At 46.5% G+C, this 144,179-nt stretch overlaps 1 protein-coding gene across 1 annotated transcript; it reads left to right on the plus strand.

The window, feature by feature from the left end:
- The first annotated feature begins 7,677 nt into the window (after nt 1–7,677).
- Nucleotides 7,678–80,307, plus strand: SSPN (sarcospan). The gene is made up of 3 exons (XM_068277591.1): nt 7,678–8,383; nt 72,200–72,286; nt 79,309–80,307. Exons 1-3 carry the CDS (start codon nt 8,096–8,098, stop codon nt 79,672–79,674), a joined length of 741 nt encoding a protein of 246 aa, XP_068133692.1. The 5' UTR covers nt 7,678–8,095; the 3' UTR covers nt 79,675–80,307.
- The last annotated feature ends 63,872 nt before the right edge of the window (nt 80,308–144,179 follow it).

Consider the following 144,179-nt stretch of genomic DNA (forward strand, 5'->3'; position numbering starts at 1 on the left):
AAACCTCTTGGAGACTGCAAAATTCTTGAGACTGGGGCGTAGGTTCACCTTCCAGCAGGACAATGACCCTAAACATAAAGCCAGGGCAACAATGGAATGGTTTACAACAAAACATATCTATGTGTTAGAATGGCCCAGTCAAAGTCCAGATCTAAATCCAATCGAGAATCTGTGGCAAGATCTGAAAACTGCGCTGTCCATCTAATCTGACTGAGCTGGAGCTGTTTTGCAAAGAAGAATGGGCAAGGATTTCAGTCTCTAGATGTGCAAAGCTGGTAGAGACATACCCTAAAAGACTGGCAGCTGTAATTGCAGCAAAAGGTGGTTCTACAAAGTATTGACTCAGGGGGCTGAATAATTACGCACACTCCATTTTGCAGTTATTGATTTGTAAAAAATGTTTGGAATCATGTATGATTTTCGATCCACTTCTCGCATGTACACCACTTTGTATTGGTCTTTCACGTGGAATTCCAATAAAATTGATGCATGTTTGTGGCAGTAATGTGCAGGGATGCTCAAATTCGGATTCGGAAGATACCCGGATAGTTGCAATCCGGATATCTCCCAGTAATGCTGTGCGGGCTGGGCGGGGGGGGGGGGGGGGGGTCAAGCCTACCTCTCTGACGTCTTCTTCGCTCGTCCCTCGGCGCCTCCCATGATGCGGTCCACGCGGCGGTCACGTGACTACAAACACTTCCTCCTTCCGGGTTGAAGGAGGAAGCGTTTGTAGTCACGTGATGCGCGTGGACCGCATCGTGGGAGGCGCTGAGGGACAAGCGAAGAAGACGTCAGAGAGGTAAGCTTGACCCCCCCCGCCCAGCCCGCACAGCATTACTGGGAGATATCCGGATTGCAACTATCCGGGTATCTTCCGAATCCGAATTTGAGCATCCCTAGTAATGTGACAAAATGTGGAAAACTTCAAGGGGGCCGAATACTTGTGCTGTATGAAGGACGACCATGGCCGCCATCAGAAATTTTGGGGCCCCTCACACAACATCAAGCCTGGGCCCCCCGACAGACTGCTGTGCACGCCCTCTAACCACCCCAGTATAGCCAGTACAGTGCCCCAGTATAGCTAGTATAGTGCCCCAGTATAGCTAGTATAGTGCCCCAGTATAGCTAGTATAGTGCCCCAGTACAGTGCCCCAGTATAGTGCCCCAGTATAGCTAGTATAGTGCCCAGTATAGCTAGTATAGTGCCCCAGTACAGTGCCCCAGTATAGCGCGCCAGTATAGTGCCCCAGTATAGCTAGTATAGTGCCCCAGTATAGCCAGTATAGTGCCCCAGTATAGCCAGTATAGTGCCCCAGTATAGCCAGTACAGTGCCCCAGTATAGCCAGTACAGTGCCCCAGTATAGCTAGTATAGTGCCCCAGTATGGGTAGATGGTGCCCCCCGCTCGTCCCCGCCGCTGTTGTTACCTTCACAGCGGCCGCTTTCCCCTCTCCGGCGTGTGTTGTACATATTCTAGCAGCACCTCCGGGCTGCTGTATGTGATGCGGCAGGAAGCAGGGCAGCGGCTTCCTGTAGCGGCGACGTGTATCGCCGTTACTATGGGAACCGAGCCCTGCAGCCTGCCGCATCACATACAGCAGCCGGGAGCTGCTGCTGGAATAAGTACAACACACGCCGGAGAGGGGAGAGCGGCCGCTGCTAAGGTATTAACAGCGGCGGCCGCTGGGGGAGGGGCGGTGGGAAAATGACAGTCAGGAGGTTAATGCCTGGGGGGGCCCAAGGCTGCGGGCCCTGGGCCCGCCCCGGGCCCGTGACGGAAGTCACAGCTGTACCCCCCTGATGGCGGGCCTGAGGACGACAGCTGACATTCTGAAGTTTGATGATGACCATGAAAAGTTTTGATTGTTGTGGTGACCAGACAAACGCTTAGACCTTATAACCTGGGTCTTTTTGGAAACTGGTAAGCCTGCACTTTGAAGTGTGTTGGTGATGGAGTGATTTTTGGAGTACCGTGCAGCGGTGAAGTTGATCTGGCTAATTTTGAGTGATTTATCTTACTAAATTATTAAATGCCTCATCCAGATGCCCTTCCAATGGTATTGTCTGTAGGCAACTGCCTATTGTGCCTCTCAGCAAATCCATCCTTGCCTTAGATCATTAAAACATCCAGATTTCATCACACATTACATCTGATTACACAGTTTGTACTCATGCTTGGATTACCCAGCTGTGTAGTTACAACTTAAAATTGATATTTAGACAATAACACTGGTGGAGGCACCCAGTATGTAGGTTTATGATGAACAACTGTGTGTATGAGAGGCAGTATAAATCTTACTTCACTTGAATGATGAACCAATATTACTGAAAAATGTATTTATTTGTTTAAAGCAAACCTGAAGTGAAAATAAACTTATGAGATAATGAATTGTATGTGTAGTACAGCTAAAAATGCATTAGTAGTAAGGAAAAGGGTCTCATATTGTTTTCAGCACAGGAAGTGTTAAAAAAAGTCAAATATTATCTATGCAAAAGAGCTTCTCTGAGCTATTCGACCCACTACTGTCCTGTTTTCTGAAGCACTTAAAGAGACTCTGAAGCCATTTTAAAAACTTGTTTTTACCTGTTATTTAGCTTAAAGGGATACTGTAGGGGGGTCGGGGGAAAATGAGTTGAAGTTACCCGGGGCTTCTAATGGTCCCCCACAGACATCCTGTGCCCGCGCAGCCACTTCCCCAATGCTTAAGCCCCTCCTCTGGTTCACTTCTGAAATTTCTGACTTTAAAGTCTGAAAACCACTGCATCTGCGTTGCCGTGTCCTCGCTCCCACTGAAGTCACCAGGAGCATACTGCGCAGTCCCAGTATGGTCTGTGCCTGCGCCGTGCATTCCTTGTGACATCAGGAGAAGCGAGGACTCGGCAACACAGGTGCAGTGGTTTTCAGACTTTAAAGTCTGAAATTCCAGAAGTGAACCGGAGGCGGGGCCGGAGCATCGGTGAGTGGCTGCACGGGCACAGGATGTCTGTGGGGGACCATTAGAAGCCCCGGGTAACTTCAACTCATTTTCCCCCGACCCCCCTACACTATCCCTTTAAGGAATATGGCCAGTTCTTAATGCCACATTCCTGCGGCAGAACATGGGTTTTATAACCCCCAAATCCTGGGGCAAAAATGCACGACTTTCAAAGTCGTGGATTTTGCTGCCCGGGGAGGCAGAGCTTAGCGCTGTAGCTCTGCCTCCATTAGCAACTATCCTCCACTGATCGCCGCCTCTTCGACCCCCCCCCCCCCCCCCCCGTCAGTGGAGGAAGACTGAGACGGGCGGGGAGAGGCGGTGATCAGCGGGGATTGACGCGAGTAGAGGCAGAGCTACAGGAGAAAGCTCTTCCTCTACTAGGAAGCTCTCCCCGGTTTTTGCCCCGGGGATTCGGGGGTTATAAAACCTTCATTCTGCCGTGGGAATGCAGCGTTTTAGCACTGGCCATATTAGATAAAAACAAGTTTTTAAAATGGCTTTAGACTCTTTAAAGAGACACTGAAGCGAAAAAAAATATATGATATAATGAATTGGTTGTGTACTATGAATAATTACTAGAAGATTAGCAGCAAAGAAAATATTCTCATATTTTTATTTTCAGGTATATAGTGTTTTTCTAACATTGCATCATTCTCTAATATGTGCAGATTGCACAACACTCAGCATTCAAAATGATTCTTTCAGAGCAGTCTGTGAACTAATGACCTCTCCTCTGGCAGAGGAAAAGTAAAAAATTAACTAACTCTTGAGATAATAAAAGTCAGATAACAGCCCTCTCCACGACTTTGAAAGTCGTACAGCTTAGTGGCTTTTTTGTATAGAGATAACAACTGGAGTTTCTTAAATCTTCCTGTACTGGAAACAATTAGACTGATGTATCTGATCTTAATGTTTTATTTCTTAGCTGTACTACACATACAAATCATAATATCATAATTTTTTTTTCGCTTCAGTGTCTCTTTAAAGCAGAACTGAAGATCTTCCTAAAACAAAGTGTTTCACTTACCTGGGGCATCTGCCAGCCCCATGCTTCTGCCAGCCTCCGTTCTCCTGCCACCAGCTACTTTCGTTACCATCAACTTGCAAGTCGACGGCAACTGCGCCTGTGCGCCCGAGCCATACGTATCTTTTTCCACGTGTCATTAACGCCCTACACTATTAGCCAGGTAATTTTTTAGGCTTCAGAATCTCTTTAAGCACTAAAAGGGACAACGCATTTCACAGGTGCTAGCCCGCTTCTTCAAGTCAATACAGTGTCTGTATTGACCTGTGTTGATACAGTGCCTATATTAGGAGCTATGTCAGCACCTCTCACTTTAAGATAGCTTCTAATCAGGCCCGTTTCCAGGGCCGTGCGGATAGTGCGAACGCACTGAGCACTGGACGGATCGGCAGGTGGAAGGGCGCAGAGGCGGGCATCAGGTGCAGACTGGCCTGGGGAAGATTCCCCCCCGCCTCCCCCGGGCCGCATCTTTCCCCGCCTCCCTCCCCCGGGCCGCATCTTTCCCTGTGTTTGGGGCGCTCCTTTGTCTCTGTCAGCAGAATCGAATGCACGCAGAGGCCAGCGCTGCTTCAGTCTCATTGGCTCCACTCCAGGCTGCAATGATTTGCCCCTCCATCTTCCGTGGCCGCTTGTTCTCCACTTCCGGGTTCCTCTGCACGTGATTACGCATGAGGTGCAGAATACCTAGGGATAGAGAACGAGCGGCTGCCGCGGAGGGTGAAGGCGAGGAAGATCATTGCAGCCTGGAACCAATAAATCTGAAGCACCGATGGCCCCTGCCCTGCGTACATCCTATTCTGCCGACAGGTAGAAGGGAGAAGTGGGGTTGAGCAGCACTCCTGTCTGGGGGGGGGCATCTCTGCCTCCATGCTCAGCACCCACAAATGCACCTCTGCCGACAGCATGCAGGGGGGAGCAGTGTTTTAGCACTACTGTCTGAGGAGGGGGTTGAAAGCACCTTTGTGCATTATTATTATTACTATTATTGCTGGGGGGCAGGTACCCCTGCCGACAGTTAAAAAAAATGGGGTTCAAACACACCTGTGCCCAGTATGCAGCACCCACAGGTGGGGGGGATGAGCACTCCTAGAAGAAAGAACCTTTTCACCTGCCACCCACAGCTGAGAGGAGGGGGGAGGTTGTTGCATAGGCATCACCTCTGTGCACAGCACCCATGGAGGTGGGGGGGGGGGCTTGGATGTACCTCTGTACCCAGCACCCACTGTCTGGGGTTGGGGAAGCACCTCTTTGCCCAGCACCCATTTTCTGCTGGGAGGGAGAGCACCTCTGTCTAGGTGCTGGCGCCTCTGACTGTGCCCACTGTCTGGGTGAAAGCACCTCTGTGTCCAGCATTCTAATACAGGCACTGTATTGACCTGCAGAATCGGACCAGCACCCATGAAACGCTTTGTCCCTTTTAGTACTTGAACAAATATATGCTTTTCCAACAATATTGATTATTCAAGAGAGGTAAGATTTTTTTTTTACTACCTCTGATATGCACAATTGTTCATCAAAAACATGTATACCAGATGCCTCCATCAGTGTTATGGGCTAGTCCCATACTCCTGAAAGGGGTTGATTGATTTTTTTATTTCCCTAAAGCAGCAACCAACCAGCGCCTGCACCGCAGACCTGGTACACCGAGCATTCATGGTTATTATCTTGCACATGCTCTGCCAGTGGCTGTGCAAGTTATTGCAACCCACCTTTCTTAGTATATATTTTATTGTATTACACCATCCAGCAACCCAGTCTGTTTTTAGGGGCGTGCAGTCAGTGCCGTCACCCTGAGCGCTGAGGCAGGACACCGTGATAGAGGGGGGAGCCGCAGCTGCGGGGGAGGGCCTGATTAACAGGAAGTGTATCAGTAGCTATGCAGAGGAGACCAGCGGCAAGTGATCGTCGATTGGAGCAGGCAGGAAGGTGAGTTCCTTTCCAGGCTTCCCTGTACTAACTCTGCAGCGGAGGGGGGAGCACGGAAGGCGAGAGGAAGGGAGGGAGAAGTCGGGGCCGCCCTCCCCATGGCTGACTCTTCCCTCCATTATGGGGGGGGCACCTACCTATCACCTATATTGTGGACACCTACCTATCTAACCTATACTGCGGGCTTCTACCCATCTAGCCTATACTGGTGGCACCTACCTATCTAACTTATACTGTGGGCTCTTATTTATCTAACCTATACTGCAGGCACCTATACCTGGCTCCACGGGGGAGGGGGGCCATATTTACACCCTTGTCCTGGTTGCAATTTAGCCTAGAATCTACCTTGCAGCAACCTACAACACTGCAACATTGGGCTCCTTGTCTTTCTCACTCTCTGGATTCTGGCAGGTTATTGCCAGTGGCGTAGCTAAGGAGCTGTGGGCCCCGATGCAAGTTTTACAATGGGGCCCCCCCAAGCACTCTATACATAACAATTAATATGGCGCACCAAAACCTACCAATGGCAACTACAGTGTCAGAGGTGCAAGAAGGGGATGGGGAATAGTTTGTTAATGATTACCACTATTCAAAATTTATAGAAGTGATTATTATAAGTACAGGAGCAATAGAGAGCTAATACTGCAGTTAATGGAGGGCCCTTTCGGGGCCCCTCTGGCCCAAGGGCCCCGATGCAGTCGCTACCTCTGCACCCCCTATTGCTACGCCCCTGCTAACCACCAAGAACAACCTACTTAAAATTGAATTTAGCAATGGTACCTGGCACACGTGTCCTGAAGAAAATCTGTGCTGTTCTTTGATCAGTAATATAAAGTCTATTAAAAAATGAATGCATAATAGCCAGTTCAGGGGACCCAGGTAAGGAAAAGAAGGGTTTAGCCTGAGTGGCAGCTGTGACATCATATTTTATTAGAGAAGCTGTTTGTGTATATATTATGTATGGAAGTCTAATAATACACTCAGTATGCACAGTGTTTGTTTTCTAGTGTCAAGAGTTAAAGGGATACTGTAGGGGGGTCGGGGGAAAATGAGCTGAACTTACCCGGGGCTTCTATTGGTCCCCCGCAGACATCCTGTGCCCGCGCAGCCGCTCACCGATGCTCCGGCCCCGCCTCCGGTTCACTTCTGGAATTTCTGACTTTAAAGTCAGAAAACCACTGCGCCTGCGTTGCCGTGTCCTCGATCCCGCTGATGTCACCAGGAGTGTACTGCGCAGACACAGACCACACTGGGCCTGCGCTGTGCGCTCTTGATGACATCAGCGGGATCGAGGACACGGCAACGCAGGCGCAGTGGTTTTCTGACTTTAAAGTCAGAAATTCCAGAAGTGAACCGGAGGCGGGGCCGGAGCATCGATGAGCGGCTGCGCGGGCACAGGATGTCTGCGGGGGACCATTAGAAGCCCCGGGTAAGTTCAGCTCATTTTCCCCCGACCCCCTACAGTATCCCTTTAATGTACATGATTACAGCAGGGATGGCCCAGCCGCCAGCCTGTTCACCCACTCTCTGCGTGATGCCACTTTGTGCGAAGTCAGTCCCTGTCTGGCTCCTGCAGCACACAAGGCCTCGGGGTGCTGAGCTGTTCGGGAACATTTCCTTGGGCCTGCTGAAATATTTAAGCCTTGCTTGTCAAGTTTTTTTTTTCTCGCTATGCTGCATTTTATAAGCCCCCACCGAACCTACATTCCTTTTTGTTACAGGGGCGAACTAGAATCCATCTTGTCATGGGGCCCAGGCAGGTTGGCACTCAGCTAACCCCCTCAGTGCCCCCCTTTGCTTCCCTCGCCTATAAGTGGCATTTAAGGGCTCCAGAAGAGTCTGCTCCAACTGCTTTCCATATTAGTTCAGCCCTGTGATTCCAAAATACCACAATCCCTTCACAGCTAGCAGGAGGCTGTAGAGAAGACTAGGAAGAGGAAAGAAGGGAGGGAGAGAGGGAAAAGAGTAAGAGAAAGAGACGTACATAGAAAGGGACAGAGAAAGAGAAGTAAGAGAGAAACAGAGGGAAGTGAAAGTGGAGAGTAAACAGAGAGGAATACACCGCAAGAGAGCAAAGATAAAAGAAAGTCTCCAGGAGGAAGAGGAGTAGCAGGAGAGACAGCAGAAAGAGTTTGACCAAGCCAGACATCACACTCGCAGCATCCAAATGGGAGCTGACAACAAACTGTCCCCGGCCAGCCAGGACCAGCCAGCCAAGGGCCGGGGAGATGGCCAGGACAAGAAATCGGACCAAAAGAAGAAGAAGAAAGATAAGAAAGAAGAAAAGGTCGGCCAGCAGGAAGAGGTCCACACCTGCTGTGGCTGCCGTTTCCCTCTCCTGGTGGCCTTGCTCCAGCTGACTCTTGGCGTGTCCATCGCCGTAGTGGCCTTCATCATGGCGGCAACCTGCTCCTCCCTGCTAGTCAGAGACACCCCGCACTGGGCCGGGATTATTGTAAGCAGTCTGCATTTGCTGCATGATCCAGTGTGCAGTGTCTCCCATGCATGCCACATTCCCTTAACCTCCTCTGCACCAATGCATTAACACGAACATGCCGGGGGTGCTGGGCAGCCTCAGAGTCGGGCTTGGGAGGGGGTGAGGGATGATGGACACAGGCTACCAAGGGTATGTGGGCAAGGAGATCAGGTGACCTACCCGGTTACCCTGTGCGGCGTTGACTAAGCCTCTCCTGCAGATTGAAGTGGGAAGAAAAAAAACCGTCCCAGACACTCGGCAATTAGCGAGCGGATGGTGTGTGCCGTTACTATGACAACCAGATTTAAAGAGCCTGCAAAGCCCCTTCTATGCATTGCGATCGGAAATTTTCATCAGCACTGCAGCGACAAAGGGGTTAAATCCAACTGTCCATTGTAAACGTGAGAGGCAAGCCCCGCCATTCTGGGAATACCCACCACCCCCTCCCTCTCCATTTATCCATCAGCACAAGTGTCTGTTAACCCTGTATCTCCTGACTCTCCGAAACGGGGAAGTGGAACATCTTTGAGTCCTCTTTCTGAGTGAAAATAGGGGGGGGGGGGGTAGGGGTAAAGGGTACCCCACTAACCTGTCCTGTCCTCACCACACCCCAATTTACCCAGATTTCACAAACCAAATATCTAGTCTTGTATATCAGCTTCCATTATATGGGTGGGATGTAAAGTTCAGCACAACGTACATTTAAATAAGTGTAAATGTATACAGTTCTGTGCATCAGACCAAAAAGAGGGGTCCTAGATATTGTTTCAAAAAAGGCACTGCTCTGCCAAATGAAAGGATAGTTGGGAGTTTCTGGTAAACCCTTTCCTGCAAAAAAGGTAAACTAGTTAGTCCCTAAACATTTCCCAAGTCAAGATTCCTTTAATAGGAACTACCATGTTCACAGTCCATTCATGCTTCTGTGCTTAGTGTACACATTTATAGTGTGTGTGTGCGTGCGTGTGTGCGTGCGTGCGTGCGTGTGTTTTGCAGGGTTTGTGTGTTTTATACATTACAGTTTTTGTGTTTGCATATGTTAACAGCTATTTCTATGCTCAGAATGAATGGAAATCAGATCCGAATTCCTTTGCTTCTCCTGTTTTTGCAAAAACAAATAATTTTCACTATACTTCCCAATTTGTAAAGTCAAGACACTGAAGTCAGTGGGGATTGTGGCGGCCGAACGGTGAACTTATGAGCAATCGATTCATTGTGCTTCTTGGTTCTTAGCTGAATGTGATCATTTTATCAGATGGGAGAACGTAAAAATGTTAATCAGACTGAATTGAGTCAATCCTTTTTAAAGCGCCTGACTGGTAGAGTGTAGATTATTTTTTTTATATTAAGGATTGTTCAAGGCAATCACATTAAATTTGTATGTATGTGGCCACCTTTAACTACTTCAAACTTAAATAAAACACTACAAAAATATGTTGTCAGCCCCTTACACTAACATTGGACCTGTGTATATGTCATTAAAAGAGGATAGAAGAAAAGGGAGTGTTTTTAACTTCAGATGGGATCTTGGGATTTGTTATCATGCAAATTGCCATTTTTATGTATACAGTGATGGATAGGGAGAGCTTTGTAAATTTGTGATACTCTATTGGCTCTGTAAGTACAACACTGGCTGCAAAGGAGTCTGGGAAGGCACGTGGAGAGCAAATCAAATTTCCTTACTTTCCTATTGGCTGATGGCTATATTGGTACAAGGGTTTTAGTAAACTTTATTACAGTCTCATGAGGGTCTGAGCCCACTGATGCAGTTGTATCCGCTTCTGTCCGCTTTTCAGCATCTCTAACATTGGTAACTGGAAAGCGGACACAACTGCATCAGTGGGCTCAGGCCCTGAGGCCTCGTTCACATCATACGCGCTTCCGTGCGGATATGGAAGCGCGTATGATGTGCTGAAACGCAGGTACTGGGAGATTACTCACCCTCCTCTTGGCATTCCACTGACGAGATCTCCATTCAGTCGGGGACACTTCTAGCTGCTTAATACTGAATTTCCCTTTAGCTACCTAATACTCAGGGACACCTCTAGCTACTTAATATTGAGGGTTCTTCTGGCTACCTAATACTAAGAGGCACCTGTAGCTATGGGCAAAGGAAGTAAGGGAGACGTGACAGCTGGGCCAATCAGCACACTTGTGGTGCAGTTTGGTGGCGGTTTGTAGGTTCATGAAGGGCGAAGTCTAAGATGACAGGACAGTTGTGCCTATAGGCTCCTGTGAGATAAATCCGGCCCTGGTCTGCTCCAAATCATAATTAAGCAGAGGCTCACCCAAATCATCATTATGCAAAGATCCTCTCAAAATCATAATTAGGCAGAGATACCCAAAAAATCATTATTTGTCAGACCGCCTCTCTAAATCCCTGTGTAAATTGGTAAAAATATTATAAACACTGGACTGTAAGGAAGTTCCAGGGGATTTGGCTTTAGCACATACCTGCTGCTAACTTTTAGGGCACATGCCACAAATGTTTAATACTAGTGATGCCACTGGTGGAAGAGTCTGCTCATGATTAGTCCAGGCTTGTGATGCGGATCTAGGGCATTCTGACATTTTTTTTTTGACATTTTGCAGCTCCTTCCCCAGAGAGAATGTTACGCAAATAAAAAACAAAAAATAGCACCAATGTCAGGGGGTAATGGAAAATCTTTCCTGCACCCAGTTACACATGCAGGAAGGTGAAAATGTAAAAGCATTATGTACACTAAACAGTATACAGTCACCTTTGTTGCAAGAGTTACAGTTTTATAAAAACATAGCTGGCTGCCAGCCACTTTCATAATGTGATTACCATAAATATGTATCAGTGCTGCAGAGGTCTTTTTGCAATATATTGGCATTCAAAATTATCTTTCCATTTCACTCTGCAGCCAGCTAGGAATTTACACAACTGACACTAAGCTGAAAATTCTCTTAGCTTGCAAACTTACCCACGTTACTCTGTGTAGTGTATTTGGAGGACTGTTGCTATGAGATAATGCAAAACTACCACCTTGGTGCAGGACTTATTAGCTGCCCAAATTTGTAACACCTGGACTATTTTATTGACTGACAGCAGACACTGACAGATCTATGTGGCAGTTTCTGTAAACTACAGTACAAAATTGCTGTGTTTTATGTGCACATAAAACAAAGTAAGCAAGCTGGATTGAACAGGAGGGCGATTGGGGCTTGAATTGGCCCAGTTTTGTCAGTGCATTATGCTTTAAAACAAACCTGTACACAGGGGCATTACACACTTATCCGGGCCCCCTAGATTATTCCAGCCCTCCTGTGGATGGCCCCACCCCCTGGAAGTGGCCCCAAACTGACCCCACAGAGTATTAGCCCCTGTCTTTTTACTCCATGTCAGGCTGCCTACAATTTGCATGTAAGAGAATTATTTGCATCTCACTGACAATCTCTACTGGGAATGTCAGTACTTTGTACAGGACAGGAAGAATTCATAGCAGTTTTATATCTAGTGAGCTCTGTGTCACCTCAGTCTGTCAGCAGAATTAGCTAGCTGCACACACACGATTACTGTCACCCGCAGGTATTGGGATTCAATCTCTTGGGCAACAGTTTGGGGCTGAATGCGGTGCAGACACGTAACTAGCCTAGAGACTAGTGAGGCATCTGTTGCTATGGAAAGGGGAGGAGGGACAATGGGGGACAATGTAGGGGCTTTTTGCAGGTGGGGTGAAGAGAAGAATGAGTGGGACGGACCTTTAGGTGATGTTGGAGGGGCTGCTGTACATCTAGTGGTGACATCTTTTCTCCTGCCAAGTGATCTGTACGGAAAATTTGTTTATTGCAACTTCTATGCGCAGAGGGAAAAATTGCTTTCTTGGCAGTTGGAGAGATTCACAGACAGGAAACTGTCAGGACCATGGTCATGACATCACACTGTCACTGTTGGAGGAGTTTCACCACAATGTCAGCCATACAGATATCCCTGATGAGCTATTTGAGAAAAGGTAAAGATTTCTCATGGGAAAGGGGGCATCAGCTACTGCTTGGGATGAAGATCAATTCTGGGTTAAAGTACCTCTTTAAAGTGTACCTCGAGGCAAACTTAAAAAAAGATAGATACTTACTTAAGTAGAGGGAAGCCTCTGGATAGTCCCCTTGAGCTCGCCATTCCGGTGCTGAAATCCTCAGAACCTATTTGACAAGGGCTCATGCAAAGACGAAGGCAGGTATCAAGCTCTTTTCTTTTTATAAGTCTAGTGACCGGCACACTACTTCATTCTCTAATGAGGATGAGTTATAACAGGTTGACTCACCACCGGTCACAAGAGGTGCACTTTAACCCTCCTGGCGGTATGAAACATTCCGCCAGGAGGCAGCACAGCAGTTTGTTTGTTTTTTAAATCATGTAGCGAGCCCAGGGCTCGCTACATGATAGCCGCTGCTCAGCGGCATCCCCCCGCCCGCTTCGATCGCCTTCGGCGATCTCCGATCAGGAAATCCCGTTCAAAGAACGGGATTTCCTGGAGGGCTTCCCACGTCGCCATGGCGACGGGGCAGGATGACGTCACCGACGTCAGTGACGTCATTGGGGGTCCCGATCCACCCCTCGGCGCTGCCTGGCACTGATTGGCCAGGCAGCGCACGGGGTCTGGGGGGGGCGCGCGCCGCAACGGATAGCGGCTATCGGGAGCGGGGCGGCGGCGATCGGTGTGCTGGCGCAGCTATCAAAGTGCTAGCTGCGTCCAGCAAAAAAAAAATTATGTAAATCGGCCCAGCAGGGCCTGAGCGGCACCCTCCGGTGGCTTACCGCCAAGGAGGTTAAAGGCCACCTTGACCAAGTGCCATCTGTTTGTACCTAGCTTAAAGAGAAACTGTAACATCAAAAAGATCCCCTGGGAGGTACTTACCTCGGGTGGGGGAAGCCTCAGGATCCTAATGAGGCTTCCCACGCTGTCCTCTGTCCCACGGGGGTCTCGCTGCAGCCCTCCGTACAGACCTGACTGTTGATTCAATATTTACCTTTGCAGGCTCCAGCGGGGACGCTGTGGCTGCTCTCGGCTCCGAAGTAGACGGAAATACCCAATCTCAGTTGGGTCCGCTCTACTGCGCAGGCGCCGGAGACTTGCACCTGCGCAGTAGAGCAGACCCGACGGTGATCGGGTATTTCCGCCTACTTTCCGCCTACTTCGGAGCCGCCAGCCGCCAGAGCGCCTGCGCAGGAGCCGGGAAGGTAAATATTGATGTCATCGCTGTACGGAGGGCTGCAGCGAGACCCCTGACGGACGGAGGACGGCGTGGGAAGCCTCATTAGGATCCTGAGGCTTCCCCCACCCGAGGTTAGTACCCCCCAGGGGACGTTTTGATGTTACAGATTCTCTTTAAAGGGTACCTGAATTAAGAAAAATAAATAAGAAGTGACCATACCTGGTGCTTCTTCAGTGTCCCCAAAAGCTCCATGGCCTCTCAGCCAGCCCTCTCTCTTTCCTGCTGCTCAGTCAGAGCAAATGAGCATGCACTGTCTACTTCACTCGCCCACTTTGACCGCTGTGCATGTTTGGAAACAGTAGCCACGCCTACCCTGCCATGGGCGAGCATGCACGACGAGGATTCGCAGTTGGACAGAACATACATCCTTCATGGAAGAACAGGGGGCAAAGCTGCAAAAGAAGCAGATTTTATGGGGTCACAAAGCCTCAGGTATGGCCACCTTCTATGTTTTATTTTTTTTGATTAGTTCAGGTGTTCAAGAGAGAGTCAGTTTGTACTCTTAGGGCTGGGGCCCACTAGAAATTGGGAATCGCAATTGAAAGCGATTTTGTAGCGATTTTTACAGCATTTTCAAGTACAATTTCTGGCAATTTTATTAATTTTAAAATTAATTCTACTAATTTGTACAGCGATTGAGATTTTTTTTTTTGTTATTATTTAAATTTGTTGTAATTGTTATTGCTTTGTGCAGCGATTGAAAAGGGATTTTTGCAGTGATCCTATACTTTGTTTTGGAGCGCAGTCACTCCAAAAATGCTGCATGCTGCTGGGGTATCACCTCTATTGACTTTTATTATTTTAGTATTTTGGAGTAGCTGGTGATTCCAAAACGCTGCTGAAACAGCTCTAGTGGGCCCCAGCCCTAAATCTTGATACACACGCTACACTGAAATAAGCTGAGGTGGCATCTGGCAAGAATCTAGCATGTGTACAGATGCCCCAATACCCCTCGGCACGTTAGCGAGCAATATACCCAGCAGATTTTCTTGGCTGTGCGGTGGCCAAGGGTGTCTCCCCAATCACCTTGCCCATTCTTTGATGCTCCTTGTGCACCACTCGGTCGGCCTTCCTTCCCCCGCATAGCAACAGAACGCATCGCTAGCTTAGAGGCTGTCTTCACGGCGTCAGGCCTGTAATGTCGCTTGAGGGATTGAGCCCCAGTTATTGCTATGTAACAATGTACAAGAAAGTTGCTGTGAAGAGCGATTGGCTATTAACTGTAGCACTACAGCAGCACTGATGAGATAATACAAATGTGTACATAGTCTTAACTGCTTGCCGTCCGCTCCACGCCGATTGGCGTGAACGGGCGGCAGCCCCAGGACCACTCCACCCCAATTGGCTTGATGTGCTAGGGGTGGAGATTACAGGGGATGCGTGTGCATCGCCGCTATCAGCCTCCCAGTGGCAATCGCTGCTAGGAGACTGTTAGACGGCAAAACTATTTACATAGTACAGCGCTGCGATCTACAGCACGGCTGTCCCCCTGAGAGGCAGGAGAGCGATCGGCTCTCATAGGCTGATGTCTATGAGAGCCGATCACAAGGATTGGCTGGCGGGAGGAGGGAGGGCGGAGTTTGTAAAAAAATGTATTAATAAAAAAAATACAATAAATATTTATAAAAAAACAAAAAACTTCTTGGGAGCAATCACAGCCAACCAACAGAAAGGAGGGGGGGGGGGATAGAAGGGGGGAATCACTTGTGTGCTGAGTTGTACGGCCCTGCAGCACGGCCTTAAAGCTGCAATGGCACTATTAGTAAAAAATGGCCTGATCACTAGGGGAGTTTAGGACCGCAGTCCTCAAGTGGTTACGTTTTTTTCTAATGTGAGGTATATTTTAAATATAAAATGACTTTTGTAACACAATTTCCTTTAACTAAAGTGGTGCAATGCTTTTAAATGCCAAAAACAATTTAGAGGAAACATGAGAAACAAAAATCATCAGAAATGTAGGTATAAAATGTGCATCATATGTGAGTAACTAAAGTGAAAATAGAGCTTGCAATGATGGGCTCTGTCTGCATGATGGGAGGATTGGGGAGGCTGCAGAGCGATATACTCACCTGTCCTTACTTCATCCATCCAGGCAAGAGACCGCCCTTCCTCCCAGGCTGCTCAAGAGTCACATTATTAATGTTTGGAAGTGTTCACCCAGCATATTTTTCATTGTTATGAAAGTAAAACTCTGATAATACCCAAAATGCTGTAATCTTTTTCTACTGTAAGTTTAGCACATTAATATAAGTATCATATCCTGGATAATATAACCCTGATAACTTGTAGAGAGGAAGACACATGACAAAAATGTTGCTATTAGGCCAGGGATGTGTAGCTACGCTCCTGTATCCTGACAACGTCATGAGTGATTCCTCCGCACCCTGCAGCACTCACCTCTCGCTTGTAACCTCCACCTCTTTTCCTTTCTCTATAGCAGGGGTGTCATACTCAAATACTAAGTGGGTCCAAACTGAACACTGGAACCAAGTCGCAGGCCAACATCAATATCTAATGGCCACCTCCGACCCTTATAAAATTCCCTGGTATCTAATGCCCCCCCCCTCCCTCCCCTATACAGTTCCCTGGTGTCTAATGCCTCCTCCTCTAATAGAGGTCCCTGGTGTTTATTGGTCCTCCCTCCCTCCCCTACACAATTCATTGGTGTTTAATGGCCCTCTTCACATTCCTATACAGTTCCCTGGTGTCTAGTGCTTTCCCCTCTGTCCCCCATATGGCTTCTCTGGTGATTTAGGGCTTCACCTCTAATGTAGCTTCCCTGGTGGTCTAGAGTGGGCCAAACATAATGCAAAGGGGAAAAACCACATGCAGGCCAGATTTGCTCCATGGGCCAGAGTTTGACATGTTTGCTGTATAGGTTGTTAAACAGTGTGTCTGCACAGTAGTGACAATTGAAAGTATGTACAGAACTTTACAGGGCAACCAGATACTTACCTAAGGAAAAGGAAGGCTCTGGGTCCTAAAGAGCCTTTCCCCTCTTCTCCCGGTGTCCATGGTGCAGCGCTGGCTCCCCCATTTAAATCCCCCGCCACAGGGGACTTCAGAGTGCACAAGAGAGGGTGCGTGCGCAGTATAGAGTGGCTGTCTTCGGGGGCACTCAGGCTCCCGAAGACTTTCCGAAGTCACCTTGGCAATGGCGGAAGGAGCAGTATTTGACCAATTTAGTCAAATACTGCTCCCAGGGACATCGCTGCACCAAGGGCACCGGGAGAGGAGAGGAAAGGCTCATTAGGACCCAGAGCCTTCCCTCTCCTTAGGTAAGTATCTGGTTTCTTTTTGAAACTAGCGGTTCCCATTGGCTTTAATCTGACTTCTGCCCTGTCTTATAAACGACACAAGCTTTGCTCAGCCAGGTGGTATTTTCAGAGTCTTCCCTAATACTCAGCCTCTGTATTGATTTCACCCTGAATGTGCGTGGGATCTGCCTGGCATAGTTGGCGGACCTGTGGCACCAGATCTCTGTGCTGTGTGGCGTGCACCGTGAACCCTTAATCCCTATTAATACCCTGTGTGTCATTAACTCCAAGGCTAAATATAAATAGCAAGAAAGATAGTCATCTCAGCTATAAATAATAACTGCGGTCAAATGTCTTGTATAAATAGGAGGGCCATGCGTGTTTTTCAGCTGTGGGTAAATGTTATTCCATCAGATCCTTATATATATACAGTATTATGCCCACATCATATCCTGCACACCAGCTGAAATCTCACATTGGGGGTACAATAGGGAGGGGCTGCACTACCTGCTAATATGGGAAAAGAGGTGAGAGGAGGGCTATGTGGAATGATGAAAAATTCTGTGTGTCTCAAATACATTACTGGGCACATCAACTTACTCCCATAACCTGATGTATTCCAAGTTGCAGCTCTCGGTTACAGATCTTGTATTTATCAAGGCTCTTTGCAGGAGAACTTCGTTAAAATATGAAGAAAATGATCCTAAATATCTTTATAACGTAGATATAAGCAGTAAGAGAGAGGAATCTGAGAAGGTTTTAGTTAGTGTTGAGCGAAGCAGGCAATTTGGGAGCCTGTCAGCGTTGGAAGTATGGGCATCGCCTATTGCAATAGCTGAAATGTGGGCGCCCATGGAACCCGATAAACAGCAGGCGCTGGGTCTAGCTCCCAATGTTTATAGGGCTCCACAGGCACCCAAATTAGCCCTCAATGTCACTATTTCAATGGGCGCTTATGGAGGTGCCCTGAAACATTACTTTTTTTTCTCCCAGTGATTGGCAGTTGGTGGTGGTGGTGGTGGGGGGGAGGGGCTTATAGCCCGTTGATTGTGCGGGGAGTAGTGGTTAAAGGGAACCTGAACTGAGTAAAATTATTTAAAATAAACAGATGATGTAGCTGCAAATGAATATAACATCACCATCAGTACCTCTCAGAAGCTCACCATTTTCTTCTTACAGCGATCCCTTCCAGTTCTGACAAAATTTTGTCAGAACTGAAATATACCAGTTGCTGTCAGTTAGATATCAACTGCTGTCAGTTACAACTGAATGTGCAAGGTAATGTCTATGCTTCCCTATGGCTTCAGTGGGTGATATTACAGTTTAACAGTGTGCTGACCAGGAAGCTGTTATGGGGTAATGGCCATTTTCAAAATGGAGGACAGAGAAATCCATCGATCACAGTGGACAAACAGGATGCAGGAGAGGAGAAAGAGATTGATGAGCAAACTACATGGGAGGTAAGCATGACCTGTGTATGTTAATTTTACATTTTTATTTTCAGTTCAGGTTCTCTTTAAGGTTAGGCATGGGGGAGTGGTTAAGGTTAAGTATCAGACAGGGTGTTTGTGTGGGAGGGTGGCTAGAGGTCAAGTGGGGTGTTTGTACAGGGGTACGGTTAGGGTTGGGCATCAGGAAGGTTATTTGTGCGGGGGGTTGGGGTGGTTAGGCGTTAGGAAGGGTGTTTGTGGGGGGGGGGGGGGGCAGTTAGGGTTAGGTGTCAGGGGGAGGGTTCTGTATGAGAGTAGGGTTATGTTTAGCTATAGTAAAATATTGGTATTTAATACAGATATTTTATGATCCTTCTTTAGACTTTAAAAGTAGAATATCTGTAAATTTACCAATATTCTATCATCAGCTCTCCTGGGCACCCAAATTCCCAGGCGCCCTTTTATTACGTAGGCAGTGTTGAGTTTAAATATTTGTAATTTTCACATTGAAAATGCTATGTTCGATTTTTAATATACTTTATCTTCATGAAAATACCTTGTCTTTTCACAATATGGTCACTGAAAATGAATGTGTGAAAGTAACACAAATATTTTAGTTTTCTTTCCCCAAAATATGTATCAAAATATATTTGAAATGTGCTTGCTAACTGTCAGCAAGATAGCATAATGGTTAAAGAGACACTGAAGCGGAAAAAAAATTATAATATAATAATGAGTTGTTTGTGTAGTACAGCTAAGAAATAAAACATTAGGAGCAGAGACAAGTCTAATATTGTTTCCAGTACAGGTGGAGTTAAGAAACTCCAGTTGTTATCTATGCAAAAGAGCCATTGAGCTCCAGGACTTTCAAAGTTGCAGAGAGCTCTGTCTTCTGAAGCGTGTTATCTGAAGTGTCAGGCAATGTATTGTTTTTTTTTTCCTGCAGAGGACAGTTTAAAAGTTCACAAGCCTGCTCTGTAAAATCATTTAGAATGCTGAGTAGTGTATAAACTGCAAATATTAGAGAATGATGCAATGCTATAAAAACACTATATAACTGAAAATAAAAATATGAGAATATTTTCTTTGCTACTAATGTCCTAGTAATTATCCGTACTACACAACCAATTCATTATATCAATTTTTTTTTTCGCTTCAGTGTCTCTTTAAAGAGACACTGAAGCGAAAAAAAAAATGATATAATAAATTGGTTGTGTACTATGAATAATTACTAGAAGTTTAGCAGCAAAGAAAATATTCTCATATTTTTATTTTCAGGTATATAGTGTTTTTTCTAACAGTGCATCATTCTATAATATGTCCAGATTACACAACACTCAGCATTCAAAATGATTCTTTCAGAGCAGTCTGTGAACTAATGATCTCTCCTCTGGCAGAGTAAAAGACATTTGTTTACTTACAGTTGAGATAATAAAAGTCAGATAACAGCCCTCTCCACCACATTGAAAGTCGCAGAGCTTAATTGCTTTTTTGCATAGAGATAACAACTGGAGTTTCTTAACTCTTCCTGTACTGGAAACAATTAGACTGATGTATCTGATCTTAATGTTTTATTTCTTAGCTGTACTACACATACAAATCATAATATCATCATTTTTTTTTCGCTTCAGTGTATCTTTTAGGCTGTTGCCTTTTATGCAAGATTTGAGCCTTTGACCAGGGTATGAATCTTGTCTTGAGCCAGTATGTAAAATAGTAAGGAGTGTTACAAGGCCCCCTAATGATCCTGGTCGTCTGTGGAGCGTGGGTTAAGAGGCTGCAGCCCTGAAGCACTTTGAGGCTGGCAGGAGAAAATATTCTGTGTCTTGTTTTGCTAATGCAAAAATAAACAGGAACTAATTACCGGTAACTTAATTTTAAAAATGCACAGCACACTATAAGCTAAATGTCAGAGCAGCTGTGTGGCTGTCTGCGCGCGTATTTTCACAATTGTGCTGCTTTTGTGAAAATATGCTAGCAGAAACATATTTTCTCGGGACTTGCAAAATTAGTAAATAAGACATTTTCACTCGTAAACAAAATTTTCATTAATTTTGTGAAAAAGAATATTTGCATTTTGGGTCATCACTCGCAGCCTCAGGTTATGTCCCAGCAAACATTTTTTTTAAAAAATGTTTAAAAAGATAGTAAGTTGGCACTATTGTGTAGGGATAACGAGGGGTATAGAAAATGGCTATGGATGCACTCCTTCCCTCTGAGTATCAGCCTAGGCATGCTCTGGCATGTTGCATACTATTGGAACACTTTAGAGAGCAGAGGTAGCCAGCACGGCTTCAAATGCTGATTTATTGAATACTGGACGTACTGCTTCCCGCATGGCAGCCAATCCTTCCACAAGCCTCTTGAAGGTGTACTTTAGCTCATCTGCCTTTTCACTTTTTTTCAAATATTTGCTAAGGTTTTCTGTGGCTTTAAGTCTAATATCTTGATCAGGTTTAGCGATGTCCCAGAAGAAGTCCAAGAACTGTCTGTTCTGTGGAAGGATTGGCTGCCACGCGGGATGCGGCACGTCCGGGATTCAGCTTGGCATTAGCTCAGGTTGTGCAGTGTTTTGAAGAAGTCCCATTGGCTACAGTTTTAGAATATATCGATGAGAAGTATAATCTTCAGAGGGTGAAAAAGGTCTGGTCTTACTCTGAGGATTCACAATATGAGAAAGCGATTACACCTGGTCAACACAGGATCAGCCAGTGAAATAGGTGAGCGTGCACTTCTTCCATATACCACTGTGGTGTTGCACACTATTGGAGTCACGCTGGGAGCACGAATGGTGGTATGGTCCTTTTGCTGAAATTAAATTACGCTATGTTGTCCCTGTTTTTCTGAGTATTACCTAGGAAGAAGGTGTTTCGAGTCTAAGGAACTACAAATACACACATGCCTTGTCTGCTGATCTGTGATACAATCAGCCATACCTGCTGGTAAGAGTATTTCAGCTGATTTATTTGATTGGTGGAACTAAAAGTGGGATCAAGAGTCAATCAGACATATTGTGGACCTTATGGTGTCTATAGGACTTTCTTTGTGGACAAAGTGCAAGGAATAATTAATATCATTCAGGCAATATTTTACCTTGGTCTAGGTGGACGTTAAAGGGTTAATGTTATGAAATTTGTCTGTTTCCTTCCACAGGTGGATTCTTTCTCTATTTATTAATGCTGTGCATTCATATCATTTAGTACTGTGTTACTGTATGGAATAAGAGAGTACTGCGGGGATTCATTACTTTTCATAGGGAGTTTATTGTCACTGTATTGTGGATGTGCTGTTGAGCGCTTCACCTTTTTGTATGCTATTTTATTAGGGTGGAGCCACCCTCCATGGTGTAGCGATCCAGCACCTCACACATAGTTTGAGGACCTTATTGAAGGCAAAAGTATATAAGAGTGTCGCTGTAGCTGCATTAGTATTAAGGTGCAAGTCAGAGGAGCGCACAAGCCACTTATCTCTATCAATTCTAGACGTGTGCCTACCGATTTTCTAATCATGCCTAGCGATTTTTGGAGCGTTTTGGTGTAGCGTGTTTTATTTTTTCTTACAGTAGAGCTGGAAATGAACAGCTTCTGTAACAAAAACGCTTGGAAAATCACTGTTCTAGCGCCTTTCAGGGATATTTTCCACTTTCCTATACTTAACATTGAGGCTGAATGCCTCAGAAAAGCATAGAAATGCTGCAGGAACTGCGTTTGCACTTGGGAGAAAATTACACGGCTCTGGTGTGATCCATCCCATTCAAATACATTAGCCAAGCGCTTTTCAGAGCGCTAGCATTTTTAAAAGCACTCAGAAGCGCTCTTGGTGTTCACCAGCCCATACTTAGGGATGCTGTCTCTGCATACACACAGTTGGGAGTAATCACTCCCCTCTCAGTACCAACTATGTAATGCAGCTTTCCCAGTAAAACATGCAGAGCTCCAGAGCAGTATGTTGGAAAATAGTAATTACATGTACACTATGTCTAAGCATTACCTTATTAAAGTACTTTAACCTTAAAGATATTATCTGAAAAGGACTGTTTTTTCTTTGGTACAGTACACTAATACAGTAAGGCTGTTTTCACACTGCATATTGCCGCCGCATAGCACAGCCAAAAACAGGCCTTCAGGGAATACCACGTTAGTACACGTCTTCCCTGTCTGGCATTCAGTCGAGCATAGTTACGCGTGCTTGGGGTTACTTCCTGCTTCGGGTATGCGGAAGTGCACGGAAGCGTTTTGTAAAAATACGCTTGTGCGCCGCGGCGTTGCAACGCCAAGGTGGCTAAAGAACCCTGCATCATTATAGACTAACATGACTTCTGGGCCAATACAGATCACCGCAGGAGCCACACGGTAAGGTAGGTATGCGCTAGCATTAAATTGGTCACTTCCGGCGCAGTGTGCCTCAACATGGTAAGTATGAACTTCCCCATAGACTCTCATTAGGCTGCAGCAGCAGTGTGTCGATGCGACGCACTGCACTGCCCCAGTGTGAAAGGGCCCTCAATGTTTCAAGGGTTAAGGAGTGACAGATGTATTTTGTAGAGGAATTCTAGAGGAGAAGAGAAGCTTGTGAGAAGTCCTGTATGTAGGAATGTGAGGAGGTGATTGTAGTGGAGGACAGGAGAGGTGTGTAGAGTTGGGGTTATGGTTGGGGTGTTATATGGAAATTATTAGTGGGATGTATGGATATTACTGATTCTGAAGAGTTCTGTAGGTTAGAATTATGATTAGGAACTGGTAGCCAGTGAAATGCACATAATAATCACTGCAATGCTTATTTGGTACAGTAGGTTGGCAAGTTAAAGAAAGTGAACTTAGGTGAGACACAGCAGCTCCTCAGACTGATTGTGGTTCTAAAAATAAGCAGGGGAGAGTGGTGTAATATCATGCAGTTAATATAAAGCTTCTTTTTGCAGTGCAGTCTCCTGGCGTAATAATCAGATTACATAAATCCAGACCTAACGTCAAGGTTTCTGGGCCGGTTTCTGTAAACACATTGGTCATGGTGAGGTATGAAGATGTGCATTTAATCTGCCTAACAGCAATAATATAAGTCGGATCATCTCTAGCTAATATTAATGCTTGCCACACACATTACAGTCCCACTAAAGTCTGTACTGATAATGCCCCCTCCCTCTTGCCCCCCCCCCCTTCACATAACACTCTGATGGCTCACCCTGTTCCCTGACATGCTCCCCCACCCCAACACCTTGACCAGTTGTTAGAAGGGCTGTGTAGTCGGTACAAAAATCTTCCGACTCCAACTCTAACTCGACTCCCCAGTTTATGAAACCACCGACTCCAACTCCGACTCTGGGTACCCAAAATGGCTCCGACTCAGACTCCTCGACTTCGACTCCTTAGTCTAATCCTTACCAGGGCTGTGGATTTTGTACACAAATCATCTGACTCAATTTATGAAATCTCCGACTCCGGGTACCCAAAATTGCTCCGACTCCAACTCCTCGACTCCAACTCCGACTCCACAGACTTGGTTTCTGAGAGTGTTACATCAGGATATCAGTCAGTGTGGGGTTTGTGGCTTCAGTGAGTCATGCGGCTTGGGGCTATGGCAGAAGTGTGGGGGTTTTGTATGTGTTGCAGGCAGATGTGGGATGGGGACTAGTCAGACTAGTTTTGATCAACGACGAAGTGGCCCCAGGACCCTTTGAAGATCATGGCTAATGGACTACATAGAGGTGTCACATGACCCTGAAGTTGAGGAAGAGGACCCCTCCCCCTTCCTTTAGGTGAGGAGGGGTTGGGGCATAAGGCACTATGTTAGCTGAGGGAAGGAGGAGTTTGAAAAAACTCATTTATCTCTTGACTGAACAGCAATAGGTTAATTAACAATCAATTCATTATATTGCACCATCCAGACTCCATTAAATTAAAATTGAAATGTGATGAAAAACTAATCTGATTACTGCCCTGCTACTTTTGTGCTGTAAAACTACTGCTCATTTTCCGGCTGTCCAAAATCCATCCTGAGCAACTGACCAGAAAGCTGGCAGTAAACAGATTTTCAACACATTTGGTCAAAGTCCGAGCGGAAGATTTTGCTCAAACGCCAGCAGGTCGAGAGTGCGTCGATAGCGGCGTTCGAATGCCCGGCGACCGACGCTAGCTGCAATACATTACCTGCTCCGGCCGGCGCGACTCCACCGGTCTCCGATGTCTTCTTCTCCACACTGGGCTCCGGGTCCGGCTGGCTTCACTGAATTTCCTGTCCCGGCAGAAAGTTTAAACAGTAGAGCGCCCTCTACTGTTTAAACTTCCCCTGGACAGGAAGTTCAGTGAAGCCACCAGCCAGACCCGGAGACCAGCACGGAAAAGAAGACAGCGGAGACCGGGGGAGTCGTGCCGGCCGGAGCAAGTAATGTATGCAGGGGGGACGGCGGCAGCTTCACTGATTGTGATCAGTTTCATGCTGAAATCGATTCACAATCTGTTTGCAGTAAAGGCAGCCATACGATCCCTCTCTGATCAAATTCGATCAAAGAGGGATCTATCTGTTGGTCGATCTGATGGCAAATCGACCAGTGTATGGCTACCTTATCAGTCTTTCTAAACAATCTATTTAATTGCCACAGCTTAGAAGAACTTCAAGAAACTTTACACATGCCAAGCTGTGTGATGTTCACCTCCAGCAAATACACATCTGAAAAACAGGTACCCAAGAGGTTAAAAACACAGCCTAGGGTATTCAGTGGAAGCCTTGTGTAATGCCTGCGCACTAGACACTAGCAATACAGAACTTCGAGAAGTCGGGGATAGCCAATGGTCATACACGTATCTGATTTTGTCTGACCCCTGGTACCTCAATTTCTGTGTCGTTATCAGGCCGAGATCAGTATCAAGTGTCAGGTGACTGTAGTAAAGAAAGGATCAAGCAGAGACCGAGTCGTTAAGGAGGCCGAGGTCAATACCGAGTAGCAGATGATTGTAGTACAGAAGGATGAGACTAATCAAAGTAAAGGGCATGCCGGGTCATACACAGAAATACAATCAGGATAACATACGAAATACAATATATATATAAGACTGGTCTAACTAGAGTACATATATATCGTCAGTGTCTGCATATATATATATATATATATATATATATATATATATATATATATATATATATATATATATATATAGCTCTGAAAACTAGCTGACTAGGCACAATAGCAAGACAAGGTCCAGCACTCAGCGAACTGATCACTGTCACGGACACCGGACAACTGACGAGACAGGACTTATATGCTGAATAGAGTTAGCAATCCCCGCCTCCTGGAACTTCCAGCCAATCAGCAGTGCTCCTGCGGGAGCCAGTGTCAGATGACTCTTCGTCAGCTGACACACCTCATACTTGTCTCCTCAGCCTATAAAGGCTGCTGTGAAACGTGCGCGCCCACCTGGGAACACGGCCAGGATCACCGCGCCGATTCACGCCTGCAGGGGAGTCAAGGATGCCAGCAGAGAAGGTCAACGCGAGCGGCTTCCGCCGCTGCCTGGATACGCCGGCAGAGCTGCTGGCAAGGTTTGTAACATTACCCCCCCTCGAGGAGTGGCCTCCGGACGCTCCCTGCCTGGCTTATCAGGATGTTGACAAATTCTTGAATTAATTCATCAGCATGGACTTGCCGTGCAGGAACCCAACTTCTCTCCTCTGGGCCATAACCTTTCCAATCCACCAAGTATTGTAGAGAATTGTGGAACTTTTGAGAATCCAAAATTCTTTCTATCTCGTACTCAGGTTACCCATCCACCTCAATTAAAAGACAGTAATACCTCAGCGCACCAACGGACAAAAAGTATGGCTTTTCCTGCAAGTGTCAGCCGATAAATTGTGTAAAAGGAGCAATACAGTACCTCTTCCAGCCGTGCGGGTGGTTGTTAATACCTCTCTCTGTGCAACAACAATCTTGCTGTAATCCCGAGCTGAGCTATGGAGACATGCTGCCAGACTGTGTGCAAGGCTTCTGGTTGGATTTCCCAGTATTGCAGGGGAAGGTAACTCTCTCGCTCAAGGGAAAAGCCCTTAGGGGAAGTGCTGTCTGTTCCTTCGTCCAGGAGGAGCAACGTCTTACCTTGCCCTGAAGGGAAATACAGAGGCACATGGAGGCATTATTCAAATGAAGAGGCTCTGATTTGGAACTCAGCCAGGAAGCGCCGCTGCTGCCTTCACTGCTATTGGGACGGAGCCACTGTTGGAGCGCAAGGAAGCCAGCAACAGGAAATTCGGGTATCAGCTGACCAGGGGATCACATGGTCAGACTCCATCCACGCTGAGCTGAGCGGCATCGCGCTCCTGGATATCGGGATTACAGCAAGATTGTTGTTGCACAGAGAGAGGTATTAACAACCACCCGCACGGCTGGAAGAGGTACTGTATTGCTCCTTTTACACAATTTATCGGCTGACACTTGCAGGAAAAGCCATCCTTTTTGTCCGTTGGTGCGCTGAGGTATTACTGTCTTTTATCTCTACATTTGGGGCTTGGGACTCGCCCCCACCTCTTAGCTGCACACCATTCTCATAACTTTGCGCTGCGTCCTATTGTCACAAATTCATCCACCTCAATTGGTGGAGGAGGATCAGAAGAAGAAACATTGGCTGCCGGTTTCAATAAAGATACATGGAAAGATCTTGCCCCCCTCATAGACTGAGGCAAAGTCACCCGATATACAACATCATTCATTTTCTTAGCAATAGGATAAGGACCAATATATTTGAGACCTAACTTGGCAGATGGCTGACGGAGAGAAATGTTGCGAGTAGACGCCCACACCATATTTCCAGGTGAAAACTCGTACTCAGGGGACCGATGACGATCAGCCTGGGATTTTTGTTGAGCAACCGCTCCTTCCAAATTTTCCCTGACCTGAGCCCAGACTGTCTGCATGTGAGAAATCCATTCCACCAAGACTGGATGAGAGGAATATGAACTGGGGAATGAGGTAAATTTAGGACTTCTGCCAGTAACTACCTGAAATGGTGATAATTTGGTGGAAGAACTAGAAAAGTTATTAAATGCGAATTCAGCAAATGGTAAAAACTGAAGCCAGGTCTCCTGACGACCAGACACAAAACGCCTGAGGTACTGCTCCAAGGGTTGATTAGTTCTTTAAAGGGAATGTCCAAGCAAAATAAAAAAAATGAGTTTCACTTACCTGGGGCTTCTACCAGCCCCATGCAGCCATCCTGTGCCCTTGTAGTCACTCACTGCTGCTCCAGTCCCCCGCTGGCAGCTTGCCGACCTCGGAGGTCGGCGGGACACATCGCGTACATTTTTACGCATTCCCGCTAGTGCAGGAACATTAACACATACATTTTTACGCATTACTGGTTCAATGCGTAAAAATTTACAAATTGAACCAGTAATGCGTAAAAATGTATGTGTTAATGTTCCTGCACTAGCGGGAATGCGTAAAAATGTACGCGATGCGTCCCGCCGACCTCCGAGGTCGGCAAGCTGCCAGCGGGGGACTGGAGCAGCAGTGAGTGACTACAAGGGCACAGGATGGCTGCATGGGGCTGGTAGAAGCCCCAGGTAAGTGAAACTCATTTTTTTATTTTGCTTGAACCTTCCCTTTAAGTCTGACCGTTGGTCTCAGGATAAAACCCAGATGAAAATGACAAGGAGATTCCTAAATAAGAACAGAATGATCGCCAGAATTGGGAGACAAACTGAACTCCCCTATCCGACACAATATTGTCTGGGATACCATGTAAATGAAAGACATGTTCTATAAATAATTCTGCCAACTCTTTGGCAGAGGGCAACATACATAATGGAACAAAATGAGCCATCTTACTAAACCTGTCTACAATCACCCAAATTACACTTTTCCCACCAGAAGTAGGCAAATCGACCACAAAATCCATAGAAATATGGGTCCACGGAACCTGGGGAATGGGTAAGGGCATCAAATTACCTCTAGGAGCATTCCTAAAGACCTTGCTTTTGGCACAGACACTGCAGGCTCCAACAAAACCCCTACAGTCCTTCCTTATGTTAGGCCACCAAACATGACGTGTTAATAACTCTAGGGTTTTAGTCTCTCCAGGGTGTCCAGCCAGTTTGGTATCATTAAATTTCTGAAGCACCTGTAGGCGAAGATGAATTGGTACATAATACACATCTAAAGGTTTTCCAGGTGGACAATCCTCCTGAAATGAAGACAATTTTTCAGACTGGTCAGAAAAATCTTGAGTGCCGGTAGCGGCGACCACAAAGTGCTTAGGTATAATGGAAACAGGAGACTTGGGCTGTGAAACTTCAGAATCAAAACACCTGGACAAAGCATCAGCCTTCACATTTTTACTTCCCGCCTTGTAAGTAATAGTGAAATTAAAACTTGAGAAGAACAATGCCCACTGTGCTTGTCTGGGATTGAGTCTCTTGGCTTTTTCTACTTATTCTAGATTTTTGTGGTCAGTGTAAACCGTGACGGGGTATTCAGTGCCCTCCAACCAATGCCTCCATTCTTCAAAAGCCATCTTGACTACCAGTAGTTCCCTGTTCCCTATATCATAGTTACGCTCAGCCGTAGAAAATTTCTGAGAAAAGAAAGCACAGGGGTGCAAACGCTCTGGCTGACCCGAATATTGTGAAAGAACGGCCCCCCACTCCCACTTCAGAGGCATCAACCTCCACGCAGAAAGGCAATGCAACATTAGGGTGTGGTAATATGGGTGCAGAATAAAAAGCCGTCTTTAGTGTGGTAAAAGCGTCATAAGCCGAAACTGGCCAATTAGAAGGGTCCGCCCCTTTTTTTGTTAAATCTGTCAGAGGTTCCACCAATGTGGAAAAGTTTGTCGATAAATTTACGATAGAAATTAGCGAATCCTAAAAAACGTTGTAGGGCCTTACAGGTCTCCGTGCTGTGGCCAATCTAAAAATGCAGATACTTTTTTCTTATCCATAAACAAGCCAGAATCAGAAATTATATACCCTAAAATGGTACCTGAGTAACCTCAAAAAGGCATTTTTCAAGTTTTGCAAATAAGGAATTTTCCCTTAATCTCTGAAGAACCCATTTAACGTGTTCTCGATGTTCTGACTACGAGTGAGAGTAGATCAAGATATCGTCTAAATAAACCAAGACATATTTGCCCAGAACATCCCTGAAGACATCATTAACAAAGTCTTGGAAGACGGTTGGAGCATTACATAGGCCAAAAGGATACTCGTAATGTCCATCTTGGGTGTTAAAGGCCGTCTTCCATTCGTCACCCTGACATATCCTAATCAAATTATATGCCACCCTTAAGTCCAACTTGCTGCAAATTCTTGCGCCAGATACCTGCGAAAACAAGTCATCAATAAGAGGTAGCGGATATCTGTTTTTTAGCATAATTTTGTTCAAGCTCCTGTAATCAATACACGGACGCAATCCACTATCTTTTTTTTCCACAAAGAAAAAACCTGCCCCAGCTGGAGAGGTAGAGGGTCGAATAAAACCCTTATCAAGATTCCCCCTAATATAGTCTCTCATAGCCTGTTTTTCAGGGCCAGAGAGGGTATATAAATGTCCCCGAGAAGGCATAGTACCTGGCAGCAAATCAATAGGACAATCATATGTTCTGTGAGGAGGCAACTTGTCAGCAGACTAAGGAGAAAAAAACATCAGCATAAGATTTAGATTGACACAGTAACTTGTCAGACACGATTTCTACATTGTGGAAAGGAATTTTCTTTAAACACTTCTAGGAACAATGAGAAGACCAATTAGTGAGTTGACCTGAGTACCAATCAATGTGAGGGTTGTGTGTCTGCAACCATGGGAGTCCTAGCACCAAGGAACTGGATGGCATTCTGAGGACAAAAAAATGCAGTTTCTCAAAATGCAACACACCGATCTGCAGAGAAACTTCAGGAGTAATGGTGATGGGCTGGCCACACTGAAGGGGAGAGTCGTCAATGGCCGTAACATACAGCTTGTTAATAGTGTTGGGCGAACAACACCTGGATGTTCGGGTTCGCGAACGTTCGCCGAACATGGCCGCGATGTTCGGGTGTTCGCGCCGAACTCCGAACATAATGGAAGTCAATGGGGACCCGAACTTTCGTGCTTTGTAAAGCCTCCTTACATGCTACATACCCCAAATTTACAGGGTATGTGCACCTTGGGAGTGGGTACAAGAGGGGAAAAAATTTAGCAAAAAGAGCTTATAGTTTTTGAGAAAATCGATTTTAAAGTTTCAAAGGGAAAACTGTCTTTAAAATGCGGGAAATGTCTGTTTTCTTTGCACAGGTAGCATGCATTTTGCCGCCATGCAGTCATAAATGTAATAAAGATAAGAGGTTCCATAAACAGGGACCGGCAACGCTAACCCAGCAGCAGCACACGTGATGGAACAGGAGGAGGCGCAGGAGGAGAAGGCCACGCTTTGAGAAACAACAACCCAGGCCTTGCATGAGAACAAGAAGCGTGCGGATAGCATGCTTTTTGCCGCCATGCAGTCATAAATGTAATAAAGATAAGAGGTTCCATAAACAGGGACCGGCAACGCTAACCCAGCAGCAGCACACGTGATGGAACAGGAGGAGGCGCAGGAGGAGAAGGCCACGCTTTCAGACACAACAACCCAGGCCTTGCATGAGGACAAGAAGCGTGCAGATAGCATGCTTTTTGCCGCCATGCAGTCATAAATGTAATAAAGATAAGAGGTTCCATAAACAGGGACCGGCAACGCTAACCCAGCAGCAGCACACGTGATGGAACAGGAGGAGGCGCAGGAGGAGAAGGCCACGCTTTGAGACACAACAACCCAGGCCTTGCATGAGGACAAGAAGCGTGCGGATAGCATGCTTTTTGCCGCCATGCAGTCATAAATGTAATAAAGATAAGAGGTTCCATAAACAGGGACCGGCAACGCTAACCCAGCAGCAGCACACGTGATGGAACAGGAGGAGGCGCAAGGCCATGCTTTGAGACACAACAACCCAGGCCTTGCATGAGGACAAGAAGCGTGCAGATAGCATGCTTTTTGCCGCTATGCAGTCATAAATGTAATACAGATAAGAGGTTCCATAAACAGGGACCGGAAACGCTAACCCATCACAGATGGTCATTGTTCATGTTACTTCGTTGGGGTCCAGGAGTGTTGCATAGTCGTTTCCAATCCAGGATTGATTCATTTTAATTTGAGTCAGACGGTCTGCATTTTCTGTGGAGAGGCGGATATGCCGATCTGTGACGATGCCTCCGGCAGCACTGAAACAGCGTTCCGACATAACGCTGGCTGCCGGGCAAGCCAGCACCTCTATTGCGTACATTGCCAGTTCGTGCCAGGTGTCTAGCTTCGATACCCAATAGTTGAAGGGTGCAGATGGATTGTTCAACACAGCTACGCCATCTGACATGTAGTCCTTGACCATCTTCTCCAGGCGATCGGTGTTGGAGGTGGATCTGCACGCTTGTTGTTCTGTGGGCTGCTGCATGGGTGTCAGAAAATTTTCCCACTCCAAGGACACTGCCGATACCATTCCCTTTTGGGCACTAGCTGCGGCTTGTGTTGTTTGCTGCCCTCCTGGTCGTCCTGGGTTTGCGGAAGTCAGTCTGTCGGCGTACAACTGGCTAGAGGAGGGGGAGGATGTCAATCTCCTCTCTAAAGTCTCCACAAGGGCCTGCTGGTATTCTTCCATTTTGACCTGTCTGACTCTTTCTTCAAGCAGTTTTGGAACATTGTGTTTGTACCGTGGATCCAGAAGGGTATAAACCCAGTAATTGGTGTTGTCCAGAATGTGCACAATGCGTGGGTCGCGTTCAATGCAGTCTAGCATGAATTGAGCCATGTGTGCCAGAGTCCTGCCAGAATCCTCATCATCCTCTTGTGAGCGTTGTGATAGTTGTTGTGCTGCATCATAGTCGTCACCTTCTTCCTGGTCTGCTTCTGCTGACCATTCGCGCTGAATTGTGGAAGTCCAACGTGCACCGCTCTGGCCCTCGTCAGTGGTGGCATGAAATTCCTGCTAAAACTCCAGCTGTTCCTCCTCCTCTTCTTCGTCATAGCTGCTGGGGCCAGCGTTTCCTGAGGCGGATGGCCTGATGTTGGTACCATCACGCTGATCGTTTTCTCCTTCAGATTCCCCCAGTTGCATCATGACAGCTGTTTCCTTGATTTTCAACATTGACTTCTTCAGTAAACACAGCAGTGGTATGGTAATGCTGACTGAAGAGTTGTCACTGCTCACAAGCAACGTGGATTGCTCAAAATTTTGGAGGACTTGGCAGAGGTCCAACATGTTGGCCCAATCGGATCCACAGAAGCTTGGCAGCTGTCCGGATGCGCCTCGGTACTGCGCCGTCATGTACTGGACCACTGCACTCTTCTGCTCGCAAAAGCGGGCTAGCATGTGCAGCGTAGAATTCCAGCGCGTAGGGACATCACACAGCAAGCGATGGTGGGGGAGATTGAAGCGCTCCTGCATCTTGGCGAGTGCCCCCGAAGCAGTACTGGAATTTCTACAATGTTTGGCCACTCGTCGCACCTTCAACAGAAGATCGGCCACGCCTGGGTATGTCCTCAGGAACCGCTGAACTACTAGGTTCATCACGTGCGCCAGGCAAGGGATGTGTGTCAGCTTAGCCAACCTTAAAGCGCGAATGAGATTACTCCCATTATCACACACAACCATGCCCGGTTTCAGGTCCAGCGGTGCCAGCCACAAATCCGTCTGTTCCTTTATTCCCCTCCAAATTTCCTCCCCTGTGTGCTGCTTATCCCCAAGGCAGATCAGCTTCAGCAACGCTTGCTGACGCATGCCAACAGCTGTGCTGCACTGCTTCCACGATCCTACTGCTGCTGGGTTAGCGTTTCCGGTACAGCTTTGAGATTTGTTGGAGGAGAAGGAGTCAGAGAGGTAGGTGCTGCTGTTGTTATCCAGTGGGAGGGACGGCGGTGCAGCTGTTTGCGGCGTGGGCAACACCCGCGCCGTAGCAGGTGAGGAATCGCTGCCAGGCTCCACAAGGTTCACCCAGTGCGCGGTAAGGGAGATGTATCGACCCTGGCCAAACGCACTCATCCAGGTGTCAGTGGTGAGGTGAACCTTGCAGGCAACGGCATTCTTCAAGCTTCGGGTTATTTTGCTGACCACATGCTCATGCAACTCAGGCACTGCAGAGCGCGCAAAGTGGTAGCGGCTGGGAACCACGTAACGTGGGATGGCCACTGACATCATGCCCTTGAAGCTGTTTGTCTCCACCACTCGATATGGCAGCATTTCGCAGGCCAGAAGCTTGGCTATGCTGGCTGTTACTGCCACGGCCCGGGGGTCATTTGCTGGCAATTTCCTCTTGCGCTCAAGCATCTCCGAGACAGACAACTGAACCGTAGGGCTGCACACTGAACGGCTGTTGGTTGTTGTGTTTGATGACTGGGAGACCTTAAGAGCACTATTCCGGAAAGTGACAGTGTCAGCGTCGTCTGATGTTTGTGAATGTTGTTGTGAACCACGCAATGGCTGGGCTACTGCTGCTGCTGAGGAGGGTCTGGTGGTGAGTCTGGTGACCCCAAGGGAGGCAGTGTTGCTGCTGGTACCCTGTCTTGGCGGCCACAGAGTGGGATGTTTGGATACCATGTGGCGGGTCATGCTGGTGGTGGAGAGGTTGTTAATATGTTTCCCCCTGCTCAGGCGGGTCTTGCACACCTTGCAAATCACCATGGTACCATCCTCACTGCAGTCTTCAAAGAAAAGGCCAGACTTTGGAGCACCTGCCTTGCTGGCGATTTCTGTTTGCGCCTCTTTTTTGTCTCACTTGAACTTCCACGCTTGTGGTGCCTGAAATTTCGCGCCGCCTACCTTGTGGCACAAGGCGAACTCGTGCAGCAGTGGGTTCTTCCACAGACTCATCTGTGCTGCTGCTACGACGGCGATGTTCTCCTTCACATACAAAATCTGGGTCTCTGTCAACATTGTCCATACCCTCCTCCTCTTCCATCTCCTCAAACTCGTCATATGTGATTGTGGGCCGCCGCCGTGAAGTAGAGCTCCCCACAACAACCTCTGCGCAGCACACTCCAACGTCGTCTTCAAGATCTTCTCGCCCGACCTCCTGCAATTGAAACCCCTCCTGCCCAACTTGCTCTGGAATTTGGGTTTCAAAGTCCTCCTCGGACTCGCCTTGCATTTCAGTGCGCGGTGCATTTCCCACAGTCAATGGTTGTGAATCCGGGCACAAAATTTCTGGCTGTTCCATTGACCTTTGAAAGGTGGAAGTTTGTTGGGCTGGGAATAGCTCCTGCGAATACCCCATTGTGTCCTGAGGAAATTCTTCGGACGGGTTATTTGGCAGTTGTGTGCGTGGTGTCGCTGCCGGTTGTGTCAGCTTTGTGCCCACTGGCTCCTTGTAACTGGCTGAGGACTCGGACCTCGTGCGTGATGTGCTGGTGCTGCTTAACCCACTGCTGGACGCTTGAGAGGTCATCCAATTAATTATCTGGTCCTGTTCTTTTGGATTTGTGAGGGTTGATTTCCTGGACAACATGGGCGGTATTGATTGGGTTTTCTTCGGTGCTCCACTGTGGCCTGTACGTGAACCGTCAGGGGGACACCTCTTCCCTTGCCCCTCCCTCTTTCACAGGATTTCTTCTTCATTTCACTTATCCTTAAAGTACACGCTGACTGGCAGCAGTACAGTGGCAGTACAGAAATGCCATACAGCGGTGGGTGAGCGATGTACTACTGTTCCCAGCAGAGACACAGAGTGGCAGTAAACACAATGCTATATAGTGTGGCTGAGCGGTGTACTACTGTTCCCAGCAGCGACACAGAGCACAATGCTATACAGTGGTGGGTGAGCGGTGTACTACTGTTCCCAGCAGAGACACAGAGTGGCAGTAAACACAATGCTATACAGTGGTGGGTGAGCGATGTACTACTGTTCCCAGCAGAGACACAGAGTGGCATTAAACACAATGCTATATAGTGTGGCTGAGCGATGTACTACTGTTCCCAGCAGCGACACAGAGCACAATGCTATACAGTGGTGAGCGGTGTACTACTGTTCCCAGCAGAGACACAGAGTGGCAGTAAACACAATGCTATACAGTGGTGGGTGAGCGATGTACTACTGTTCCCAGCAGAGACACAGAGTGGCAGTAAACACAATGCTATATAGTGTGGCTGAGCGGTGTACTACTATTCCCAGCAGCGACACAGAGTGGCAGTAAACACAATGCTATACAGTGGTGGGTGAGCGGTGTACTACTGTTCCCAGCAGCGACACAGAGTGGCAGTAAACACAATGCTATATAGTGTGGCTGAGCGGTGTACTACTGTTCCCAGCAGCGGCACAGAGCACAATGCTATACAGTGGTGGGTGAGCGGTGTACTACTGTTCCCAGCAGAGACACAGAGTGGCAGTAAACACAATGCTATACAGTGGTGGGTGAGCGATGTACTACTGTTCCCAGCAGCGACACAGAGTGGCAGTAAACACAATGCTATATAGTGTGGCTGAGCGGTGTACTACTATTCCCAGCAGCGACACAGAGCACAATGCTATACAGGGTGAGCGGTGTACTACTGTTCCCAGCAGAGACACAGAGTGGCAGTAAACACAATGCTATATAGTGTGGCTGAGCGGTGTACTACTATTCCCAGCAGCGACACAGAGCACAATGCTGTACAGGGTGAGCGGTGTACTACTGTTCCCAGCAGACACACAGAGTGGCAGTAAACACAATGCTATACAGTGGTGGGTGAGCGATGTACTACTGTTCCCAGCAGAGACACAGAGTGGCAGTAAACACAATGCTATATAGTGTGGCTGAGCGGTGTACTACTATTCCCAGCAGCGACACAGAGCACAATGCTATACAGGGTGAGCGGTGTACTACTGTTCCCAGCAGAGACACAGAGTGGCAGTAAACACAATGCTATACAGTGGTGGGTGAGCGATGTACTACTGTTCCCAGCAGAGACACAGAGTGGCAGTAAACACAATGCTATATAGTGTGGCTGAGCGGTGTACTACTATTCCCAGCAGCGACACAGAGTGGCAGTAAACACAATGCTATACAGTGGTGGGTGAGCGGTGTACTACTGTTCCCAGCAGCGACACAGAGTGGCAGTAAACACAATGCTATATAGTGTGGCTGAGCGGTGTACTACTGTTCCCAGCAGCGGCACAGAGCACAATGCTATACAGTGGTGGGTGAGCGGTGTACTACTGTTCCCAGCAGAGACACAGAGTGGCAGTAAACACAATGCTATACAGTGGTGGGTGAGCGATGTACTACTGTTCCCAGCAGCGACACAGAGTGGCAGTAAACACAATGCTATATAGTGTGGCTGAGCGGTGTACTACTATTCCCAGCAGCGACACAGAGCACAATGCTATACAGGGTGAGCGGTGTACTACTGTTCCCAGCAGAGACACAGAGTGGCAGTAAACACAATGCTATATAGTGTGGCTGAGCGGTGTACTACTATTCCCAGCAGCGACACAGAGCACAATGCTGTACAGGGTGAGCGGTGTACTACTGTTCCCAGCAGACACACAGAGTGGCAGTAAACACAATGCTATACAGTGGTGGGTGAGCGATGTACTACTGTTCCCAGCAGAGACACAGAGTGGCAGTAAACACAATGCTATATAGTGTGGCTGAGCGGTGTACTACTATTCCCAGCAGCGACACAGAGCACAATGCTATACAGGGTGAGCGGTGTACTACTGTTCCCAGCAGACACCCCGAGTGGCAGTAAACACAATGCTATATAGTGTGTCTGAGCGGTGTACTACTATTCCCAGCAGCGACACAGAGCACAATGCTATACAGGGTGAGCGGTGTACTACTGTTCCCAGCAGACACACAGAGTGGCAGTAAACACAATGCTCTATAGTGTGGCTGAGCGGTGTACTACTATTCCCAGCAGCGACACAGAGCACAATGCTGTACAGGGTGAGCGGTGTACTACTGTTCCCAGCAGACACACAGAGTGGCAGTAAACACAATGCTATATAGTGTGGCTGAGCGGTGTACTACTATTCCCAGCAGCGACACAGAGCACAATGCTATACAGGGTGAGCGGTGTACTACTGTTCCCAGCAGACACACAGAGTGGCAGTAAACACAATGCTATATAGTGTGGCTGAGCGGTGTACTACTATTCCCAGCAGCGACACAGAGCACACTGCTATACAGGGTGAGCGGTGTACTACTGTTCCCAGCAGACACACAGAGTGGCAGTAAACACAATGCTATATAGTGTGGCTGAGCGGTGTACTACTATTCCCAGCAGAGACACAGAGCACATTGCTATACAGGGTGAGCGGTGTACTACTGTTCCCAGCAGACACACAGAGTGGCAGTGAACACAATTCTATATAGTGTGGCTGAGCGGTGTACTACTATTCCCAGCAGCGACACAGAGCACAATGCTATACAGGGTGAGCGGTGTACTACTGTTCCAAGCAGACACACAGAGTGGCAGTAAACACAATGCTATATAGTGTGGCTGAGCGGTGTACTACTATTCCCAGCAGCGACACAGAGCACAATGCTATACAGGGTGAGCGGTGTACTACTGTTCCCAGCAGACACACAGAGTGGCAGTAAACACAATGCTATATAGTGTGGCTGAGCGGTGTTCTACTATTCCCAGCAACGACACAATGACCGGGGGACCCTGGCTAGCCTGGCTGGAGAGAGAACTACCCTGCCTGCCTACCCAAAGCTAAACCCACAGACAAATGGCGGAGAAATTACGTGGATCGGGTATTTATTTACCCGAACCACGTGACCCGTTCGGCCAATCAGAGCGCGTTCGGGTCCGAACCACGTGACCCGTTCGGCCAATCACAGCGCTAGCCGAACGTTCGGGTAACGTTCGGCCATGCGCTCTTAGTTCGGCCAAATGGCCGAACAGTTTGGCCGAACACCATCAGGTGTTCAGCCGAACTCGAACATCACCCGAACAGGGTGATGTTCTGCAGAACCCGAACAGTGGCGAACACTGTTCGCCCAACACTACTTGTTAAGCAAAGGCAAGGCTAGGATTCCTAAACTTGCTGCAAAATCTGAATCAATAAAATTACCCACTGCCCCATAGTCAACAAAGGCCTGAGCAGAACTAGACTGATTATTCCAAATAATAGTTACAGGTAGTAGTACTTTATTTACTTTAAGGGGAAGAATCTGCTCGCCCAGGTGAGATTCCCCAACTACACCTAGGCGCAGAAGTTTTTCGCCTTCCTTTTTGCTGAGCAATTTTGCACAAAATGCCCCTTTTCACCACAATACATGCACAACCCCTCATGAAGTCTTCGAAGTTTTTTAGAAGGAGATAATTTGGAATAACCCAACTGCATGGGTTCTTCACCCGAGGATGTAGTAACACTAACAGGACGAGGAGCGGCTGTGGAGGATGAATGAGCACCACCATGACGGCCATATCTAATTCGCCTTTCCGCCCGACTAGCCAGAGCAATAGCCACCTCGAGAGTTTTAGGCTCAGGATCACTGACCAGAGCATCGTTTACAGAGTCAGCCAGACCTAATAGAAACTGATCAAGAAGTGCAGCCTAAATTCGTCGGCATAATCTTCTGCAGTATGACGGCCCTGTCGCAGTTCGCAAAGTTTACGAACTGCGGTAGAAGCCACATCTGGATCGGCATAAATCAGACATAACCTCAAAGAATTTGTTTACAGATGTAAAGGTTTCATGCTCGGGCGGTAAGCCATATGCCCAAGTTTGCGAGTCACCTTGTAAGAGGGTTTTAATAAGAGATATTTTCTGGGATTCAGTACCAGATGACCTCGGTCTAACGTCAAAGTATGTCAAACATCCGTTCATAAAGTTACTGAAATCAGATCTGGCGCCAGAGAATTTTTCAGGCAATGGCATCTTAAGGCCCGTACTCACGGGCTGCAAATGTTGCCTGTCGCCAGCACACGTGAGCGTGTGGGCGACAGGCCGGCGACAGCTTCTCGCCAGGTCCCTCCGCGTACACACGCGGAAGAGGGACCAGCGGCGAGGCGGAAGCTGTCGCCGACGTTCCTCCTCCCCCCGCCGGAAGCTCCATTTGATACAATGGAGGTTGCTGTCGCTAGTCCGCGTACTCACGCGGACTAGCGACAGTTGCGGGGGAGGTGCGGCGGCGACTGTCGCCATGCGATTGAAACTTTCAATCGCATGGCGACATGAGCGGCGGGCGACAGTTCGGGGTGCGCGCGCGTGCGACGGCCCATACTCACGGGCGACCTGTCGCCGCAACACGCGCGCGCCGCGTGTTGAGACGACAAAAGTCCCTCGTGAGTATGGGCCATGAGGCTCAATGATAGGAGGAGTTACAAACTGGTCTCTACGGCCTGCTGAATGCTCAGGTTAAGGTGCATTAAGCAACTGTGTTAACTGTTCTTGCTGAGCAGCGACTGTTGTATTAAGTTGATTAACAGCAGTCGCGAGAAGCTGAACCTGATGTTGCAACTCCTCCATGATAATACTTTTTGGTCCGTGATAATGTAATACCTGCGCACTAGACACTAGCAATACAAAACTTCGAGAAGTCTGGGATAGCCAATGGTCATACACGTATCAGCAATTGAGGTACCAGGGGTCAGACAAAATCAGTGTCGTTATCAGGCCGATCAGGCTGATCAAGCAGAGACAGAGTCGTTAAGCAGGCCGAGGTCAATACAGAGTAGCAGATGACTGTAGTACAGAAGGAATGAGACTATTCAAAGTGAAGGGCACGCCGGGTCATACACTAAAATACAATCAGGATAATATACGAAATACAATACACATATATATATGGGCAGCACGGTGGCGTAGTGGTTAGCTCTCCCGCCTTGCAGCGCTGGGTCCCTGGTTCTAATCCCAGCCAGGGCACTATCTGCAAAGAGTTTGTATGTTCTCTCTGTGTCTGCGGGGGTTTCCTCCGGGCACTCCGATTTCCTCCCACATTCCAAAAACATACGGATAAGTTAATTGGCTCCCCCTAAAAAAATTGGCCCTAGACTACAGTACTTACACTACATAATATAGACATATGGCAATGGTAGGGATTAGATTGTGAGCTCCTTTGAGGGACAGTTAGTGACAAGATATATATATATATACACTGTACAGCGCTGCGTAATATGTTGGCGCTAAATAAATACTTAATAATAATAATAAATATATATATATATATAATATATATATATATATATATATATATATATATATATATATAGCTCTGAAAACTAGCGGACTATGCACAATAGCAAGACAAGGTCCAGCACTCAGCTAACTGATAGCTATCACGGACACCGGACAACTGACGAGACAGGACTTATATGCTGAATAGAGTTAGCAATCCCCGCCTCCTGCAACTTCCAGCCAATCAGCAGTGCTCCTGCAGGAGCCAGTGTCAGCTGACTCTACCTCACACTTGTCTCCTCAGCCTATAAAGGCTGCTGTAAATCGTGCACGCCCCCCTGGGAACACGGCTGGGATCTCCGAGCCGATTCACGTCTGCAGGGGAGCCGGGGATGCCAGCAGAGGAGGACAACGCGAGCGGCTTCCACCGCTGCCCGGATACACCGGCAGAGCTACACCTTGTTTGTTCCGATTGCTCTGCTGCTGGCATGGGGGAGATCTCACTGCTTCTGGTGAGTCTCCATTAACATCACACAGTCCCTCTCTCTTATTGCTCTCTTATCACCTCTTCAAAGCAGGCGGTATGTTCCGTGCCATTACTGCCTGCTCTAATCTTTAGGAATTGACATTTACTGACGTGTTGAGGTAATTACCGCACAAGTCGATAATTTACCTCACTGCTCAGGAATTTCAGCTTTTCATGCGGTAACAGCCTGTATGAATTGACATTTACCTAAATGCTCGGTAAAGTCAGCTGTTTTCAGCATTACCACATGCGGTAATGCTTTGTGAATTGAGGCCATACTGTTGTCAGAATTGTTCCACTATAGAGTCTGTCTGCGAACACCTGTGAAAGTTGACAGCAGTGACTCAGTGCTTTACACTCCAGTGTAAATACACTTCTCTTAGAGACAACAATGACCCTTTAGTATTAGGAGCAAACATCAGATGTTACTTAGATGGTGCATAAGGCCATTTTTATAATAAAAAAAAAATGCTAGCCCTCTTGAAATACAAATGGCAGATGACTCAACTCTGAAGTGAAGTGACAGTGTGCACTAGTAAAATATAATTTAGGTATGTAGCTTGTGGCAGGATTTAGATTGAGTGGAGAAGAGGTTAATTCAAACTTGTTTAAGCTGAAGGACAGGGGCGTAGCAATAGGGGTTGCAGAGGTTGCGACCGCATCGGGGCCCTTGGGCAGGAGGGGCCCCAAAAACCCTCCCTCAACTACAGTATTAGCTCTCTATTGGTCCTGTGCTCATAACAATCACTTCTATAGATACATTGAATAGTGGTTATCATTAACAGACTGCTCCCCATCCCCTTCTTGCACTTCTGACACTGTAGTTGCCATTGGCAGGTTTTGGTGCGCCGTATCAATTGTTACGTATAGAGTGCTTGGGGGGGGCCCCATTGTAAAACTTGCATCGGGGCCCACAGCTCCTTAGCTACGCCACTGCTGAAGGATGTCACGGAGGAAGTGGATACATTAGTATTTGAGGGCATTAGGTACTGGGTTGCTCATTCACTGCCTCCACATGACAAAAAGGGATGTATATGTCACAAGGATTGTGTTGTTTCATTGTAGTTCCTCATATTGAATTTATATTCTGATTGGCCCTTGGCGTCTCTGACCACAGTAACCTCGTCTTTACAAATAAGAGGGTGAATGGCGGACGCAGGAGCAGTAATTTGTGAGTCAACTTGGGTTGCAAAACTTTCCCCTTGCGGTCCACATGCATTCTTACTGTAATGTTTTGTAACAAAATGATGTTTGGGATAAGAATAACAGCTTTCTAAATATATAGTGGCTTCCTATCCTGGAGAAGCACTTTAAACCAGCTTGTTAGAGGAAACTGAATATTACCATAGAGCAGAGCTTTCTATGTATGGGGCTAACACACTTCTGTAACCTCCCCTTTGTTCATACCAAATCAGGGACAGTCTGCCTAGTATTGGTTTGTATACACTTTAGATTCAATCCGGCAGAGATGTCCGCTAGAGACCGCCTAGGGTGAGCATCTAATGTGTGTACAGTGGTCCTGATACATCGGCAAAATAACCGGCACCCTGGATTATCTCGTCTGAATGCGGCCCCGTGGTATTGTCCCCCACATCATGTGCTGCACATTGTCCCTGCACCGCTCTACATACAATAGTGACATAATGTATGTGTGTAAAACCTCGGGCCTCAAACTATTGCCTGCAAAATCGTGTCCCAAACCTTACCGGGCGACAGTAGTCTCAGGCCAGCTTCACACTGCAAAAACGGGCCTTTAGGGATTACTCTGTTAGTAAGCGGTAATCCGCTTCTGGCATCCAGCCAAACAGGAAGTAATGCTCACTTCCTGTTCGGCAATCGATGACGTGCGCAGAAGTGTATTTCTAAAATTTGATTTTTGCGCATGCACAACGCTGATAACTGCAGTGGGTTTTTTAAATGTATGCGCGTTCCATAGACTTACATGACTTCTAATCCGACGCAGGTCGCCACAGGAGACACACGGTAATGTAGGTATTGGAGCACGTTAGAAAGGGCATTCCCAGCGCAGTGTACCTCAATGTGGGGAGTGTGAACTCCCCCTTAGACTAACATTAGGCTGAGGTGGGGTGCTGTAAATTTACCTCACTGCACCGCCTCAGTGTGAAAGGGCCCTAAAGTGTGTTTGAGGCTTTAGATGAAATGGGCCCTCGGCGAGAATAAACATGGTGCCAATGACGTAATTACAATTCATCCCCCCCCCCCCCCCCCCCCAATGTTCCCTTGCCTCCCTTCGGTGCCACTTACGGCCTTGGGACCCATCACACAAAGGTCATAAAACAAGTGCGGCCATCATAATCTTCACTCCAATAACACGTGTAGCTAAAAAAAAGCACCTGATCTGAAGTATAGTTCTCTGTATCGGAAGAAGGGAAGGTTAGTGGTTGGGGCCCCCATAGCCTTGGGCTCCCCTGCAATTGCAGGGGCTGCTTCTCTCTAGTTATGCCCCTGCGTGGGGACTCTTACAATTTAGTACTGTACTCACCATATTTGATCTCTGCAGACCCTAACTTTGGGTCCCCTACAGAGATTGGGCCCCTGGGCCATTGCTCAGATTACTCCTATGGAAGCCCTGTATCAAATATCCACTCGGGTTTATGGACAAAAGAGTTGGACAGTTAAAAGCTACCTGCAATCTAAACATAATGTCACAAAGGACCACTAAATGTTCTACCACCCTTTCTGGATATCGTGCTGGTTAAAGGTGTTTCTTTTGATGTAGGGTTTGTGCCTTTCACCAAGGTTTAAATCCTGGCTCAAGCAAAAAGTCTTTGCTTCTGGTCGCTCATAGAGAGTGTCGAAAGTGGCTGCAACTCTTAAGTGCTTTGAGTTTTCTAGGAGAAAAGCACTATTTAAATGTTATGTGTTTTGTGTAATATAATAGAGTGATATCTTCACTATAGATTGTGTCAAAAAACATGTTAACAAAGCCCACTTTTCTGTTTCTGTTAGCTCCTCGTCGTTCAACAAATGACAGAGATGTGAAATATTGTCTTGGCGTGGTCTCTCCCAGCTAACAAAATAATGGCCATTTATTTTCTGCAGTCATTGGCAGATTGGCAGCTGTGCGAAGAGAAGTCAGGAAAGTTAGAAGTCAAGTAGAAGAGTCCAAAACAAGAGGTTGATTGTGGTCCCTAATGATGGATAGAGATGTTTTTGATGCAGTTGAGTCACAAAGGGATTGCAAAGGATGTGAGCACATCGAATGTCACCCTTGGAAGGGGTGACACCCAGGTCCAGGCCAAAGCAACCAAGGCTCCAGTCTCTGGGCACAGTAATGGAAAGGCGGCCTAACCTCATTCCTCCCTCCCTTTCGTAGGGCACCACATTGGTGGTGCTTGAGTTAGATCCTCTTACCTCCTCCACCACTGTGCTTCCATCTATCATTCTAAGAATGATGGTGGTAACATGGCAGCTCTGGTTATGGAGAGGAGGGGGGTGGCAGCACTTGGTGGATGGGGGAGGTTGTTACTGTGGTTGCACTAAATTTTGGGGTGGTGGGAGGGTGACAGCACTGGCAAAAGTTGCTCTGGGGAGGAAGGTGGTTTATGATGCTGCACCTGGTAGTTTATGATGCTATACTTGTAAGTTACTGAGAGACTGGGGTGTTGGGAATGTAGAGTGTCAATGTTTTGCTGGAAGTGGGTATAAATTTGTTGTTCTGCCTTTTCTGTAACTCCTGGTAACCTTTTAAAAGCTGGATTCTGAGATAAATGAAAGCTGGTCAGAGTATGACTAGCAATCCCTTCCAGCATTTACCAGGCCCCAATCTCATCATTATCTACACTCTGTCCGCGGCTCTCCGGGGGAGCATCCTTGTCCTCGTGTTTGTTTATATCCAGCAGAGAAGGAATAAGAGGCAGCAGACATACTGAGACACGTCTGAGTACCAGAGAGCGTGTGACATTGGGGCACATGACACGACTGCTAATTTTCCAGATACTCTGCAGCGAGCTGCACGTCGCATGGTCACACTTGTTATGAAGCCCGCTGCTAGGGGAAAAATTTATTTTTATTCATTTGAGAAAGTGTGTAAATGGGATAAGAATCTCTTTTGGGTTTTTTACTGCCGTCTATTTCTAAAATTTTCCCTCACTTCCTTTCCTGACAGGAAGTGGGCAAATATCAGGGACAGAGCAACAATTAATATCCTTTTTTTTTTTTTTTTGTAAGATGCTTAAAAGTTTGAACCCGTGGCAACTTCTTACTATTGTCTCTCATTTCCTGTCCATGGGACTGCAATAGGCTGTGTTACTGCTTCCCCTTATTTCCTGTCCCCCGGTACTGCAATAACCTGTGTTACTGTTGTCCCTCATTACCTGTCACTGGGACTGCAATATGCTGTGTTACTGCTGCCCCTTATATCCTGTCCCTGGGACTGCAATAGGCTGGTTACTGCACTCCCTCATTTCCTGTCCCTGGGACTGCAATAGGCTGTTTTACTGCTGCACCTCATTTCCTGTCCCACTGTACTGCAATAGGTTGTGTTACTGCTGTCCCTCAGTACCTGTCCCCAATACTGCAATAGGCTGTGTTACTGCTGTCCCTCATTTCCCGTCCCTGGGACTGCAATAGGCTGTGTTACTGCTGTCCCTCATTACCTGTCCCTGGGACTGCAATAGGCTGTGTTACTGCTGTCCCTCATTTCCTGTCCCCAATACTGCAATAGGCTGTGTTACTGCTGTCCTTCATTTCCTGTCCCTGGGACTGCAATATGCTGTGTTACTGCTGTACCTCATTTCCTGTCTCCAGTACTGCAATAGGCTGTGTTACAGTTGTCCCTCATTTCCTGTCCCCGATACTGCAATAGGCTGTTTTACTACTGCCCCTCATTTCCAGTCCCTGGTACTTTAATAGGCTGTGTTACTGCTGTCCATCATTTCCTGTTTCTTGGACTGCAATATGCTGTGCTACTGCTGTCCCTCATTTCCTGTTTCTTGGACTGCAATAAGCTGTGTTACTGCTGTCCCTCATTTTCTGTCCCCAGTACTGCAATAGCCTGTGTTACTGTTGTCCCTCATTACCTGTCCCTGAGACTGCAATAGCATACCTCCCAACTTTTTAAGATGAGAAAAAGGGACACTTATAGAGACTCTGTAACATTAAAAAGATCCCCTGGGGGGTACTCACCTCGGGTGGGGGAAGCCTCCGGATCCTAATGAGGCTTCCCACGCCGTCCTCTGTCCCACGGGGGTCTCGCTGCAGCCCTCCGAACAGCCGGCGACTGTGCCGACTGTCAGTTCAATATTTACCTTTGCTGGCTCCAGCGGGGGCGCTGTGGCGACTTTCGGCACGGAAATAGACGGAAATACCCGATCTCCGTCGGGTCCGCTCTACTGCGCAGGCGCCGGAAACTTGCGCCTGCGCAGTAGAGCAGACCCGACGGCGATCGGGTATTTCCACCTACTTCGGCGCCGACAGCCGTCAGAGCGCCTGCGCAGGAGCCAGGAAGGTAAATATTACGTCACCGCTGCACGGAGGGCTGCAGCGAGACCCCTGACGGATGGAGGACGGCGTGGGAAGCCTCATTAGGATACGGAGGCTTCCCCCACCCGAGGTGAGTACCCCCCAGGGGCCGTTTTGTCGTTACAGTTCCTCTTTAAGCCATGCCCCTGCCACACCCCTGGTCACGCCCTCACCACGCCTCTAGTCACGCATACCATAAAGATTTCATGAGAAAGATATGTTGTTTTATAATTCAAACCACACTGATCCTTTCTATCCTGGTTCATTTTCCTTCATACTAACATTTTAAAATTAGTAATATATCAATTTAAAGGTTGGGAATAAAGTTTAGAGTCAATCAAACACATTTTTAGTATAGAAATATATATATTTACATAGAAAGAGGGACAAAGTCCTGAAAGAGGGACAAATGAGGGTGAAAGAGGGACAGGGCTCCCAAAAAAGGACTGTCCCTCCAAAAAAGGGACAGTTGGCAGCTATGCAATAGGCTGCTTTACTACTGCCCCTCATTTCCAGTCCCTGGTACTTTAATAGGCTGTGTTACTGCTGTCCCTCATTTCCTGTTTCTTGGACTGCAATATGCTGTGTTACTGCTGTCCCTCATTTCCTGTCTCCAGTACTGCAATAGCCTGTGTTAAGACTGCAATAGGCTGGTTACTGCTGTCACTCATTTCCTGTCCATGGGACTGCAATAGGCTGTGTTACTGCTGTCCCTCATTACCTCTCCCTGCGACTGTAATAGTCTGTGTTTCTGTTGTCCCTCATTACCTGTCCCTGAGACTGCAATAGGCTGGTTACTGCTGTCCCTCATTTCCTGTCCCTAGGACTGCAATAGGCTGTGTTACTGCTGTTCCTCATTTCCTGTCCCTAGGACTGCAATAGGCTGTGTTACTGCTGTCCCTCATTACCTCTCCCTGGGACTGTAATAGTCTGTGTTTCTGTTGTCCCTCATTACCTGTCCCTGAGACTGCAATAGGCTACTGCTGTCCCTCATTTCCTGTCCCTAGGACTGCAATAGGCTGTGTTAAAGCTATAGAAGTTCGTGGAGGGCTTAGCTACAGGATGTGAAAGAAATATCTCTCAGCCAAAATGTAAAAGAGATCGATCACCCAGCCAAATGTGTATTGATTCTCCTCAGGAATTGAATCGAAAAGGTGGATGACATACAAAATGCGATCAGTTTATGGCCAGCTTTCAATCAGGCCCAGAGAGAACATACAAGCTTCATGCATAGATTGCCCTTAGCAAGATTTGAAGCCAGGGCCATGAACCTGCAAGGCATGAGGTTGACCACTTGCCAATGATGCATTGCTTTCTGACTGAGGTCATAAAACCAGAGCCTTTTTTTCCATTCAGACCACTGCAACTTTAATGGTTTATTGCTCGGTCATACAACCTACCATCTAAATGAATTTTACCTCCTTTTCTTGTCACTAATACAGCTTTCTTTTGGTGCTATTTGATTGCTGCTGCGATTTTTACTTTTTATTATATTCATCAAAAAAGACATGAATTTTGTCAAAAAAATTATTTTTTTTTTAACTTTCTGTGCTGACATTTTTCAAATAAAGTAAAATTTCTGTATACATGCAGCACGAAAAATGTGGACAAACATGTTTTTGATAAAAAAAAACCCATTCAGCCTATATTTATTGGTTTGGGTAAAAGTTATAGCGTTTACAAACTATGGTGCCAAAAGTGAATTTTCCCATTTTGAAGCATCTCTGACTTCTCTGACCACCTGTCATGTTTCATGAGGTGCTAAAATTCTAGGATGTTATAAATACCCCCCAAATGACCCCATTTTGGAAAGAAGACATCCCAAATTATTCACTGAGAGGCATGGTGAGTTCATAGAAGATTTAATTTTTTGTCACAAGTTAGCGGAAAATGACACTTTGTGACAAAAAAAAAGAAAAAAAAAGTTTCCATTTCTTCTAACTTGCGACAAAAAAAAAGTGAAATCTGCCACGGACTCACTATGCTCCTCTCTGAATACCTTGAAGTGTCTACTTTCCAAAATGGGGTCATTTGTGGGATGTGTTTACTGTCCTGGCATTTTGAGGGGTGCTAAATTGTAAGCACCCCTGTAAAGCCTAAAGGTGCTCATTGGACTTTGGGCCCCTTAGCGCAGTTAGGCTGCAAAAAAGTGCCACACATGTGGTATTGCCGTACTCAGGAGAAGTAGTATAATGTGTTTTGGGGTGTATTTTACACATACCCATGCTGGGTGGGAGAAATATCTCTGTAAATGACAATTTTTTGATTTTTTTTTTACACACAATTGTCCATTTACAGAGATATTTCTCCCACTCAGCATGGATATGTGTAAAAATGCACCCCAAAACACATTATACTACTTCTCCTGAGTACGGCGATACCACATGTGTGGCACTTTTTTGCACCCTAACTGCGCTAAGGGGCCCAACGTCCAATGAGTACCTTTAGGATTTCACAGGTCATTTTGCGACATTTGGTTTCAAGACTACTCCTCACGGTTTAGGGCCCCTAAAATGCCAGGGCAGTATAGGAACCCCACAAATGACCCCATTTTAGAAAGAAGACACTCCAAGGTATTCCGTTAGGAGTATGGTGAGTTCATAGAAGATTTTATTTTTTTCACAAGTAAGCGGAAATTGATTTTAATTGTTTTTTTCACAAAGTGTCATTTTTCGCTAACTTGTGACAAAAAATAAAATCGTCTATGAACTCACCATACTCCTAACGGATTTTTTTTTTTTTTTACACACAATTGTCCATTTACAGAGAGATTTCTCCCACCCAGCATGGGTATGTGTAAAAATACACCCCAAAACACATTATACTACTTCTTCTGAGTACGACGATACCACATGTGCGACACTTTTTTGCAACCTAGGTGCGCTAAGGGGCCTAACGTCCTATTCACAGGTAATTTTGAGGCATTTGGATTCTAGACTACTCCTCACGGTTTAGGGCCCCTAAAATGCCAGGGCAGTATAGGAACCCCACAAGTGACCCCATTTTAGAAAGAAGACACCCTAAGGTATTCTGTTAGGAGTATGGTGAGTTCATAGAAGATTTTTTTTTTGTCACAAGTTAGCGGAAATTGACACTTTGTGAAAAAAAAAAACCAATACAAATCAATTTCCGCTAACTTGTGACCAAAAATAAAATCTTCTATGAACTCCTCATACACCTAACAGAATACTTTGGGGTGTCTTCTTTCTAAAATGGGGGTTCCTATGCTGCCCTGGCATTTTAGGGGCCCTAAACCGTGAGGAGTAGTCTTGAACCCAAATGTCTCAAAATGACCTGTGAAATCCTAAAGGTACTCATTGGACTTTGGGACCCTTAGTGCAGTTAGGCTGCAAAAAAGTGCCACACATGTGGTACTGCCGTGCTCAGAAGAAGTAGTATAATGTGTTTTGTGGTGTATTTTTACATATACCCATGCTGGGTGGGAGAAATATCTCTGTACATGACAAATTTTAAATTTTTTTTACACACAATTATCCATTTACAGAGAGATTTCTCCCACCCAGCATGGGTATGTGTAAAAATACACCCCAAAACACATTATACTACTTCTCCTGAGTACGGCAATACAACATGTGTGACACTTTTTTGCAGCCTAGGTGCGCTAAGGGGCCCAACGTCCTATTCACAGGTCATTTTGAGGCATTTGTTTTCTAGACTACTCCTCACGGTTTAGGGCCCCTAAAATGCCAGGGCAGTATAGGAACCCCACAAGTGACCCCATTTTAGAAAGAAGACACCCCAAGGTATTTCGTTAGGTGTATGGTGAGTTTATAGAAGATTTTATTTTTTGTCACAAGTTAGTGAAAAATGAAACTTTATGAAAAAACAATAAAAATCAATTTCCGCTAACTTGTGACAAAAACTAAAATCTTCTATGAACTCTTCATACACCTAACAGAATACCTCGGGGTGTCTTCTTTCTAAAAAGGGGTCACTTGTGGAGTTTCTCTACTGCCCTGGCATTTTACGGGCCCAAAACCGTGAGTAGTCTGGAAACCAAATGTCTCAAAATGACTGTTCAGGGGTATAAGCATCTGCAAATTTTGATGACAGGTGGTCTATGAGGGGGCAAATTTTGTGGAACCGGTCATAAGCAGGGTGGCCTCTTACATGACAGGTTGTATTGGGCCTGATCTGATGGATAGGAGTGCTAGGGGGGTGACAGGAGGTGATTGATGGGTGTCTCACGGGGTGGTTAGAGGGGAAAATAGATGCAATCAATGCACTGGGGAGGTGATCGGAAGGGGGTCTGAGGGGGATCTGAGGGTTTGGCCGAGTGATCAGGAGCCCACACGGGGCAAATTAGGGCCTGATCTGATGGGTAGGTGTGCTAGGGGGTGACAGGTGGTGACAGGAGGTGATTGATGGGTGTCTCAAGGTGTGATTAGTGGGGGGAATAGATGCAAGCAATGCACTAGCGAGGTGATCAGGGTTGGGGTCTGAGGGAGTTCTGAGGGTGTGGGCGGGTGATTGGGTGCCCTAGGGGCAGATAGGGGTCTAATCTGATGGGTAGCAGTGACAGTGGGTGATTGATGGGTAATTAGTGGGTGTTTAGAGGAGAGAACAGATGTAAACAATGCACTTGGGAGGTGATCTGATGGCGGGTCTGCAGGCGATCTGATGGTGTGGGTGGGTGATCAGATTGCCCGCAAGGGGCAGGTTAGATACTGATTGATGTTTGGCAGTGACAGGGGAGGATTGATGGGTGATTGACAGGTGATCAGGGGGGATAGATGCATACAGTACACGGGAGGGGGGGGTCTGGGGAGAATCTGAGGGGTGGGGGGTGATCAGGAGTCCCCAGGGGGCAGTTTAGGGACTAAAAAAAAATAGCGTTGACAGATAGTGACAGGGAGTGATTGATGGGTGATTAGGGCTGTGATTGGGCGCAAACAGTGGTCTGGGGGGTGGGCAGGGGGGGGGTCTGAGGTGTGCTGTGGGCGATCAGGGGGAAGGGGGGGCAGATCAGTGTGTTTGGGTGCAGACTAGGGTTGCTGCAGCCTGCCCTGGTGGTCCCTCGGACACTGGGACCACCAGGGCAGGAGGCAGCCTGTATAATACACTTTGTAAACATTACAAAGCGTATTATACGCTTCCTATGCGGCGATCGTCGGGTTAACAACCCGCCGGCGCTTCCGATTGGCCGGCGGGTTGACAACGCGGGTGGGCGGAGCCTATTGCCGGAGGATGCGTGCGCATCCCAGCGCGCGATTCCCGGCAACACAGTGTCCCAGGACCCGACGCCAATCTGCGTTACGTGGTCCTGGGGCTGCCACTTTGCCGCTGCCAATGTGCAGTGGGCGGTCGGCAAGTGGTTAAGAACTAGCATTAACCCTTGCCTAGCCTCACTCCTTCTTGCCAAAAACAACAGCTTCGTAGAGGAATATTTCAGCAAGTTGATACAGGACTGAGTCAGGGAGATGCTGGCGTCCCCCACACACACGTGTACAACATCCCCCAATGCTAGCGTCCCCTCGCTGTGCAAATATTCACCAAACACTGCACTGCATCAAGGCTCAAAGTAGAGCTGAGGACTGCAGTCTTGCAGTTAAAGGAGAAGTATCATTGGATACAGCATTCAACAGGAATAAAAGCTGTAAATTGTACCTTTTATGTTTCTCAAACATTAACCGCTGCAAAAGCTTTAAGGCTCGTGCACACGCCTGACTTAAGTCAGCTGGGGCCACTGATAACGACCACCTCAGCTGATAATCAGGCGTGTATACATTGGCCACCGACCACCAACCCGCAAACAATCTGCCTAGTGAGTCAACTCACCCCCAGCAGTGGAGAAATACCCCCCCTCCTCCCCGCTCTTGGTGTTGAACTGTGTCCAACAAGGAGAAATACCCCCCACGCTCCTGATGCTGGACTATGTCCGACAACTAGAAATACCCCCCATGCTCCTGATAATGGACTATGTCGGACAAGGAGAAATACCCCCCATGCTCCTGATGATGCTGGACTATGTCCGACAAGGAGAAATACCCCCCACGCTCCTGATGCTGGACTATGTCCGACAACTAGAAATACCCCCCATGCTCCTGATACTGGACTATGTCGGACAAGGAGAAATACCCCCCATGCTCCTGATGATGCTGGACTATGTCTGACAAGGAGAAATACCCCCCCACGCTCCTGATGATGCTGGACTATGTCCGACAAGGAGAATTACCCCCCATGCTCCTGATGATGCTGGACTATGTCCGACAAGGAGAAATATCCCATTCCCGCTCCTAGTGCTGGACTATGTCCAACAAGACGAAATATGGCTGCTAATGTAGAGCAAAGTATCGGGCAAACTACATGGACACAATTGTGCAGTGTTCTTCCCAGACTTTTTTAGCCGGGTGCTCCACCCAGCTAGTTTAGGTGAGCACCCGACTGTCATCGGCTCACCTTCTCCTTTGTGCCATCTATGCCGGATCTATTTCAGCATGGTATCAGACTTGGATCAAAAAGTGTCACTTTCCCCCTGCACCGCCATGTAAAATTAAGTGCTGGGGTAACATGGCTGATCGTGAAAATGGATTGTAAAGGGATACAAATGAGATACATATGAAAGATCAGAGATAGAATAAAGCTTGCCACATTTTGATGATGGTCCTTTTTTAGAGCAATGATCAGGGAATGCCCATCTAAATACCACCCTACAGCACCAGCTGCACAAATCTGATGGTCATCTATTGTACCCACTTAGAACCATTACAAGCTGGCCGCATTCTTGCTGTGGTCAATATTCTCTCTACAGTCACGTTTTGCAACATGACAAATTTTCTTTAGTTTTGTTAAAGGAAATTGGTCTTTGCGGACTGATGGACGTTCCTCCCTGCTCTGAGTCACGTTTATCACTTTTACAAGCCGAGCGCTAGAGATGTGGCGCCTCTCACAGATGAACCTTTTGTCAAGTCTTGATGTCAACAACATAATGAACGCTGAAAGGAACAGATTCCGAGACGTGTGATTGTCACAAGACCTGGCAGCCATGCCTTTGATGTACGGCAAATAACAGCCGGAGAAGAGTATATTTAGATTGTTAAAACGCCGAATATTATTTGCTGTGCTGGGAATTCACCTAACATGGGACACGTAAGGACATGTTTTAAGGGGAACGCCAACCCCAATTAAAAAAACTTTTTTAAAGTGGTTAAAATTTCTGTTGTCTGTTCGTTAAACCTACACTTTTATTTTTGCTTCTGCCATTCTGTACAGCTGCCGTAATCTGTAGTGTGACGCTGATTGCCTACCCTGCAAATCATTGTGTGTATAGCCCCGCCTCCTGCTCTCTGGTGGAGCTCTGTTTGGCTCTGATGAGATAAGGAGGGGGGTCAAAAAAATGTTTGTGGTACACAAAAGTAATACATTGGCCCCACGGCATAGAACCAGGGTTGGTTCTAGGCTTTTTGTCGCCTGAAGCAATACATTGAGAGGATGCTATGATTCCCCCCCACCCCCATACCCCCAGACGGTAGTGTGCAAAGCTGGGCGGGAGAGGAGAGACACATCAAGGGGTACATTGCAGGCACTGGCACTGCGCTTGCCTCCCTCTGCTTCCTCCAGTGCAGCAGCTCCTCCCTGCTGGCCTGCTGCATCTAATTTTCATGATGTTGGGTATATGCTGCACCGGCGCTGCATCACTCACCGGCTCTCAGCATGTTAGCATTGGGATCACCAGCAACACGTGAAGTCCTGCTTTCTCTTTGAGTACAGTGGCACCTCATGTGACCAAGCAGCACCTAACAGATCACATGAGGCACTGCTGTAGCCATGGATACAGGACGCTGCACAGGCGGATGGAGATCTCATCGCTGGTGCGCTAAGAGCAAGTGACAGAAGCGGCACTGTGCATCTAGGGAGGGGCAGACTTAGTGCATGAAGGGGACAATGTGGGGAGGGAGCGGCCTCTTGCCACCGTCTAATTGTTGCCACCCTGAAGCATATGATTCACGTTGCTTCATGAAAGAACCACCCCTGCATAGAACATTTCTCATGAGCTATCTCACCATGTCGGTATTTCTACTTATCTGTACAGTATATTGGGCTCTGTTAACAAAGAATGGGAGGTCCTGAATTTGAAATTAAAGCCACATTTCTCTTTCTGCCCAGTGTTAACGTGCCAAAGCTCAGGTCTAAAAGGAAATGCATACCTAAGAAGAGTTAAGTATTTCCTTTGGATTCTGTAGAGGCTTTTCACTGCATCCTCTGGCCCCCCTTTGCCACTCACAGACCCCCTCAAAGATTTCTGACAAGAGCTAGTCATCAATTTTGTGTTTTTCTGCTGAAATGTTGCCCAAATTGCGTTTGTTCTCTGCTGAAATGTTGCCCAAGTTGCGTTTATTTTCTACTGAAATGTTGCCCATATTGTGTTTTTTTTTCTGATGAAATGTTGCCCACATTGCTTTTATTTTCTGGCGTCTGGGGTAACTGTTGCTGCATTTCTTATTTAATGGTCATAGTTGGCTATATTTGCTGCTTTGGGGTTATGGTTACACTCCGCCCATACAACGTCATGGCCACGCCTATTTTTCGGCGCCCACCCCCGATCCCCCCTCACGCCCAGCACAGCCACCCCCGTCCCAGGTTGGACCCAGAAAAATCCGGTCACTGTAGATAAAATCCCTGGATCAACATCACTGGGCATTACCTAGTAATTGTAGCCATGGATGTCTTTCAATGCAAGGAAAGCATCTAAGGCCCCTTTAAATGCAGGTATAGAATTTGCCATAACTACTTTCTGTGGCAATGCATTCCACATCTTAATCACTCTTACTGTAAAGAACACTTTCCTAAATAAATGGCTAAAACATTTTTCCTGCATGCGCAGATCATGTATTTATTATGTTAATTAGATTCCCTCTAAGGCGTCTTTTCTCTAGACTAAATAAACCCAGTTTATGTAACCTTTCTTGGTAAGTGAGACCTTCCATCCCACGTATCAATTTTGTTGCTCGTCTCTGCACCTGCTCTAAAACTGCAATATCTTTCCTGTAATGTGGTGCCTAGAACTGAATTCCATATTCCAGATGTGGCCTTACTAGAGAGTTAAACAGGGGTCAATATTATGCTAGCATCTCGTGTTCTTATTTCCCTTTTAATGCATCCCAAAATTTTATTTGCTTTAGCTGCAGCGGCTTGGCATTGAATACGATTATTTAACTTGTCGATGAGTACTCCTAAGTCCTTCAAGTTTGATGTCCCCAACTGTATCCCATTTATTTTGTATGGTGCTAGACCATTGGTATGACCAAAATGCATGTTTTGCACCAGACTTTTGTGGGGAACAGTGTCGAAGGCCTTTGCAAAGTCCAAGTATATCACATCGACAGCATTCCCAATTTCCACATTAGCGTTCACTACCTCATAAAAGCTGAGCATGTTAGTGAAACCGGACCTGTCTTTAGTAAACCCATGCTGATGCTGAGAAATACGATTATTTTCTACTATGAAGTCATGTATAGTATCTCTTAGTAACCTCTCAAATAGTTTGCATACAACTGATGTTAAGCTTATAGGTCTATAATTTCCTGGATCTGATTTTTTTTGCCCTTCTTAAATAATGGGAAAACGTGGGATGTACGCCAATCCACTGGGACTCTGCCAGTTGAAAGAGAGTCACAAAAGATAAGATAAAGAGGTTTATCTATAATGGAACTTAATTCCCTTAGGACCCGAGGATGCATGCCATCCGGGCCAGGTGCCTTGTCTATTTTTAATTTATTTAGTCTTGCCTTTACTTCTGCCTGCGTTAAGTATTTAATATCAGTGCTGCTCATCAGGATTCCAGATATCTGGGGCACCCAGATATCCGACCACTTTTCAGCTATCCGATCCGGATTCCGGATTCCCGTAGAAATCCAGATAGCTATCTGCGGATATTTGGGCGCATAACGCGGATATCCGCGGATATTGCGGATATCCGGATCCGAAATACTGTAACTAAGGAGATGACGTCCTGGAGCCAATCAGAGGGCTCCCAGCAGAAGCCCTAGCAACTAATCACAGAGGGAAACCCTGGCCAGCCCCACCTGACCTCATTGAGCCAATCAGAGGGCTCCCAGCCTAAGCCCTGGCACCCAGTCACAGAAAGAAACACTGGCCAGCCCCCCTGTATAATAAGGAGGGCTGCCATGATGAGACATATCGTCCCTTGCTTGAGAATGTTCACTGAGAGACATGCTCCAGTGCTGCTGGCCTAGCAAGGGCTGTACACAGTTATAAACCTAAAGCTGTTCAGTGATTAACCCCTTCACTATCACTACACTATTGTTAAATCGTTAATTAGCTTGATTGATGTCATTGTGTGACATTCAGAGTGTGTGTTCCAGTGCTGCTGGCCTGGCAAGGGCTGTACACACAGGGATAAGCTGTTCAGTGATTAACCCCTTCACTATCACTACAATATTGTTATATTGTTCTTTAGCTTGATTTCATAATGTGACAGTCAGAGTATGTGCTCCAGTGCTGCTGCAGCTGCTGTGTGTGTGTGTGTGTGTGTGTGTGTGTGTGTGTGTGTGCACAGACCAGGCCAGCTGCTGCCTGCTGGCCAGCTTTTAGCCTTAGCTAGCTACAGTAAGGTTAGGTTAGGGATTAGGGGATAGGATTACTGTGTTATTGTGTAGTTAGTACTGTAGTACTGCAGTCAGTGCTAATAGTTGTTAGAGTAGTAGTACTACTGTGTTAGCTTTCTACAGAACTGCTGTGCTGTGAGCAGTGCCAGTGTGACAGTTAGTGTGCACTAGTGTCTTCTCCTCTGCTGTCTGACTGGCATGTGGCACGTGCCAAGTGACATGTGCAAAGTGCCATGTGACACGTGCCACATGACATGTGCCAAGTGACACGTGGCAAGTGCTCCTGGCACACGTTACACCTGCTGCTGCTGCATTGCCCTGCTCCTGCTGCCTGTGCAGCTCCCACCGCCAGGGTGCCACAGGCCACTGATACCACCTATATTTAACCCAAAACACAATTGCTGCGTACTTTTTTGGAGGTGTTTTGGCTGAAAACTGTCATGTCCCAGTTGTGCGGTTGGACTTAGGACACAATGTGGGCTGCAGTGTTCTCCCCAGGCCCTTTTAGCCGGGTGCTCCACCCGGCTAGTTTTGGTGAGCACCCGGCTGTCATCGGCTTACTTCCTCCTCTGCTGTAAGCAGAGTTGTGCAGATAAGCACCAGCCCTGTATACTCTCATCTCGCTCCACCCGGCTACTTTTTTATGCCACCCGGGCTACTTTTTTATGCCACCTGGCTGGAAAAAAATTCTGGGGAGAACACTGGGCTGCACAACCGCTGTCTGGAATCTAGGCCTGATGTTAATTGACAGCCATTTTTTTTAGGGGGGGGGGGGGCATTTTAAGTCCCCACATCATCAATTAGTGTTCCCCTTTAAAAAATAATTATGCTACATGCCTCATATACCCTAAAAACGTTTTTAAAGCAATTTAAAGGCCACTTCCGGTTTTTCTATCCGGATATCCAAATTTGCCCGGATATCCCAGAAACTAGGGTCTGATATCCGATTCGGATTGGAAATTTTTGAAATCGGATATCCGACCCGGATCGGATATCTGGGTATCCGGATCCGAATCGGATCTGGATTTTGAAAAGGGGTGTCCAAGCAGCACTATTTAATATTACAATTGGAATATTGCATCTGTAATTTGCAACAGTGATGTTTCCCTTGTGAAGACAGAAACAAAGAAAGCATTTAATAACTCTGCCTTACCTTGGTCATCCACCATTGAGTTCCCACCCTCATCCTTTAGGACAGGGGTCCCCAACCACCAGGCCACGGCCCACTGCCGGTCCGTGGCCAGTTTTCAGCTGGGCCGCGGCGGGTCTGGCCACTCGCCCCCCCCCCCCCCCCCTCCCCTGTGGCTGCCGCTCCAATAGCTCCTCTCCTTTTTGCAGCATCTTCTATTACAGCAGCACGTCCAGCGGCTGCTGTAAGGAGGGAAGGAAGGACATTGGTTCCCATGGTCACGGTGATGTATATCGCCGCTACAGGAAGCCGCTGTCCTGCTTCCTTCCCTCCTTACAGCAGCCGCAGGACGCGCTGTTGTAATAGGAGATGCTGCAAAGAGGAGAGGGGCTACGGGAGAATGTAAAAGAGGCAGCGGCCGCGAGCTCATAAGGTAAGAGGAGCAGGGGGAGGGGCTATACATGGGCAACTATACTAGCAATACAGGGGCAACTATAATAGCAATACAAGGGCAAGTATACTAGCTATACAGGGACAACTATACTAGCTATACAGGGGCAACTATGCTAGCTATACTGGGGTAACTATACTGGGATACCGGGGGCAACTATACCTAGATACCCCATACAGGGGGTACTTATACCTGGTGGCTACCTACCTATCTATACACTCCAAATGGGGGGGGGGGGGGCGGCGCTGCTAACCCCAACACCAACTACCCTCGCTAACCCCGAACCCCGACTCCACCACGCCAACTGCCCCAATGATAACCCCCCCGGGTGAGAAGTTTGGTCTGGATAGCGGTCCCCGGACTGAAAAAGGTTGGGGACCCCTGCTTTAGGTGTCCAATACAGTCAACCTTTCTTTTTTTTAGAGTTGTTGTTTAAAACTTCTTTGGGTTAGATTTGATATCCCTAGCGATTTGATTTTTTGATTTTCAGCTTCAATCTTTGCCAGCCTAATTTATGTTTTACAACTATTATTGCACTCCTTATAATTGCTTAACCTTTCCGGCGGTAACCCCGAACGTAGCAGGAGGTTTTCTCAGGCCCTGCTGGGCCGATTTGAATCATTTTTTTTTTGCTGAACGCAGCTAGCACTTTGCTAGCTGCGTCAGCACTTCGATCGCCGCCGCCCCGCGCTCGATTGCCGCTATCCGCGTCGCAAGACAGCCCCCCCCCCCTAGACCCCTGCGCTGCCTGGCCTATCAGAGCCAGGCAGCGGCAAGGGGTGGATCGGGACTCCCTTAGACGTCACGAAGTCCATGACGTCGGTGACGTCATCCCGCCCCGTCGCCATGGCGACGGGGGAAGCCCTCCAGGAAATCCCGTTCTTTGAACGGGATTTCCTGATCGCCGATCGCCGGAGGCGATCGGCGGGGCTGGGGGGATGCCGCTGAGCGGCTATCATGTAGCGAGCCCTCGGCTCGCTACATGATTTAAAAAAAAAAAAATCAAAAAAACGGCTGCGCTGCCCCCTGGCGGTTTTTAATATACCGCCAGGAGGGTTAATGCAGCCTCCTGTTTTAGGACCTTATAGGCATTCTTTTTCGCTTTCATTTTATCGCTAACCTTTCTATTTATCCATAGAGGCCTTTTTTATATCAATATTGTAGTAGGTATATCCCATATGGAAAAAAAGTCTAGTTTTGTTTCCATATGGGATATACCTACTACAAAATTGATTGAGAATAAGTTTAAAAGCTTGCCATTTCCCTTCAGTGTCCTCCCCTTGTAATACATTATCCCAGTTCACCAAACTTAGCACCTGCCTGAGTTGATTGAACTTTGCTTTTCTAAAATTCATAGTTTTAGTGGTCCCGATGCCCTGCGGCCTATCAGTCACCAGATCAAACGTTATCATGTTGTGATCACTATTCCCCAAATGTTCTTGAACCTGCACATTTGATATATTATCTGGTCTATTTGAAATGATCAAATCCAGTAACGCATTCCCCCTAGTTGATTGCGTTACCATTTGAGTCAGGTAACTGTAGTGATGCCAGAAATCTGCTGCTTTTACCAGAATGGGTAGCCTCAATACTCCTGTCAATGTCTGGGAAGTTTAAGTCACCCATAACTACAACCTCATTTTTACTTGCAGCTTTTTCAATCTGCTGTAGTAATTGCAGTTCTGCAGCTTCATGAATGTGTGGTGGCCTGTAGCATACCCCAATAAGCAATTGGCAACTTTTATTTCCACCATGAATATTTACCAAATTGGACTCCCCATCTTCGCAATCTTCATCCATCTCATCGTTTAGGACAGCTGTAAAAGAGTTCTTAACAAAGAGACAAACCCCTCCACCTTTTTTCCCTGTTCTATCCTTCCTAAACACATTGTATCCCTCTAAATTCGCTATCCAGTCATGGTTTTCATCCATCCATATCTCGGTTATTCCCACAATGTCATAGCCTTTGTCATTCAGAATGAACTCTAGTTCGTCCATTTTATTTGCAAGGTTACGAGCATTGGTTACCATGCACTTTATATTTTTACCACCACATTTTCCAATTTTGGTTACCTGAAATGGGCTACTTGAAGTTTTACCAACCTCCTTACTCTTTACACTGTTCCCACCCCCCTCTCAACCCCCATAATGTTGGGCTCCCACTGTCTTTTTACCTTATCTTGTCTACATATTGAGACTTTACCCTCCAGCCTTCCCCCCCCCCCCCCCCCCCCAGATCCTAGTTTAAAATCTCATAAATTTGCATAAACCAGCATCAGCGCAGAATTATTTCCATCTCATTGACTATCTCTATTAGTGACACGGCTACACATCGGGCTTTATTCTTACAGGATAGATACTATTTAGTATGTATAAGAGATTCCTGTGTACACATCATATATACTGTCACAATCAGATATGTATATCTGACTTTAAAAATACGGGGACTGCTTTATTGAAGCAGCACAAGTAACCAGTGGCGTAGCTAGGGCATTTGACACCCGGTGCTAGGTATTGAAAGACACCCCCCACCCACGGTACACCACCTGCGGCGCGCGAAGCACGGCGTGGTGAAAAAATGGGCGTCGCTATGACCGGATGGGGCGGAGCTAATTTAAAAGTGCACCCAAGTTTTAGTCAACCTTTCTCCAGAAAATTCACATCATTGCGCAGCTTTTCTCCAGAAAATACACAAAATGTCAGAAGCTTTCAACATAAAATACACGTAATGCGGGAAAATTTCACAAGAAAATACATTCAGTCATGTCGGCAGATTTGACCAGAAAAAAATCATTCAATCTTGCGGCACATTTGACCAGAACATACACAATGTCAGCACCAGATTTCACCACAAAATACACAATATCGGTAGTTAAACTGACCACAAAATACACAATGACGGTAGTTAAACTGACCACAAAATACACAATGTCGGCAGTTAATCTGACCACAAAATACACAATGTCGGTAGCAGATCTGACCACAAAATACACAATATCGGTAGTTAATCTGACCACAAAATACACAATATCGGTAGTTAATCTGACCACAAAATACACATAGCAGATTTGAGTGTTGTCAAGCTGATAGCCTGGTGGGTAGGTGGTGAAGGGTGAGCAGCCTGATTGCCTAGTGGGTAGGTGGGCAGCCTGCTGGGTAGCAGTGGTGAGTAGGGGGGCAGCAGTGGTGGGTAGGTGGGCAGCCTGCTGGGTAGCCTGGTGGGTAGGTGGGCAGCCTGGTGGGTAGGTGGGCAGCAGTGGTGGGTAGGTGGGTAGCCTGGTGGGTAGCCTGGTGGGTAGAGGGGGCAGCAGTGGTGGGTAGGTGGCCAGCCTGCTGGGTAGCCTGGTGGGTAGGTGGGCAGCCTGCTGGGTAGCAGTGGTGGGTAGGTGGGCAGCAGTGGTGGGTAGGTGGGCAGCCTGCTGGGTAGCCTGGTGGGTAGGTGGGCAGCCTGCTGGGTAGCCTGGTGGGTAGGTGGGCAGCAGTGGTGCGTAGGTGGGCAGCAGTGGTGGGTAGCAGTGGTGGGTAGGTGGGTAGCAGTGGTGGGTAGGTGGGCAGCAGTGGTGGGTAGCCTGGTGGGTAGGTGGGCAGCCTGCTGGGTAGGTGGGCAGCAGTAGTGGGTAGGTGGGCAGCAGTGGTGGGTAGGTGGGCAGCAGTGGTGGGTAGCTGGGTAGCCTGCTGGGTAGCCTGGTAGGTAGGGGGGCAGCAGTGGTGGGTAGGTGGCCAGCCTGCTGGGTAGCCTGGTGTGTAGGTGGGCAGCCTGCTGGGTAGCAGTGGTGGGTAGGTGGGCAGCAGTGGTGGGTAGGTGGGCAGCAGTGGTGGGTAGCCTGGTGGGTAGGTGGGCAGCCTGCTGGGTAGCCTGGTGGGTAGGTGGGCAGCAGTGGTGGGTAGGTGGGCAGCAGTGGTGGGTAGGTGGGTAGCCTGGTGGGTAGGGGGGCAGCAGTGGTGGGTAAGTGGCCAGCCTGCTGGGTAGCCTGGTGGGTAGGTGGGCAGCCTGCTGGGTAGCAGTGGTGGGTAGGTGGGCAGCAGTGGTGGGTAGGTGGGCAGCCTGCTGGGTAGCCTGGTGGGTAGGTGGGCAGCCTGCTAGGTAGCCTGGTGGGTAGGTGGGCAGCAGTGGTGGGTAGGTGGGCAGCAGTGGTGCGTAGGTGGGCAGCAGTGGTGGGTAGGTGGGCAGCCTGCTGGGTAGCCTGGTGGGTAGGTGGGCAGCAGTGGTGGGTAGGTGGGCAGCAGTGGTGGGTAGTTGGGCAGCAGCGGTGGGTGGCCGGGCCGGTGCACCTGTAAAACAGGCGGCCATCTTGCCGTCTATTTTTGTCTCCAGTGCGGGCGTCGGCGGCCATCTTCCCGTAGCCCTGCTCGGGTAAACTGAGGGCGGCTATCAGCCGCCCTGTCAGTGCCCGTTGCCGGCGCCCATGGAGGGGAAGCGCCGAAGGAGGGGACCCAGGTGAGGGAGATGTGGGGGGGTATTTCCCCCCTCCCCGCCAACGCTGCCACCCCTCCTTCAGCGCTGCTTCCCCTCCTGTGTCATCAAGGCTTCTGGGGAGGCCTTGATGACACCCCCCCTGGAGCTGACACCCGGAGCAGAGCGCTCCTGGCCGCCCCATGGTAGCGACGCCACTGCAAGTAACTAATTTTTGATTGGTTTATTTCATTTTTGTGCACTAAGCACAGCTATTACTGTATGTATAAATATTTGTGATAACTATGATCTGAGAAATTGAACATTTTATCATATTTTCTATTTTACTTACAGTTTAAATTCATTAGGAGTCAGAGTCGGTGCATTTCCCGACTCCGACTCCAGGTACCCACAAATTGCTCCGACTCCTCGACTCTCACTCCACAGCCCTGGTGTAAACAGTTTGTCGTGGGGTCGGTTATGTCGTATGTATGTCTACGTCATGCTTTCATGAAGGCAGACATATTGTTAACATCCTGTGTTTCCAAACTAGCTGCTCTACCATGGCAGAGGGGATTCCTGAGCTGACCCAGCTAAGAGATCAAATTACAGTGGTGTTTAGTCACAGATGAGGGGGAATTAGACAGGCTAAACTCTCTAAATAGATACAGGGTGCATTTCTCTACGTTTTCTTTCTGTTCTGTGCAAGAGTTCAGGTCCACTTTAATGATATTAATTAAATTAACAAGTAACAACTTATTGTAAGTGCTCCTTTGCTTCCAGTGAGATTAAAATGTACTTTATGGATAAGGCGAGAAGAAGATAAGATAAGTCATGGAGTTCTAGGCTACATTCACAGTGGGCGTTGCCTTGTGTTCCCTGTAACTGCAGGAATGCACTGGAAAGGGAAAGTCTAGCCGCATGTTATCCGTGTCTTGCGTTGCATACAGTGAAGCATACAGAAAAGCATGCCTCACTGTTACTGTTAATGGGGGTTTTGCGGTAACTATCTGCATGCAGTGCTTTGGGATGCTGCACACCGTTATACAGCATTAGCTGCACTGTGAACATTGCACAGGTGGTGCATTGTAGTGCACAAAGCCGCTTTACAAATTAGCTGTTATGCCACACCACATGCCACTGTGAACTTAGCCTCATACACAGGACAGTGTGGAGTCATAATATAAAGACCTATTTTATCATCCCAGATCTTCCCTGGTATCTAGTGGCCCTCCTCCCTTCAATATACAGGATCTTCTCAAAAAATTAGCATATTGTGATAAAGTTCATTATTTTCTGTAATGTACTGATAAACATTAGACTTTTATATATTTTAGATTCAAATACACACAACTGAAGCAGTTCAAGCCTTTTATTTTTTTAATATTGATGATTTTGGCATACAGCTCATGAAAACCCAAATTTCCTATCTCAAAAAATTAGCATATTTCATCCGACCAATAAAAGAAAGTGTTTTTAAAACAAAAAAAGTCAACCTTCAAATAATTATGTATAGTTATGCACTCAATACTTGGTCGGGAATCCTTTTGCAGAAATGACTGCTTCAATGCGGTGTGGCATGGAGGCAATCAGCCTGTGGCACTGCTCAGGTGTTATGGAGGCCCAGGATGCTTCGATAGCGGCCTTAAAGAGACTCCGTAACAAAAATTTCATCCTGTTTTTTATCATCCTACAAGTTCCAAAAGCTATTCTAATGTGTTCTGGCTTACTGCAGCACTTTATACTATCACAGTCTCTGTAATAAATCAATGTATCTTTCCCCTGTCAGACTTGTCGGCCTGTGTCTGGAAGGCTGCCAAGTTCTTCAGTGTTGTGGTTCTGCTATGAACTCACCCTTCCAGGCCCCTCTCTGCACACTGCCTGTGTGTTATTTAGATTAGAGCAGCTTCTCTCTTCTCTCTTATCTTTTACAAGCTGGATAAATCATCCTCTGAGCTGGCTGGGCTTTCACATACTGAGGAATTATAGACAAGGGCAAAGCTGTTTGCAGGAAGAAAAGAGCAGCCTGAAACTTCAGTGCATGAGAGATGCAGGGGGAAAGAAACACACAATGATCTCTTGAGATTCAAAAGGAAGCGTGTATACAGCCTGCTTGTGTATGGATGTATTTTCTATGTGTGGACATACTGTACATCAACCTACTTCCTGTTTTGGTGGCCATTTTGTTTGTTTATAAACAAACTTTTTAAAACTGTTTTTAACCACTTTTAATGCGGCGAGGAGCGGCGAAATTGTGACAGAGGGTAATAGGAGATGTCCCCTAACGCACTGGTATGTTTACTTTTGTGCGATTTTAACAATACAGATTCTCTTTAAGCTCATCCAGAGTGTTGGGTCTTGCATCTCTCAACTTTCTCTTCACAATATCCCACAGATTCTCTATGGAGTTCAGGTCAGGAGAGTTGGCAGGCCAATTGAGCACAGTAATACCATGGTCAGTAAACCATTTACCAGTGATTTTGGCACTGTGAGCAGGTGCCAGGTCGTGCTGAAAAATGAAATCTTCATCTCCATAAAGCTTTTCAGCAGATGGAAGCATGAAGTGCTCCAAAATCTCCTGATAGCTAGCTGCATTGACCCTGCCCTTAATAAAACACAGTGGACCAACACCAGCAGCTGACATGGCACCCCAGACCATCACTGACTGTGGGTACTTGACACTGGACTTCAGGCATTTTGGCATTTCCCTCTCCCCAGTCTTCCTCCAGACTCTGGCACCTTGATTTCCGAATGACATGTAAAAGTTGCTTTCATCCGAAAAAAGTACTTTGGACCACTGATCAACAGTCCAGTGCTGCTTCTCTGTAGCCCAGGTCAGGCACCTCTGCCGCTGTTTCTGGTTCAAAAGTGGGTTCATGCTTCCATCTGCTGAAAAGCTTTATGGAGATGAAGATTTCATTTTTCAGCACGACCTGGCACCTGCTCACAGTGCCAAAACCACTGGTAAATGGTTTACTGACCATGGTATTACTGTGCTCAATTGGACTGCCAACTCTCCTGACCTGAACCCCATAGAGAATCTGTGGGATATTGTGAAGAGAGAGTTGAGAGACACAAGACCCAACACTCTGGATGAGCTTAAGGCCGCTATTGAAGCATCCTGGGCCTCCATAACACCTGAGCAGTGCCACAGGCTGATTGCCTCCATGCCACGCCGCATTGAAGCAGTCATTTCTGCAAAAGGATTCCCGACCAAGTATTGAGTGCATAACTGAACATAATTATTTGAAGGTTGACTTTTTTGTTTTAAAAACACTTTTCTTTTATTGGTCGGATGAAATATGCTAATTTTTTGAGATAGGAAATTTGGGTTTTCATGAGCTGTATGCCAAAATCATCAATATTAAAACAATAAAAGGCTTGAACTACTTCAGTTGTGTGTATTTGAATCTAAAATATATGAAAGTCTAATGTTTATCAGTATATTACAGAAAATAATGAACTTTATCACAATATGCTAATTTTTTGAGAAGATCCTGTACAGTTCCCTGGTGTCTAGTGCCCCCTCCCCTATACATTTTCCTGATGTCTAGTGGCCCTCCTTCCTCCCCATACAGTTCCCTGGTGTCTAATGCCTCCTCCCCCCTCCTATACAGTTCCCTAGTGTCTAGTGCTTCCTTCTTTCCTCATATGGCTTCCCTGGTGATCTAGGGCTTCATCTCCAATATAGCTTCTCTAGAGTAGTTTAAACATAATGCAAAGTGGGGAAACCACTTAGGGGCCAAATTTGATGGCTCTGAGGGCCAGATTTGGCCCCTCAGGTTGGAGTTTCAAAGAGGAAAAAAAAAACGCCCACCTTAGTGTTTGGATCAGCTGGTGCAGGATTCCAAGGCAGTAAAAATCCTGTATCAGAAAGGAGGAATCCGCACAACAGTCTTCAGGAACAAAACAGCAAGTTTGTCCCATTATGCTAGGAACCTACCATACAATTTTGTGTTAGACAGATGGTTCAATAGATAATTTCCGTCATGTCCGATATTATGTTAGATCGTTTTTCTGGTCGATTTCTCATAGAAGTGAATGGAAATTGATAAGAAAAGATAAGAGAATCGAGCAAGAAATCAAATGGAAAAACAAAATGAATAGAATAGAAAATCGACCGAAATAAAATGCATCGTGTGTTCCTAGCATTACACACGTGCAATAAAGATCTGACCAAATGACCCATGTTTTTTTTGTCCTATGCCTTGACAAAGGGGACCCTAGGGGCCTCGAAACAATCGTTGGCCCTTTGGTCAGATCTTTGTTGCATGTGTGTGTAATGGGACAATAAACTTGCTGCTTTAACAGTTACACAAGTGAGCAGCGCTCAGAGCCTCTATTTAGGAAAAAGTGCTGGATAACCTGATGCAGATTAACAAACCAGTCTGAAGTCCACTTTTTTCAATGGTGCAAACGTCCAGGTTCCTCGTCACTTGTTCTTATAGGGCCGAAACATTACATGTAGAAAAGGAGATATAGGAAGACCAATAGTGTAACTCTATCAGTACACAAAATCCACTTGCTGCTCTGTTCCTGAAGACTATTGTGCGGATTCCTCCTTTCTGATATCGGGTCAGAGTTTGACATGTATACACTACAGAGAGGGGTTTGGTTGGATGGAGTAACACAGATACTCCGTGCCAGATTTTACTCTTTTAACGTCCAAGACCACTGTCAGCAGCCACCACCCTTCAGTATAGGTAGCCAGATGACCCCTCCCTCCCTGCAGTATAGGTAGTCAGTTGACCCTTCCCCCTCCCTCCAGTATATGTAGCCCATTGACCCTTCCCTCTAGTATAGGTAGCCAAATAACCCCCCCCCCCCATCCAGTTTAGATGATACCCCCCCCCCCCTTTTCCCTCCAGTATAGGTAGCCTGATGACTCCTGACCCCTCCCTCTAGTATAAGGAGCCAGATGACACTGCCCGCCCCTTTCATATTGATAGTCTGATGATCTCCCTGCCTCTCCGCCCTTGATCCTGTGGTGCCCTAGGCCATGGCATATGTGGCCTTGGCTTAAATCCAGCCCTGCAGATACTGTCGGTTACTATTGAGACTCGAGTGACAGTTTGGAGCTGAGTGCTGTGCAGACTAGAGATTCCGGCCAACCCCTCACCCTGTACTACTTCCGGGTCGCTGTGGCCCGTAGTAGTACGGCTGCCCTGGGCCGGCGGTGCGCGTCCTAGATCGCGCGCCTGTTGGCAGGCACTTTCTGCGCATGTGCGTGACGTCATGAGTGATGTCACGCTCATGCGCAGAGAGTGCCCGGCAACAGGCACGCGATCAAAGACGCGCACCGCCAGCACAGCACTACTTCTATGGGTCAAAGCGACCCGGAAGTAGTACGGCCACATAGAGATTTGTGGGCAAACTGTCCGCTCACATCTCTAGTGCAGACGTGTCACAAGCCCATAGCTTTGCAACACATTATCTCAATATGCAGTGGGGGGGGGGGGGGGAAACGCGTTCAGCTGAGACAATACGGTATTCTCTTAGTGGCACATTGTGGGCGCAGTACAACAGCTAGATTCTTGCCGGAGATGGTCCTGACCAGACAGCTTGGCTGAGAATACTCTAGAATGGTACGAGGCTTTACAGCTGTCCACAGTCATAAATGTTAGAAAGTGATCGAGGTAATCACGGTAACCAAGCCAGTTATCCTTTATCTGGCTGGCGGCATCTGTGCAGTGATGGAAGTGTTATTCACAGGGCATCAGCAGACTGACAGCATGTGAGAGATCAGCTCAGTTCACGAGTAATTCTTGGAAAATATGTGTTCTTTGTACATAAGACAGGGTTGTATTTTAACCGGGAATATCCAGGATCTTTCCCTGAGAAAAGCAAACACATCTTTGAAGTTTGCCTTGAAGAGCTGTCACTGCTACGCATGGTATCATTTATTTTCACTTTTTACATTTGACTTATTTAATTTTTTAATAAAGCATCATTTTATCCAGTGCTGTACATTAATTCAGCCAAGGGTGTAAATAACAAACATACCATGATCAATCATAAATACAGGAGGAGAGGTAGGGGGCCTGTCCCATTGGGCTTACAGTCTACTACTGGCCATGCATCTAGTGGCCTGATCAGCCATCCAATTTGATAATTGTTTAAATCGGTGCTGCAGCAGACATGCCTGATCAATGATTTCAGCCCGAATTCGGTCGAGTGTATCGATTGAGCATGCTACAAAATCTCGGTCTGACATGGTTGATCGGGTGCACAGCGGTAACAGCGTGCAATATCGTGACAACCAAATAATGCGACAGTCCCCTGGCCGCTACCCATGCATCGGAAATCTCTCCTGCTCCAGCTGTGGTGGTCTCGTTGCTGACTCCCCTGCTATTTGCACCACCCCCTGGTGGTGCGTATGTGATGGTGGCACTCGAGGGAGATACAGGATGAGACTGGGAGTCATTGCAGCTGGAGCAGGTGAGATTTACAATGGGGGGGGGGGGTACATTTACATTTGGGAGGCCAGCAGTGAAGGCCAATATCTAAGCGATTTCATGCTGACATAGATTGGGAATCGCCCTGCAGTGTATGGCAGGCAGCCAACAGAGCTCTCTCTGATCAGATTAGAAAAACAGAAGTTTGCCTTCTTAAAACAGAAGGTATTTACATGTAATTGTAAATACCTTCTGTTTTAAGAAGGCAAACTTCTGTTTTACATATCATCTTAGTAGGGGGACTTTTCAGTCTCTTTCAGCCCCTTACACACTCCTGGGAGTTTTGGTTCACCATGAGCTTGCTGGGTACTCTGTAACTCTCATCAGATCAGATTAGATCAGAGAGAGATCTGTCTCTTATGATTGACAGGTGATCGGACAGGAAGTTGCATCGTGTGTACATGTCCAAAGTGCAACTGATCGATAAAGTGATAGATTTTCGATTAATTGAACGGGAGCTGAGTGATTGGACATGTCAGAAATAATTGCCCGATTCCTGCCGATCGGGCAGGAAATTGCATTGTGTGTACCCAGCATAAGTCAATCTGCCCATACATCACTAAATGTAAAGACACCTTAAAGTCGTTGGGAATCGTTATATAAAAAAAAAAAGCCAGATAATAACCTAAGGAGAGTGAAGGCTCTGGGTCCTACTGATCCTTCCCTCTCCTCTCTCAGTGCCCTTGGTGCAGCGCCGATGCCGGGTACTTCGGAAGTCTTCAGGATCTGAGTCCTCCCAAAGACAGGTGGGTCCATACTGCGCATGCGCGAGTGCATGTGAGCGGGCGCTCATGCATGCGCAGTATAGAGCGGACTGTCTTCGGGAGCACTCAGGCTCCAAAGACTTCTGAAGCCTCCCTTTGGTGGCAGAGACAGCAGCATTTGACCAAATTGGTTGAATGCTGCTACGGGATAGCCAGCGCTTGAACGGGCCCCGGGAGAGGAGAGGGAAGGCTCTGGCTTTTTTTTTTCGCTTCGTTGGATGGCTTAAAGTATCGTTTCTGTTCGATTGCAACACTCCGATCGGTTGGGAAATTGTTCTGTTAGTGGGTACCATTAGACTGTATGCCAGATGGGACAGGTCCTCTTCCCCTCTTAAAGTCATTGGGGAAGAGGACCTGTCCCATCAGATTTACAGTCTAATCAATGAAATATACGTTTTGTGCAATGGAGAATATGCATACTGTATGAACTTGGCTAGCTATACATTGAGAAATGTAGGACTGACTCATGGTATAAAAGTGTTCAGGTGACCTTGTACCTGAATCTAGTCCTAAATCCCCCACATATAGCCAGGATGGGGGGCTTCTGTCTCTCCCCTGCATGTGGAGGCCTGGGAAGTTATTGGGTGCACTTGGGGATCAAGAAGGATTAATGGCAGCAAAACTTTATGCAGTGCAGCCATTAACCCATCCTGGTCCCCAAGTACAGCCGTTAGTTTTTCTGGATAGACATATACTTGAGTCATTAAAAAATTCCAGCTTAAAAAGGTGTATTCACGTTTCTTGTCAGCTATGTATACATTAATGGCTGTGTGTTAAGTTATTTTTATAGGACAGCAAATGTATACTGACTTCTTTAGATTGTATCAAAGTGTCTATTCTTCAGTGTCGTCACATGGCGCATTCTGCGCCTGCGCAGTATTTGTGCACAGGCACAATTTGCGTCAGATGACGTGGTAAGGCGGGCATTCGCAGAAGATGTTTTTGATGATTTTGATGTTTGCCTCATTAGGATACTTTCCTTTCAAAGCCCATTGTCAGGCCTACATCTGTTTAATACCATCTAGTTAGTAATTAGAGTACTAAAATAAATTTGGCTTTTGCAGCTAAAATCCATGTCTTACAATCCTGTGACATGACCAGTAGAATCTTAGTTCAAACTGTCAGTTTCACACTCCAGTTTGACACCATGTGAAAGCTTTGTAATCGTAGTGCTGAAATATGACCTTGCTGTATGAAATGACTTGTAAATATGTTTTTTTAATATGCTGATCACATGACTGATGCAGCAGAGTTAAGGAAGTTATTTCATAGATTCTGTGGGAGGGGCTAATTCTACTGCCTGGAATGCATCTTCCTGCTTTTCTGATTTTAGTGGATGGGACCAGGCCCGTTTCTAGGGGCAGGCGGAGTGGGGCATTACCCAGGGAGCAGCGGCAGGGGTTGAGTGCAGCAGAAGTTGTCACTCACATCCCGATATCCATGCGTCACGTCATTACTTCTTCTTGCTTCTAGGCTTCCTGTAGTGTAACAGCGCCCCCTATAATGACATAACAGTGGGCGCTATTACCATGATACAGGATGCCTAGAAGCAGGAAGAAGGAAGGACATGCAGCACGTGGATCCCGGGAGGTGAGGAACAACTTTCTCTGTGCATTCTGCATGTGCTCACCCACCTGTCCATCTCTGCCTATCCAACAGCGAGGGGCTTCCTGGCTACCTAAATGGCGACCTCCATACTGCATATCTCTCACATCGGGTTCCCTTTAAAATAGATTTCTGCAACATCAGTTAATCAAGGAAATTAAGTTCAGCAACTCAGTGTCTACAAAGATGTGGGAAAATATTTGTGCATGGGATTAAGCTCTAAGGCCTTAACATCAAATTGTTCAACTGGTAATGTTTACTAGAAGGTGCGTGATACACAGTTATAGCTAAACAAACATTGTGTGATAGTTGGTGTTTGCATGCATGATCTGCATAGCAGTGTGTCTAGGTAGAGCCTGAATTGTAGCCTTTTTATTCTTGCAGGTCAGTGTGGTGGCCATCCTGGGTTTGGTGCTGCTTTGCTTGCCATATATGCCTGATGAGAAGACCTCGGGGCAATTTGCCTTGAAGGTAAGAAGAGCAGGGATTATGCAATTCATGCTAAAACAAGGTTTGCTGAGGTGGAAGGTTGGCTGATTAACTTAAAATGGAACTAAAGTTGTGAAGAATAATGCAATCAAACCACAAGATTTATAAAGAGGTTAACATGTTCCTTCGTCTTTCTACAATCCACTGTTCCAGTTGTATACAGAAATAATAATAATAATTATGTTTTAGGACATGTGTATGTGTTAAGACATGTCCAAACATCTTCCAAACATTCAGTATACTGCCGACAGTTTAATGTTGGCCATACACCTGTCGATCTGCCACCAGACCGACCATCAGATCTGATCAAATCTGATCAGAGAAAGGATCTATTAGCTGTCTACACACTTATGCTCCTGTGAACCTGAGACAAAAGAAGTCTCAGGTTTTATTCTTGCCTGGATATACTCCAGCCCACTTTAGGCTGCTTGGTCCCTCGCCGTCTCCTTGGGCTGCTCCTGTCCCCTCGCTGGATGGCCCAGTACTCATGCCAAGTCATGGTTAGTCACACATGCATGGCCCGGCTGTGCACGCTTCCCCAGCCCGAATGGGGCGTGGCTAAGAGTGACTCGGCCAGAGTACAAGGCCGGTCAGCAGGGGACAGGAGCAGCCCGAGGAGATGGCGAAGGACCCAGCAGGTTCAAGGAGTCTGGAGGAAGCTCCAGGTAAGTATCAAACCTGAGACTTCTTTTGTCTCAGGTGCACTTTAACTGCGCCATTGCTGCCAATCACCCGATCGAGCCCTGGCACGTTTTCCAGGATGGCTTGCCGATCCTTTCGACCGGGTGACCATGTTGCGGGATCAATATTTGCCAGATTTCATCACTATGATTGAACCGAATCAAGTAATGTATGGGCACCCTTAGGCCCGGTTCACATTAGCGTTCCCTGTCCGGATCCTCCTGATCGGATCCGGACCGTATACTGTAAAAACGGAACGTACGTTCCGCATAGCAATGCAAAGTATATGCGGACGTTCACATGCGTACGTTCCGTACAGAACGGAGCCGGATCGGATCCGAACTCCGGACACTTTTCCAACATGCGCTATTTTTCGGGTCCGGATCATCCGGCCCACGCACCCGGACCGGAGCCTGACTGCACCATCCGGAAATAGAAACCTATGGGGAACGGAACACACAGGATACAAACACCTGACGTTCTACCCCACTTCATATGCATATTCTAGCGGCCATTTCGGATGGGGACACACGGGCAGCAGTGGAGCAACAGTGACCTTACGTGCTGGAGCTGTTTGGCAGTATGTCGGAGGTGGAGATGAGGCCTAAACAGTGGAGGACCTGATTCTACAGGTGCACCAGGTGCACCTTCTGCTGACCCCAACAATTTTTTATTATATTTCGCTGTTTTTACCACACATATCCGGATGGCAGCCTGATGCATGCCTGATGCAAACGGACCAGATCCGGATCGGATCCGGATCGGAACCGTACGGTTCCGATCCGGATCAGGTCCTGATCCGGATCCGTTCCGTTTGCATGCCAAAACGCAAGTGTGAACGGGGCCTTAGTCCAGTCATTAAACCCAGTCAGAGCTCACTGACAAAAGACAGCAAAAAAGATAAGCCCAGCTTTTGCTACAGTTAAAAAACATCAAATAGGTCGTCTACTACAAGTTAAAAAAAAAATCTGTATTTGTGTTTTTACACTGAATGGAAGGGGTCTATTTACAGTGCTAGTTAGAAATGTTAGCCATGCTTTAAAAAGAAACTTCATATTTGTTGAGACTAAATGTCTAGATATTGTACTTGTTAGTGTACTGGCTCTGCCTCTCACACGGGAGACCAGGGTTCAAACATCAGGGCTCTTCCTGCTTAGTAAGTCAGCACCTATTCTGTAAGGAGTCACTGGGCAATACTCCCTAACACTGCTACTGAGTGCACCCTAGTGGCTGCAGCTCTGGCACTTTGAGTCCGCCAGGAGAAAAGCACAATATGAAAATGTTCTTTCAAGCCCTACTTCATGCACGGTTTTGTATGTGTTTAACAAAATGTTATTTTAATATAATAATGTATGGAAAAGTATAGTAGATTTTAAAAATTACAGAAATTAAAATGGTGGCTGCACCGATGCAACTCTGCCTGAGACCTGTTCTAACCTAGCTAGTCTGAAACACTCCCCCTTTACATCGGCATGCTGGGAAGAGAGTGATTCCTCTATCAACTGAAGCCACGCCTTCCTGTTTACTCACAGCCCACGAAGAAGCATGTCTTCAGACTGGTTGGCAAGGATGAGTACGCAGGCAGTAGGTATGATCAATGAGATGCAAATATTTCAGAGTTTATGCAGGATTATATAAATTTATATGCAATATTTATGCAGCTTGAATTCGGACCAATGAATTTAAACCTTGTTGACACGTGATTGGTCAGTTTTAAAGCTACATAAATTTGCATACAAATTTACATATTCCTGCATGAACTTGGAAATATTTGCATCTTATTGATCATCCCTAGCTGGCAGTAAATGTTTTTTTAAAGCAAACGTGAGGTTTGCAATGCATGATCTTAGATACTTACCTGGTAGTGGAAGCCACTAGATCCTCCAGACACTTCCCCCGTCTTCCTCCATCAGGCTGTATCAGCGCTGAGACCCTGAAGCATGTCCACATTGCACCTGCACATTTGCACAGACCCACCTGGGCTTTGGTGGAGAAAGCAGAGACCAATCAGGCCCATGCTACTGGGCATGCGCAAGACCCTTGTCGACAAGGATAAACAAGTGTTTAATCGATGGGGACAGCCCAGTGAAGGAGGACAGGGGAAGTCTCTGGAACGCATGAAGATAGATCACCAGCCATTTGCGGAATAAGGGAGGAACAGGAAACAGGAAGTGGTTGCCCTTAAAGAGAACCTGAGGTGGGTTTGAAGAATGTTACCTGCATACAGAGGCTGGATCTGCCTATACAGCCCAGCCTCTGTTGCTATCCCAAACCCCCCTAAGGTCCCCCTGCACTCTGCAATCCCTCATAAATCACAGCTGCGCTGCTGACACACAGCTTGTCAGAGCAGGCTGTGTTTATCTCTATAGTGTCAGTCTGCTGCTCTCCCCGCCTCCTGCAGAACTCCGGTCCCCGCCTGCGTCCCTTCCCTCCCCACTGATTGGAGGAAAGGGACGGGGGCAGGGACCGGAGCTATGCAGGAGGCGGGGGAGCAGCCGAGACTGACACTACAGATGTAAACACAGCCCACACAGCGTGGCTGTGATTTATGAGGGATTACATAGTGCAGGGGACCTTAGGGGGTTTGGGATAGCAACAGAGGCTGGGCAATATAAGCAGACCCAGCCTCTGTATGCAGATAACATTCTTTAAACACACCTCGGGTTCTCTTTAACTGTACTCCTCCCTTACTTAATGAAATTACACTGCATGGTTTCACCCACTGTGCTAGAGTGAGGCAGAATTACTCCAGCTCACAGAAAAATTACTGTATATACTTGAGTATAAGTCTAGAAATTTAGATCTGACTCACTAAATCAAAGTATAGGAGTCGACCTTTACATGGGTCATGACTTATACACTGAGCACACTGAGTAATAGTCACATTCCCATTTGCAGCAAATGACACTTTCTTGATAAAGGAAATGCCAAGAAAGCACAGCTCTGAAAGTCCTGACCACAACAATTAAAGAAAAGGGCAGGGGGGAAATACTGGGCTGCATAAAAAAGAGTGAATAATTGCTGCACTTGGGGGCCTGGATGAGTTATTGGCTGCACTTAAGGGACAGAAGACATTAATGGCTGCAATACTGTATGCAATGCAGTCATTAACCCCTCCTGGGCCCCAAATGCAGCTGTTAATTATTCCTAATCCCCAAGTGCAGCCATTAACTTTGCTGGGTAGACTTATACTTGAGTCAATAAAAAAAATCCTGCTTAAGAGCGTCAAATATTGGTGTCGACTTATACACGATGTTGACTTTTATTCAAGTATATACGATCAAGGAGTAGTTCACAGATTAGGGATCACCAGCTCCAAACCCTCTCCACCCCCCCTTCTTTTCTTCCATATTATTACTGTAGAGTCAGCAAGGGCAGCAGCTACCTCTGAACAATGTCAGCAATGATAAGGCCAGTTTTCATGTGTGACAGGATTTCTCTGAAAATCTAAAATCAATTCTCACGGCATTCCTTTATTATGCCATTAAATGAATGTGTAATCTGCACAGCGGTAGTAAAATGTTCCCATGGAGTGGTTGGGATTTTTATAAGTAAACCAACTGACCAAAAATGTCACCTTTAAAGTAAAACAGTTTATAAAAGGTAATTTTTCAGAGCTGATTAATGTGAGGTTCTCCTTCCTACACATTATATATACATTTGTCTTCCTAAACTGAAAAATAAAATATTATGCTTTATAGAGTGTGGAATTAACTTTAAAGGAGAACTCCTGGATGTGCTGAATTAAAGTGCCCCTGTAATGTGTATCATGGTCATCCAATCCTATGATACTACATGTACAGTACTTCCTGTAGGGCTGGCCTGGTTCATTTGAAAACATTTTGTTTGCTGGGTTTTTGTGAAAGATAACTGGATTTTTTTTTTCTTAAAAGGGCAGGAAGCAGTCTTTGCAGGAAGCGGAAATAGCTCTGTACTTTCTGTACTTCGTGTGCTCTGGGTGCAGACTCGGACTGGGCCACCAGGAACACGGGAATTTTCCCAGTAGGCCTAGCCCCTTTAACTTTAAATGGGCCCTCCCAGGCCCTGGGTAGCAGCGCAGGAAAGGGGTGCTTGGGCACACAGCGGCGGGGAGGGGGCCTAACTCCCCACTCCCTCACCTTGGGCCCCCCTTTCTGCACTCCCCCCTCCAGAATTTTGCACAATGCAGCAGCTGTGCAGGGAACTACTTACTTCTCCTGCGTTCCAGGCTCCAGGCATCTGCGTCATTGCGCGTCACTTGTCTTCCGCCTCCAATGCTTCTCACTGTACTTCCTGATTAGCGTAAGTACAGTGAGCAACATTGGAGACGGAAGATACGTGACATGCATAGACTCTGCGGCAGAACACTGGGTGCACCTATAACTACCTATACTGGGGTCATCTATAACTATCTACCTATACTGGGGACACCTATAACTACCTATACTGGGGTCACCTATAGCTAATTACCTATACCAGGGACACCTATAGCTAACTACCTATACTGGGAAAACCTATAGCTAATTACCCATACTGGGGCCACCTATAGCTAATTACTGGGGGCACCTTTAGCTAACTACCTATACTGTGGACACCTATAGCTGGATACCTATACTGGGGGCAACTATACTCAGGCTCTAGGCCCTTCATATGACACTTGCCTTAGGCCCTGCATGCTCTAAGGCCGGCCAGCATTGTAGGCAGTAGCACCCAGCCCTCCCCAGCCAGCCCTGGCTACCTAATACTAATATATATGGGCACATGGCTACTTAATTTTATTTTCTGGGGAACATGTCTACTTAAATTGTGTATACAGGGCCCATTTGGTTACTAAATTATTTTATTTTGACGCACCTGGCTATTTTTTTTGTTTACTGTAAGGCACCTGGCTACTTAATTATTTTATCTGGAGGTGTGTGACTACTTAATATTTTTATCTAGCGCCATTTGACTACTTGATGAATTATCATGAGGCATGTTACTAGTTACTACTTGATTATTTTATCTAAAGTTTATTTTGTCACACCCACTCTTTGTGAATAACATCGCTACTTATTTTGTGTATTTTTGGGTCTGCCCATGGCCCATCATGGCCACGCCCATGTTTCAGTGCATGGCCACTCCCATTTTTTTGCTGAGCGCGCCGCATGTAGCCTTCTCCCTGTTATAGACTGAGCTCACAATCTATTCCCTACCATAGTCTAATGCCCTACCAAATTAATTATATAGCACTGACATCTGTGCAAAATTTCTAGAGTACATGCGCATGTGAGCTCAAATTGGGGGGCGGGGGAGTGGGCTCCAGGCTCAAACTTTCCTGGTGGGCCTTTAGTGTCCCAGTCCGACCCTGTCTAAGTGCCACTCTGGGTGGACATGCACCTGGTCCACAAGATCTATCTTCTTCCTGTCATATGCTGTTCTTGTATAATTTCCTGTTGAACAGCAAAAACAACTGCTTTCTAGATGCTACATCTAGTGTCTGAGACGAGACGATGGAATTCACTGCGACGTTTACATGAACAATGCTAGCTGCTATAACCGTAGTTTAAAGAAAGGCTTCCATTCATTTGAATGGAATGGTGGGAGACCCCTTTTAAAAGACTCTTTCGTTGCCTGTGTGAACCAGCCCTTAAAAGGACACAATAGCCAAAGTTCTGACATTCTGCTACTTATGTAGTCACTCAGCAGCAAACCGAAACCCTCACCATACTTCAAAAAGTGCTAAGGAATGTCAATTATTGAAAAATTATTTTCTGTCAGGGGACTTACTGATGAGGTTAGGGGTCCCCCTCTTTCGCTTGGCCTCTTTCACCTAACAAGATTTCTGACAGCCACCATGTGTTTGCAAACAGCTGCTGACTTTTTAGTTACTGCAGTGACGTAATGGCAATTAGAAGTCTTGTCAGGTAGCATAGACTTGGCGAAGATGTGGAACCCTGCCTCTTTTTTTTTATTAGATAGATTAGGTGGCTGGGTGGTTATTACATTAACAGATATATAGTTACAAACCAGAGAAAAATAATGTGGTTGGCCATTTCAGACCACAATTCCATATATCTTTGCTCCACTTTCCATGTACAATATGTTTTAGTAATAATAATCCAAACATTTGTATAGCACTTTTCTCCTGTCGGGCTTAAAGCACTCAAGAGCTGCAGCCACTGGGATGCGCTCAAGAGGCCACTCTGCAGTGTTAGGGAGTCTTGACTTGAACTCCTTACTGAATAGGTTGTGACCCTAGCCAGGATTCGAACCCCGGTCTCCCATGTCAAAGGCGGTCCCCTTAATCAGTACACTGTTTTGAGACCATCCTTATGAACATTTACCTTCTTTATCATCTCCAGCTCCTGTATTTCTTGCTCAACGCCCTCAGCTCCATCATCTGTGTCCTGGCTATAGCCTTTGCTGCCCACCATTACACCCACCTGACAAAATACTCCTGCAAGATGACAGACAGCTCCTGCCAGTGCACTCTGGACCCCTCTGACCCCCTGAGCCGCACTTTCCTGTACCAGGACGTGGCTGACTGTGACGTAGTCACCACCACCATCAAGCTCTTCGTTCTTCTACAGATGACGCTGAACTTGCTGCTGGCCCTGGTCTGCCTGGCCGCCTGTTTTGTCATGTGGAATGACCGCTACCAGGTGTTCTATGCTGGCACCTGGTTTCAGGGGGTCACTGTCAAAGAGACCCCACAACAGAAAGTATAGACTTGCAGTTGGGAGCTACAAAAACTGAAGTCAGCTTTAATGGCAAGTGCTAAGGTGACAGCAAAACTGTGCAGCTGTTCTGGGGCCCCAGTGCAGAAAGTAGGACCCAACATAATGTAATTTTGTAACGAGACAAATTCCCATGACCGTACAAAAGACCTCTTTGTAACCTCCTTTTAAGCCATGCATCAATTGTTGCCAACAACTCTGTCTATCCAATCGAGAAGGGGGTTTATTAGTTCTTGGGATTTCACTTATGCCTTATTTTGATACAAATGACCACTAAAATTGCAAAAAAATTATATATATTTTAGTCATTTTAGACCAAAACCTTCTGGCTGTTACTTCAAGGGAAGTCCCTGATGTCCAAATGATCACAAGCATTACTTTTTGTTGGTACAGGTGGAACTTACTTATCCTCCAGGTTGGGATGTTGACAAATGCAAATGGTTTCTTTATATATGGTAAGGATTAAGCAGAACTTGACCCTAATGTTAACCTAATTATGAGCATGTACTGCATTATCTTACCACAAGTGATAATATTTAAGATTATGGCAGACAGAACAGCTCTTCTAGGCCCGCCCCAACATCTGTTTATGATTACTATTCTGTACTATTCTGTCCCCCCCCCCCAACATAAGAAAACGTATTTGTTGTTGGTGGACCCGTTTTTGTCTGTTTTGTTCTACTATAGATGACCACTAAAACGGCACAGTCTTCTGATTGCAAGCTTGTGACGTGATACTTCCAGGTGGCACCATCCCAAAGTTCAAACCTTGGAGGTGTGTTTCTTTGAGAAGTGGGGATGGCTTGGGCATAAAGATCTACCTACCTTCAGCAATTAAGGTCACATTGTGTGGTGACATTGCAGAGGATACTGTAACTGTATACTAACAAAATAGTTCCCTACCGGGGGAATAAAACTTAACATTTAATAGTCCAGTTAAAAATCGAGTAGGACTGTCATACTATTAGCTACAATCAAAGTTGATGCAGTAGGTAAGTAATATTTGGAGAAAACTCTCCCCCTACTTCAACTAGGAGTACTTGGTTACAAATTACAAAGACCCCCCACCATATAAAAAACCCGACATGTTTCACTTCCTGATGGAAGCTTTCTCAAGGGACAAAGTGCAGTGCATTAGTGCATATAGTGAAAAGATAGATTACAGAGTAATTAAAACATTGTAGATAGTAGCAAAGCGTATAGGCCTATGACAGCAGCCTAGCCAACATGGCGAGAGAGCCCTCCTTTTATACTGTTCCAAGGTCACATGAGGTGGGTGTGGAGTAGGCGTCCATCCACTCCCCTTCATTCCCATTCCCTCATAGGTGCAGACACCTGTCAATCACAGCATTGTCCAATCAAGGGTGGGCTCTATACATCCCCATGGACCCCGAAAATAGCCCTTATAGAGAGATTTGGGCTCCTACGAAGATAGGGCGCACAGCACATTAGCTTACCTATCTGATATTTACTTGTGGTAACTTATATTTCCTTAGAAAGACGCGAAAACTTAAAAACTCTTCCAAGCCGCAAAAGCAGCGTGCCAATTGGTCCGCCTGAGTCACGTGGGCTGCTCCGAGGTCGGCCAATGGGCGCACAGCGTAGTGGTATCATCACCAGGCAGGCGGCGTGATTGGCCTCCGCACACGCGACCAATCAGCAGCATACTAGCGCGGACGTCCCTCCGCGTGCGTACCTGCCATTGGGCAGCGGCAGTGCGTGGAGACAGGGGGCGGGCCTCGTAACATAAACAATAGCAGCCTGTATACCATATCACATTGGACTACTCAGGTGACGCCCACCTCGCTGCCATTGGTGGATACGTGCGAAGGGAGGTGAGGTGGCAGTGTAAACACATCACGCCCACGACTCCACCGCATAAGCTAATATCACTGTATCACTTTGTTACCCCATAAAATCCAGGGCTATATGCATGCAGAGAAGGTTATCTCCTCCCATGAACTAAGGGAGACGGACATAGACATATATAAATATAATACACCTTACCAACCCATCAAATTTACCATTCCAATGGCCAGAGACACAGAATATTAATAGAGAGTGACCTTTTATCCTCGGGGACTCATTTAGCAGCAGATCAAAAATCCGCAACTCCGCACACAGGTAAGTATATACAGGGCATGGCCAAAGTGCACATGAAGCCTTTACAGAGACGGCGATGGAGTGAACTCAAGGGCACTGATAAATATGAAGCCATACAACTATAGAACGCACTACTAAGAGTGAATATTTCTACAGAAATGGTGTGTAGGTAAATCCTTCATTCAGACCTCCCGGAGACAGCGTGCCCATCCTATAAATCCATTGGGCCTCGATTTGCCTTAGTTTCTGATCCAGATTTCCACCTCTTGGGCCCATTCTCCACTGTTGAACCACCCAATATCTTAACCCCTCAGGGTCGCCCCCATGATGTTCCAGGAAATGTCGTGCAACAGGTGTATTGCGTTTATGTTTAATGTCTCCAATGTGCTCCAGGATACGTGTTTTAACTGCTCTATAGCAAAAGGAAGGGATCCGCACATGTCCTAAAATGATCCTTTATTATGGACGTATCCAAAACACCAATCACGCATCAGTAGCTAACATGTTTCAGACCTACTGGTCCTTAATCATAGCTAAAATAAAAATGGCACAGAAAAACCATATATACCCACCCCCTGTGAGGGGGGCGGCCCCAAACCGGGGATACGCCCTCCAACCTCACAGATGGGAGGGGATATTTAACAAGAGAGTAGGTATAGAATTTTAACATATAGAACATCTTAATTGAGACCAAACTTTGCTCAAATCAAGGAAATCAAATAGTAACAACCTCACTCCAAGCGTAGCAATAAAATGGTAAAATCAACTAAATATATAAAAATTAAAAATAGGGAGGGAGAAAAAGCGGCCCTATAGCAGCATTATGTGATTAGAGCTAGGTCCCATCGAGAGTTCAGACCTTGAGGGAGTCTTGTGCCTAGCCTAAAGATCCATAGAGCCTCACGACTTTTTAGCTGTTTGGATATATCGCCACCCCTCACACAGAACAGACGAGTGAGTTTTAGTTCACCAGAGGTTTCTGAGTTCTCAGACACCCCTGACATAGTTGGGGATAGTCAATCCACGCAGGCTGCTGCCATTTCTGGCCTTTCAAAAAACACGCCAAGCCAGGCTACATACTACAAGAGACAGAGGAAGGGCCGCAGGAAGGGCAGGAGAGGAGGAGAAGGAAGACCAGACGGGCGGGTTTAAAACATAGAGTTCACAGATCCTCAGCAGTGGGGAATGGGGGTGTAGTGTAGTTAATCTTTCTCGTCATGTGCTTTCCGAAGTGGAGAAACGGGTTCTGGGTAGGGGCCTTTCATTCGCACCGACCAATCACATGAATGTATTTGACACGATTGTGGATGTAAATAGGTTCGTGCGAAGTCTTCTATTACGTAAGCATTTTTCTGACCACATTATGGATAGAGCTGGTGACCAGAAGACTGTGATGGGCGTTACTGATATTGGGGATTTTGAGGAAACCAGCGCTAGATGGGCTTTGGATCATCTGGCGTCTGAAAGTACCGGAATAATCTCCCTTGATGATGTTAAGCCAATCCAGACTCGTAACCCAGATTTCTATCCCTTAACTAGTAGAACCAACCACGTTGAGACGTTCCAGGAACTGGTGGAGAGGGATCTGATTGAATTGGAGAGTAGTCGGGAAATGGGTGATTCTAATCTGTCGCGTCGGGAGCGACAGGCCCTCTTTGAGCTTAAGAGTAACTCTAACATTGTCATACGTAGCGCTGATAAGGGGGGGGCTGTTGTCGTTCTCGACAACGACAGTTATAGAACTGAAGCATTGAGACAACTGGGTGATCCTGCTGTATATCAGAAACTAAGAGGGGATCCCAGTTTGTCCTTTCAGAGGGAGCTCATGCATCTATTATCCTTTGGCCACAGTTTAGGTGTTTTGGACCAGAAAATGGTGGACTATTTGGGTGTGGCCCATCCGATCACCCCAATTTTTCACCATCTCCCTAAGATCCACAAACCGGGCGTTCCCCCAGAGGGCAGGCCCATTGTGGCTGGCATTGGGTCCCTGGGGGAGCGCCTGAGTGAGTGGGTAGACTCCCTGCTTCAGCCTTTGGTGAGACGTCTCCCGGGTTTTATCAGGGATACCAAGCATCTCCTCTCAAGTATGGGGGGCTTTGCCTGGAAGGAGCATTACACGTGGATCACCATTGACGTTAAGGCCCTCTATTCTTCTATACCCCATGGCCCCGCTGTGGAGGCCATTAGATACCATCTTACTAAATATTCTGCCTACCCTGAGGATCTTCGGACTTTCATCTGTCTGGCCGTCGAGTACCTCCTGGCCCGCAACTATTTTATGTTCGATGGTGGCTTCTACCTCCAGAGGTGTGGCGCTTCCATGGGGGCTAAATTCTCTCCGTCCCTAGCCAACCTCTATATGGGGTGGTGGGAGGAGCGCTGCATCTTTGGAGGCGGGAACCCCCTTTTGGGGAGTGTTGCGTGGTACGGGAGGTACATCGACGACCTTCTCCTTGTTTGGAGAGGGTTACCTACAGACATTCCTGCATTTTTGAGTTATCTTAATGCTAATACTTTCAACTTACAGTTCACGTCCAATTGGCATGCCACTTTTATTGATTATCTGGATGTCACTCTGGTGGGTGACCCAATTAGAGGGAAAGTACATACTAAAACGTATCGGAAACCCTGTAGTGGGAATACCACCCTTCGAGCCACGAGCTGCCATCCGGGGCATACTATTCGCGGGGTCCCCGTAGGGGAGTTCATTAGAGCCCGACGTAACTGCTCGGAGGATACATGGCTCGAAGAGGAGTTTGATAAAGTTGAAATGAGGCTGCGAGAGAGGGGATATCCGGATTGGATGATTAGGAGGGGCAAATTGCGGGCCAACTCCAGGGATAGAGAACAACTCCTGAAGGGTATTAATAGGGGTAACAGTACCAATTCCAAACCTACATTTGTGACAACCTTTAGCACTGAGTATAATAGGATCGTTTCGATCCTGAGGAAATACCTCCCAATTTTGGAGGGTGATGAGGATTTACGCTGTGTATTACAACAGGGGGTTCGTTTTGCCAGTAGGCGTGCCCCTACCCTGGCCCAGTCACTATCCCCAAGTCTCTATAATTCCGGGTCGAGAATTCCCACTTGGCTTAACACCATAGGCTCTTATCGCTGTGGTGTTAGGACCTGTCATTACTGTCATGTACATACCCGGACTCGGGAGGCTACTTCTGCCTCCAACGGTCGCAGGTTTCCTATAAAACAGTTCATCAATTGTGGCACCCGTAGTGTTATTTATTTGGTTACCTGTAGTGAGTGCGCCCTGCAATATGTAGGGTGCACCACCAGGCCTTTACGTGCCAGAATTGGTGAACATTATTGCGGTCCTGGATGGTTAAGCTCGAATGTCTCGAATGTGGCGAAACATTTTCGCCAAGTCCATCATGGCGACATGTCTTCTTTTTCTTTTCATGGTCTGGAAAGGGTGTCTCAGAATGTGAGGGGTGGCGATATATCCAAACAGCTAAAAAGTCGTGAGGCTCTATGGATCTTTAGGCTAGGCACAAGACTCCCTCAAGGTCTGAACTCTCGATGGGACCTAGCTCTAATCACATAATGCTGCTATAGGGCCGCTTTTTCTCCCTCCCTATTTTTAATTTTTATATATTTAGTTGATTTTACCATTTTATTGCTACGCTTGGAGTGAGGTTGTTACTATTTGATTTCCTTGATTTGAGCAAAGTTTGGTCTCAATTAAGATGTTCTATATGTTAAAATTCTATACCTACTCTCTTGTTAAATATCCCCTCCCATCTGTGAGGTTGGAGGGCGTATCCCCGGTTTGGGGCCGCCCCCCTCACAGGGGGTGGGTATATATGGTTTTTCTGTGCCATTTTTATTTTAGCTATGATTAAGGACCAGTAGGTCTGAAACATGTTAGCTACTGATGCGTGATTGGTGTTTTGGATACGTCCATAATAAAGGATCATTTTAGGACATGTGCGGATCCCTTCCTTTTGCTACAGTTTCCTTGGATTTGCCTTCCTGGTTCCAGCACTGTCCCTGTTCGAGTGAGCGGTGTTCTGGTGCTTTCTCTTTTAACTGCTCTAGTTGTTTCTCCAATGTATATATATGAACAGGGGCACTTCAGTGCGTAAACAACCCCCTCAGTATTGCAGTTGTAAAAATCCCAAATGTCAAACACCCTTCCATTTCTTGGTGCCCTAAATTGTTTGCACTTTTCTACATAATCGCATGCCTTACATTTTCCACACCTGTGCATACCATTCATATCTGTGCTTAGCCATGTTTTCTTTTTCCCTCTTATGGTCTTCTGGGCCTGTGGTAAATAGGAGTGTGTCAATGAGTCCCCCAAGTTTCTACCCCTCCTATAGGTAAATTGTGGGAAATTTGGTAAGATCTCTTTTAGCTGTGAGTCCAGAAGTAACAAGGACCAGTGTCTCTCCATGATTTTTTTCACATTCTGGGATTGATTGGTAAAGGTGCTAATAATTCTCGTCTTACCCTTATCTGTCTTATCTCTAGTTCTTGGGACAAGGAGTTCACGCCTCTCTGTCTCTCTTGCTTTCTCCTCTGCTCTCAGCAAAACATTTTCTGGATACCCCCTTGCTTTAAACCTTCTCTTCAGGTTACAGCATTCATTTTTGAAATCTTCCTGCCTTGAACAATTTCTCTTGGCCCGTAGGAACTGTCCCTTTGGGATCCCCCTTTTCAACGGTACAGGGTGATAGCTCTCCCACGCTAACAGAGAGTTTGTGGATGTTGCCTTTCGGAATATTTTAGTATCCAGACCACCATCCTGGTTTTTCCATATTTGTACATCCAGGAAGTTTATTGTACTTTGGTCTATTTCATAGGTAAAAAACATTCCGATCTGGTTGTTGTTGAGCAGAGATACAAATTCAACAAACATGTCTCTGGGGCCGTCCCACAAGATGAAGACATCATCTATGAAACGGCCCCAGAAGACTATGTGGGAGGCATAAATTGCCAGGTCTTCCCCAAACACACAGGTATCCTCCCACCACCCAAGAAATAAATTTGCATAGGATGGGGCACAAGCTGTGCCCATGGCACAACCCCTCTCTTGTAAATAGAACTGGCCCTGGAACAGGAAATAATTATGTGTCAAAATGAATTGTAATAACTGCATAAGAAAGATGGAGTGTTCCCTCATGTGTATACTTCTAGTTTTAAGATAATAGTCGACCGCCTGTATGCCCAAATTATGCCCGATGTTGTTATAGAGGGCTTCTACATCTAGGCTTGCCAGCCACGTATTCTTGGTGATCTTGATGTCACTGAGTTTATTAAGCAAGTCCATTGTGTCCCTCAGATACGATGGCAGGGCCTCCACGAACGGACGCAAGAAGTAATCGACATACCTACTCGCATTTTCTGTCAGACTCCCATTCCCCGAAACTATTGGACGTCCCGGGGGTGATGTAATATTTTTATGCACTTTAGGGAGGGCGTAAAATGTAGGTATGGTAGGGAATTTAATAAGAATCTTGTCAAAATCTGTACAGTCGAGAATGCCTTTGGTTTTTGCCAATTTAAGGAAATCCTCCATTTCTTTATGGAAGATCTCAGTGGGGTTATTATCGAGTTTTTTATATTGCTTACAGTCCTTTAATAATTTTTGACACATTTGTACATAATTGTCACGGGTCATAATCACAATATTACCCCCCTTGTCTGATTTTTTAATTACAATTTGGTCATTCTTCATCAGTCTTTCTAGGGCATCTTCCTCCTCTTTATTCAAATTTGACATCTTTCTACAGGATTGTGTTATAGAACTCCTAGCCAGGTCCTCCAGATCTTTGGTTACCACATCTAAAAAGCATTGAATTGAGGGATAATTGTTGATACTTGGGCAAAATTTACTCTTGGCAGGTAGATTACTCACGGGAGTCCCCATCTGCACCACTCCGGTGCTGTTTTCGTCAAGCAGAGAATTTAAAACATCAAGAGCCAATTCATCTCTCTCATAGGCTCTCCTATTAGTCATGGTTGGTGTATTCATAAACTTATGTATTGCTAATTTACGGGCAAAGAGGTTAACATCTTTCACTGTCTCGAAAAGGTCAAAATTGGGGGTGGGGACAAAAGATAGTCCTTTCGTTAAAACTGAAATCTCAGCCTCATCTAGTGTCTGCTCGGTAAGATTGATGACTAACATTTTATCTTCATATACATTTTTGTCTACCATTCCTCCTCTCTTTCCCTCCTCGGGTTGGGCTTGTATCCCCATCTGTTCCTGCTCCTTAGAGTTCTGGGGGTATAGCCAGGGGGTAAATCTTGTCCCCTCGGTTTGCCCCTCCCCTTCGGTTTTTTGGGTTTTGCGACCGGCTCCCCTGATTCTGACCCTGTACTCTGTTCACCTTCCGACTCAGTACCTGTTTCTGTACCTGAGTTATTGGGATCATGTGGAGGATTTTTAGGTGGGTTTGGGATGCGTTTCCAATTGTAAACCTTCCCATATTTAAAATCATTTGTGTCACGTACATATTTCTTATGTTTTTTTGTTTTAATCATCTCTTTATGCGAGTGGACTTTATTTTGTAATTTTTGTTCAAGTTCATTGAACACAGGGTTGGTTTTGAAACTCATGATTTTTTTGTGTTCTTCTGCCAGATTTTTATTAATAGTTTCCAGGTATTTTATTTCAAAATCCCTGAGGTATGTCATGAGTTCCAACGTCTGTTTGGTTTTTAATTTGTTCCACCCCTTCATAAAGTCCTCATTCCCTGCATGTTTATGTGGTATTACAAGGTTGCGCAGGCCCCGTACCGTGATATTTTCCTTAAGGTACGTATTAAAACTAGAAATTTCCCACCAACTGCGATTATGGTCCTTATATATATTAAAGATCTTTTTGAAGGCTTCATCTATTTCAGGGTTAGGTGTTATAGTCGTGTCTGGGACCGGATCGCTTACTTCATTGTGATTCGAAAAAACCTCTTTTGCCTCTGCAATAAGTTTATTAATATCAGGTATAGAGTCCAAAAAACCCGCCATGTTGCTAAAACAGTAAATATTCCCCTACAGAGGTAAATGGTGTCAGGCCACCTAGCTAAATCGATATAACAACACAGATCCTGAGTTAAACGAATACTAACAAAATAGTTCCCTACCGGGGGAATAAAACTTAACATTTAATAGTCCAGTTAAAAATCGAGTAGGACTGTCATACTATTAGCTACAATCAAAGTTGATGCAGTAGGTAAGTAATATTTGGAGAAAACTCTCCCCCTACTTCAACTAGGAGTACTTGGTTACAAATTACAAAGACCCCCCACCATATAAAAAGAGTCGGAAGGTGAACAGAGTACAGGGTCAGAATCAGGGGAGCCGGTCGCAAAACCCAAAAAACCGAAGGGGAGGGGCAAACCGAGGGGACAAGATTTACCCCCTGGCTATACCCCCAGAACTCTAAGGAGCAGGAACAGATGGGGATACAAGCCCAACCCGAGGAGGGAAAGAGAGGAGGAATGGTAGACAAAAATGTATATGAAGATAAAATGTTAGTCATCAATCTTACCGAGCAGACACTAGATGAGGCTGAGATTTCAGTTTTAACGAAAGGACTATCTTTTGTCCCCACCCCCAATTTTGACCTTTTCGAGACAGTGAAAGATGTTAACCTCTTTGCCCGTAAATTAGCAATACATAAGTTTATGAATACACCAACCATGACTAATAGGAGAGCCTATGAGAGAGATGAATTGGCTCTTGATGTTTTAAATTCTCTGCTTGACGAAAACAGCACCGGAGTGGTGCAGATGGGGACTCCCGTGAGTAATCTACCTGCCAAGAGTAAATTTTGCCCAAGTATCAACAATTATCCCTCAATTCAATGCTTTTTAGATGTGGTAACCAAAGATCTGGAGGACCTGGCTAGGAGTTCTATAACACAATCCTGTAGAAAGATGTCAAATTTGAATAAAGAGGAGGAAGATGCCCTAGAAAGACTGATGAAGAATGACCAAATTGTAATTAAAAAATCAGACAAGGGGGGTAATATTGTGATTATGACCCGTGACAATTATGTACAAATGTGTCAAAAATTATTAAAGGACTGTAAGCAATATAAAAAACTCGATAATAACCCCACTGAGATCTTCCATAAAGAAATGGAGGATTTCCTTAAATTGGCAAAAACCAAAGGCATTCTCGACTGTACAGATTTTGACAAGATTCTTATTAAATTCCCTACCATACCTACATTTTACGCCCTCCCTAAAGTGCATAAAAATATTACATCACCCCCGGGACGTCCAATAGTTTCGGGGAATGGGAGTCTGACAGAAAATGCGAGTAGGTATGTCGATTACTTCTTGCGTCCGTTCGTGGAGGCCCTGCCATCGTATCTGAGGGACACAATGGACTTGCTTAATAAACTCAGTGACATCAAGATCACCAAGAATACGTGGCTGGCAAGCCTAGATGTAGAAGCCCTCTACAACAACATCGGGCATAATTTGGGCATACAGGCGGTCGACTATTATCTTAAAACTAGAAGTATACACATGAGGGAACACTCCATCTTTCTTATGCAGTTATTACAATTCATTTTGACACATAATTATTTCCTGTTCCAGGGCCAGTTCTATTTACAAGAGAGGGGTTGTGCCATGGGCACAGCTTGTGCCCCATCCTATGCAAATTTATTTCTTGGGTGGTGGGAGGATACCTGTGTGTTTGGGGAAGACCTGGCAATTTATGCCTCCCACATAGTCTTCTGGGGCCGTTTCATAGATGATGTCTTCATCTTGTGGGACGGCCCCAGAGACATGTTTGTTGAATTTGTATCTCTGCTCAACAACAACCAGATCGGAATGTTTTTTACCTATGAAATAGACCAAAGTACAATAAACTTCCTGGATGTACAAATATGGAAAAACCAGGATGGTGGTCTGGATACTAAAATATTCCGAAAGGCAACATCCACAAACTCTCTGTTAGCGTGGGAGAGCTATCACCCTGTACCGTTGAAAAGGGGGATCCCAAAGGGACAGTTCCTACGGGCCAAGAGAAATTGTTCAAGGCAGGAAGATTTCAAAAATGAATGCTGTAACCTGAAGAGAAGGTTTAAAGCAAGGGGGTATCCAGAAAATGTTTTGCTGAGAGCAGAGGAGAAAGCAAGAGAGACAGAGAGGCGTGAACTCCTTGTCCCAAGAACTAGAGATAAGACAGATAAGGGTAAGACGAGAATTATTAGCACCTTTACCAATCAATCCCAGAATGTGAAAAAAATCATGGAGAGACACTGGTCCTTGTTACTTCTGGACTCACAGCTAAAAGAGATCTTACCAAATTTCCCACAATTTACCTATAGGAGGGGTAGAAACTTGGGGGACTCATTGACACACTCCTATTTACCACAGGCCCAGAAGACCATAAGAGGGAAAAAGAAAACATGGCTAAGCACAGATATGAATGGTATGCACAGGTGTGGAAAATGTAAGGCATGCGATTATGTAGAAAAGTGCAAACAATTTAGGGCACCAAGAAATGGAAGGGTGTTTGACATTTGGGATTTTTACAACTGCAATACTGAGGGGGTTGTTTACGCACTGAAGTGCCCCTGTTCATATATATACATTGGAGAAACAACTAGAGCAGTTAAAACACGTATCCTGGAGCACATTGGAGACATTAAACATAAACGCAATACACCTGTTGCACGACATTTCCTGGAACATCATGGGGGCGACCCTGAGGGGTTAAGATATTGGGTGGTTCAACAGTGGAGAATGGGCCCAAGAGGTGGAAATCTGGATCAGAAACTAAGGCAAATCGAGGCCCAATGGATTTATAGGATGGGCACGCTGTCTCCGGGAGGTCTGAATGAAGGATTTACCTACACACCATTTCTGTAGAAATATTCACTCTTAGTAGTGCGTTCTATAGTTGTATGGCTTCATATTTATCAGTGCCCTTGAGTTCACTCCATCGCCGTCTCTGTAAAGGCTTCATGTGCACTTTGGCCATGCCCTGTATATACTTACCTGTGTGCGGAGTTGCGGATTTTTGATCTGCTGCTAAATGAGTCCCCGAGGATAAAAGGTCACTCTCTATTAATATTCTGTGTCTCTGGCCATTGGAATGGTAAATTTGATGGGTTGGTAAGGTGTATTATATTTATATATGTCTATGTCCGTCTCCCTTAGTTCATGGGAGGAGATAACCTTCTCTGCATGCATATAGCCCTGGATTTTATGGGGTAACAAAGTGATACAGTGATATTAGCTTATGCGGTGGAGTCGTGGGCGTGATGTGTTTACACTGCCACCTCACCTCCCTTCGCACGTATCCACCAATGGCAGCGAGGTGGGCGTCACCTGAGTAGTCCAATGTGATATGGTATACAGGCTGCTATTGTTTATGTTACGAGGCCCGCCCCCTGTCTCCACGCACTGCCGCTGCCCAATGGCAGGTACGCACGCGGAGGGACGTCCGCGCTAGTATGCTGCTGATTGGTCGCGTGTGCGGAGGCCAATCACGCCGCCTGCCTGGTGATGATACCACTACGCTGTGCGCCCATTGGCCGACCTCGGAGCAGCCCACGTGACTCAGGCGGACCAATTGGCACGCTGCTTTTGCGGCTTGGAAGAGTTTTTAAGTTTTCGCGTCTTTCTAAGGAAATATAAGTTACCACAAGTAAATATCAGATAGGTAAGCTAATGTGCTGTGCGCCCTATCTTCGTAGGAGCCCAAATCTCTCTATAAGGGCTATTTTCGGGGTCCATGGGGATGTATAGAGCCCACCCTTGATTGGACAATGCTGTGATTGACAGGTGTCTGCACCTATGAGGGAATGGGAATGAAGGGGAGTGGATGGACGCCTACTCCACACCCACCTCATGTGACCTTGGAACAGTATAAAAGGAGGGCTCTCTCGCCATGTTGGCTAGGCTGCTGTCATAGGCCTATACGCTTTGCTACTATCTACAATGTTTTAATTACTCTGTAATCTATCTTTTCACTATATGCACTAATGCACTGCACTTTGTCCCTTGAGAAAGCTTCCATCAGGAAGTGAAACATGTCGGGTTTTTTATATGGTGGGGGGTCTTTGTAATTTGTAACCAAGTACTCCTAGTTGAAGTAGGGGGAGAGTTTTCTCCAAATATTACTTACCTACTGCATCAACTTTGATTGTAGCTAATAGTATGACAGTCCTACTCGATTTTTAACTGGACTATTAAATGTTAAGTTTTATTCCCCCGGTAGGGAACTATTTTGTTAGTATTCGTTTAACTCAGGATCTGTGTTGTTATACTGTAACTGTACTTGGAACCATAGATGAAAAAGAGGACCATTCATTCAAGCTACCCATCAGCTTTTTTGCTGATGTTAAAACTCTGTCCACTCGAAAGGTCCTGGCTGCTGCAAGGGTCACACCTATGCCTATCTCTGCCTCAGACGATCAGTAAAATAAAACACACATTTCAGGCATTTTAGATATCCGTCTCCTGATTTTAATGATGAAATAACACCTTGATATTTGCACACTTCCATACCACCCATGTTCTACTGGAGCCATCTCAGCTTTCATATCCAGAGTGTAAAACTTTTAATTTGTGGGTAAGTGCTGAGATTACAGTAAACCAAGCACAGATACTGGGGCCTCAATCCAATGAAGAAAAGGAGATCCATCAGAGCTCAGTTTACAATGGGATGTTTTCATTTCCTCTAGCCAAGGAAGAAAAAAGTTTTCTAAACTCTCATGAGTCCATCCATCAGCTGTTCTACTGATATTAGAATTCTTTCTTACCAGGATGAGGTTTTATATGGTGCTGATGACCCACCTATGCCTTATTCTTTAACAGAAGACCACAAAATAAGCATAAAAATGTCTTCTAGCAATTTAAAGCTGAAACTTTATTGTTACACAATGGTTAGACAATGATGTTTACAAGTGTGGAAAACCATCCCTTATTTTGCAGGGTATATTCAACTTCCAGACCCTGGATGGCCTGGATTAAGCAATGAGCACAGTTCGGGGCAAGTATGGTATTAGTTGAACATAAATGAAGTGGGAGGGGGGTCATAGTTGGATGAACTGTAAAGTTGAGAGGTGTATATCTTCAGATAGTAAAAAAGAATGTATTTTATTTACATAATAATAACTACAGACAAATCACGAGTGACTTCTGAAGCCATATAATACTTTATATTGTTGTGGACTGTCACCAGGGCTTGAGCTCACTTTTAAGAACCCTGAAATAAGTATTATCAACACAGGCTACAACAACATGAAAGTAATCAATAAAGATGTCATTTTCAAAATTTGAACTGTTTGTTGTTTTGGTCCTTTCCTTTTCAATAGGCCGCAATGATATTATAAAAGTGCCGGGTGGCTACAATTTCACATTTTTCATTCATAGACATAGTACAGCCTTTAGAGTACAGATGGCTCTCTTTGGTGTAGCCACAAATTTCCCAGTAGTTGGGCTTCTGCCTTCTCTTCCCATAACAGTGCGGCCACCAGGACTCCCTCCACTTATCACCTGTATTTGAGGATGGGGGTAAGAAGAGAAATTCAAGGAACTCACCACTCAACCACCCTCCGGGAATCAGTACCAGGTAAGCCAAAACCTCCAAGAGTTGCATAGCTATGACTAAGGGCTTACTACTGCCCGATGCACGCCAGCTTTCTTTGTGATGTCTGGATTCTGAATAAAGTTATCAAGTAATTTTACCCCATCTGGTCTGAGCGGTCCATTTACTGCAACTATGAGAGGGTAAACATTGGAGCCCCCACAGCCTCTTGCTCCTCAATAGCCACATTCACCCCCTCCCCTGTATTTACATGTTGTCCAAGAATGCTACTGTACTCTTTCCCGCACCAGTAAGCTGGAGACCACTGGGCTGGGCTACACCTCATTGTCATGATGACTAATAGGAAATAGGAAGTAGGATGAGTGTAGGCTGACCCCACCCCCTCTCTAAAATCCTTTGCAGTGTATCACACAAAACTCACCACAGTTGCACCTTCCTGACTCCCTGTTTAATTGACCAGGGGGGGTGATTAGTGTCTATAACAGCCACACATTACAAAAACACACACAAACATTGCTGATGGGTAGATTTTGGATGTGCCATAGACTTTATTTAGAAGGTCTATAAGGTCATAGCTGCATCACCACTTTAGCCCAGTAATCCTCTCCCTTCATTCTGTTGGAGAAGGGGCATGGATGCTTCAGCCACCAATCCGTCCCTTTTTATTTCCTGAAGTAGTGGGAGTGGCTCTGATGACCGGAAACTGCAGTGTAGTTTGCATGTTTGGGAAGGGAGTGCCACCCTCAAAGTTGAGAATCCCTATATTTGGAAATTTTGGACAAATTAGACATTTTGTGAGGGGATAGAGAGGGTGGCCAGAGGCAGCAGGAAATTATAGCAGACATGAACTCATTCCACTGAAAGCAGAACAATGGTGAGCGCTAAGCCCTTGCTGGTTTACTGGTCAATACTACATGCATCTCACGGCCACTCTTAATTAGTTTCATATTAACACTGGATTCACTTCACAGCAATACTTCCCCAGAGAAGAGGTGAATGTGTTGTTGGTGTTGATGTTTGGGAATTTTACGGGTGAAGAGGAAGTGTTATACATCAGCTCACCGTTAAAACAGGAGTAAAAAAATAATTAATATTTGGCTAATAATTAATCATGGCATAATGTCAGGAGAGGTCAGAGGAGATTGTGATGGCCACTACTCATCCATGGCTTTCCAACGGTTCTGCAAGGGTTTATCCTCATGTGACTAGTTATTATTATCTGCAGGTGTCCAGTCCTAATCCCATCACGTGAAACTGAGCTGAGGGTCATTTATGGGTGATTGGTCCAGAGATTAACAAATGCCACAAGTAACTGCAGTGAGTTGTGACTGCAGCACAGAGTTATGGGACAGGAAGTTAAGAGGGTAACCTTATCGATGGCATAGCAACAAGGGATGTAGAGGCTGTGACCAAACCAAAGCCCCTGAATCTGAGGGGCCCATGTGGGGTCCTCCTCCAGTCCCTGTTGTACAGTAGTGCTAATGATCACCTCTAAACAGTTGTGCTCATATATTTACATACCCTAGTAGAATTTATGATTTCTTAAAGTGAACCTCCGGACTAAAAATCGACTCAGCAGCACTGAAAAGGCATGGTGTTTCTTTAACAGTTTCACAGCATCAGAACTTTGTTTCTCTTATACAAGCCTCATTTTTAGCTGCACAGAAGAAAACTGCCCGGGCTTTTTTCCCCTGATGCTGTGCAAAGCATGATGGGATTTCTGATTTTGTTGTTTTTGTTCTGCTGTTTTGGTGCAATTTTTTTTTTTTACATTTTGAATTTGACATTTGAAGCCTAGCGTGTGCAGCTGGGAGGGGTGATCAGGACACAGGACAGTTGGAACTGCGTCTCCTGCTCCTTGTCACCTCCTTTCAACCAAAAAGATGGCTGCCCCATGACAAAGATGGCAGCCCCCATGAATCACAAACATTTGCCTGTTTTTTTAAAACAGGGCGAGTAAGAGATTATATTACCTATCTATTCTAATTAACATAACTAATGTAACTTGATGACAGTATGTTTGTTTAGGCTGAAGTTCCCCTTTAACCATTTTTCATAGAATATGAATGATAACACAAAAATGTTTTTTCACTCATGATAAGTGGTTGGCTGATGCAATTTATCATCAAATAGTTGTGTTTACTCCTTTTAAATCAAAATCACTACACAAACTACCCATATGACCCTGATAAAAAGTTTACATACCCTGGTGATTTGGTCTGATAACATGCACACAGCTTGACACAAATAGGTTTTAAAGGCTATTAACCTCGCTGGTGGCATGATTATTCCCAGATTTTAGGGTCTAAAAGCTGTGCAATTGTTTAGAACGCTTTCAGACCCTAAACTGCAGAAATAATCATACCACAGAGAAATCTGCGGCAGCCCCTGCACTTACTCACCTCCCTGGGATCCAGCGCTGCAGTTCTCCCTCCGTACTCCAGGTGGTGCTGTAACCCTATAGTGAGATCGCCGGCTGTCGTCATGATGACAGGCAGCAATCTCACCAGAGGGTTGCAGAGCCTTGGAAGACAGAAAGAAGAATGGCTGCCAGCGTCAGGATCTCTGCATAGACCTTGCAGCAGTCACCACAAGTCTAGCTCGGGGTTACCACTCTGAGCTGTTAATTTCCAACCCCAAGCCTGACTCAGGGTTATCGCCTGGTAGGTTAAAAGTTTCCATCTTCACCTGTGATCTGTTTATTGTAAACAGTGAATCTTGACCTGTGAATTGTTTGCTTGTAAATAGTAGGTATGTAGAAAACTCCAATACATTTCTGGACTCCTGAGAGAGCCTTGTATCTTTCATCCAGTGCTGCGCTGATGTTTTTTGGATTCTAAGTCATGGGGAACGAAAAAGAAACATCAAATGTTCAAATGAAAAGGTAACTGAACTCTATAAAACAGGAAAGGGATTTATGAAAACATCCAAGAACTTGAGAAGGCCAATCAGCAGTGTTCACACTTTAAGAGGTGGACAATTATTGGTTCTTTACAAACCAAACAGATTTCCTCCACAGCTGAAAGAAAGTTTGTTTGGGATGCAATGGAAAACCCACAAATAATTTCAAGTGAAATACAGGACTCTCTGAAAAAATTTGGTGTGGTTTCAAGATGCACAATAAAGAGGCACTTGAAAAAAGATTGGCTGCATGATCAAGTTGCCAGAAGAAAGCCAGACAAGCCTTTAAACCTTCTGCACAAAGTAATTTAAAGTGATGAGACTAGAATTGAACTTTTTAGCCACAATCATAAACGCCACATTTGAAGAGCAGTCAACAAGGCCTATGATAAAAGTTACGCCATTCCTACTGTGAATCATGGTGGTGGATCGCTGATGTTTTGGACATGTGTGAGCTACAAAGGCACAGGATGACAATATGAATGCAGCAAGGCTGCTTTCACAGTGGGACGTTACAGGCGCACGTTAGAGCAGCCTGTAACACAGCCCACCGCACAGTAATGAAAAATCAATGGGCTGTTCACAGTGCCCACGTTGCGTTACATTGTAACGCAAGACGTCAAGACAACGTACTGCATGCAGTACTTTTTACGTTAGACTGCTTGTACATGCTCAGTAATGTTGGGGAGGAGGGGAGAGCTGCCAGACACATGGCTAATTAATATTCACTGCACTTTGTGACGTGTGCAGTGTTTACTTCCTGGAGCGGCCGCTCTGTGCAGCGATTGGCTGGCGGGACCACGTGATGCCGCATGCATCCAAGAGTACGCATCACGGCATCATGGACGCCAGAGTGAGCTGCACAACGCGGCTCGCTGTGATGTCCACATCCAACACCACCAGGAGTTGCGTTAGGGGCACGTTATGTGACCATAACGTCCCCTAAAACGCAATGTCCTGGTGGGAAAGTAGCCTAAGTTATCACAAAATACTGGAGGAAAATTTGCATTCATCATCCAGGAAGCTGATCATGGGAAGTACTTGGACATTGTTGCATGACAACGATCCAAAACACAAGGCCAAGTCGATCTGTCATTGGTTACAGTAAAATAAAGTTCATGCAAGAAAGCCAAAGAATTTACAGAAACTGGAGGCATTGATCCTAACATTCCCAGCTCTCCAATGCCTAATGACCACCTCACCCTCTGCCGTATGCCTAGCCCTGACCTTCTCTACATCCCCTCCCCCATTGTTGTGCCTTCTTCTCTACTCTCCTTACTACCTTTCTTGTTATTAACCTCATTCTGTCTCTTCACTGTTCACCTCTGCCTAACCCTATTGTCCTTCATTCTCCTCTACCTCCCCCCCCCCCCCCCACACACACACACACACACACACACACACCACACCACACTTCATTCCCAGCAAACCAAGTCCTCAAGTACTTCTGTCTGGCCCAGGTCCACTGCCCCATCTATTACCAGCAGCCCCCTTTCACATTGTACACTGTAGCCCCTCTAAGTACCCATGCAGTATAACCACTCCCCCAAGTATGCCCACTCATTGTAGCCACACCTCCAAATGATGGTCCCCAGTATAGTTGCATTGCCCACCCCCTTCTTCCTAATATATCCTTTGTGCACAGCACTGCCCCTCTACTGTAATCACAGCTCCAAGAACTGTCTCTCCAGCATAGCAACTTACCCTCCTCCACAGTCCTGCTGTACCCCAAACTACTGTCACTCTCCCCCCCCCAGCAATTTCCCTCCTGTATAGCCCTTTTAAGTACACCACCTCGGTCAACATACAATTACCCCCACTACACCGGCACCCCAAAGAATTTCCCCATTCCCTTACAGCAACCCCCCCCCCCCACCGACTTTGGTCTACTGCTGTTGTGAGCGGGGTTTATGAATTATTCCAGAATGGAGAGACAGGAGAGAGCTGGGCACATTAAAGTGGTAAACTTTTTTTTTTGAACAGGATGAACAATGGTGGCCTCCATGTCCCCCCTCACTACAAGTTTACTTTTAGAAAAAGTTTACAGAAGCTCCCTGTCATTACTCAAGAAGACTTGTTAGGGATATCTGAAGGAAACGCTCTGGTTCACCTGGTTGGAGATCTTCTAATTTCACAGAATGGAATTTATGCGTCTGATTCACCCTTTTCTGCAATGCTTCCCTGTAGGATGAATCACGCAGTACAATAACGCTGTGTGAGCCCGCCTCCTTCTATACATTAGTTTCCTGGAAAGAGATAAAAATACCTCCTTCATGTCTCTTGTTTATTTTATAAAGAGAATCAGTTCCTTCTTTTTTTTTTAAGTAAAATATGCTACAACCTCGGCTGAATAGAATTTTTTTTTTTTTTTTATCCTGAAGTCATCAGGGATGGAGTCACGTTTTGTATCTCAACAGTCAGATGCTGTAAAATGAAGAAGATTAAATCTTCTGACAACGTTATCTGACCCTCACAGACAGGCCCTGACAAACCACAGATTAGATTGCTTCCTTTAAAACTCCCAGCTCTGGATATAAATGTTATGCTAGTCCCATGCAGCACTCAGTCACAATGCTTGTTACTATCTGGGCAGAAGCTCTCTGATCAGCTGATGTCTAATAAATCACTTGTAGGCTCTGTTCCCACTTGGTGCCGGACCACGTGCAGCCAATGGGATTGGACAGCAAAGTGTCCGCTCCGATGGTCCACCATGGTCCTGCTGGAGCCCCCCATAGGCTATATGGGGGAACGCATCTGCCTGCCCAGGTTCCCTTGATTGCACAGGATGGAAAATGTTGCTTGATAGGTGATGGGCCAGGAGCATGTCACTAGCCACGTTCAATCTGGCAATGACCGACGCAAAGTGATGACAGCAGAGCTACTCTCACCTGTCCCGCCAGTGTGCTTCCTCCCATGTCTGGTATCTTCAGTTCATGCTGTGGGGCTCCTCCTCTCTGTGTCTTCTCCCCATGTCATGGGACAAAATACAATAATAATACAATACCATAACTTAATTAAAGCACTTTTCTCCCATAGGACTCAAAGCGCAAAGATATGTCTCAGATTAATTCAGGGTTGCAGGCTGGACTGTGTTACTGAAGAAGTAGTCAGGAGTTCATAAATGCTAGGCTAAACAGGTGGCTTTTCAGTTTGGACTAATTGGGTGTGGCAGGGAGTTCCATAGTGTAAGGAGCAGCATGACAGAAGGCTCTGTCTCCAAAAGTTTTCAGGCGGACTCTGGGGATGACCAAGCTGTAGTTCAAACACTGCTGGACCTCTAGTGTTTGAACTACAGTTTTTGTCACATAACATGGGGGAAGAAGACACAGGGAGGAGGAGCCCCACAACATAGCTTAAAACCACTGGACATGGGGAGGTGAGGTTAGAGCTCTGCTGCTGTGGGGAGCACAGATGGAGAAGATCTGGGCAGGCAGGCGGTGGTGGTGGCTCCACAGATTTTCTATCAATTTCATGCTGAAAACAATTGAAAATCTGTGTACAATGTGAAGGCAGTCAATAGATCCCTCTCTGATCAGATTCGATCAGAGAAGGGTCGATCTGGTGGCCATCTATAGGTGTCTGGCCATCATTGCTCGCCTATCTGAAGTCTGTAGACCGGGACTGAACATTGCTCTGTTCTTATCCCTCCCTGTATCTTTCAATGCTCCCTCCTTATTTCTCCACAACCAGGCTTCCTGGGCATAGCCAGAAACAGGAAGTGACTTGCAAAAAACAATGATCAGGCCTGACTGCAGATCACGGATATGTGAGCACAGAGCCAGGACAAGGTCCTCCACCACCCAAGGCTGACACACTTGCTCGTCTGATTCCGCGGAATGGAGATTTCCGCGATTCCGGTGAGAAATTGGCAATTCCGTTCCGGTGACCCGGAACGGAAAAGCTATAGCTGTAATCGAAAATAGCGGAATTCCGCCGGAATTTAATCAGAAGCGTGTAAAAGCTGCATTAGCCAATCAGAAGGATCAGAAGGGATAGACCCATCACAGAAGCTTAAAACATGCTAATTTCTGCATTAAAAACGGAATTTCTGCACCAATTAGAGTCTTAAAGAGGAGCTGTTAGGTATAAGGTCTCAGAGAAAATAAACACATATATCAGTAGCTAAAGATTGGCTGTACTTACATTACATATGCATTTCACTGTCCACGTTTGTACTTCACAGAATTTTTATATAGTATATGCAGAGATTGATGCTCCTGACAGCTCATGGCAGGTTCCATGTTTTTCTGTCAAATGTGTCATCATGTCCTGCCTGCTTCCTGATCACAGAAAAGCTCGTACTGAATAACACAGTGTGCAGTGAATATTAATGAGCCATGTGGCTAGGAACAATAGCTGACTCCTGCAGTGTACTCGGCCCGGAGATTTATCAGTGCTACGCGCTGGACTGATTACAAGCTGCTGTAACGTCTCATTAGCAGCCGAGGGGAGGGCCCCAGAATGCTTTCTGATAAGCACACATCAAAGGTAACTGAGATTTTTATCTTCACTAATGGCTTTTTGGCTTCCTTCTAAACTGTTTAACACAGGAGAATAGAGATTTAAATTAGCTTCTGCAGCCTGACAGTTACTCTTTAACAAAAACCAACCAATCCTACATTAGCAAACAGCTCCTAGCTACCTATCATCAGCTATCCCAACCATTTTGTATATAAGACAGATGTGACAGTCAAGAAGCTTGTTTTTTTCAGTCTGGTGTTGGAGAGAGCAGAGACAGACCCATATTAGTTGTTTCAACATAAAACAATAGTCTTTTAAAAGACTGTATAGAAAACTAAAGTCTTTTTAAAGACTGTGAGAGAGAATTAGATTGAGTGTGAGCTATTAGTAGTAGTAGTAGCTAGGTGTATTTGTGAGAGAGTGACAGTAGATTGTTAGTTTGAGTGATAGATTGTAGTGTAGTGTACTAGTAGTTGCTATGTGGAGAGGGTTAGACAGAGCCAGCCAGGCCGCAGGCTTAAGGTAGCCATACACTGGTCAATTTGCCATCAGATTCGACCAACAGATAGATCCCTCTCTGATCGAATCTGATCAGAGAGGGATCGTATGGCTACCTTTACTGCAAACAGATTGTGAACCGATTTCAGCCTGAAACCGTTCACAATATGTGGTGGTGCTGCCGCCGCCGCTCCCCTCCCCCCCCCCCCCCCCCCGCATACATTACCTGCTCCGCCGGCGCGACTGCCCCCGGTCACCGCTGCTCCGTCTCCGCTCTGGTCTCCGGCCCCGGCATGCTTCACTTCTTCCTGCCCGGCAGGAAGTTTAAACAGTAGAGCACCCTCTACTGTTTAAACTTCCTGCCGGGCAGGAAGAAGTGAAGACCCGGAGACCAGCGTGGAGACGGAGCAGCGGTGACCGGGGGTAGTTGCGCTGCCGGAGCAGGTAATGTATTGCCGCTCTATTGCGTCGGTCGTCGGGCACTCGAACGCAGCTAGCGACGCGCTCCCTACCTGCGGGCGATCGACGTTAATTTTCCACATGGAGCGATCGACGGGATCGGACGAAATTGATCGAAATTCGGCGTGTAGCGGGAACGATGTGACAGCAGATTCGATCCCAGTGATCGAATCTGCTGTCGATCTGGCGGGAATCAGCCTAGTGTATGGCCAGCTTTAGTGTTTGACAGAGTGAGAGAGTTAGGTGATTGATTAGTTGAGTGTAGTGCAAGTTTTGTTTTTTTTTGTTTGTTTTCTTAGTTCTTTTTTTGTTTTCTTTATTTTGTTTTTGATTAATTTTCTTTATTTCACCCCCTTATTTTCTTATCTGTTTTTTTATTTCAAGTTAGGTGGATTTATTTTACTTTGGTTCTGTCGCTAATACCCCTTCCCCAATAAAGTTTTTGGCCCGAAAACAATGGAGCGAGAGCAGCAGCAATTTCCTGCCACTCCTAAAAGAAAATGGAGAGATGGTGGTCTTGGTGGATCATGTCAAGTACGCGATCAGGTGGAGGGTGGCAGCAGCAGCAGGAAGTGTTCCGCCCTGATCAGAGATGTCTTCCCTGTGCTCGCACGCAGGAAAATTTTGACACAGCAGCAGACGAACAGAGTAGTTCATTAATTCGATCAGGAACCCTCTACCCAGTGTGAGGAACTTGAAGCTAGTGGCAGCAGCTCCAGTAGTGGCCAGGTTCCTCATGATCAGAAACCGACCGCAGCTGCTTGTCTTGAAGAGGTTGCTTCCTCCCAGTACTCTCCTCCAGAATTAAAGCACAACTATGTTGATGAGAGAGATGTGCAGAAGGATTGGGATGAGGCATTGGAGGAGACCATGGGACCAAGGTCCAAAGAAGTTTTGGGTTCTGTGGTGACAGAAATGGCCCCTGTGTTTTCTTCATCCAGTAATCCATCACAACTGGGAGCTTGTGTTCACCACTAATCTACATCACCACCAGTCAACTACAGAGGTGTTTCATGGCCAGGTGGAGGGTCCAGAAGAGTCACTTATGGGTTCCAGTGCTTTTGTTGAACTGGATGATGTTTTAGATGATGAGGCGGCTGATCCAACGTGGTCGCCATCTGGTGGGTTAGGCACTAGCAGGCATGAGCAGCATGGAGAAACAGAGCAGACGGTTGGCCAGCAGCCTGCAAGTGCTTTTCCGTCTGTCAGTACCCACCAGTCCAATGCTGAGCATCGACTTGCTAGAACAGGTTGCACCACTGCTCCATGTGCACGCACGTCCCCTGCATGGAATTATTTTACTGTTCTGGAAGAGGATGAGTCCAGGGCAGTCTGTTCTGTGTGCCGTAAATCGGTGAGCAAAGGCAAATCGGGCAGCGGGTTCGGCACTTCAGGGCTGATAAGCCATCTGCGCAACCACCACAGACGGGAGTTTGAATATGTAAAGAATTACAATAAGATGGGTGGAGGAAAAGCAGCAGCAACAGGCCCCTCCTCTTCTTTTTCTAGTAGTCCTTTTCCTATCCAACCTGCATCCCATTCTACTTCAAATCCCTCTGCGTGCCAGGCTGGAAGAGGACTCCAGACCTCGGCAAGCACCTCATCATCACCCTTGTTGGTTTCCTCTGAATCACCAGTGTTCCCGCGTCAGGCCTCTGTGCCAGAAATGTTGCAGAGGAAGCGGATGCTCCCTGCAACTGATCCATTTGTTGTGAAAAATAATGCGCTCCTGGCAAGGCTGTTGGGCCAACAGCTGCTGCCCTACCAGATTGTGGACTGTGCCCCCTTCTGCAGACTGATGAACAGTGTTGCTCCACAATGGCGGATCCCCAGCCACCATTATTTTGCCAGGAATGCTATCCCTGCCCTTCACCAGCACATTGTGGAGTGTGTCGGCCGGTCTATGGCTCATTCTGTCTGTGGCAAGGTGCACTTCACTATGGATGGCTGGAGCAGCAGGCATGGGCAGGGAAAGTATCTAACTCTTAGCGCCCATTGGGTCACCCTCCATGGTCCTGCTGAGGAGGGTGCAAGATCTGGGGCATCTCAGCTGGTGGTGCCGCCACGTGGGTTGAAGGGGAGGCCTGTTCTACTTCCCTCTGCTACCTGTTCTGTCCAAGGCCAGCCTGCCGTTGCTGAGCCTCCCAGCAAGTGCTCCCTCTCCTACACTGGTCTGCAGCACCATCGATGCCAAGCAGTGCTGAAACTCGAATCCATGGATGAGAACAGGCAAACCAGATCTGTAATCCTTGCAGCCTTACAGGATCAGATTAGGCAGTGGCTTTTCCCCCGGAAACTGGAGACAAGTGTAGTGGTGTCTGATAATGGTGCCAACATGCTGGCCGCCATTTCTGAAGGTGGCTACACTCACTTACCTTGCTTGGCCCACGTCTTCAACCTTGTAGTCCGAAATTTTTATGAACTTTTGATGGGTTGACGGACGCTGTGGCCTCAGCACGAAAAGTGTCAGCCCACATCCGTCGCTCCGCAACTGCCACAGCAACCTTGAAACTGCTGCAGCACTGCCATACCCTGCCGCAGCACAGGCTTATTTCTGATTGTCTGACGCGGTGGAACGCCACCCTCCACATGCTGGAGAGGTTGTGGGAGCAGCGAATGGTGGTCAGGCTATACCTGTCTCAGACATCTTCCTCCAGAACAGAAGTTGAAGAGAAATCGAGAGCCCAATATGGTGTAGTATGTCAAAATTGATTGGATAAATGAAACAGTGAGATGGTAATACTCACAAACACGGGTTACCACCTAGGTAACCACTCATTAGGCAGGTGAGGAGATTAGACCTGTCCTCACTAGAGTTGGGCCGAACGGTTCGCCTGCGAACGGTTCCATGCGAACTTCAGTGGTTCTCGTTCGCGTCCCGCAGGCGAAGTTTTGCGGAAGTTCGGTTCGCCCCATAATGCACCATGAGGGTCAACTTTGACCCTCTACATCACAGTCAGCAGGCCCAGTGTAGCCAATTAGGCTACACTAGCCCCTGGAGCCACTCCCCCCCTAATAAAAGGCAGGCAGCGGCAGCCATTAAGCTCACTCGTGTGCCTACGTTAGTGAGAGTAGGGCGAGCTGCTGCAGACTGTCTCTCATAGGGAAAGATTAGTTAGGCTTAGCTTGTTCCTGGCTGCATACCTGTTCTGTGAACCCACCACTGCATACCTGTACTGTGAACCCACCACTGCATACCTGTTCAGTGAACCCACCACTGCATACCTGTTCTGTGAACCCACCACTGCATACCTGTTCTGTGAACCCACCACTGCATACCTGTTCTGTGAACCCACCACTGCATACCTGTACTGTGAACCCACTACTGCATACCTGTTCAGTGAACCCACCACTGCATACCTGTTCAGTGAACCCACCACTGCATACCTGTTCAGTGAACCTGCCACTGCATACCTGTTCTGTGAAACCACCACTGCATACCTGTTCAGTGAACCCACCACTGCATACCTGTTCAGTGAACCTGCCACTGCATACCTGTACTGGTCAGTGAACCCGCCACTGCATACCTGTTCTGTTCAGTGAACCCGCCACTGTATACCTGTTATGTTCAGTGAACCTGCCACTGTATACCTGTTCTGTTCAGTGAACCGGCCACTGTATACCTGTTCAGTTCAGTGAACCCGCCACTGTATACCTGTTCAGTGGACCTGCCACTGCATACCTGTTCTGTTTAGTGAACCCGCCACTGTATACCTGTTCAGTGAACCTGCCACTGCATACCTGTTCTGTTCAGTGAACCCGCCACTGTATACCTGTTCAGTGAACCTGCCACTGCATACCTGTTCAGTGAACCCACCACTGCATACCTGTTCAGTGAACCCACCACTGCATACCTGTTCAGTGAACCTGCCACCGCATACCTGTTCTGTTCTGTGAACCTGCCACTGTATACCTGTTCTGTTCAGTGAACCCGCCACTGTATACCTGTTCTGTGAACCCGCCACTGCATACCTGTTGTGTTCAGTGAACCCGCCACTGTATACCTGTTCTGTTCAGTGAACCTGACACTGTATACCTGTTCTGTTCAGTGAACCCGCCACTGCATACCTGTTCTGTTCAGTGAACCTGCCACTGTATACCTGTTCTGTTCAGTGAACCCGCCACTGTATACCTGTTCAGTTAACCCGCCACTGCATACCTGTTGTGTTCAGTGAACCCGCCACTGTATACCTGTTCTGTTCAGTGAACCTGCCACTGTATACCTGTTCTGTTCAGTGAACCCGCCACTGCATACCTGTTCTGTTCAGTGAACCTGCCACTGTATACCTGTTCTGTTCAGTGAACCCGCCACTGTATACCTGTTCAGTTAACCCGCCACTGCATACCTGTTGTGTTCAGTGAACCCGCCACTGTATACCTGTTGTGTTCAGTGAACCTGCCACTGTATACCTGTTCTGTTCAGTGAACCCGCCACTGCATACCTGTTCTGTTCAGTGAACCCGCCACTGCATACCTGTTCTGTTCAGTGAATCTGCCACTGTATACCTGTTCTGTTCAGTGAACCCGCCACTGTATACCTGTTCAGTTAACCCGCCACTGCATACCTGTTGTGTTCAGTGAACCCGCCACTGTATACCTGTTCTGTTCAGTGAACCTGCGTTACACGGTGAGTTCGGTGTGTCAGTGTGAAGCAGTACCTTAATTACACTACCTGATTGATGTATACACATGCAAGATGTTTTAAAGCACTTTAGGCCTGTCATTTAGCATTCAATGTGATTTCTGCCCTTAAAACGCTGCTTTGCGTCAAATCCAGATTTTTCCCGGGGACTTTTGGCATGTATCCCACTCCTCCACCTGGGGGTCCAGGTGTTAGACCCCTTGAAACATCTTTTCCATCACTTTTGTGGCCAGCGTAATTTTTTTTTTTTCAAAGTTCGCATCCCCATTGAAGTCTATTGCGGTTCGCAAACTTTTACTCGAACCGAACCTTCCGCGGAAGTTCGCGAACCCGGTTCGCGAACCGAAAATCGGAGGTTCGGCCCCACTCTAGTCCTCACTCAGGATTAAGAAGTCGCTCTCTGTAGATAGGAAGAAAGGGGGTAGATCACCCCTCCACCTGGGGTGGACTCAAATATATTGGTAGGTGAACAGAGGCGCCAGAAGGATAAAAGTACATAACATTTTTTTAAAAATTGCTGGGAGGAAGTGGTGGACTCGCCTCCGTTAAAGCAGACACCAAGGGCTGTAAATATATAGATATACACATTTATTGAAAATACCCCAAAGATGCAACGCGTTTCGCGGGCACAGCCCACTTCTTCAGGCAATAAGCAGGGGATAAACAACAGCAATTCAGTTATAGCAAGCAGAGCAACTCCTGCTGCTCCAAAAAAAACTGTAATCAGGATTGTGATTCAGACACCACTAAAGCCAAAGTTATCAGCAGGACTGTCAGGGAACTGATATTTATTTAAAAGAAAACATCCAATGGGTTCCATTGGAAATGGTTCAGCCGGAATGCGGAATTCCGCGGAATCCCGCAGGAATGTAGCGGTGACAGAATTTTGTTACCACTGAATGCGGAATATCGAAATATCGCAATATCGGAAATCGCCTGTTCCGATCATCCCTACGTGACCCCAGACATCACTCACTGATTGCTATTAGAGAAAGGGCCGTCCCAGGGCCCCCAACACCTTAATCTCTAGTTATGTGGCTTGCAGTCACTGCCATGTATCCCCTTTTCTTATTTATCTCTGCTTCAAACACAACAGGGGAATGATAGCTGAGTGAGTTGTGCGCCCCCTCCTACATTGCGCCCTGGGGCTGGAGCCTCTCTCGCCTCTGCCTTGGCCCTGTGTGAGTACAACTTTCACACAACAGCAGCAAGAGTTACAGAGAGAGGGGTAGGGAAGTACATTGTGTACAGTCTGTTGGTAATGGGTAAGTATATAGAAAGGAAAGGCAACCAGAGGGTTTTCATATTACCTTCTGGAAGCAAAATAAGAAAGGGATGTTTTTGTTGCTGATCGGATATGTTACACGTTCAGGTACTATCACAGCCACAATACAGAACGTGTTTGATTCACTCAGAGTGTCCAAGCTGAATAACACAAGACAAAGAGGAGCGGATGTGAAGGTGTTTATATTGTGACTCGCAGAGATTTGGCGCCTAGCATTCTGCTATATTAAAATAACCTTTTTTGATCCCGGCTCCATCACTTCCTCTTCTTCCATCTTTGTTATAACTTTAAAAAAAAAAACACAAAAGGCGAGAAATCCGGATCACAAGGTGCTCTGCCCAAATATTGAAGCTTTTCCTTCTACAAAAAAAGAGCTGAAGCCATTTCACAACTGAGTCAGTGGAAAGGACAAGAAAGGCGGAGAATCTGGCTTTAAGTTTGCTACCCACCAGCTGAATACTTACATCAGGCTTGCACCAGCAGTTACTGCTATTACAGCAGAGAGGGAAGGCATCTGTATTTACATATTGGGAGGAGGGAAGGTGAAGACCAGAATCAAATCAGACACAAATCCTACTTGACAACTTTTCCAGTCTAATAAGTAGATCGGAGGTCAGAGACCCACATCCACAGCCCGCAGTATGCAGGAAATCCCAATGCAAGTCTCCAGGGCATGCCATTGGTCCTGGGAGGCACCATACATCCTCATAACCCCCTTCCTCCCCAAGACCTGGGGTAAGCTGATTTCCACCTGCTATTTCAGCAGGAGCAGCACGCGTTTTTTGAGCAATCTTGATTCGTGATTGAAATACATTGCAATCGTGATCACTCAACAAGCACTAACAAAAAGTCTGTTTTGCGTCTAGCGCTAATCGCAGATCGTCCACGGTCATGGCAGTGAGATCACTGCCATATAGTGAACATTGTGCTAGCACTTTAAAGAGAACCTGAGGCGGGTTTTTTAAATCTTAATAGGACACAGAGTCATGTTCTGTGCACAATGACATGCCTCTGTGTCCTGCTGCTGCTGCAGCCAGTCTCCCCCCCCCCCCCCCCCCCCCCCCGGGTTCTGCTGCTCCCCTGATAAATAGCGCCAGGCTAGCAACAATCTGCTTGTTGCTAGCCTTCCGTTTACCTGCAAATGTCAGTCAGTGTCGTCCTCCGCTTCTCCCATTACATGCTACCAGAACCAGGACTCAGTACTTCCTGGGTCGCGGCTTAGCTTCCGATTGGAAAAAGTTAACAGAGGCAGGGAGCAGCGGCGAGAGTGTCATGTAATGGGGAGCCCGAAGGAGGACACTGATTGACATTTGTAGGTAAACAAAAGGCTAGCGACAAGCAGATTGTTGCTAGCCTTGTGCTATGTATCAGGGGGGACAGCAGCACGGGGGCGGGGGGGGGGGGGGGGACTGGCAGCTGCAGGACACAGAGGCATGTCATTGTGCACAGAACATGTCTCTGTGTCCTATTAAGATTTATAAAACCCGCCTCAGGTCCTTTAAAAAGAGCTAGCAATGGTCTGAGATTCGGCAATTAGTGGTAAATGCCCGCTAATTGCTCAAGTGGGAATGGTCCCTAATGTCCCCTTGTGCCACTATCTCTCCCCATCCCCCTACGGCACTCCCTCAGCCTAGTGTTTAAAGGGAATCTGAAGTGAAAGTAAACTTATGAGATAATGATTTGTATGTGTAGTACAGCTAAGAAATAGAAGATTAGTATCACAGATATGAGTCTAAAGGTGCCCATACGTTAGAATGAATATGTATTATTATTATTATTTATTAGATTTATATAGCGCCAACATATTACGCAGCACTGTACAATAAATAGGATTACAGACAATGATAACTGGGGTGACAGAACAATACAGGTAACAGACCATAGATACAACAATACAGGTAATAGCAATAAGATACACCACACAATGCAGATAGTAGTACATACCAGATCATAAAGTGGAGTGGTAGTGGTAAAAATTACTAGTTCCAAATTCTGGGTAAAGTGCACACAATCAAGTAAGATACACAAGGGGAGAGGGCCCTACCAAAGGCTTACAATCTAGAGGGAGACACAAAAGGAGGGGGTGCAGCAAGAAGTTATTGGCAGAAAGGATTAGGGCAGTGTTGAGTTGATGTAGGCCTCCTTGAAGAAGTGAGTTTTTAGTGCTTTTTTGAAGGTGAATATGGGCAGATTCGACCAAGAGACAAATTTATCTCTAATCGAATCTGCCCATACACTACAGGCCGATTCCCATCCGATTTCAGCATGAAATCATTAGGGTATCGGCTGAGCCGCCGCGTCCGCCCCGCCGCCCCCAAAATGTATAAATGTATGTAGTGTATTTATACATTTCCTGTCCTGTAGCAGCTCGCTGGGTCCATCCATCTCGCCGGGTAAGCCGCATACACACTAGTGGCGCATATCGTCTGACGTATCTGGTAGTCTTAAGCTTCCTCCCCCCCCCCCTTTCACAAAAGCGTTCCCTGTTATTTTAGTGCCTCCCATGGTAGTCACTGGTGGTCTAATACTCTCTCCATCCCATATCGTTTTCCCTGGTGGTCTAGTGGTCTCCCCTCCCCTACACAGTATTCCCTTGTGGCCTAGTGGTCCCCCCTCCAACTCACAGAATTTCCTGGTGGTCTAAGGGTCCCTCCATCAACCTCACACTATTCCTGGTGATACCCCCTTTCGCTCATAGAATTCCCTGGCGGACTAACAGTCCCATATCCCCACATAGCTTTCCCTTGTGATGAAATGATTCCCTATCACCTCCCTTACAGTATTCCCTGTTGGTATAATGGACCCCAATCCCCCTTACCGCTTGCCCAGGTGGTTTAGTGATCCCCACCATCCCACTCACAGTATTCCCTGGTAGTTTATCTAGTGTTCCCCCCACCACATATAGCTTCCCTGGGGTCCTGTGCCCCAAGTATAGGAATTCAGCAGAGTAGCAGTGAACTGGTGGTATTTGAGGTGAAGTCTCTTCCCTCTTCCAGCGATGTGTCTCTTATCCTGTCCGTCATATGGAGCAGCCTCCTGCACGTCACGTGTAACCAGCGGTGACTGATTACACACTGACTACACGTGACTGAGAGCAGTCACCACCAGACTGTCCAGTCCAAGGATAATGATTGGAGGCAGCAGCAGCAAAAATGCTACTCTCTGCCTATGTATGTCTGTGCACAATTTACTCCCCAGCTGCATCCAAGACCAGGAATAAGTGTACAAAATCTATTTATTGGTTGCTGGGTCTACCCATCCCACTAATGGTACCCATCCCGCCAATGGTACCCATCCCGCTAATGGTACCCATCCCGCCAAGCCCCTGTTATCCCTTCCCCCCCCCCCCCCCCCCCTTTCCCGGGTGGCAGTAGCAATAGTTACATTGCTGCACAAGTTGAAAAAGTATAGAGGGACCCTTCATTGGAAAAGTGGCCTGTCAGAGAAATGTACCTCCAAAGAGGAGGAGGCACCCTTCCTCTTTTCAACCTGTTTTCAGTTCTTTTATGCATTTTTGGCGCCTCCATAATATTGCATTTACACAGACTTTATATAAAATACAATCCCATGTCAAAGTTTTGTGGCAGATGTCCTCACAGAAGTCCCTTATCAGTTCTGAAACTGTAGCAATCAGAGAGGACATAAAGCCCCCCCCCCCCCCTTAAAGGCTACATGAACTGACATGACATAAAGTGTGGTGTTACAAACACTGCCATTCGGCTTTATATTGATTGCAGGGGCGTTGCTAGCCCCAAAGATCAGTGACACGTGCCCTGGATCTATTCTGGGGTGCCCCAGGTGGTGCCTCAATGGCGGGCATGTTAGGAGCTATGATGCATCAATTGGGGGTATGCTGGGTACTGTGGTGCCTCTATGTGGGCATACTGGGCGCTGTAATGCCTTTATGGGGCCATGCAGGGAGCTGTGGTTCATCTATGGGGGCATGCTGAGAGCCGTGGTTCCTCAGTGGTGGCCTTGCTGAGAGCTGTGGTGCATCAATGGGGGGGGATGCCAGGTGCTGTGGTGCCATGCAGGGAGCTGTGGTGCCTCAATGGGAGGCCTGTGGGAGCATGGGAGGGGGGTTCACTAGAAGGTCAGGGAATGCTATGGAGGCACTGGCAGCAGGCCAGCCCACCCAGCAGAAAGCCAGACCAGCCAGCACAGAAGCCAGGTAACTCTGCCTAGTTCAGTGTTGCCAACTCATCCATTTAATTACTGACACATATGAGGTATACAGATTTTGTGGCTAGGTAGATGCAGTTAAGGCATCCATTATGTGTAAGTAGCCCCAGAACCTGTATAACTTAGATGTGTCAGTAATTAAAGGGATGAGTTGGCAACACTGGCCTAGTTATGTTTAAGTGACACTGCCTATTTATGTGCTATATGCTGCATTTTTTTTGTATTAATGGAGAGGGGGCTTCATCCAATATTTTGCTGGGCAGGCCTACTAAGACGCTGTTAAAGTGGACCCAAACATTTTTTTAATTCAAAATATTTAGTTGCACCACTCTGACACATACAAAGATAAATAAACACTCCTTCAAGCCTATGAGCATTTCAGTGCATGCGTTTCACCCTTCTCTTTTCATAACTAGGGTTATACAGGTGGCAGCCATTACTTCTGAGCTTAGTAGGAGGTTTTAGATCATGAGTGTGTTTGTCATCAGCTACCCTCCCTCACAGGGGCGTTGTCTATGTGAAATCTCACACAAGCTGAGATCACCTCCCCTGCAGGGTCGGACTGGGACACTAAGGGCCCACCAAGGAAGTTTCAGCCTGGGGCCCCCCCCCCCCGATCCCCTCCTCGCCACCCCCCCCCCCCCCATTTTGGGCTCACATTCACATGTACTCTAGAAATTTTGCATGAGTTTATGGTATGGAAAAGATTGTGAGCACTTCTGAGGACAGTCTCCAATAGGGATATGTCCACATGCGGCGCGCGCAGCGCGCCGCAGCGAAAGTAAATGGGTGTCACCACGCACTGGAACATCGGCGTGGTCACGATGAGTCATGGGCAGACTTAAAAAAAAAAAAACACAACATAAGTAGCGGTGTTATTCACAGAGATTAGGTCCGACCAGATACATTTTAGATAAAATATTCAAGTAGTTACATGCCTCATGATAATTCATCAAGTAGTCAAATCGCAGCAGATTTTCCGACAAAATGCAATCAGGTTGGCGGCTGATACCCCCACAAAATGCAATCAGATTGGCGGCAGATACCCCCCAAAATGCAATCAGGTTGGTGCCAGATACCCCCCCAAAAGTGGGCAGCAGTGACCAGAAAATCGTAATGTGGGCAGCAGACACCTGAAAATCGCAATGTGGGCAGCAGTGACCAGAAAATCGTACTGTGGGCAGCAGACACCAGAAAATCGTAATGTGGGCAGCAGACACCTGAAAATCGCAATGTGGGCAGCAGTCACCAGAAAAGCGTAATGTGGGCAGCAGACACCTGAAAATCGTAATGTGGGCAGCAGACACCTGAAAATCGCAATGTGGGCAGCAGTCACCAGAAAAGCGTAATGTGGGCAGCAGACACCTGAAAATCGTAATGTGGGCAGCAGACACCTGAAAATCGCAATGTGGGCAGCAGTGACCAGAAAATCGTACTGTGGGCAGCAGACACCAGAAAATCGTAATGTGGGCAGCAGACACCTGAAAATCGCAATGTGGGCAGCAGTCACCAGAAAAGCGTAATGTGGGCAGCAGACACCTGAAAATCGTAATGTGGGCAGCAGACACCAGAAAATCGCAATGTAGGCAGCAGTGACCAGAAAATCGTAATGTGGGGAGCAGACACCTGAAAATCGTAATGTGGGCAGCAGACACCTGAAAATCGCAATGTGGGCAGCAGACACCTGAAAATCGTAATGTGGGCAGCAGACACCTGAAAATCGTAATGTGGGCAGCAGACACCTGAAAATCGTAATGTGGGCAGCAGACACCTGAAAATCGTAATGTGGGCAGCAGACACCTGAAAATCGTAATGTGGGCAGCAGACACCTGAAAATCGCAATGTGGGCACCAGACACCTGAAAATCGTAATGTGGGCACCAGACACCAGAAAATCCTAATGTGGGCAGCAGTGACCAGAAAATCGTAATGTGGGCAGCAGTGACCAGAAAATCGTAATGTGGGCAGCAGTGACCAGAAACCCCCCTCCCTCACCTAGGGGCCCCCCCTCCAGAATTGCAGCCAGCGGCAAATAATCACTTACCAGCATGACGGAGATGAGATCCGTAGCTCTGCGGGCCGCTGGCTGGTCTGCTCTCTGCTTCCTGAACTGACTGTCCAATCACGCTCTCGCAGTACTTCCTGCGAGAGCGTGATTGGACAGTCAGTTCAGGAACCAGAGCAGACCAGCCAGCGGCACGCAGAGCTACGGATCTCATCTCCGTAACTCATGCCGTTAAGTGATTCTTCCCCGCTGGCTGCAATTCTGGAGAGGGGGGGGGGGAGCGCGGAAGGGGGGCCCCTAGGTGAGGGAGGGGGGGGGAGGCTTCCGCCCCTCCCCGCCGATCTGTGCACAATGTCCCCCCTTCCTGCGCTTAGCCCCCCTCCTTTTTAGCACTGGGGCCCCCAGGAGGCGGGACGGCCGGGGCCCACCGATGGGATCATCGGTGGTTCGGTGGGCCTGTCCGAGGCTGCTCCCCTGTGACATCATCAGTAGCAGCCTGTGTTTTGTTTTTTTATCTTCTCCACCAGTCTGCCGGATTCTGTCCCGGCAATATGAAAGGAAGGGAGGGGTTCCTCCAATAAATGTAATATATATATATAAATTATATATATAATGTCATTGTGTAGCTGAAAAAAAGGCTGCTATTTATTATTATAAGTTAGAAAATAGATTTTATTTCTGCAATCTTGTATTTTTAATTTGGGTCCACTTTAAATTCATGTAAATTTGGCTCCACCCAAAACCACACCCACATTCTGGTGCGTGGCCTCATCCATTTTCTGTTTGGAGTTGCCAAAAGTGCCCCTGATTAATTGCACACGAATGACGGCCATAGCTATCAGCCAGGTGGCTGAACTGCCCAACAAATGTGCAGTTCAGCCAACCGTGTGAAAGATTCCTTGTATAGTTAACTGACATGACGTTTTGAGCAGTAAGTCTTTACATGTGTAAACTGTTACTTGATAAAATAACTTATATAAATCCATAGGTTACATCATAATGCTGCTTCATGAATCAAGTCCTTAGATAGATACAGTAGAGTCCCAGTTAAATGGAACTTAGGCATCCCGCAGTCTCAAACAACCGGCATGCCTTAGGGGAGAATGGGGTGGGACTTTAGCAGAGCTTTTGCACAGCGGAAGCGACTTGCCAAACCTCCATGTGCTGTCTTCTATACTTCCCAAGCTACATGCACGCTTCTAGATTTGCACACAGAGTGCACAGGAAAAGCCGCTGGGAGCTTCGGCGCCCGGAGTTTTGGTAAGTCGCCTCCGCTGTGCACAGATGCAAGTTAGTGTTATTTTAGCTCCGGCTGCTTAACTTCTCAAGCAACTGGCAAGAACACATATGCAGCATCAGCCAATACCCACCTATGCCAGGTAAAGCCTGGCTCACACTGCAAGACCTTTTTCGAAGCGCTTGTGATTTTAAAAGCTCTTGCTAGTGCAATGCTATGGGTGATTTTTATAAAATCATGTCTCAAGTGAGAACAAATTCATACCATTACACTAGCAAGAGCATTTTAACATGACAAGCACTTAGGGCTTGTTTCCACTGTTGCGACGCGATTTCGCCGGCATTCCGACGCTTGTAAAAACGCATGCGGATGCGTTTCCGCATGCGTTTTTACCCGCGATTTCGCGTGCGATTTCGCATTAACCATGACACTGCCAGGGCAAAATAAAATTGAAAAAGGTGCGAAATCGCACGCGAAATCGCGGGTAAAAACGCATGTAACAAACGCATGCGTTTTTACTATTAAATACATTAGCGGCGATTCGCATGCATTCCACTCGCAGGCGAATTCGTTGGCTCTTTTGTGCGTTTTTTTACCGCTGAAAAAAACACACCTCAACAACGCTACAGTGGAAACAGGCCCATCCACTTGCATTACATGTGCGAATCTGCATGCGTTGGACGCATGCAGATTCGCGATAGTGGAAACGAGCCCTAAGAAAAACCTCTTGCAGTGTGAACTAGCCCTATGAGTTTCCTCTCACTTGAGCTATGGGTGATTTTATTTTTTATTTTTTTTAAATCACCCATAGCATTGCATCAGCAAGAGCTTTTCAAATCACAAGCACCAAAAAAGCTCTTGTGGTATGAACCAGGTCTAACGCAAACGCGGGTCCTGCAGCATCGGAGCAGTGCTTTTCAGCGCTGCTAGATTTGGGCGCAGCCGGCGCCTCCATAGACTACAATAGGAATCACTCCTATTGCAGCGCTCAGTGAGTAACGTCGGCTCCGTCAGAAGACGGAGCCGAGGTTCCTTAAAAAACACAATAATTCGGCCTCCAGCAATCGCTGGAAGCCGAATTATTTCATTCCCCCACTATCCATGGCGGCCTGGAGGGGGAATAGTAATTAACACGGCCCGGACTTTTGCAGAAGCAGGATCAGCCGTATAACAGCTGGATCCTGCGCCCAAGTCTACCGGCGCCATTTTCAAATGTACTCTGCAGCATTTCTGAGGCAATTCAGCCTCAATGTTAAGTATAGGAAAGTGCAAAATCGCTCTGAAAAGCGCTAGATGAGAGCGATTTCCCAAGTGTTTTTGTAAAAAACAAACAAAAAAAACCCACTACACTTGCCGCTCTACTGTGCGTGAAAACGTGAGTTTTCCTCCTATGTTCTTGTTGGGGTGTACATTCCCCCCGACGCTGACGTCAGAGGTGCCTTATTGGACCTCAGCGAGACCATCTCACAATGGGAGACGTCCCTCCCAGACTCACTATTCATTGTTATGGGCGATTTCAACAAGGCAAATCTTCACCAGGAGATGCCACGTTACCACCAGCATGTGGAGTGCCCCACCAGGGGCGTGAACACTCTCGACCACTGCTACACAGCACTGAAGGGTGCTTACAAAGCAGTCCCAGGGGCAGCTCTTGGCTCCTCTGACCACTGTGTCATACACCTGATCCCCACCTACAAGAGGCGCCTAGAATCTGCTAAACCAACTCTTAAATCCGCCAAAGTATGGTCAGACGAGGCCAAGCTCCAACTCCAAGCCTGCTTCGACTGCACTGACTGGGAGTCCTTGGAAGCACCAAGCATAGACGTGTGGGCAGACAATGTTGCCTCATACATCAGCTTCTGTGAAGACTCGTGCGTACCAACCAAATTCTTCAAGGTCTACCCGAACAACAAGCCGTGGTTCACCAACAAGGTACGGCATCTGCGGAGGCAAAAAGAGATCGCACACAAGACAGGCAATCAGGAGGACTACAGGAAGGCAAGAAATGACCTAAATCGAGAACTGAGGGCTGCCAAAAGGGTCTATGCTGAGAGGATGGAACAAAACCTGCGCTCAAATGACACTCGAGCTGTGTGGAAGGGGCTTAGGGCTGCCACCAACTACAAGCCTCCCCCCCAACATGCACCTCCCAGTCCGGAGCTAGCCGAAGAACTCGGCAAGTTCTACTGCAGGTTTGAGAGTCAGGAAGAACCGAGGGTACACCTGGAGCCGCCAAATCCCCCTCCTCACCCCACAGAGAACATCAGGAGCCCACCTCCTCCCCCAGTGGCGAGTGAGGCTGATGTCCTGCAACTCCTGTCAAGGTTAAGCACAAAGAAAGCCCCGGGACCGGACGGTGTGTCTCCAGCTTGCCTGAAAACCTGTTTCAGGCAACTCGCTCCCATCCTCTCCGCCATCTTCACCAGATCACTAAGTGAAGGCACAGTCCCCAGATGCTTCAAGAGGTCGACCATCATACCTGTCCCGAAGAAACAGGGGGTCCCCGACCTGAACAACTTCAGGCCGGTAGCCCTTACGTCCATCATAATGAAAACTCTGGAGCGAGTAGTCCTATCCAACCTCAAGATCTCCACCCTGCCCCTTCTAGACCCCCATCAGTTCGCGTATAGGGCGAACAGGTCCACTGATGACGCTATTAACATCTGCCTGGAGTCCATTTATGACCACCTTGACAGACCAGGCACGTATGCCAGAATTCTACTCCTGGACTTTAGCTCGGCATTCAACACTATTTGTCCACGCATCCTACAGGAAGAACTAGCCACACTTGGTGTGCACCCAAGCCTGCACCTCTGGATCACAGACTTTCTCACCAACAGGTCCCAAACTGTCAGGCTGGGTGGCATCCACTCACAACCCATGATCACGAATACAGGTGCCCCTCAAGGCTGTGTCTTGTCTCCACTGCTGTTCTCCCTCTATACAAACAACTGCAGATCCAAGGCGGACTCGGTCAAGGTTATCAAGTTCGCCGACGACACCACCATTGTCGGTCTCATCACCAAGGACAACATCCAGGAGTACGGTCAGCAGGTGGAAAGCATCTCCCAATGGTGCAAGGAGAACAAGCTTGTGCTGAACACTACAAAAACTGTCGAGCTAATCGTCGACTTCAGGAAGTCCGCACCCACCCCTCCACCAATTCACATTGACGGTACGGAAGTGGCCAGAGTGCCTTGTGCCCGCCTCCTGGGCACTACCATCTCCAGTGACCTCAGCTGGAGGCCTAACATCACTGCCATCCAAAGAAAAGCCCAGCAGAGACTCTACTTCCTCCGTCAGCTGAGGAAGTTCGGCATGGCCCCAGAGATCTTGACCAGCTTCTACTCTGCCACCATTGAATCGATTCTCTGCTCCTCCATCCTGGTCTGGTACACTGGAGCCACCGCTAGCGACAGGCTCACACTTCAGAGAGTCATCAGGGCAGCGGAGAGGGTCATTGGGAGACCTCTTCCCCCACTTGACCTCCTACACAAGAGAAGGCTGAAATCGAGGGCACTGAGGATCGCTAATGATTCCACCCACCCGGGCCACCGCTACTTCTGTCAGCTCCCACTGGCACGGAGGCTTCGGGCCATCTCCACAAGGACTTCCAGACACAGTAACTCTTTCTTTCCCGTGGCAGTCAGCCTCCTCAATTCCCTCCACATACTCCCATCTGCTCACAACAACTAATGATAGGCCACTCTTGTCTTCTTGTCCTTGTACGGGTATAACTGCTGCTCTTGCATGTAAGGCAAATGTTAGTGTAATATAATGTGAATGTAAATGCTTAGTGTAATGTAATGTGAATGTTAATGCTTGTCCTCTGTGTTATATAGTGTAATACAACTTCTGTTCTATTGCTGCCTCTTCGGAGCTATATGTACCGTGCCAAACCCAATTCCGGGCATGACCCAGTCATGCTTGGCGAAATAAAGTATTCCTGATTCCTGATTCCTGATTAAAAAACAAAGCTACAAAAAACACTCCAAGAATCGCTAGGTATAAATAGAAAATCGCTAGGCGCATGCCTAGAATCGCTTTGAAAAATCACTTCTAAAGCGCAGTGCTTTTGCGATTACTCCAGCGCTTTTAGGTGTGCACCGGCCCAGACACACATAGAGGTAAGAGAGAGAGAGGGAGAGACAAGATTCTCCATCTTCAACTAACATGACAGGTGAGGTAGGGGTTACTAATGAGTGTATAGCTGAACTAAAACCTCTTTTTTTATGTTTGCCCAGAACCCCCCTTTAGGGCAGGCGCTGGCTGTGGGACTGGAGTCAGCCTCTACTTGGCTGCAGGCTGCAGGGCGGCTGAGATTGGAGAAGTGGATACGTGCGCACAGCGAGTCCTTGATCACAGCTTGTTGCCTTCACGTGATTAGCCGCAGCAGCCTGGCAGCCCGCGCACTGTGTAGGCTGTGTGTTGTATTACAGCCTTAAAATAGAGCTGTGCTGGGGAGGGGGGTGACCAGACATGGCTAATACTGATATCAGTCAGCAAACAGTCTGAAAGCTGAACTCCAGCAGAATATAACACATCACCAGTTATGTATTCAATACAATAAGAATGCAATTTAATCAAAATATATGTACAGTACCTACCTGATGCTATGTTTATGTTGAGGTCATGTGATCTCCCTGCACACTCTAGTCACACCAGGAGGGGGGGCTGCACTGTGAGTAGGTCACACTCGGCTGTATTGCACAGTGTTGACATTCTTACGGTCCATACCCTTGGCACAATTTTTTGCATGATTTTTTCCCGACAGACGACTACCTACAACGATCGTTCATATTGAATGACTGTCATGTCATGACAGATCACGCCACGCCTTTAGATCTTCGCTAAAGTCAATGGACTATACCAAAAATATACTAGTATCCTGTACGTTACCGCGATTCTGCCAGATGGAGTGGGTAAGGATGATTAGTGCCAAAGATTCTCCAATCCCTCAGGCCCTGGGTACTTACTAGCTTAAGGGTGCATACACACATGCAATTTTGGTTGGCTAATCACTGATCAATTTCACCACCTCCATGTAGTATGAGGGCCAACGTATTTCAACACTAACCACTTTAGCCTCAGCTACAGTATATCTACTCCCTCTGTGACTTAAAGGGATACTGTAGGGGGGTTGGGGAAAAATGAGTTGAACTTACCCGGGGTTTCTAATGGTCCCCCGCAGACATCCTGTTCCCGCGCAGCCACTCACCGATGCTCTGGCCCCGCCTCCAATTCACTTCTGGAATTTCAGACTTTAAAGTCTGAAAACCACTGCGCCTGCGTTGCCGTGTCCTCGCTCTCGCTGATGTCACCAGGAGCGTACTGCGCAGGCACAGACCATACTGGGCCTGCGCAGTGCTCTCCTGGTGACATCAGCGGAAGCGAGGACACGGCAACACAGGCGCAGTGGTTTTCAGACTTTAAAGTCTGAAATTCCAGAAGTGAACTGGAGGCGGGGCCAGAGCATCGGTGAGTGGCTGCACGGGAACAGGATGGCTGCGGGGGACCATTAGAAGCACCGGGTGAGTTCAACTCATTTTCCCCCGACCTCCCTACAGTATCCCTTTAATCTAAGCTACCAAAACTTAGATTTACGTCTTGTAGCTAAAGCACAGCTGTGCACAATTGGGCTTGCTCCTGTGTACACCTCTGGCACTATCTGCTACAGCACTAATTGGTGAAAGGGAATATATGCTCCCTAAACCAATACGATCGATTTTTACCATTAAGGACTCTTTTCCACGGACAGTTGAACTGAGTGCTCAGCAAGCAGTTTCCAGGCAGCAGTGAGCAGTTGTGAGAGTTTGAGAGCCATTTCACTGCCTATCAACTGTCCGTGGAGAAGAGGCCTAAAAGTGCTATTATTTTCTCAGTTCATAGTGACAAATACACACTGTAGCATTATTTCAGAATCAAATATCCTTTTGAAAAATGGCAGTTGCAAAATGACAGTTGGAGAATGGAAGTTGGAAAAAGGCAGTTGAAATTTGGCAGTTGGAAAAAGGCAGTTGAAATTTGGCAGTTTGAAAATGACAGTTGAAATTTGGCAGTGGGAAAATGACAGTTGGAAAATGGCAGTTAAAATTTGGCAGTTGGAAAATGACAGTTGAAATTTGGCAGCTGGAAAATGACAGTTGAAATTTGGCAGTTGGAAAATGGCAGTTGGAAAATGGCAGTTGGTAAATGTCAGTTGAAATTTGGCAGTTGGAAAATGGCAGTTGAAATTTGGCAGTTGGAAAATGGCAGTTGGAAAATGACAGTTGAAATTAGGCAGTTGGAAAATGGCAGTTGGAAAATGGCAGTTAAAATTTGGCAGTTGGAAAATGACAGTTGGAAAATGACAGTTGGAAAATGACAGTTGGAAAATGGCAGTTGGAAAATGGCAGTCGGAAAATGACAGTTGGAAAATGACAGTTGGAAAATGGCAGTTGGAAAATGACAGTTGGAAAATGACAGTTGGAAAATGACAGTTGAAAATGGCAGTTGGAAAATGACAGTTGAAATTTGGCAGTTGGAAAATGGCAGTTGGAAAATGGCAGTTGGAAAATGACAGTTGAAATTTGGCAGTTGGAAAATGGCAGTCGGAAAATGACAGTTGAAAATGGCAGTCGGAAAATGACAGTTGAAAATGGCAGTTGGAAAATGGCAGTTGGAAAATGGCAGTTGGAAAATGGCAGTTAAAATGTGGCAGTTGGAAAATGACAGTTGAAATTTGGCAGTTGGAAAATGACAGTTGAAATTTGGCAGTTGGAAAATGGCAGGTAAAATGTGGCAGTTGGAAAATGGCAGTTGGAAAATAACAGTTGGAAAATGGCAGTTAGAAAAATGACAGTTGACATTTGGCAGTTAAAATTTAGCACTTGGAAAATGGCAGTTTGACTATGACAGTTGGAAAAATGACAGCTGGAAAATGGCAATTCAAAAATGACAGTTGGAAAATCACAGTTGAAAAATGATGATTTTCGGTCCCTAACTCCAATTCTTTCAATGCCATTGACCCCAAATTTGAGTCAGAGAAGCCCCAGGGTTGGGGCTACCAGCACCCTTAGTTGGGGGGTGCTGGTCCTTTGGGTTCAGGTGGAGCGGACCTCAAACTCCTCTTTTTTGGCAGGTTGCTTATTTTTCCATCTCCAGATCCGAGTGAGACAGGCACCCTCAAATTGGTGTGTGGGCCCTTGGGGTCAGTTGAGAGAGCACCCTAAATTTTGGTTCACTGGCATACTCAGAACCAGAGATACGAGGCTTCAAACAACTGGTTGGCTTTTTTGCTTGACGCCCCCTGGGACCCCCCAGTTTAGGTAGTGACAGGGACCCTACTTTAGGTGGTGACATGTGCCCCCAGTTTTAGGTAGTGACAGGGACCCCCATGTTTAGTGACAGGTGTCCCCTAGTTTTAGGTGGTGACAGGGACCCCTCAGTAGTGACAGTGACCCCCACTCACCGTGATGAAGATCATCCCCCCGTCCCCGCTGCCTATCATGTAATAGGCACAGAGCCAGTGTGAGACCTTTGATCAGCCGGCGATCAGTGAGAAGTGGGTGCATGGTACCCCCGTGGACGTGATGTCACGTACGCATATCAGTGCGGTGTCCGCGAGGTCCTAGCGCCCGCTTCTCACTCTCCGGGGGGGGGGGGGTGGCGCGCCCATGTGGCCAACCATAACTGAAAGTGTGTACCAGACTTAAAGAGTCTATACACATGCTAGATTTAAATCAGCATCATATCAAACGATATTACCTGGCAAAAAAAACTATAAGATGTTTAAACAATGTTGTACCCACACAAAAACATACCAATAATCAACAATATTCAAATGATTATGTTGTTTGAAGGCGGAAGGCGGAAGGATGGCATATGCACACATGCTCTGGGACTAGAATGAGGGCTGGTGCACACCAGAGCGGTTCTGAAGCGTTTTTTAAAACGCTTGCAGGGGGAAAAACGCTTGGCTAATGAAAGTGAATGGGAAGGTGCACACCAGAGCGGTTTGTTTTTTCCACAAACGCAAACTCGGGGGCTGCAGCATTTTTTAGATTTCTGAGGCATTACTGCCTCAATGTTAAAGTATAGGAAAGGGGAAAGCCGCTCTAAAAAACGTCAGATCAGAGCGGTTTTCCAGGCGTTTTTGTTACAGAAGCTGTTCAGTAGCAGCTTTTACTGTAACAATATTTGTAATCTGCTACACAAAAACGCTCCCAAAAACGCTAGGCATGTGTAGAAAACCTCTCAAAACATGCCTAGAATCGCTCTGAAATCTGCTTCAAAAACCTCTAGCGTTTTGCAGATCTGCTAGAGGTTTTTGGTGTGCACTGGGCCAGACAAAGAGCTCTATTCACAACCATTTTCCGCATGCGTAAATGCACTTGGGGCACTGCTGGCTGCACTTGATTTTTTTTGGGGGGGAGGGGAATAAGGGTTATGATGACTACAGTTGACGGATGGTTTCACTTGCTGGGAGATAAATAAGGGGGCTTTAGGTTAGGAGCAGCACTACATTGACCTTAGTTAAAATTCAAGAGTATATTGAAAATGTATGTAAAATGCATTTACAGAGATTTCTCAGCAGATTTTTTCATTACTAAGGCCTGGTGCACACAGCGATTTTCGATTTTGTGGGCGATTTGTTTTTCCTTCTCCAGGTGCTTGGGTGGGCGCTGTGTTTTTTTTAAAGCACTTTTCTAAGCGCTTTTGCAGAGCGATTCGGCTTTTTTCACTTCCTGATGTCAGTCAGGAAGTGAACTCTTTGATCCGGGAATGAATAAATGCAATGTATTTATTCATCAAAGCGCTGGGGAAATCGATATACAAAGCAATTTTCCTATACCTTCTATTGAGCAAAAACGCTCAGAAAATGGTACAGGCAGCGCTTTGCTGAGTGGATCGGGAACGAACCGCTCAGATGAGAACACTCTCATAGGGAATCATTGCACAAGCTTTTTTAGGGTGAATTTCAAAATCGCTGGCGCTTGAAAAAAGGGCAAAAACACCCTAGGTGAGGAAATTTAAAGCTAAGTACCCACGGCCAGATGCAGCCAGATGGATCTGGGATCTCTGCTGACGAACGATCGTTCCCCCGATTCATCTTTCCAAATCTGCAAGCGTCATCTTCACTGCCATAAACAAACTGCAGTGTAACGGAACGATCCTCAGTAATTTAATCTAGCATGGTGGTCATTCAAAAATGAACGATCACCGCGGGTGGTGTGCATCGTGAAGCGTCGTTTAACAAATTTTCGTTAAATGGTGTTGCACGATATCTCAGAAAGAAACGTTCATTGTGAAAATCATTTGGAAAAAAAATCGCATTGTAGGCATTGGTCTTAAAGTGTACCTAAGCTCAGGTACAAAATCAGATACTTACCGTAAAGGGTCACTTATGCTGCATACACACTTTGCAGGAATGGATTTTTGGCAGGAACAGATCTTTTGCAGATACTGATCTTTTGTGTCTGTACAGCATCTGTGTGTGCAGCATCTTGCAAAGAGTTTTTTCTGATGTGGAGTTCAGCTCCATAGAAAAGACTGTGTAGAGTTTGGCTTTCATACTACATGAAGGGTGGTAAGATTGGTCTGTTATCTTTCATTTTCCAAAGACTATAGTCTGATGTGTGTATGTGGCCTTAGGCCCAGTGCACACCAAAAACCTCTAGCAGATCTGCAAAATGCTAGAGGTTTTTGAAGCAGATTTCAGGCCTTGTGCACACCAGAGGAGTTTTCCTGAGCGTTTTGAGTTTTTAAATCTGCTGCTAATGTTATCCTATGTGTCTGTGCACACTGGAGCAATGAGGTTTTGTAAAAAAAAACCCAAAGCATTACATTGGGAAGAGTTTTTACATGTTTCAAAAGCTCTTCCCAATGTAATGCTATGGGGTTTTTTACAAAACCTCATTGCTCCAGTGTGCACAGACACATAGGATAACATTAGCAGCAGATTTAAAAACTCAAAACGCTCAGAAAAACTCCTCTGGTGTGCACCAGGCCTCAGAGCGATTCTAGGCATGTTTAGAGACGTTTTCTAAACATGTCTAGCGTTTTTGTGTAGCAGATTACAAATATTGTTACAGTAAAAGCTGCTAATGAACAGCTTCTGTAACAAAAACGCCTGGAAAACCGCTCTGATCTAGCGTTTTTCAGAGCGGTTTTCCACTTTCCTTTACTTAACATCAGGGCCGGGCCGAGGCATAGGCTGGAGAGGCTCCAGCCTCAGGGCGCAGTGTAGGAGGGAGCGCACAATTCATTCAGCTGTCATTCCTAATTGTGTATGAAGCAGAAAGAAATAAGAAAAGGGGATACATAGCAGTGACTGCAGGCCAGATAACTATTTATTAAGGTGTTGGGGAGGTTGTGGGCCCTGTGGCCCTCTTAGTCTAATAGCAATCCGTGTGTGACAGCTGGGGTGGGAGGGATGGAGGGGCGCACTTTGGTGTCTCAGCCTTGGGTGCTGGAGGACCTTGTCCCTGCTCTGCTTAACATTGAGGCAGAAACGCCTCAGAAATCTAATAAATGCTGCAGCCCCCCGAGTTTGCATTTGTGGAAAAAACGAACCGCTCTGGTGTGCACCAGCCCATTCACTTTCATTAGCCAAGCGGTTTTCCCCCTGCAAGCATTTAAAAAAACGCTCCAGAACCGCTCTGGTGTGCACCAGCCCATTCTCACCTGGGCTTCTACTGGCCCCCTGCAGCCGTCCCATGCCCTTGCAGTAACTCTCGGATCCTTCTGTCCCCTGCCAGATTCGTTTGTCGCCGACAGGCTTACTGCCCCTGCGCAGGCCTGGCCACCTGTCTCCTTCTTCGCGTTCCCATCCACAATAGCGTCCTGCATTGCAGACAGTAACGTGAAGAAGGCTATGCGTGGCCAGGCCTGTCGGCGAAACAAAATTAGCTGGCAGCAGGGGACCGGAGGATCCATGAGTGACTGTGAGGTAACGGGGCGGCTGCAGGGGGCTGGTAGAGGCCCCAGGTGAGTAAAACTGATTTTATTATCAAAGGCTTAAGTATCCCTTTAAAGCCCAAACTACACGATACGATTCTTTGTGCGATTCGATTACGATTCTATTTACGATAAGATTAAATCCGACATGTCCGATCCAAAAGAGAGGGAAGCCTCAGGATCCTATTGAGGCTTCCCTCACTCACTATTCCTTGGTACCCCGTTCCTGAGTGCAGCCCCCCGGAAGATTAGTGACAATGCATGCCGCTCCTCTTCCTGGTTCAAGTGTGCTCAATAGATGACTGAGCCCACCTGTGCAATGGCACAGAGCAACGGGGGGAGGGGGGCAGTGCTCAGCAACCCCCCGTTATTGCATATTACAACCGAGGGAAGCCTGATTAGGATCCTGAGGCTTCCCTCTCTAAGGCCCAGTGCACACCGAGCGGTTTTTGGAGCGATCCGCCGGCCGCATCCGCCTGGAAAAATGCTTGGCTAATGTATTGCAATGGGATGGTGCACACCGGCGGTTTGAGGTTTTTGCCAAGCCGCAAACGCGCCTCCTGCTGCGCGTTTGCGGTTTGCTAAAAAACCTCAAACCGCCGGTGTGCACCACACATTGAAATACAATAGCCAAGCGTTTTCACTGGCTGATGCGGCTGGTGGATCGCATACAAAATCCGCTTGGTGTGCACCCGGCCAAATATCTGCTCTCTGCTCCCAAAACCGCTAGCGTTTTGACGATCTGCTAGCGGTTTTGGTGTGCACTGGGCCTAAATAGTAAGTAGCAGATTTTTAACCCGAGCTTGGGTTCCTTTTGGTACACTGTGACCACTCTGGATTGTGTATGTCTTTTCAGTGAAGTCTTGTATTTTTACTAAAGGTGTGTGCACACATCCAATATTGGAAAAATAGGCCTATCAAGCGCTGGTCTTCACAGACATCCCAGGAATTGGTGGACAGAAATGCAGATCTTCTAGCAGGTAAGGCCTTATTCATATCAGAAATCTCCAGCATTTTTTCAAGCGCTAAGCAATTTTTAAAGATTTTTAAAATCACCTTTCCCTGCGCTGTATAAAGCGCTTTAAGTGCTTTTGCTGAAGGATTTTTTTTTTTCACTTCCTCTCTTGTACCCGGAAATGAATAAACACAATGGGCTCTGTTCACAATACCATGTGCGGTAACTCTTTTTTGGGTGAAAAATTACCTCCAGTGATAATTACAGATTTTTTTGAGTATTCATTAAAAATTTACCGAGTGTGATAAATGTTTGATAAAAATGCAGTAAAACAAGTGATAAAAAAGGTGATAAGCAGTCGGTAATATGTACGGAAATAAAGCTTTTTTGACCGCGGTCACATTTAAAGTGGGACCTCAACTCTTGCGCAGGACAGAAGGAAAACATATAGAAATGCACCCTGTATGTATACAGTTTAGCCTGTCTAATTCCCCCTCATCTTTTTTTTCTTTAAAGTTTCCCCCTCAAATGTTTTTCTTTAAAGGTTATTATGCTGTTGCTTATCTTTTAGAGGAGAGGAATTTCCTCCTAGGCATCTATAAAATCATCTAAAAGACTGTACGACTGTGCGCCTTGAGATTAGACACACTCGTCTTCTCTGCCTTCTGTGTAAAATTGACATAAACTCAAGCAAACAAAGCTCAAAAGGCTCCATCCTAAGGCCACATACACACATCAGACTATAGTCTTTTGAAAATGAAAGATCACAGACCAATTTTACCCCCTTCCATGTAGTATGAGAGCCATACCTACACAGTCTATTCTATGGAGCTGAACTCCACATCAGAAACAAATCTTTGCAAGATGCTGCACACACAGATGCTGTACAGACACAAAAGATCAGTATCTGCAAAAGATCTGTTCCTGCCAAAGATCCATTCCTGCAAATTGCAATGATAGTCTATGAGATCTGCAGATCATCATACACACCTTGTTTAACTGACATTCATCTGCAGATCAGATCCACCAGGATGGATTTTCAGATCTGCGGATGATTGTCTGATCTGCAGATGAATGTCAGTTAAATCATGTGTGTATGATGATCTGCAGATCTCATAGACTATCATTGCAATTTGCAGGAGCGGATCTTTGGCAGGAACAGATCTTTTGCATTTACTGATCTTTTGTGTCTGTACAGCATCTGTGTGCAGCATCTTGCAAAGATTTCTGTCTGATGGGGAGTTCAGCTCCATAGAAAAGACTGTGTAGAGTATGGCTCTCATACTACATGAAGGGTGGTAAGATTGGTCTGTGATCTTTCATTTTCCAAAGACTATAGTCTGATGTGTGTATGAGCCTAAAGGCCTCCTTTCCACGGACTGTTGAGCTGTGTGCTCAGCAATCAGTTAACAGGCAGCAGTGAGCAGTTACCAGGCAGCAACAAGCAGTTAGGCCCCATTCACACTAGAGCGTTTTGCCGCGATTTCGGCAATACGCTGAAACGCTAGCACTTTTTAAAAGCGCTAGCGTAATGAAACCCTATGGGCCCGTTCTTACTTGGACGATTTGCGCTAATCGCCCAAAAACGCAAACGCGTCGCCTGCACAATTTTCAGGCGATTTCCAGGCGATCGTGTTTCAGTGCTATAGAAGCGCTAAACGTGATCGCTCCAAAATCACCGCAGTGTTCAGTGATATTTCCGCGTGAAATCGCAGAAAAATCACTCCTGCAAAACGCCGGCAAAAAACGACGGCGTTTTGCATTTTGTAAGTGTGAATGGGGCCTTTTCATGCAGCAGCAACCAGTTGTGAGAGTTTGAGAGGCATTTCACTGCCTATCAACAGTCTGTGGAAAAAGAGGCCTAAAGGCCAACAACAGGGAAGTGAAAATTATCACCTGCCATTTGTACGTGATAAATAAATCCTTAATAATCACCAACTATTCAATTGAGAATCTCAAATAGAGATACATTTTGAGTTAATTACCACACTGCAAGAGGTAATTTAGGGAGAAAAAAAAATTGTGAATTTTCTAAAATGGAGATATTTTCGTCGGTATTTATCACTACCGGAATTATCTCATACAGCCTAATGTATTTATTCATGAAAGTGCTTGGGAAATCGATATACAAAGTGCTTTCTCATTGGGGTATTCCGTTTGCTTGCCGCTGACAAAAGCGCTGCATGTACCATTTTCAGGGCGAATGTAAGGTATAGGGAAATCGCAAAGCGCTTGAAAAGGCATTTTGTATAGCGATTTCCCCAGCGCTTTATTGAATAAATTATTCATTTCCGGGGGCAAATCATTTCCGGGGGTAATCACTTCCTGACTGACGTCAGGAAGTGATTTCAATAATTGCTCTGCTAAAGCGCTTACAAAAGCGCTCATAACACACAGAGCGATAAGAAAAAAAATGCTCAGCGCGGGCGATAGCGCATCACAATGTGAACAAGGCCTTAGGGCCCATTCACACTAGAGCGTTTTCCCAGCGATTTTGGCAAAACGCTCAAACGCTAGCACTTTTGAATACACTAGTGTAACAAAACCCTATGGGCCCGTTCTTACTTGGGCGATTTGCACTAATCGGCACAAATCGCCCAAAAACGCGAACACTTAGCCTGCACCATTTTCAGGCGATTTCCCGGCGATCGCATTTTAGTGCTATAGAAGCGCTAAACGCGAGTGTGGAGAAATCGCTGGGTTCTTTTCAGTTAGCCGGGTGCATCCACTAGGTGGCGATAAAAGTCCACCAGAGTTAATCTTTCCCTACTATCCATGGTGGCCTGGAGGGGGAATAGTAATTAACTCCACCTGGTGGTTGCGCCCGGCTAACGGAATAGTACCAATCGCTGCACTGTCCAGTGATTTTTCTGAGTGAAATTGCTGAAAAATCACTATGGCTTCTAAGTGTAAATGGGCCCTCAGAGTTCACATGAGCCATATGCGCCTCTGGAACTAGCAGTGTGGAGACTGAGACAGGTGCATCTCGTGTATTTGCCAATCTGCACAGCTGAGATCTCTGCAGTTGGTAATAGAGATTCTGTTTCTCAGCTAGTGAGGACAGAGCTGGGGAAGACTGACACTCCACGTGATCCTCTCATGATACATGCAAGTAAGTGAATTGAGCAGTGACTGTGGGAGGCAGCCATGACCTCTTATACTGTATATTGTTGTAACATCATTAATAGCTTGATATTATAGAGACCAGCAGATGTAAATCCAGCTAACCACTGCAGGATTAGTCAGGCTCAGCACAAGGCAAAATGAATGGAACAGAGGTGTAATTGTGAACTCCAGTGAGAGCTTTAGACCCGTTCAGACTATGTGCGTTCCTATAGAGTGACCAGATTTTTGTCAGTTCAACCTGGGACGGGGGGGGGTGGGGGGGTTTGGCACGTGCAGCGAGCCGCGCCGAAAAATGGGGGGATGTGCGCCGCGCCGAAAAAATTGGGGGCTGCGCCAAAAATGGGCGTGGCCATGATATTATATGGGCGGACCTAACATAATGATGTAACAGCGAGGCATAAGAAAGCAGTGTTTACGCCATGATGTGGTCAAACGCGGATTCGCATCATGGGTGTGCAGAAACTGTGTGATGCTATTTAATAGTATACTGTAACACCAAAGCAGCAAACATAGCCAACTATGACCATTAAATAATAAATGCAGCAACAGTTACCCTAGACACCGGAAAATAAACGCAATGTGGGCACATTTCAGCACAAAATAAACGCAATGTGGGCACATTTCAGCACAAAATAAACGCAATGTGGGCACATTTCAGCACAAAATAAACACAATGTGGGCACATTTCAGCACAAAATAAACGCAATGTGGGCACATTTCAGCACAAAATAAACGCAATGTGGGCACATTTCAGCACAAAATAAACGCAATGTGGGCACATTTCAGCACAAAATAAACGCAATGTGGGCACATTTCAGCACATAATAAACGCAATGTGGGCACATTTCAGCACAAAATAAACGCAATGTGGGCACATTTCAGCACATAATAAACGCAATGTGGGCACATTTCAGCACATAATAAACGCAATGTGGGCACATTTCAGCACATAATAAACGCAATGTGGGCACATTTCAGCACATAATAAACGCAATGTGGGCACATTTCAGCACAAAATAAACGCAATGTGGGCACATTTCAGCACAAAATAAATGCAATGTGGGCACATAACAGCACAAAATAAACGCAATGTGGGCACATTACAGCACAAAATAAACGCAATGGACAACATTTCAGCACAAAATAAATGCAATGGGGGCACATTTCACCTGGAAAAAAAAGAATTTACTCGGCAGAAGTCTCCTCTCACTCCTGTCCGGCCTCTGGGGCGCTGCTCTTGGGACCGTCTTGCTCCTCCTCCTACAGTCTCCCGCGCTGACAGGCAGAGCAGGGCTACGGCAAGATGGCGCCCGAAGCCCTGTACTGGAGACACAAATAATCAAACCCGCAGCCCTAACAGGACGTACGAGAGGTGACCACCATATCACTTTACCACCTGCCCATACCGGAAAGGAGGTGATTGCCGGGAAGGGGGGTGGGTGGCATACACCCCAAATGCGCTGAATAGTCTTTTGAGACCCCAACATGCGGTGAGTGGTTTCCTGGACGAGATACATCTACCTGTAGTATTCGTGATGGATTGTGGAGTCAAAAATCTCTCGTCTGCAGAGGCTGGTGACAACACTGAGAATTCAGCCTATCCATTTAGTGAACGTAAGAGACATCACTGGAGGGAAAACTGTACAGGCACATTGTCCTGGTTAATGCTATTTCACACCCTAGAGGAGGTTTAGACATTCCCGTCATTGGTTGTTTCAGCTGCCATCTACTGCAGTCCTCTTAATCTATCCCATTAACCTTCTTAGCAGTATGATTCTTCCTAGTTTATCATTTCTAAAAAAGGGTACATATTTTCTCTGGAGAGAATTCCGCTAAGTATGGGCAGCCAGACACTGCAGTCTTCCTCATGTCCTGCGGGGGCACTGCATCTCTATGCTGAGATCTCCCTCTGTCTTCATGTCATGGGCAGCGATCTCGACTGCAGCCCCAAAGAATTCACTAGAATGTAATGTATCCATTCGCTAGACACCAGTGACATCACTAGAATGTAGTGTATCCATTCACTAAACACCAGTGACCTCACTAGAATGTAGCATATCCATTCACTAGACACCAGTGACCTCACTAGAATGTAGCCTATCCATTCACTAGACACCAATGACCTCACTAGAATGTAACCTATCCATTCACTAGACACCAATGACCTCACTAGAATGTAGCCTATCCATTCACTAGACACCAGTGACATCACTAGAATGTAGCCTATCCATTCACTAGACACCAGTGACCTCACTAGAATGTAGCCTATCCATTCGCTAAACGTCAGTGACATCACTAGAATGTAGCCTATCCATTCACTAGACACCAGTGTAGCCTATCCATTCACTAGACACCAATGACCTCACTAGAATGTAGCCTATCCATTCACTAGACACCAGTGACATCACTAGAATGTAGCCTATCCATTCACTAGACACCAGTGACCTCACTAGAATGTAGCCTATCCATTCGCTAGACGTCAGTGACATCACTAGAATGTAGCCTATCCATTCACTAGACACCAGTGACATCACTAAAATGTAGCCTATCCATTCACTAGACACCAATGACCTCACTAAAATGTAGCCTATCCATTCACTAGACACCAATGACCTCACTAGAATGTAGCCTATCCATTCACTAGACACCAGTGACCTCACTAGAATGTAGCCTATCCATTCACTAGACACCAGTGACCTCACTAGAATGTAGCCTATCCATTCACTAGACACCAGTGACATCACTAGAAGGTAGCCTATCCATTCACTAGACACCAGTGACATCACTAGAATGTAGCGTATCCATTCGCTAGACGTCAATGACTTCACTAGAATGTGGCGTATCCATTTGCTAGACATATGTGACATGATTGGAGATCAGTTGCAATGGCATCATGCTGGGTGTGCCAGAAGAAATGTCATAAAGTGTAAAAGAAGAGCATTTTTTAAATATTTTGCATGCCATAGAGAGAGTCTGTGGTCTGTTATTGTTTGAGGAAATGATCATTCAGGCTGAAGTTTTCTGTAGACCACCCATAGCTGGTATGACACCCCTGGCATAGAGCCACATGCTACTCTAAGCTGGAAATCCCCGCCGTTGTCCAAAAGCACCCGTGGGAGGCAAACATAACACAGAAAATGCATTGTGTGTGAGTGATCACATAGTGTACTTTTTCTCAAAGGGAACCTGAAGTGAGAGGAATATGGAGGCTGCCATCTTCATTCTATAATAAACAATGCCAGTTTCCTGACTTCTGTGCTAAAGCAATTCCTAAGGGCACAGCCACACCGCCGCCTGTACACCTCCTCCGGGCTCCAACCACATGTCTGTCCTCTGCAGCATAGACCAATACTTCCTGGTTCTGCATTCTCTGTCCATTCCAGAATCGTGTATGCTGTGCACAGCGGCTGTCGCACAATGCAGGGGAGCCCATCTAAACAGGACATCTGGTTAAGGGTCCTTTACATTGACTTTCAGAAGGTGTTTTTACATCAGAATGAAGCATCTCCAAAGCAGAATCTTTTCTATTGGTTGTGAAAAGAACGCAATTTTTTTCCTATAAAAAACTTGATAGGACCCACCCAAAAAAGATAATCTTTTAAATTAAAAATAATTTAAATGGGATACTCAGATACCACTTACCTCCACAGAATGTAAATTTACCCGATTGTGCTAGATCAGATCAGATCAGAGCACTGTAAATCCCTAAACATGTGCTACCTTGGCCGAGGTGGCCGCAAACATCCGCCTCTGCCGAGAATCCAGTGTGTGTACAGCAGCCAGCAATCCTCCTTGATGATCGAGTCAGCGGAGAGCACTGTTCTCCTTACTTACTGTCCACCACATGACATAGAGGCTAGCAACAAATCTGTCTTTACAGTGTCAGCCCCACACTGTTGCCTTAGGGATCCAGTAAGGATTCCTCAGTGGGGATATTCCCTACAGACAATGCGTTTCGTGGGCATTTTACCACACTTCCTCAGGTCCGTTAGGTGCAAACAGGCCAAAGAATAGCAGGAGTGGGTCTCATGCTTCCTATCTGCTAAGTTCTATAACAGACCTGATAAGGTGATTGGATGGATGAAAATCAGGGACAATATGCCTGCGCCTCTCTATTTAGAGAGCAGCCCTCACCTGGAGGAGTCCTGAGTGGGGACAAGTTCATATTCGACATCCCCAATTCTTCTTACGCTGTGATGCAGATAATCGGTTTCTCTGATATTTCCCTGAGTCAAATAGGATAAATTGGTCACATAGCTACAAGGAGTGTTTAAACTTCTGCAGCTGCAACTTGTGAAGGACACAGAAAGTTTGTAAAAAGGAATGAATTACCAATCTCATTAGTATTCAGTGCCTGATCCAATGACACTTCATGGAGGTTCTTGGAAGAGAAATTGAGGGAAAATCTAAAATAGGTTTGAAGCCTTTTCTACAGTATCCACAATCCTGTACAGTATTTCCCTTCCACAGAGTGTGTGACCAGCATTAGACCAGTGAACACTACCCCATCACTGTTTAGAAACCCTGTGCTAATAGTGGATGGGGTCATGCTTTGTCCTCTGTTCTTCATGGTATGGATTCCACAAGCTGTTGGAAACATTCCTTTGACATTCTACCATGCTGACACATAGCTCCCAACTGTCCCTCTTTAGGAGGGACAGTCCCTCTTTGGGAGCGCTGTCCCTCTGTCCTCCTAATTTGTCCCTCTTTCAGGACATTGTCCCTCTTTCTATGTAAATATATATATTTCTCTACTAAGAAATATGTTTGACTCTAAATTTTATTCCCATCCTTTAAATTGATATATTACTAATTTTAAAGTGTTAATATGAAGGAAAATGAACCAGAATAGAAAGGACCAGTGTGGTTTGAATTATTAAACAACATTTTTCTTATGAAATCTTTATGGTATGCGTGACTAGGGGCGTGCCGGGTGCATGATTAGGGGTGTGGTAGGGGCGTGGCTTAAGTGTCCCTCTTTCGCATCTCAAAAAGTTGGGAGGTATGCTGACATGACATAGGCCCAGTGCACACCAAAAACCTCTAGCAGATCCGCAAAACGCTAGAGGTTTTTGAAGCAGATTTAGGGCTGGTGCACACCAAAACCCGCTAGCAGATCCGCAAAATGCTAGCAGATTTTTAAACGCTTTTTTTTATTTTTATGAGGCGTTTTGCTAGCGTTTTGCGGATTGCTGCTGCGGTTTTCAGTATAGTAGATTTCATATATTGTTACAGTAAAGCTGTTACTGAACAGCTTCTGTAACAAAAACGCCTGCAAAACCGCTCTGAAGTGCCGTTTTTCAGAGCGGTTTGCGTTTTTCCTATACTTAACATTGAGGCAGAAACGCACCCGCAATCCAAAAAATGCCTCACCCAGGCATTTTTCGTTTCTGCAAAACGCCCCCCGCTCTGGTGTGCACCACCCCATTGAGATACATTGACCAAGCAGATCCGCAGCCGCAAGCGGATCTGAAAACGCCCAAAAAGCCGCTCGGTGTGCACCAGCCCTTTTAGAGCAATTCTAGGTATGTTTAGAGAGGTTTTCTAAACATGCCTAGCGTTTTTTGGAGTGTTTTTGTGTAGCATATTTCATATATTGTTACAGTAAAAGCTGTTACTGAACAGCTTCTGTAACAAAAACGCCTGGAAAACCGCTCTGATCTAGCATTTTTCACAGTGATTTGAGCTTTTCCTATACTTTACATTGAGGCAGAAACGCATCTGCAAACCGCAAAAATGCAGCAGGAGCTACTTTTGCGATTTGCTAAAAAACACTGGTGTGCACCATCCCATTGAAATACATTAGCCAAGCGTTTTCACAAGAGGCAGCGTTTTTGAAAACTCTACCAAAAACACTTGGTGTCCACCAGGCCTAAATTACACAATTTCTGCAGATTTGTCAAAAGAAAATTCATACTACGAATTCCCTGTTCCACCACATCCCAAACCACTAACGTGCCCTGCTGACATAAGGCAGGGTGGCTGTATGTATTCATGCTGGAGATGACCAGTACAGTACCTAGTGCATTTTATACCCATTGCTGGGTATTAAATGACACCCCCCCCCAAAAAAAAAGTAAAGGAGTGTGGCGTGCTAAGCACGCCACAGTGGGTAATGCCAGATGTAGGTGCCCCCTATACAGCTAGCCTGGTATAGTTGCTCCTAGTATAGGTAGCCTGGAATAGTTGCATCCAGTATAGGTAGCCTAGTATATTTGGCTACTAGGTAGTAGTATATGTCAGTGGCCGTGATGTGGCATGATTGTGCCATTGCAGTAAACCCAGTGAAGTTGTAAGGGTACAAAGGGAGTAATATGTTTTACTTTCTGCTTTGTGCTGACTTTTGAACTAATGAGACAGACCAGAATTCCTGGGTATTTATAACCTGGCACAGTTTCCAAAAGTTTTTAAAAAGCCGTATTGCAACTGAACTTGAATGATATTTTAGGGCCTGATTCACTAAACTTCAGTCAGGCTGCAATAACAAGCAGTGCATATATTAGCACTGGTTAGCGCAAGTTACGACAGATTACATTCAGGCATGAGTCACTGCCCTAAAGACCTTCTGCTCACATGTAAGCTGTTGCATTCTGACACACCCCTGCTTGATATACGCTGTAGCACAAGAGCTGAATGTGTTCACTTCTGTGCCTGAAAACCATATAGACAGTGTGGCTTCTTCCTCTGAGTCCTGAGGCCACCAGTAGAGGGCTTTTAGAGCAAGTCCCTTTGCCTGGTAGGGTGCTTGATCATATGTTTATATAGCGTCGACATATTACGCAGTGCTGTACAGAGTATATTTTGTCACTAACTTCCCCTTTAGAGGGGCTCACAATCTATTTACCATAGTCATATATCTATGTACGTATCGTGTAGTGTATGTATCATAGTCTAGGGCCAATTTAGGGGGAAGCTAATTAACGTATTTGTTTTTGGGATGGGGAAGAACCCAGAGCACCCGGAGGAAACCCACACAGACATGGGGAGAACATACAAACTCCTTGCAGACCTGGCTGGGATTCAAACTGGGGACCCAGCGCTGCAAGGCGAGTGCGCTAACCACTATGCCACTGTGCTGCCTAAGAGAAAAAAGGGGTTTATCCACTAGCTCCAAATTTGGAGTGATCAGATACTGTAAGTACTCAACTCTAACTAATGACAGTGCTGCTCATATTTCTGGTAAATAGTGCCTGAACCACACACGTGAAACAAGCATGCAGCAAATCCAGTCAGACTTGAGTCGGAGACCTCTGATCTGCATGCTTGTTCAGGGTCTGTGGATAAAATTGTTAGAGGCAGAGAATCAACAAAACAGCCAGGCAATGTTCACTATTTAAAAGGAAGCAAATATATCAGCCTCCATATGTCTCTCACATTGGTTTTCCTTTAAAGGATACCCGAAGTGACATGTGGCATGATGAGACAGACCTGTGTATGTACAGTGCCTAGCACACAAATAACTATGCTGTGTTCCTTTTTTTTTCTTTCTCTGTCTGAAAGAGTTAAATATCAGGTATGTAAGTGGCTGACTCAGTCCTGACCCAGACAGGAAATGACTACAGTGTGACCCTCACTGATAAAAAATTCCACCTATAAAACACTTTACTAGCAGAAAATGGCTTCTGAGAGCAAGAAAGAGATAAAAGGGGAAATTTCTTATCAGGGTCACACTGTAGTCACTTCCTGTCTGAGGCCTGGTGCACACCAAAACCCGCTAGCAGATCCGCAAACTGCTAGCAGATTTTTAAACGCTTTTTTTTTTTTTTCTGAGGCGTTTTGCGGATTGCTGCTGCGGATTTCAGTGTAGTACATTTCATATATTGTTACAGTAAAGCTGTTACTGAACAGCTTCTGTAACAAAACCACCTGGCAAACCGCTCTGATCTGCCGTTTTTCAAAGCGGTTTGCGTTTTTCCTATACTTAACATTGAGGCAGAAACGCCTCCGCAATCCAAAAAATGCCTCACCCCGGGAGTATGTGTTTCAGCAAAACGCCTCCCACTCTGGTGTAAACCACCCCATTGATATACATCAACCAAGCGTATCCGCAGCCGCAAGCGGCTGTGAAAACGCCAAAAAACCCGCTCGGAGTGCACCAGCCCTGAGTCAGGACGGAGTCAGCCACTTACATACCTGATATTTAACTCTTTCAGACAGAGAAAGGAAAAAAAAAAAGACCACAGCATAGTTATTTGTGTGCTAGGCACTGTACAAACACGTCTATCTCATCATGTCACATGTCAGTTCGGGTATCCTTTAAGCCTGGTACACACATCCAATTTTGATTGGCCATCCACAAAGGTAAGAACCCTTCATCTTCATTCATAGGTACGTATCTAACTTTTTTTTTCCTAGGTCACTTTACATTTAATGATAGCAGCATATGGATTTACCTACAAATTATAAAATTCAGGATTCACTTACTTTTGCCATACACAAATACGTTGTTGGATGATTTTTTTTTTTTTTTTTTTATTTCAGTAAATTCATGACTAAATACAATCACTTTTGTTTTATTTGTTAAACGAGGTTTCCTTCATTTACTTTTAGAACTTATTTGAAAATATGATGTTTTAGGTCTTATAAAATTTTTAAAAAGTTTTTAAAAGGGTTCGCAAACTTTCAAGAACCACTGTATTATTATTATCAGTAGTAGTCTTTTTTTTTTTTTTTTGTACTAAAGCGGAGTTGCCCTTTAACAGCATAGATGCTGCATCCAGTCTAAGCAGCCAGTATAGCGTTTCCGCTCTGGAGTAAGTTTCTACGAGTTTTGCTTTTAATAAGCACGGTTAATTTTAGCCCGTGTACTCTCGCTGATCCGGAGTTGCCGATCTCTGATGCATTCTGGGCCTTTTAGGTCATGTGCTAATGAGGAGATAGTCAGAGCTGAGGAAGCCATTGCCTCATAACAAATGACAGAGAGGGGGTTTATAGGGCAGGCCTGTGATTCATACCACAGCTTGCTCATTTTCTCCCATATCACACAGATAACTGAGGGACGATTCACATTGCCAGGAAATAGGTCACCGACCGAGACAGGAGCACAGAGACTGCGCACTGACCTGGGCATCTGCACAGGCCACCGAGCGACTCCTAATTATTAGGTCTACACAGGGGCGTTGCTAGCCCCAAAGATCAGTGGCATCTATTCTGGGGTGCTCCCCACGGGTGTCCCCCAGAGTCAGCTGTGGTGCCTCAATTGTGGGCATGCTGGGAGCTGTGGTGCATCAACTGGGGGTATACTGGGTGCTGTGGTGCCTCTTTGTGGGCATTCTGGGTGCTGTGATGCCATTATGGAGGCATGCAGGGGACCATGGTTCTTCTATAGGGGCATGCTAGGAGTTGTGGTGCCTCAATGAGAGGCCCGTGGGAGCATGGGAGGGGGTCCACTAGAAGATCAGGGAATGCTATGGGGGGACTGCCAGACAACCTGGCAGCAGGCCAGCCAGCCCAGCAGAATTCCAGACTAGCCAGCACAGAAGCCAGGTAACTGCCTAGTTATGTTTAACCACTTGAGGACCACAGTGGAAAACCCCCCTAAAGACCAGGCTAATTTTTGTGAAAATGGCCACCGCAGCTTTAAGGCCAAGCTGCAGGGCCGCACAGCACACAGGTGATTTCCCCCTTCTTTTCTCCCCACCAACAGAGAGCTCTGTTGGTGGGGTCAGATCGTCCCCTGGATGTTTTTTTTAAATACATTTTGCTATATTTTTATTATTATTTTTTTAATATATATTACCCCCTCCCTCCTCCCCGCCAGCCAATCCATGTGTTTAGCAGGGCCGGATTTAGGCCAAGGCCCCCTAGGCCATGGCCTAGGGCACCACAGGAGCAAGAGCGCCAAAGCAGCAGGCTAAACTAGTGCAGCATTTGCAAGCTTACAAATGCTGCACTGAAGGGAGATCAGGCGAGCGCCTGACCGCGGTATTCTGCTGCTAGCTGCCTGTGGCGCAGCCACCTTGCTCTCTGTGCACATTTGCATTGTGGCTATGGATTTGGGCAGCATTGGAGACGGAAAGGAAGAGGAAGCTTCTGCACTGGAGACGAGTGGAGAAATAATGGCTGCTACGGTGTGAAGGTGAGCTGGCTACCTATACTGAAAGGGAGGGTGAGAAAAGGAGGAATTAAAAGAGCCATCTGGCTACCTATGCTGGAGGGAAAGGGGGAGGGGTCATCTGGCTACCTATACTGAAGGGGGGTGACTGGTGATAGTGGCCTTGGGCGGTAAAGAGTACAAATCCGGCCCTGGTGATCAGCTGTCATAGGCTCTATATATAATACACGGCGCTAGCATATACTGAAAATACACACTACAACTGGCTTCAATGCCCGGTGGTGCGCTTGCTAAAATATACACCTAGACAAATTTCAATTCTTATAAGCAGCGCTGCTCCTTTAAATTAGAGCCTGCAGCAAAGATCACCAAAGTCTTTTACATCAAATACATGAGTTCATATGCAATTGCAATACTTGGGCTACTATTGCTGTGGGTGTATGTGGTGGGGGCTGTTTTTTATTATTTTTCATACCTTATGTGCACCTTTTCCTGACGAAGCTCCGCTTATGAAGTGAAACTAGCACTAGTCGAACTGCACTATCACTGTATTTATATTTAGCACGCCTTGTCTCTCCCCAGCAACTTATTACCTTCTGTGAAGGGTGTTGGTATTATTACTACTGTGTAGGTCTATACAGCTGGGGACCACAAACAAACATAACTGTGGTTCCGTACAGTATTATTTTTTGTCTGTATACACCTTGCCAACCTAGACTTTATTGTGTGGTGTACCTGAATGGGAATAGCTACACTCTGCACCGAACCTCACACACCTGCCAGTGCGAACCAGGTAGCAGGGGGGATCAGCAAAGACCTCCCAAAGATGGTACACACAGGTACACTGACTACTGACTGGCAGATTTTGGAGTGTGGTGTCCTACTATTGACCATACCCAGTCTACTGGTATCTGACCTCTCATATGTCAGTATTGCCTGTTATTACCAAATACTACTCACTCACCTATAGTCGTGCAACAACGACAGGTGGTTGAGAGTGACCGGACTTTGGTCACTTTTTAAGTACATTAAAGGTTAAGTCCGATGGGACACTAGTTTGTTTAAATTTCAATTCTTATAAGCAGCGCTGCTCCTTTAAAATTAGCCTGCAGCAAAGATCACCAAAGTCTTTTACATCAAATACATGAGTTCATATGCAATTGCAATATTTGATGTAAAAGACTTTGGTGATCTTTGCTGCAAGCTCTAATATAAAGGAGCAGCGCTGTTTACAAGAATTGAAAGCTGTCATAGGCTGCAGCCTATGACAGCCGATCACTGCCGAGACACAGGAGGGGACAGCCGTGTCACATGGCTGTCCCCAGAACAGCGCTGCTGCTGATCCCAGCACTGTACTATGTAATTAGACGGCGGTTTCGCCACCTAATAGTCTCCGAGGGCCGCTCGGAGACTGAAGGCGGGGTGGAGCTCCGCCCCCTGAGCAGGAGATGCGCGCGCAGCCTGCGAGCGATCTCCTGCCGTAGCCGGCCCCAGGACCTGACGCTAATTGGCGTTAGGCGGTCCTGGGGCTGCCGCCGCGGTCACGCCCGTTGGCGTGAGGCGGTCCTAGACACTGCCTATTTATGTGAAATGCTGCAATTTTTTTTTCATTAATGGAGAGGGGGCTTCATCCAACATTTTGCTGGGCAGGCCTACTTAGACCGCTGTTAAGTTCATGTAAATTTGGCTCCACCTATGACCACACCCACATTGTGGTGCATGGCCACACCCATGTTCCGGCTGGAGTGCCCCGAATCTCCTAGGAGCCTAGCAACGCCCCTGGGTCTGCACACAATTCACCTGATGAATACAATGCTAATGATAGAAAGTTATGGAGTAAAAGGGATCATTTCCACAGTTTAGCTTTTACTTAACACCTGTTTAGAGATGCTGGTGTGCATGAAAGCACCTGGATAAGAATGCCATGCCATCTTTTTGAGATGGTGAAATCGGAAATCCCTTCTGAAGAAATCTCAGAATTTTTTATTTATTCATTTATTTTTTATTTTTTTTACGTAAACACATCCCTTCACTAGCAGTCTGTAAAAATTGCACCACTGTACACCACGTAGAAAGCGTTTAATATGCTCATTAGCTTCACTGGAGAGGCACAAGTTACAGCTAGCAGATACAAAAAATATTTAAAGCACACTTGAAGTGAGGGGGACATAAAGGCTGACATATGTATTACCAGTTGCCCGGCAGTCCTGCTAATCTCTTTGGCTGCAGCAGGGCCATTTCTAGCCCTTTTGCTACTTTGTCACCCCCCTAAATAAAAAAATAAAATAAAGCAATCACACAAGATAGAGGAGAGAACCACGTGGATTATAAGGTTTACGCTTAACCTCTTGAGGACCGCAGTGTTAAACCCCCCCTAAAGACCAGGTCATTTTTATCAAATTGGGCCACTGCAGCTTTAAGGCCTCGCTGCAGGGCCGCAAAACTCAGCACACAAGTGATTCCCCCCCCCCCTTTTCTCCCCACCAACAGAGCTTTCTGCTGGTGGGGTCTGATCGCTTCCACAGTGCTTTATTATTTTTTTATACATATTTATCTTATATTTTAAATAAACGTGTCCTTTAAAAAAAAAAATTCTCCCCAGAAACTCCTCAGTCTGCTCCCTATACATCCTTAATCATTCCCCAGTCTACTCCCTATACATCCCCTAATCACTCCCCAGTCTGCTCCCTATACATCCCCTAATCACTCCCCAGTCTGCTCCCTATACATTCCCTAATCACTCCCCAGTCTGCTCCCTATACATCCCCTAATCACTCCCCAGTCTGCTCCCTATACATCCCCTAATCACTCCCCAGTCTGCTCCCTATACATCCCCTAATCACTCCCCAGTCTGCTCCCTATACATCCCCTAATCACTCCCCAGTCTGCTCCCTATACATCCCCTAATCACTCCCCAGTCTGCTCCCTATACATCCCCTAATCACTCCCCAGTCTGCTCCCTATACATCCCCTAATCACTCCCCAGTCTGCTCCCTATACATCCGCTAATCACTCTCCAGTCTGCTCCCTATACATCTCCTAATCACTCCCCAGTCTGCTCCCTATACATCTCCTAATCACCAGGGCTACGCTTACGGATCATTACGC

The sequence above is a fragment of the Hyperolius riggenbachi genome, chromosome 3 (assembly GCF_040937935.1).
Source record: "Hyperolius riggenbachi isolate aHypRig1 chromosome 3, aHypRig1.pri, whole genome shotgun sequence".
Taxonomy (NCBI): Eukaryota; Metazoa; Chordata; class Amphibia; order Anura; family Hyperoliidae; genus Hyperolius; species Hyperolius riggenbachi.

Excerpts from the sequence above, each read along its gene's own strand:
- SSPN (XM_068277591.1), top strand. The coding sequence starts at position 8,096 with ATGGGAGCTGACAACAAACTGTCCCCGGCCAGCCAGGACCAGCCAGCC. Across the intron at positions 8,384-72,199 it reads CGCACTGGGCCGGGATTATT|GTCAGTGTGGTGGCCATCCT; the intron begins GTAAGCAGTCTG and ends TTATTCTTGCAG. Across the intron at positions 72,287-79,308 it reads CGGGGCAATTTGCCTTGAAG|CTCCTGTATTTCTTGCTCAA; the intron begins GTAAGAAGAGCA and ends TATCATCTCCAG.